General features: G+C 40.9%; 9 protein-coding genes and 2 long non-coding RNA genes across 14 annotated transcripts; 3 read left to right on the forward strand and 8 right to left on the reverse strand.

The window, feature by feature from the left end:
- Positions 1–16,437: 16,437 nt before the first annotated feature.
- LOC135500821 (putative nuclease HARBI1) lies at positions 16,438–18,658 on the reverse strand. Its single transcript, XM_064792475.1, has 2 exons — positions 18,592–18,658; positions 16,438–17,552 (listed from the first exon to the last, which is right to left on the reverse strand). Exons 1-2 carry the CDS (start codon positions 18,656–18,658, stop codon positions 16,438–16,440), a joined length of 1,182 nt encoding a protein of 393 aa, XP_064648545.1.
- Positions 18,659–21,074: 2,416 nt separating this feature from the next.
- Positions 21,075–84,709, forward strand: LOC135500250 (ceramide synthase 5-like). 4 transcript variants are annotated; one of them, XM_064791580.1, is made up of 9 exons: positions 21,075–21,276; positions 24,409–24,535; positions 25,349–25,455; positions 27,094–27,151; positions 29,094–29,237; positions 30,021–30,149; positions 30,784–30,890; positions 33,811–33,967; positions 75,514–84,709. In XM_064791580.1, the coding sequence occupies exons 1-9, from the start codon at positions 21,080–21,082 to the stop codon at positions 75,616–75,618; spliced, it is 1,131 nt and encodes a 376-aa protein (XP_064647650.1). In that variant the 5' UTR covers positions 21,075–21,079; the 3' UTR covers positions 75,619–84,709. The 4 variants fall into 4 exon arrangements, with proteins under 4 accessions (XP_064647650.1, XP_064647649.1, XP_064647647.1 ...); XM_064791579.1 differs by lacking the exon at positions 33,811–33,967 and adding an exon at positions 52,467–52,623; XM_064791577.1 differs by lacking the exon at positions 33,811–33,967 and adding an exon at positions 62,233–62,398.
- Positions 84,710–87,628: 2,919 nt separating this feature from the next.
- On the reverse strand, positions 87,629–88,261 carry LOC135500822 (uncharacterized). The gene has a single exon (XM_064792476.1). It carries the CDS (start codon positions 88,259–88,261, stop codon positions 87,629–87,631), a length of 633 nt encoding a protein of 210 aa, XP_064648546.1.
- Positions 88,262–88,530: 269 nt separating this feature from the next.
- Positions 88,531–92,439, reverse strand: LOC135500823 (uncharacterized). Its single transcript, XM_064792477.1, has one exon. The coding sequence runs from the start codon at positions 92,437–92,439 to the stop codon at positions 88,531–88,533; it is 3,909 nt and encodes a 1,302-aa protein (XP_064648547.1).
- A 4,966-nt stretch (positions 92,440–97,405) lies between these two features.
- Positions 97,406–101,582, reverse strand: LOC135500620 (uncharacterized). The gene is made up of 3 exons (XM_064792168.1): positions 101,388–101,582; positions 99,687–99,778; positions 97,406–97,634 (listed from the first exon to the last, which is right to left on the reverse strand). Exons 1-3 carry the CDS (start codon positions 101,565–101,567, stop codon positions 97,496–97,498), a joined length of 411 nt encoding a protein of 136 aa, XP_064648238.1. The 5' UTR covers positions 101,568–101,582; the 3' UTR covers positions 97,406–97,495.
- A 2,691-nt stretch (positions 101,583–104,273) lies between these two features.
- Positions 104,274–108,397, forward strand: LOC135500569 (uncharacterized). Its single transcript, XR_010449477.1, has 3 exons — positions 104,274–104,381; positions 106,031–106,122; positions 108,169–108,397. It is a non-coding gene; the product is annotated as an uncharacterized LOC135500569 (long non-coding RNA).
- A 9,819-nt stretch (positions 108,398–118,216) lies between these two features.
- LOC135500824 (putative nuclease HARBI1) lies at positions 118,217–119,397 on the reverse strand. The gene is made up of 2 exons (XM_064792479.1): positions 119,195–119,397; positions 118,217–119,075 (listed from the first exon to the last, which is right to left on the reverse strand). The coding sequence occupies exons 1-2, from the start codon at positions 119,395–119,397 to the stop codon at positions 118,217–118,219; spliced, it is 1,062 nt and encodes a 353-aa protein (XP_064648549.1).
- A 1,642-nt stretch (positions 119,398–121,039) lies between these two features.
- LOC135500825 (uncharacterized) lies at positions 121,040–122,560 on the reverse strand. The gene has a single exon (XM_064792480.1). The coding sequence runs from the start codon at positions 122,558–122,560 to the stop codon at positions 121,040–121,042; it is 1,521 nt and encodes a 506-aa protein (XP_064648550.1).
- A 75-nt stretch (positions 122,561–122,635) lies between these two features.
- LOC135500827 (uncharacterized) lies at positions 122,636–124,849 on the reverse strand. Its single transcript, XM_064792481.1, has one exon. It carries the CDS (start codon positions 124,847–124,849, stop codon positions 122,636–122,638), a length of 2,214 nt encoding a protein of 737 aa, XP_064648551.1.
- A 4,981-nt stretch (positions 124,850–129,830) lies between these two features.
- On the reverse strand, positions 129,831–134,007 carry LOC135500557 (uncharacterized). Its single transcript, XM_064792090.1, has 3 exons — positions 133,813–134,007; positions 132,112–132,203; positions 129,831–130,059 (listed from the first exon to the last, which is right to left on the reverse strand). Exons 1-3 carry the CDS (start codon positions 133,990–133,992, stop codon positions 129,921–129,923), a joined length of 411 nt encoding a protein of 136 aa, XP_064648160.1. The 5' UTR covers positions 133,993–134,007; the 3' UTR covers positions 129,831–129,920.
- A 2,690-nt stretch (positions 134,008–136,697) lies between these two features.
- Positions 136,698–140,817, forward strand: LOC135500601 (uncharacterized). The gene is made up of 3 exons (XR_010449486.1): positions 136,698–136,805; positions 138,453–138,544; positions 140,589–140,817. It is a non-coding gene; the product is annotated as an uncharacterized LOC135500601 (long non-coding RNA).
- The last annotated feature ends 3,362 nt before the right edge of the window (positions 140,818–144,179 follow it).

The following is a 144,179-nucleotide window of genomic DNA, read 5'->3' on the forward strand; positions in this document are numbered from 1 at the left end:
ATTGATTTAATTAATTCTTTTACCTGGGTGTATCTGTTTATGTGATATTCTGATTGATTTTCTGCCAAAGGCGTTATTTGTTCAAGTTCTTTAAGGAGTTTTTCTTTAAGTCTGTTTTCGTTTTTCCGTTTTTCTTTTGAGTATTGTATTGAGAGGTATTTTATCTTATTTTTACCAATGTCCCACCATTTTGCAAGGTCATCATATTCATGCCTCTTGGATTGCCATGATGCCCAGAGAGTATTTACTTTTTCTCGATATAGCGAGCTTTTTAGTATTTCTGTATTTAGATGCCACGTGTTTGGTCCTCTTGGCCTTGTGGCGGGTGTTTTTAGTTGTAAGCTGGCTAAGTTATGATCTGATAATGGATATGGTTCGATTTTAACGTTTTCACAAGAATGGATTAAATTTTCTGAAACATAGATTCTATCAATACGTGAGCTAGTGTCAAAGTTTTTGGAGTGTCTTGAGAAGACTTTTAAATTTGGGAATTGATACCTTAAGATGTCAGTCAAGTTTAGATCAGATGTTAGTTTTTGAATCTCATTTTTACCAATTAGACATTTTTTATTCTGCGAGAGACCGAGTCTGTCTAGTTCAAAGTTTTCAATGCAATTGAAATCACCGCCTAAGATGAATTCAGTGGGTAGGTTACCAGTATTCTCAGCGTTTGTAGGTTTTAGTGTGAAGTTTTTGATACTACTTAGGAAGCGTTGGCGTTCGGCCGGAATATTTGGTGCGTAAATATTTATCACATTTATAAATTTGTCTACAAGTTTATAAAGTACACTAAGGATTCGGCCATTTTTGTCTCTTTTCATTTTCGTTACATGTAGATTTTCACTTGAGATAGTGGCCACACCATGTTTTCGGTTGTCTTCTGGTATGTTTGATGTGAGAATTTGTTTATTTTTTAGGTGTTTTAGAAGGCCCATAGCTTCTTCATGGGTTTTAAAATGGGTTTCCTGTAAAAGAGTGATGGTAAATTTATTGCTAATTTCAGAGAGGGTATTCCGTTTTGTGTCTGATGACACTAGACCGTCTACATTTAACGACACAACGCTTAGATCGTACTCCATTTTAAATGATAAAACAACCTACACCAAGTAATATCCCATGCTTATGAATACTGGTTTGGATCTCATTTGCCAATTCAGTCAGGATTTTTATGTCGATCACATTTTTATGTTGAAAGTCACGTTTATTCTGTTTTGTAGCCATTACCGTCCTCCTTTGAGATGGTGTCAGAGTTATTCTTTGTCCGTTTGTTTTTGCGTTTCGGCCTCTTTATCTCCCACGTTTCTGTAGCTTTTTGTAATCCTAGTGGGATATGGTTTGCTGGTAATTGAACAGTGCTTTTTAGTGTCTTTTTCGACGGTGTTGCTCTTGGCGTAGTTTGTGAATCAGCTGAGGCTTCGCTCTCGCTGTCGCGCCCCCTCTTGCTAGTTGCAGTCGATATTGTCGACATCTTGTCTTCTTCTTTCTCTTTCTCTGCTTTGTTTGTTGTTTCCACATCTTGCAGCGTCACCTCCATTTGGGGATCGGCATCTGGTACTGGTGCGTTATCAGCTTTGTCGGCAGCGTTTCGTCCTTCTAGTACCAGTTGATTAACTTGCTCTCTGCGGTATGCTCGCTGCCTGCAGTCTTCTTCACGATGATTCGGATGAAGGCATTCTTCCCTGCACTCGAACCACATGTGATCATCTTGTTTGCATATGCCGCACATCTTCGGCTGATCTTTGTAAAAAGCTCTGAATGAGACCTGCTCACCGTTATTTTTTTCTGCCCAGCAGGTCCTTGGTATGGGGGTTTTCAGCTCAATTTCAATAATCCGTTTAGATACATTGTACAGTTTCGTTCCTTTAATCAGGGTAAAGCGGCATGGTGACGTTATCTTTCCATATTTCGCCAGTACATTATCGACATTTTCGTGCGCAACTATTGGGGATATCCCCTCCAGCGTAATGAAAGTTGCCAATTTCTCTGGGTCCTTGGCTTGAAGTGAAACGTTTTTGTATTTAAACACTTTCTCCAGAATGTTCTCTTTCGACTCCTCAGATTTGCAGAAAATTTTAAAGGAAAAGCGTTGTTGCTCAATCCCAATAATATCCTCCGGAAAAGTGGCCTCGAGATCACCCGCAAAGTCCTCCAGAGTTGCCTTTTGAATAGCGGCCCTTGAAACCACGACCGCATACCGTTTAATTACATTGCTAGCCATTGTATACACTACACATGCAAGGAGGAGCGGAACAAAAACACGTCCGCTCAGCCTTAGTGATCAACGTTAACTCCTGTGCCAGGTAAGTATGCTTTATTTTCGCCACACGCGACCGTAACGATCACGGTTAATTCATTCTTCTCGTGGTTTTCGATTCCTAAGGACACAGTTTGGTTGGCAACTTCAACGTCAAATGGAACGACACACAGGAGGAGGCCTATACGCAGAGGCAAAGCTCGAGACGGCTTATGTATTCTCATGGAGGCCTTCACCGACAAATGCATGTGCTTGAATATAAGATTTCGGACAGATTTTTTTCATTCATACTCACTTGAACAGCTTAGACGCATTACAGACGTGATTGGGGCGAGTATTTGTCTAATAGTACGTTCTAGCACCCCAGACACAGAGGCCTACATACGAGACGACAATGTCACATCCAGAAGACATGGTCACATCCGGTAGACGTTGTCACAACTTTTTACATTTTATCGTTCATTTAATTCCAATCATTTAAATGGAAAATGAACAATATCTTAGAGATAGACAGGAAAAGATAAAGAGTGGTTTTCTACTTATTCAGTACACAGAAAAGCAGCAGTTGTAGAGAGGTTTAACAGAACTCTTAAAACTAGAATGTATAAATATTTTACTGAAAAAGAAACTGATGTATGTTATGATATCTTAACAAATTTAGTTAGTGGTTACAACAACACTTTTCACAGTTCAATTGGTATGAAAGCCATAGACGCTAGAAAGGAGGCGAATGAAGAAACTGTGTGGTTTAATCGTTATGGTGCTTTTTTAATAAATATTTTTGGCAAGCCCAAATTCAAAATTGGGGATAGTGTGAGAATTTCAAAATATAAAACTATATTTTCTAAAGGTTATCTTCCAAATTTCACTGAAGAAGTCTTCAAGATCATTCAAATTACATTTACAAAACCCATTGTTTTTAAGCTTGAAGATTATCAGAACAAATCTTTAGAAGGATATTTTTATGCTGAGGAATTAAGCTATATTCCAAACCCTGAAAAATTGGAATACAAAATAGAAAAAATATAACGATATAAAACGATTAAAGGTAAAAAATATGGTTTGATAAAATGAAAAGGCTACAATGCTAAATTCAATGATTGGTTACCACTTTCACATATAAAACAAATTTAAAGGAAAAGTCTGCTATATTAATGGAGGACGAGAAAACAACAAGAGAGTGTAAAAATATACTTAAATACTGCAAAACCTGTGGAGAAGATTATCACTTTGATCACAAGTTTTAAAAGACATCTTAGTAAAAAAAGCATTTGACCAATGTAGAAAAAAGAAGACTAAAAAGTACAATAAAGATATTGGAAGACCCAAACTTTGTAACACCATACATTGGCTCAACGGAAGAAGATACCCTAAACCGTCAACAACAAATGGTGAAAACGAAAGAACAATTAAAAGAGTTAGAAAGCTCTCAAAACCCACCTGTAAAAACCACTTGTAAAGTATGTAACAAAGAAATGTTAACTGAGAACTATCAAGCTCATTTAAAAACAGAAGCACATCGGTTACAGGCAGAAGGTCTTCTCACTGGAGATATACACTGTGATGCTTGTTCTAAAAACATCAAGGCTAAAAATTGGGTAAAACATTCAATGACTACCACACATCAGGAAAGGGCAAAAAACAGGGAGAAACCATCAATTCTAAAAGAACGTCAACCCAGGCAGAGGCCATCAATGTCGCTTGACAACAATACTGTAGAAGAAATACGAGGAATAGAAGGAATAGAAATTTTGAACCGGTTTGCTCCAAATCATAACATTGTAACATTATACTTGAGAATAAACAAGGAGGTAAAAAATGTTGATGAGTACAAGGAGAAGTTGTTAGAAGTTTTCTCTAAAATTAAAGACAAACATAATAAAATTAGTTTATTGGTTAAAGCTGAATTTGAGAAAAAGGGTGATACAATAACACACAGATTTCTAGCAAACATGGCAACACTATCTTCAGAAACACATGCTGAAGAAGTGTTAATGAATCAAATTACGTATATAAAAGCTCAAATCGAAGAAAGGAATTTTAATGGAAGCGGTTTGTCTTTTAAACGTATTCTGTAATTTGACTATTGCTTGCTACAAGAGAACACACGGAGGGCATTATGTAGAGTTACCATTTAAAACCAAAGGAATAATCAACGTCAGATGTAATGATGACAGATGTTTTCTATGGAGTTTGTTACCAGCATTTTATTCACCATCAAATCATATGTGTGATGAAAGCTCCTACAGAAAATATGAACATTTGATAAAGATTAACACTGATTATCCTATTTGTGTTCAGAAAGATCTAGCTAAAATTGAAAAATATAACAATATTAAGATTAACATAATTGAATTAAAAACACCTCCCACAAATAACTTTGCAATAAAAGATTGTACATTGGAACCACTTTATATAACAAAGACTGGTGATGCTGACATCAAAGAAATCGATTTACTATATATTATAAAGAACATTTTATGTGCCTTAAAGATATAAAGGCATTTTATAGTACAAAAGATTCCCATAGACATCATTTGTGTAGAATCTGTATGAATGCTTTCTCCTCAAAACCAGCTTTAGAAAATCATAAAAAGAAATGTGAAGTACACGACTACTGTGAAATTAAGCTGCCCTCACCAGAAAAATCAACTCTTCAGTTAAAAACTATCAATACAAGAACAGAGTTCCGTTTGTAGTTTATGCTGATTTTGAAGCAATCAGTCGAAAACTCATTTCTGAGACATCATTAACTGAAATGTCACCGCCAGTATCACGGGTAAGTGAGACATCATTAACTGATACATCATTAACTGAAGTAACACAATTCGATCCCAGAACATCACCACCAGTATCACGGGTAAGTGAGACATCATTAACTGAAGTAACACAAAAACTTTTCAGACAAGAAGCAACATCATTATATTCACTAGCATATACCCATGGAGCGGGCAAAGTTGAAATGTTATATACATTAGTTAAATGGGCACCATGATTGAACTACATTAAATTTCTAACGTTACTGAAGTTTTATTAAAGGTTAAACACGAAATGAACTGCATTTAGGGACTTATTGCTGCTATCTACATCATATGCAACCCCCAATAGATTGATTGGAGTACGCTATTTTGCACAATGCATTGAGACCAGTGACAGCAGGTCCTGTTCCAAATAAGGGCCTCACATATTAGGCATATCACCTACCCACTCCCGTACCCAATGCCACTGTCGGACCAAAGCCAGGCGCATGGAGAGATGCCGAACGCAATTCAAACTGACAACATCAATCAGTAAAGAATAAATCAAAGAGCAAGCGCTGGCCACTGTACATATTTTGTCCATCCTGGCATAACTGTTTATTGATACCCTGACTGCATGTTCCGGTAGGCCACCCTGCATAATTTGCCTTATCACTCCGGTCAGTGTTTCTCGAATAGAACTAAAATAGAATAGGCTAATCATTAATCTCCCTGCTAATACCCTGCACCATGGACCAGGTTGTATAGCACTACATACGTGCTGGAAGCTAATATTGATGTGGCAGGGAGAATATGCGTGAAGTTTGTGTATGCTTTTGAGAATGAGCGGAGCTCTCCAGTCGACGTGCTCTCTGAAAAGTTGTTATTTATTCCAAAACCACCAAGATATTCGACGTATGACACCCTCAGTGACACTCTTACTTATGATCCACACCTACGAAGCCAAAAGTTGCAAGAATTCGACGCATTTCCGAGGCCCAATTTTGAAACAAAAATCGCCTCCTATTTAGCGGCCACAACGCGCATTATAGTATAGATTCTCTCTACCCAGATTTATACGAAAGTCGGTATATGATGAACAGACCTGAAAATGTTGTAGACGTATTTTGTAATTGGATGCTTGAATTAAACAATGATTGATGGAAACTTTTGCAAACCAACATTCCACTACAAATGAAAGCAGGGGAAGAATAATAATTTCGTAATGCCACAAATTTTTATTATTGCGATAAACTTCTTGAAAGTACTGGCGGTGACAGACGAGACCACGACAATTTTACCGGTAAATCTAGTATAGAGGAGCAGCACATAATCAATGTAACTTAAGGGCGAAACATGTTTATTTCGTTCCAGTATTTTTCAACAACCTCAGCCATTATGATGCGCATCTTTTCATTAAACAGTTACTGATTAAATTAACTGCAAAACAAAAAAAATACTTCAAACTTCTGGCTGAAACAACCGAAGATTATGTTTCCTCTCAATTTGGTTGCTTAAGATTTTTGGATTCGTTTAGGTTTTTACAAGGGAGTTTAGACGCAGTAACAAAATCAATGGTAGACGACGATTTTAAAATAACGAGACAATTTTTCTCGAATGAAGCAGACTTCAAATTAAGAAAGAAAGAAAGGGCGAAACATGTTTAAGAAAGAAAGGCTCAGTTCCCTATTCATTTTACACCTCACACAATTCTTTCAATGAAACAACCTTAACCAACGAAATGTTCTTGAATGACCTGAAAAATGAAATGCAACCAGAATCCGTTTATCAGGAGGCAAAGAACTTATTATCAGCACTTACCTTGTGCTGTCGTTGTTCTTAATGCTAATGAAGATATTGAATTAGTTGAGGATAAGTTTACTCAATTACTCAAGACCTTAACTCATTGCTGCCAGTAAATACTTTACAGTAAAACCAGCTGCAATTAAACCACTAATAATCCATAGATACATGTATTCGTAATTAATCAGTTATGTCTTTTCATTTCTGCTTCGTAACCATTTTTATCAAATGCTTTAAAAAGGTATCCAGAACCGGTGAACGCTAAACCATTAATTAATGCTCCACCGATCATCAGTCCTAATCTGGCCATAATTGTTATTTAAATATAATTAAATTTTGTAGTCTATCGAATATCTCCGTAATATGACTATAATTAAGAATCATATCAGTTAATGTATCCTCAGATTTTTCATTGTCTGGTTTAAAAGGATAATTGAGAATAAACTCATTTGCTTTGTTCAATTGAATATTGAATAAATTATAATCAACCATTGTGCCTATTTTAAGGTTCTCTTTTGCATCTAAAGGCATAATGTTAACCCAACTCTCTTAATAATAAGAAAGAAGATGCATTGGAAAACTGTTTAAAGAAATGAATGGGTAATACATGATCAAAGTGTTCATTGAATACATCTTTAATTTGCGACTTAATCCAAGCATAGAAGAATCTATCCGAGCATTTTAAGATTGTAGAGAATATACTTGCTCTTAAGGTGGTATTTCAAATTTTTTCATAAATGTAGTGATCTTCATTTTCGTCTATTTTATCTTGTCTGTTTCGTTCCCTTATTCTCTGGGCACAGTCTCTACAGATGCATTTTAAATTAGAAGGTGAAAACTCGTTCACAGGTTTTCTTTCACCGCAACAAATAGCATCACCTCGACATACTTCATAATTTCCCATTCCTATTAGTTTAATAACCTGTTCTATTTCTGTTCTTTGGATTGTTTCCTGTTTTGATACATATTTAATTACCATGAATTTTCTATTTCATAATGTTTTCGGGTAATATTCCTTGCTGATAAAGATAATCTAACGTCATATTACCAAGTGCAACGACGCCACCAAGTTTAAAAATCTCTTCTAAACTAGCTGAACTTGGTGTTCCAGTGTTAACCCTCAAAAATCGTTTGAAAAGGTACGAATAAGTAACCGTTGTAAAAGTATACTCCAATATAACGTATTTATTATATCTTTCCAAAAAACATGAAATGAAAAAAAACTACTGGTAAAAGAATTATCATTCTTAATATGATCATACCATGAAACTCCACAACTGGTTGTGGCACAATAAATAACAAACTTCAATTGATTTTCATGGTTGAATTTTTAAAATATCGTTGAACTTCATGATAACTTGAAAAATGTTTCGGCGATTTTTTTTACAAAGTAAGCTAAAACATCAACTGTAAAACTTTGGTGTGGTGAAGTGGTGATGGTTAACTCTGATAAGAAATCATTGTCTATTTTCATATTTTGACTCATTTATAATTAGATAAATCTCAGTTAATGATATCTCTAGCTGTAGATGCATAAAAACGTGTGCGTCTCTCTAAAATTAACTGGTATACCATTCTCGTATGTAATTTCAAATATTAGACGATTGGTAATTTCATTTAATTCCTTTTCATAATTTGGTTCATATCTCTGTAACTTAGTTTGAGCTCCATCATCCACAGGTAAAATGCAAAAAATATCCGAAGGTTTATTGTTGTAGAGCGTCTTAATTTTATCAATTAAATTAGATCCTAAAGTAAGCTGTGTTGTGTAAAATTTCAATGGTTTATAAGAATAATACTTTCCTTTTTCGGTGAATATTTCCTGTCTGAAGCCAAACCATTTATTAATCATTTCAAAATGGTACCCTGTGGTTGTTGTCGTTTTCTCTCTTCCGATTAGTGAAACTGGTTTTCCTTCCACCATGGAATCCACCGCATAAAGTGAACTCAAATTAAAACTTTCATCTTTGGTAAGCTCTAAAACCAAATAATCACTTTCCTCACAATGAACTTATACATGATTTATCTTTGCCTTCACAAGAAACTGGTTCAAAAATGAACAAAATTCACTCAAACTGAAATGTTTTTCAATTGGAGCAATAAATTCGGGATGTATACTTTCATGAAAGATTGTAGTTCCGGAAAAATTATCACCATCCTCTATCTGTTTACAAACCTCTTCAGCTCCTTCTTTCCAAAATATAAAATGTTTATGTTTATTGGTAATAAGTCTTTTGTCCACCAAGAGTTGTAAAATTGAAGGCTCTTGATTTTAAAGCGAAAGGCTCTTTAAGGAAATATTCAAAATAAGCTTCATTACAATTTCTTTCATATCAATGTAAAAATCTAGCTTCATTACTATTAATTATTATTGATATTTATGGATAATAAGGTGGTGCTGAAGGAATAAAGTGGTGATAAAGTGCGGGATTAAAGTGGTGATTAATGTGGTAATGATTTCCTACTGTTGGTGGTTCTGGTTCTTTAATTTCTCTATCATCTCTGTCTGAACTATTTTCTTTCCTTCCTCTAAAATTTTTTTTAAGGGAATCTACATCGACGTTGATGTTTGAACTAGTTTCTCTATGTTTTTTTCTAGTATCGTTTTTCAATGTGGTGTATTTTTCCTTTTCCCTAAGTATCAACGCAAATTCCTCTGTGGAAATTTGTGAATCAGTCAAAGCCCTGCTTACCAATTCGTTGATCGTGTTTAATTTGCTAATAGCCAACATATATATTCTTTCATGTTCTTCAATTTTCTTAAGAATAGTCTTCTTTTCCAAACCTAAAACAGAAGAAATAATGGCACTACCGATTGTCACCCCACCCAAAGCTAAACCTATTGGTGCGGTTATTATCCCCGCTAAAGCACTCACACCAACACTACCTGATACGGCGCTACTAAAGTTAAGAAAATGACTAACGCCTGTAATAACACTAAAAGCTTTTTTATACTTACAAAATATCTTCCTCCTGTATTCTATCTTTACCTCAAATTTTTTTTTAATCTCACTAATTTGCTGCAATCTAAAACTTTGCGGATTATGTCCTTGCGGATTGTCTCGTTGAGTTTCATCATTCAACTGTGGTAAACGTGGGTAAAGAGTTTTTGCTGTTTCAGTTAATGACATCTCTGCCATTTATTTAACATCAAAGAAAAGGGAGAAAAGAAAAGGGAGAAAACTCATGAGTATTAGTTGAAGAATCGTGAAAGGAGGGGGTTGTTGATGGTTTGGATTTAGGTTTAGGAGTCAGTGGTTTTGATGTCTCATGTTTTGATGTCGCAGGTTTCAGTGATTTTGGTAGCCCATGATTTGATGTCTCAGGTTTCAGTGATTTTGGTAGCCCATGATTTGATGTCTCAGGTTTCAGTGGTTTTGATAGCTCATGATTTGATGTCTCAGGTTTTGATATCTCATGTTTTGATATCTCAGGTTGAGGATCTTCCATTACCTTTTGCCAGTTTTTCGGTCATCGAGAATAACCCCAACATCTTGAACTTGTCTTAACATCCATTTTACTTCACTATTTATTCTGGTGAATTTTCGCGTCTAAACAATAGTTCATATTGCACATGTCCATCATTGAAATTAATTTGCTTACCATTCTCGTCTGTGATCCAAATTCGTAACTTGTCAAACCTATTACTACATTTCCTGTCCCTTAGTCCTGTTTAAAAATAATAAGTGTTTATTTCCCCAAAGTCGCACTCTTTGACGGGCACCCTTGCCAAGATATCACTCTTTTCCCCTTTAAAAAGTATGTCTTCAGCATCAATTAAATAACAGTGAATGCAGTAGTACTCAAATCCTTTAAAATTTGCTGGTTTATCACCAATAGTAATTTCTTCAGTGGTTATCCTAGATGGATTCGATGGATCTCTGATTCTTCTGGGGGTAGTTGATAAAGTATGGAATTAGTAAAACCTTGGAAACACTGATAAACCTTGTAATATTCAATGTAAACCATGGAATCACTGTGCAAATAGCGCGGGAAATCGGGTGCGTTCCTTCCACGATTTATACCCTCCCAACTAACAGTCTCGTCCCAGCTGACTTTATTGATAGCAATTTGCCAGTTAGTTCAGAAGCCAACATTTTTAATGTGGAGGATGACGTCATCAATTGGCAAAACCCAATGCAGTCCAAAACCCTCGGCGAAGCGCCTCGGGTTTTGGACTGCATTTTCGGTCTACCCGAGCGGTCTTGATTATACAACCAATGACCGCCAGCTCGGTATTAATTCCTTAAACCAGTTTTGATCTGTTCAGTCTGCTGTCAACACATGTTTTGATATGCCGAGGACACATGGCTCAAGAGAACTTTCTGAGTATCAGAAAGGTCAGTTGATGTCATTGAAAGCTGCAGGGAGGAGTAATCGAAATGTGGCAAGGGAAATTGGTTGTTCTCATGCAACAGTGCAATTTTGGTGGACCCGCTTCCACAATGAAGGAAATCTTCATCGCCGAGAAAGACCAGGTGCCCCAAAATGCACCACTGAACGAGAGGATAGACAGCTTGTTAGGCAATCGAGGATGCATCCGTTCAAAAATGTGAAATCCTTAAGAAATGATGTGGGTCTGAGGGCCAGCCTTTCAACTGTTAAGCGGCGCCTCAGAGTGGCAGGACAAAACGGTTGCATTGCAGCACAGAAGGACAAACTAACTGATGCCCACAAGTTGAGCAGATACAACTTTGCAGTGGCTCATCAAGACTGGACTATTGAACATTGGCGTCAAGTTGCATTCACTGATGAGAAGACTTTTGTCGTTGGAGATAATGGTCAAGTTTTCGTTCGCAGGCCAAAAGGCCAACGCTTTCATTCAGAATACATCAAAATTGTTCAAAGAAGTGGTAGATTCAGCGTGCCTGTCTGGGCATGGATGAATTCACGTGGAGACGGTCAGATAGTGCGTATAAATGGGAGGTTAAACCAGAATCAGTATCTGCAAATTCTTGCAGATCAGATGGACAACATTCATCATGCTTTTCCTGACAGACTTATTTATCAACAGGATAAAAGTCCAATACACACAGCTAGGCGTGTTGGACAGTGGCTTCGTGACCGGGAAATTGAAGTTTTGGACTGGCCTTCTAAAGGGGCTGACATGTCGCCAATTGAAAATGTTTGGTCAAAGGTTCAGAGAGATGTGGACTTTACAAATGTTACTAATCAGGATGAACTGTGGCTTGCTGTCGAGGAAAGTTGGAATCGTCTTCGTGAGGACCACGAGTATTGGGAGGGATTAGTTGTGTCACTTCCTGATAGAATGAGCGCTGTTATAGAATCTAGGGGTGACTGGACTAGGTTTTGAATAAACTGTTGTTGTATGGTGATAGTAAAGGTGGGGTAGAGACTAAGCACAGTAAAAAAACCCACTATAGTCTGGTTCAATCTAGAGGTGAACCATTGGAATGCCAGTGTGGAACAGTCAATTTTGACCACAAGATTTTATTTGCGTGTTACCCTTATGAAATGAACTTCTGGCTGAGAATAGTCCATGGGCCAATGTTTATTATTGAGCAAGGTCATCCGATTCATTATGCCATAACATGTAACCTTAATTATGTCATTATTGCCACACTCTAACCACAAACTACATTTCCAATGGTCCAGCTCTAGGTTGAACCAGACTATAAACATCTTTAAAAAAGCCTGTGTAGATTTCCCAAGTTTAGGCCATGAATTACACTGAAAATAAATGCCAAGTTACAAAATAATTTCTCTCCATTTTCCTTTGACAATAGCAGTTGTTATTCAATAAGACCATAATCTGATCAGCTTCTATTCAAGATGATCAATGAATGCAAAATAACCCATAAAAGGCCTCATTGGACCTTTGTTAATAGGGAAGTGGTGAAGCTTGAGGGGTCATCTCGGAGTGCTGTTCACTGGACACAGAAACAGAGTGCCAAAATCCCAACAAAGTTGCCATTTTCACGTTAAAAAATCAAATATTTTGAAAATGTTTGATGGTAATATCCATCTATGCAGTAACAAGAAGATGTTACAGGTGAAAATTTTCAGGAATTGCAGAGTTTAAGAAAATCTCAATTGGACCGGTAATCTTTGAACAACGACAAAACCGAAGTCCGCCCATTAATCAGAAAAATCATTTTGCCAAATGATGGACAAATGACCTAACTACCATGCATCAGAAATTGGTGAAAAAATATTGGGGAATAACGGAGTAATTTACAAATATCAGGTGGTTAATAACTTCTGACCGAGATTGTACATGTAGTACATGGATGCCTGCGGGTATAATTCATTACCATTCACTTACCTGCACATGTCTGGAGAATGGAAAAACACAATTTAAAAAAAAAAGTCAATAGTGTGAGTTGTACACTCAATTCAAAGATAAAGTTGATTTTGGCAGGGCAGGGCAAGAAAATAGGACAATCACTCGAGTACAGTTACAGTAGCATTATTCATATGTCGTGAATGTAGGAAGGACAGGCAGCAACAAGTCAAAGGTTCACTGTGACACTGACAGTTCTACTGTTGCAGTCAAATCCCAATTTTACACCACATTTTATTTTGATTGCAGAGCTAACAAAATTGGCCCTTTTAACATTTATCATTATTTCAAATCCAATTGTAAATCACTTATGGTCTGAGCGGCTTGAGAAATCTACTGGTACTGGTATTTAGATGCTCTAAAAAGTGAGCATATCTTCATTTCTAAAAGACAAGATTCTCTTTGTTTGAGTGCCTAAAGTACAAAAAAACGTTACCGGTATACATGCTTCAAGTTTCATAACTATTCAGCAAGTCAGCTGATTGTCATGCATGTAGTTACATTCAAATTCCTGTTGCCAGGCCTAAAAAAACAGGCCAAGGACCTTCTGTTCAGTGAACAATTACATTACCAGCCAAGCCTTTATCTACATGATTGACATCGAATCGAAATACATGAATACCACCTCAGTCGTCATTAAAACATGAAATATTTATCTGCTTTCCTTGATAGTCAACATAAAGTCACTAGTTTTCTAGCAAGGTCACGAAATTAGTTGCCACTGATGGTGCTGCAGACCAACTTCTACAAATCATACAACAAGACATGTATGACTGTAAAAATGACCTCTTTAGACTATAAAAAACATGCTGGAACATTTACATTGCTGTCGAGCACAAACCCAATGAACGGCAAGAGTTGGGTTTTATGCTTCGTACACGCAATGTACACATTTCTCATAGTGACCAGACACCGACAGCCACATGTAGACCAAAGAGACATACTAGTATCATGTGTATGACAATCAATCACTAATCAGCAGAATGAGAATGATCAATCTCCAATGACATTGGGCCGAATAAATAAAACCTAGCATTTGCTTACAAGTTCAAGCAAAAAGAAAAAGGAAAAGGTCGCCTAGAAGAAGATCAAGCCAAAGGAAATGCTTGAAAATGTATTAATAACCATCTGCTTCAGCTTCAATCTTTTGCTTGTTAGATAAGCAATAGGTGTGGTGCACATGTGTTACGCAAGACTATTTGTCCGATCTAAACCCTATTGTCCCATGTAAACATAGTGGTTGGCCAAAGAACGTGCAAGCCATATTGCTGTACCATGGCGTCGTGTGCAGACTCAGAGGAGAATGCAGCTAATTCTCAGTTGAATGTAACTCTGGTGTCCGTTATTAAAAAGTATCCAGTTTTACTGGAGAAAAGTCAATTACCAAGTACCAAGGAGAAAAAAGCTCAGGCACTACGGGATGCAAAGTCAACTATCTTTACCAGTTGTGGAAAGACTATGGATGAGAAGCAAATTCTGAAGAAAATCTCGAACATGAAAACCAGCGTGAAGAAGAAGACGGATATGAAGGAAACCGGAAATCGGAAAATCGTTCTTTGTCCTTGGGAGAAGCAGCTTTACGACAATTTGAATGGAGATGAAAACCCAACAGTGACGAAGATGGCCTCGTCCATTTCGGTTGGCTTTCCAGCGAGCCATGTCAAGAGATCATGCCCAGGTTGTCCTGTTGATATGCCGTCGTCGCCTCAGTCCACCGTTGCAACATCAAAGGTATGTAGTGCCACCGGAATGTAGGTAAAAATCCCTCCAGTAAAAATCCCCCCTAGGAAAAAATCCCCCCAGGAAAAAATCCACCCATGAAAAAAAATACCCGGACAAAAGTAGGTAAAAATCTCGTTTTTTATATTAGGCCTACTTGGTTTACATATTTTTTCAAAGAAAAAGGCAAGTGGGAGGTCGAAATAAAAACATAAATAAAATTAATCCACAGTGAAAAGCCGAAAATTAATCCAAAGTGAAAAGCCGGTATCATTTAACAGTTTTCAGAATATTTGTCCCATAATCAGGGTTCCTGCAGCTTGTGGAGCACCAAATTTAATACCTTTTTAATGCTTTTTAATACGGTACCGGTGAAGTCTCGGTGAGGTCCCGGTGAGGTACGTTGAGGCACGGTGAGGTCAGGTGAGGTCCAGTGAGGTATTTAGTCCAACCCGGATTGAGGAACTTATCACCTTTCTGAAAAGGCCTTGTTGGTCTAAAGGGAACATCAAGTTTCAAATTAAACTAAACTATCGTTGAAATGATTTTTCAGGCTTCCTATGTTCCTCCTGAATTGAGTCCAAGCAGTTCAACCGTGGTGACACCTCCACCAAGTCGTTGCTCAACACCGGTTCCTTTGAAGGTTCCAAAGAAAAGGCTGTTGCACTCCGAAACCGAAGAAACCAAGAATCTGTCAACACCTGAGCTACAGAGACTCTTGCTTTTGGAGCAACTGAAGCTTACGAGGATGAAAATAAGACGTTTTGAACAGCCAAACGAGCAGAAGCAGACAGGTGACGATCCCGAGATTCCAGTCTCATACCTTTCTTTGTTGAACGACAATTTGACCCCATAAATTATCAAATGTAAGCACTAAAGCAAATATAGAGAAAAAATAGATTCAAATCAGGTCTTATTCAAATTTATTTTGTTTGTGTATGTCATAAAGAACAGCCGCGAACACTCCTTGAGTATACTTAAAGCTACTATCTGTTTCTGAATAACCTTTGTTGGGTTTTTGCAACCTCAGACTGCCATTAACCATCCTATTTCGTCAAAGCATATACCGGGTTTATACATAAAAATGTACAGGGATTCCCTATGCTGAATGATCGATGCATTACCAAAAAATGTATTTTTCAATCCATCCTGTTAAAATTTTCACACAAAATTGCCAAAACTATACGGCACCGCCTGATATGTGGTTTGACAAAATAGGATGGTTAATGGCAGCGTGATGTTGCGAAAACACAAATAAGGTTATTGCGTCACAGACAGCAGGTACACACTACAGACAAATGTTCAAAAACGAATGTTTTCAAACATTTCCGTAGTGTGGACCTACCTTAAAGGGGATACTTCTAGGAAAAATAAACAAACCCCTTTGTTTACGTGTGGATCCACTTGATGCTAATTGACGCTTGTTGACGCTATTGAAATACCGTCAACAAGCTTCAAATAGCGTAATCAAGTGGATCCACATGTAATTACCATGTGATTTACTCTATTGCCCCTTGAGGGCCTATTAACTGTGGATCAACGTATAAACACAGGGGTTTGTTTATTTTTCCTAGAGGTACGCCTTTAACATGGCAAGATTTTACATTCTCTTTGATCAGTTATACACGCTGGTGATGTCTGTCATACAGGAAGTTTGTGATCTCTTGGCGTTTTTGGTTCCCTTGCAGTCGCAGTTGCCGAGCCGCCAAGGGTGCAGGTGCTTCTTGACCCTGGTCGTCAACCTCATGTTCCTGCTCTTCATCGTCAAAATCATCAGCATCGTTCAACACTTTTGCAATATTGTGCAAAACAAAACAAGAAATTATACAATTGGGTACGTTGTCTAGTTTTAGTCGGACGCCATTACGGAGGATAGGGAACCGTCTTTTTAACTGTCCAAAAGCTTGTTCTATTACCACTCTATTTTTCGCATGTTCGCGGTTGAAGTATCGTTCAGCTGGAGTATTTGGGTCAGTGAACGATGTCATCATGTAGGGTGCAATTCCATAACCAGAATCACCAAGAAGAACGCCATGAACGTTCCTTGAAACCAGAGCGTGTAGTTCCGATGTTTGGAATATACGCGAGTCGTGCACTGATCCAGGCCATCCTACATCGGCACTTGTAAAGGACCACTTTTCGTCACATGTCGCCTGAACATTAAAGGAGGCAAAGTTCTTTCGATTGATGAATTCGTCGCCAAACGGACCACCAGGCTTGTCAATTCTTACATGAGTGCAGTCGATCGCTCCCAGCGTAAATGGAAAGCCGAGCTTATCCGCCCATCGCTCCTTTGCCAGGGTGGCATCAGCATCAGAAAATGGGAAAATAATCCATCGTGGATGTTGCTCAGCAATACTGTTTATAGTGCTGGAAACGCAGTTGGAAACGGTAGGCTGCGCAACGCCCATCAGCTCTGCCACACTTGTGTGGTAACCAGGATCCGCCAAGTAGTGTAACGTAGTCTCCATGCGTGCCAATGGAGTCATACACCCGCCTCTGCTCTCGACTGTATCGGGCAGAAATGTCGCTGCAAGCCATTCCACGTTTTCTTTCTCGAAACGAAATAACTTGCGATAAGTCGCTGGTGAGATCTCATCTCGATCTATGCGATTTTTGTAAACTTTCTGTTGTCGAATTCGCATAAACATATCCGTGCAGTGTTGCTGCAAACCTGTCGAAGCAAATGCACAAGCACCTCCAGAGTAGCTTGCATAAATAGTGAGCAAATGCTCTGTCATGCAAGAAAAAGATAGTTGTTATTAATACACATTCAAGCATGTTCTTGAAGTTCCAAGTTCTTGCTCGGCGTACAAGCATTTGCTTCGTCTAGTTGAGAACTTGCTTCATCTTCCAGGCAAATGCTCGTTTTTATTAATGACTTTTCAAGAAAATGGCTAGAAATAGCAAATGCTAGGTTTTATTTATTCGGCCCAATGTCATTGATATTGATAATCGAATACATGCAAATATACACGCATTCGTCGGATTCGAATACGGTCATCCAGTTTCAACCAAGGAGTCAGTCAAAAAGGAAACTTTCTAGTGCTTCATAGCACCGTAGACTGAGTAATGTTCTTAATCCACTTTTATGCAGTAGAGATGTGGAAAAACAGCAGCAGTGACTTAGTCAGGAAGCAAAATCGGTTCACTCGTTGAGCCAGATGATGGCAGTCGCCATGATGGATCAACAAAATCAATAACGAACGATGCGCCACCTTTGTATAATTTTCAAGTAACATGGCGCGAATATTCAAAATAAGAAGATAAACTGGCATGCACGTGGACTAAATGTGCGCCTTCTACCCAGTCGTAAGAAACACAGCTTCAGGCCTACGCTTTGATGCAACATGTTTCGCAGTCATTCCATGCAAAAAAAACCCAGCAACTAAGTTATCTTCCCCCCGAAAAAACGGACACAGATTATAGCTGCGTCTGCGGAAAAACTGAGAGAAAGCGCAACTTCGAACAGAATTATAAACGTCGGCCTAGTCTATATTTCATGTATTTGAGGCCGAAAGTGATATAATTCAATAGCCTAATGCATTGCGGACTAAAGATTTATATTAGTTTCACTCTAAGAATGTGCATAGGCCTACATATCTTGATGAGAAAAAAGTGTACGTGATTCGGACGGCCTGTGGCTGTGGCATGTGTGGTGCGCGGCGCGGACGGGGGGCGTTCAGAGTGCGCCTACCAGAAAACGGCCTAAAATAACATTTTAAACTACGAAACGTAAAAAAATGGTAATCTAGTGGTGCTATGTGACTTACCGTTGAAGACTGATATTAATTCCTCCATACCCCACTCCTTCAGAATCACCTCGGTGAAGTTTTCCATTTTGCCCGGAATCAAGCTTCTAATTGAAGCGAGGATAAAATGGCCGCTGATCACTTTTATCGTCTGCCAAATTACGCGGTCCTGATTGGTGGACGGTTTTACTAATTAAATAGTTATTTCTAGATTGCGCACATCTGATTGGTAAGGCTTGTTAACTTATTATTTCAACTAACTTTATTTACTACTTTTCCCTCAGTACAACTAATTAATAGTTATGTTCACTACTTAAATGGTTATTTTGGCTTTACTAATCAAATTAGTTAAAAATTTACCACTTAATTTTAAGAGTGCAGGAGGAGGCAAAGCTAAACGAGTTTTTTCCGCATTGAATTATTTATATCGAGGGTTATTTTTAGCCATTCTACGTCAAAATGATGTCATGATAGTACTACTTTTTCCATGCAACCTAGATTTGTTGCGTCAATTGACAAGTCATCCGATCGTGGTAGTGCAGGGAAACCTCAACCTTTCACTCTACACAGTTGAGTGAATGGAGACTGGTTAGTGTCGACCGATAACGTGAATTACAGAGTAGGCACATAGAAACCATCCGCGCAAAAATAGACTCCTATGAAGTTCATTCTATCATCATCCTGATCGTCTTTCCAGGCGACTGAAGAGGCCGGTGCTCTGCCTCCTGAGTGTAAAAAGGGATTTTGCTTATGTGATCATAATCCAACCCCATCCCCTCTCGCTACGTCCCTGTAACCCGAAGTCTCGCAAAACGATTTAATGTATTCATTATTCATATTGGCAAATGATTTGTCCAAAAAAGTTCATAAAGTGTCATTTTATCCCCAGTCTTTGAAGTCACTTTTATTGCCGCTATTTCGCGTGTTTGAATGACTACAGTTGTCCAAACTCTTTACCCGAGTTAGTCGTGCTCATGGTTTGTCTATAGTTGGCGCTGGTTAGAAATTGGGTACAATTCGTGCCCTTAATGGCTTTTCTGTAATGATAGCTAAATATGATAGCTATTTATAAGTAAATGATTGCTAAATATTGACCGGTTACCTTGAGTGAACAGGTCCACAATAGTCTCCGTGGGTGTTGTATAAGATTGTTGCACCGATTATACACCAGGGGCGATTAGGTCACATGTACAATGTATATTTTTTTTACATCGAAAGTTTTGTGACTGTCAAATTATCTGCAGGGTGGGTATCCGGTCCTATTACATAAGCACCCCTACAACTCCCTAGTATCTGGGTATGTATCATGAACTCTACATGCAGCCCCTGTGTGACTAAAAAAACACCTTGGCTTAGTTACTGTAAGGTATTTGTATACACCTTTCCAGAAATGGGGCGCTGAGTGTCCGAAATAGTGATGTCATAAGAGGAAACTAGGCCTTATGGTGGAGGGACAAAGGAGAAAGTCATGGTTGACCAACACACTTGAATGCCTTTAATGACGGACAAGGTGGAAAGTTAGTTCGAGTTCAAATGCAAGCCACCAATTTCGGGAAGCATGTATAGGGTACCTATTGTAGGGTAAATGAGGGGGTAATTTGGCCAAGTCCAATTGGGCCAAATTACTCCCTCATTTACCTTAGAATACCCTACAAATACCTTACAGTACTTTAGCCATGGGTTATTTTTTGAGTAGGGGCAGCAGTAGGTAGGCAAGATAAAGTTACACGAAGCCGCCAATAGGGTCTCAACCATCGCATAGTATACGTCATGACTTTTCACCCTTGTGCGAATAACGTAGCAGGCCTACTGAAGCTAACATGACCCAGTGCCCTTAGGCTACTCTGTTTAAAAGTCATCCAAAGAGGGTCAATTTAACCCCCTGCTACTGCCTATATATAGTCCCCCTTTAATCAATAGTTTTCGGGATAACTGTCTCTAGGCCATGTTCTTATGAAGTTCAATTTTTACTTGTATAACACAGTAGAACCTCTCTTAGCGGACACCTCTCTAGTAAGGACAACCTCTCTGGTAAGGACATTAGCTTTGGTCTCAAATTGGTTGTTTCCATTCAATTTGACCTCTCTAATCAGGAGGACACCTCTCTATTAAAGACAGCACTTGTCAGTCCCAAGGGTGTCCTGAATAGAGAGGTTCTACTGTATTATTAATCAAGGCCTATTGATTGTTGTATTGATTATGTTTTTACTGAGAGTAGGTTAACCAGACTAACTCTGGTTGGTTTTTAACACCATCGTCATCATCATCATTCAGGCTTTTATGACCCTCTGGGTCTTTGCCACTTTGGTCGATCAAAAACTTAACGTAGGCCTATGTGTTAATATTTTTCAATCCAAAGACTTTAGTGTGTAACGCAGGCACCCACGCCCAAGCAAAGCCAATTGAATGTTCCCGCGTTCTCCCCACGTATGCGTTTTAACTCGTCGCATGCGCAAACAACACCCAGACTGCACCTGCGTACAGAGGTTGAGATTCCGTCGGAATAAAAATGGCGGGGGCACTGGACTATGTTGGCTCCTATGTTTGGAGCGAGAAGTTCTGGTTTCCAGAAAATGTGTCATGGAAAGACATCGAAAATCATGACGAAGGTCCTAATGCGGGCATATACCATCCACAGATTTCTGATCTCATAATGCCCATACCGGTAGCCGTTCTATTAGGTGTGATTCGTTTCTGTTTCGAGAGGTAAGTTTTTTCGTCGTGTACGAGTCTGTGCACGTAACCCTGTACAAGGCGTGCCGTCTACATATATAATGTACCGGTGCTGTGTGTAAATAATGGCGAGGGTTTGTGCACATGACGTGTCTGCTGTGTATTCTTGTATGAGATATAGGATCGTGATTCATTAGAACACACTTTCTTACATTTCGGCTTTCACACTAGGCCTATGTATAATGTAGGCCTACAGTGTTTTGTTGTATAATCATGCATGATTCAAGCGGCCGAAATGAGCATTCCATAGCCTTTTAGGCCTACTTGGCTTTTCCACTTTCAGAAACACTGGTACCGGTACCGGGACGGCAAAACAAACTTAAAAGTACCTTTTACAATAGGTTTTTACTGTCAATGATGCCAGAAAATGCCTCGCGGCCATTGACTGGCGTCTTTTATCATGAAGATCTTTTGTATGTAAAGATGGTTTGCCGACCCTAGGTGGTTGGCGTATCTGGCAAAGGGCCTATGATGAATGATGTCGATGATCCCCAACCTCGGCCCATATCATTATCAATATCTCCGCCTGCCGTGGGGTCACAGGCGACTGATTGCGATGATAATAATGTCAACGTTCACTATTTCAGGCATTTTCTTATCCCCTTTATCGAATGCCATCCAGCAAATCTCTGATCTAAAATAGGAATAGGCCTATTGACCACTGATAGATGATAAAAATGAGATTGCTTTTTAAATTTACCCCAACTAAATGCCATAACAACACATGACTACAATGTACATGTCATCCTGTGGAAATCGGGGGTTTAATGTTCACTTCTCCGGCCCTGCACACAAACCCCTGAGACATACGCCCCCCCATTTGGTGAAGTGCCAGCGCCTCTTGCAACAACATCAGCGAGCACTGCATGATTGTACATGTATGCCACTTATCAAATTGAAAGATGAGCCTTAGTTTACTGGAACTGGTTCAATCAAAGTAATATTTTCCACCAGCAGTGATTGAAGACTCCTTTGAGCGCCTAGAGTTTTATTTTTTGATAAGCTGGACACACAGGACTGGAGGCACAAGCTTTGAATGAGCCACAACAGCACTGTATGCCACAGTCAGGTGTGCGAGTGGAGTGTTATATTCGTAACTATACAGGAGTACAATACATGCAATAGGCATTATGGGTCATTGATTGTAATTTTACTGGTTTTTATATTTGCATGTTTTGTACAGTGAAAGACAGTTAGATTTACACCCGATAGATTCGATCAATAATCATTAGGTGTTCTCCTCGCCTATTCATCTAGCTAATAGTGTTTACTATGTATATAAACATGCCGTTTTGTTTTGAAATTGAACATTCCCATTAGCATAGATAACCTGCGAAAATAAATTGCGGCCATTTTGAAAAGGCAACACGTGTATGTTTACCATGGCATAAAAGTAAAATCATACAAATTTATTCAAGAATTTTACTTGAAGTTGTCAATTTCTTCCCGTGTTCATGATATTTGGAATGCTTTTGGTGATGATTTGATTTAAAATATGATTTTTATGCCATGGTAAACTTACGCTGCCTGTGAAACTGAAATAGGCCTTTTCAAACTCCACGTGTAATGTGTGGCAAACAAACCAGCTATTAATATTTGGTGAGGTCCACTCCAAGTACAATCCGCAATCATAATATTGGCAATAGGTCCCCATGTATTGTAGGCCTCTTACATGCAGTAATACATGTGTGTCATGTTAAATATGTAAGTCACAATTTTATTGTAAGGCCAAGAACAGTTTGCTCCATGTCCTAAATCTTGAGTTGACCATTGTTTAGGCTTGAGTACAAAAGTCCTGTGTTGTAGTGGTCGAACAATGAAACGATATCATGATCAGACTTGGAAGTGTTATATTGATTGGGAATGGCAATGCATTTGGTGTGTGTGGCTTGTCCTGACCTGAAAGACCGGGCATAGATTTACGCAGTACTAATACTATAGAGATGATAGCATAATACAGGTCTAATGATTGGGACATGTTTCATGGTTTGACCTATTGCACCGATGGCAAATGAGCTAAGGTGAACATACACCTAGCATTACCGAGAATGTTTTTAAGGCATGAGATTTCAGTCTTACTGACCTGTACATTTGACATAATATTGAGTCCCAATTATATTTTGATGAGAAAAGTAGTCCATGTCTTATTGATGTCAGCAAGAAAAGATCTATAGATTAGAATAATGAATAACTCAAAATAACACTATAAATACAGTAGAACCTCTCTTTTAGCGGACACCTCTCTGATAACGACAACCTCTGTATTAAGGACACTAGTTTAGGTCCCAAATTGGTTATTTCCATTCAATTTGACCTCTCGAAGCAGGACACCTCTCTATTACGGACAGCACTTGTCAGTCCCGAGGGTGTCCTTTGAGGGGTTCTACTGTGCATGGTTTTTTAATCGCATGGTGCTCAATTGCTATTGACCCCCAACCATTTTCAAGGGTTGCAATTAAAGGCACAACCGATACGAACAAAATGATACCTCCCTTATCTTTGTACTTGAGATAATAACTGATCTACTTTGATTTTTGTGGAAGGGGAAAACTATGCAAATCTGTATTCTCCATATTCGTTGTTATCTTGAGATTTTTATCGCATTGTTGTGGATAGTGATGATCAATCATTTAGGGGTGGGGGGGGGGGGGGGGGGGAGTTAAATTACATGATAGAACAGGTTTAACTCCACCCTGAGGGAAAGTGTGTCCCATTTACACCATAGTAAGTGCACAATTCACCGTGGTAGAGTGACACTGACAGCTCATTTCAACATGGTGAATTCATAGAATTGCAACGGTGAAATATTTCACCATGGTAAGCATGGTATAGTCTTTGTTCACCATGGTGATGCTAAACTCCAATTTCACCATTTTAAACGTTGAATTCACCATGGTGAAATGAACTCAGATTTCACCATGGTGAATTCAGATTTTGGTGAATCTGAGATCTTTTCTGTATGGGATCCCAGGCTAACAACAGATAGTAGTCTTTAGGTTGGACGGAGGAAACACTGTATTGTCTGTTATTCTGTACCGGTAGTCAAAGTGCATGGCCAGATTTTACAAAACACTACAAACCCTTCTTGTCCATTTGTCTCTGCAGATTTATAGCAGCCCCAATTGGCCGATCATATGGACTTCGTGAGGGCAAGATTATGGTAGCTGAATATATCCCAATATTAGAAAAGGCATACAGAAAAACAAAACGTCCAGATGATAAGGCTATAGAGGTAAGTGTTGGCAGGAATGTTGCTGCTAAGATTTCTTCCGAGTTGATTCATGCAGCTTCCTCGATGTAACTGGAGAGATTGACTGAAAACAGCATGGAAATTTGAGTCTTTATTTAGATTTAACGAATTAATACTCATCTGGCTCTAGTGAGCCCATGCGACGATTGCACTGTGAACAATTTACGAAGAGAGAATGCGCTTCCCTAAAACAAACATCTGGGGTAGATAGCAGAGGTGTTATCTGTTACTACATGTAGTTGCATTCCTTAGAAAATATCTCAGATTGCTTTTAATACTACTTTGCACATGAGAGTGATCCTCAACGGTATTTTGGACAAGATCCCTATTGACCTTGTGGCTGTACGTTACAATTGTTGTTGTGACCCCCAGAAATTCATGGATTGGAATTCTCTGAAAAAGAATCCAGTCTGGCTCTCAAAAAAAAAGATTCTACACACCTTGCACAGTGGCAAACAGTTCCTAAAATTCTAAAAGAACATATGCAGCAAATACTGAATATGATCTAATCTAGTGCTATTTGAAAATAAGCAAATTTGCCAGGTGTTAGCGACATAAACATTTCACAGATTACAGTGGAACCTCCCTTAGTGGACACCTCTCTATTAAGGGCAACCGCTCTAGTCTATGGACACTAGTTTTGGTACCAAATTGGTTGTTTCAATTCAATTTGACCTCCCTTATGAGGACACCTCTCCATTGAGGACAGCACTTACAAATCAGGCCCGACGGTGTCCTTAATAAAGAGGTTTTACTCTACAGTATTGTTGAATCCATCTTTTTGACATGTTTCAGGGCTTCAGTAAAAAACTCAGCAAGTCAACACGCCAGGTTGAACGATGGTTCAGGAAGAGACGAAACCAAGACAGATCTAGTGAACTTAAAAAATTTTGTGAAAGCGGGTAAGAGTGATAGTGTGGTGTAGGCCAACAAGGGAGATGTATCCAAAATAAGGTTTAGGTGACACACACATAAGGCCGAAGTTACATAGACCTCATTCTTTCATTTCCCAGGACTCATTTTCCCCTTTTGCTTTCGTTCCCCTGTAAAAGCACGGCCTTGTGGCGTGCATTCACCGAGGAATGAAAGAAAAACCCGGAAAGTGACTCGTGGTAAATGAACGAATGAGGCCTATGTAACTTCGGCCTAACGTACATGAAGGTGTGCAAGAGGAGGCCAAATATTAAATTTTAAAATAGAAAAATAACATCTGGTGATTTCCTTACAACTACAAGTAACGAGTTTGAATTATTCAAGTCAACAGCTGGGTGTGGAGTTGACTCATAAAACATGACTTCAGGCAATCTTACTTTAGGTGTCAAAAGAGTTTGAAGTTCTGTTTACCTGCGGGGCATTAACATGATAAATCACAACTGCAAGAGGCTAAATATTTTTTTTTTGAATAGAAAAATAACATCTGGTGATTTCCTTACAACTACAAGTAATGAGTTTGTATTATTCAAGTCAACAGCTGGGAGTGGAAATGACTCATAAAACACGACTTCAGACAATCCTACTTCAGGTGTCAAAAGAGTTTGAAGTTCTGTTTACCTGCGAGGCATTAACATGATAAAGTACAACTGACATAATTTTTGTGGGAACATATCACCATACCTACAGTAGGCAGGCATGTAAGTCAGCCATTCATTCAAGGGACAGACGCCGTCTTGATGCCAAAAAATATGTTGGCCAGTTTGGCGAAATGATGACATACCATGTAAAAAACCAGGAAAGACATACATATTATTGAGATGCGAACAGTCTGGCACTGGTCAAAATGACTTACCACACAGCAAGAGAGGTCTGTACTTGTATGAGATTACATTATGATCTCATGCGGGGTGTAGATAGAGAGAGGCCCCTTTGACTGGTGAAGGTTTTTTGGCGGGAATAGTCCTCCAAACATAAATGGGCCCACAGTAGCCATATGAGACCTCCGATGCTTTCAGAAGCTTCAGGCTCATTTTAAATGTTCATTGTTATGTTGGGGCTGTAGCAAAATTAAAGTGAAGCCAATAGAAACGAAAAATTTTCGTTTTGGGGAGGGGGTCACGGGGTCATTACATGTCTATTTTTGTCATTTTTTTCCGCAAAAAGCTTCACCCCCATTTTTTAGGGGTATGTATTTATGACCCTTCCTAAAGCGTTTTCTGGCTCTCAAAATGCCCAAATTTGCTCCTGGGTAGCCTGTTACTACCAGAACATTCAAACCCCCTCGTTAACCACTTGCCCTCAAGCAGATTAGGATCCCGCCTTGAAGTATGTCCCAAAGTGCTAAAGTCAAGAGGGTGTAGCACAAGGCTGTGAAAGGTGAAGCCGAAAATCGTTATTTTTAAGTTTCTGAGGGGGGAGGGGGTTGGAGGAGAAACTAAAATATTTCGTTTCTATTGGCTTCACTTTAGTTCTAGTACAGCCCCTCTCACAACAACAATATAAAGTTGTAAAGATCTAATCTAGGTACACTTTAAGTGGTGGAGAACAGGTAATAGCAGCTTGAGTTGTTTCGGTCATACTATTCATGTCCTCTTTGCGTTTTTCAGCTGGCGATTCTTATTCTATGTATCTGCTCATATCTACGGAACAGTCATATTATGGAACGTAAGTGACAAAAAACTTCAACAAAAATCAAGCAGATCCTTGTGATCCTTTTATTTTTACAATTGTTGACAATCGGTACATTCTGCTAATAGATATAATGCTCCAAGGCTGTGGTTCTGTCATATATTGTAGTATATACGACAATGCATACTTGCCAGAGAATCTGCCCGTTGGAGATTCACCTTTGTAGTTGCTGAGCAGCTGTGTACTTGTGGCAGTGTTAAGTTGGCAAGTAACGTTGCCGGGGTGATACAGGTAGGCGTAGTTGTGAAAATAGTTTATAATGAGTAGAGTTACTCAAGTCCAATTATTCAAACCTTCATTTTCGATACTGAATAAAGACTTTAGAATAGTCAGGTAGTGATGTAAATAATTGACCACGTGTTACATATCTTTGAACCACTTCCATATTGACAGGGTTGCCTCAATTCCTACCTCATTGAACCTTTTAGGAAATTCAGTCATGCCTATCTTTCCAAATACTAGAATCTAGCATTTCTGTCAGATCTTTCCAATGAATGTACCGGTGATCCATCGTGGGATTGATCCCTTCCGAACTATTGGGTACATGGGTGAACATCAGCAATTTTGAGTGCGGCGGGCTTGCTAAATGACAAAATAATAATATTTTTTCACATTTTTAGCTCACCTCTTAGCAGAGGTGAGCTTATCCCATACCGTGGCGTCCGTCGTCCGTCGTCGTCGTCGTCGTCGTCGTCGTCGTCGTAGTCGTCGTCGTCGTCGTCGTCGTCGTCGTCGTCGTCGTCGTCGTCGTCGTCGTCGTCCGTCGTCGTCCGTCGTCCGTTAGCAGGGCACGTTTCGTAACTGTTAGAGCTATTGAGTTGAAACTTGGTACACATGTACCCTTATGTAATGACACCTTGGAGACCAAGTTTCGGTCCGATTCGTTTCATGGTTTGGCCACCAGGGGGCCAAACGTTAAAAGTGAAAATATGCAATATCTCCCTTAATAGTAGTCGGGAAATTTTGAAAAAAATATGGTAGGTACTTCTAGCAAAGGTGCATCATATATCCTCCGGGTTTTTGATTTGACCTCCTTTTCAAGGTCACAGAGGTCAAATGGTGTAAATTGGCCGTTAGGATGTAACGATGGCACGTTTCTAAACTGCAATGACTATTGATACCAAATTTGGTACACATTTACCCCTTAGTCAGGTGATCTCAGGGACTGAAGTTTGGTCCAATATGATTCACCACTTGACCACCAGGGGGCAAAATCCAAAAACCTTAAAAATGTGATTATTCCTTAACTTCTTGCCCGATTGCCACCAATTTGATATCATGGGTACATCTAACCACCATACAGTATATGTCACACAGGTTTTTAATTTGACCTTCTTGTCAAGGTCACAGAGGTCAAATGGCGTAAATTCGCTGTCAGGCCGTAACTATGGCACGTTTCTTAACTGCAATGACTATTGATCACAAATTAAGTACACATGTACCCCTTGGTCAGGTGATCTCAGGTACCGAAGTTTGGTGCGATCTGATTTGCCGTTTGGCCTCCAGGGAGGGGGCCAAATCCTAAATACTTCAAAATGCCATTATTCCTAGTAATGACTTGCCCGATTGGCACCAATTTTATATCATAGGTACATCTAATTCTAACAACCATTCAATGTGTCACCCGGGTCTTCTTTGATTTGACCTACTTTTCAAGGTCACAGAGGTCGAATGTACTGTAAATTGGCCATTTTGGGGAAATTGTAATTGCTTGGACCTACATCAAACCTAACACTACATGACACAATACAATGCTCTTTATCCATCTTTCCTCCACATGAGGTGAGCACAATGGCCCTGGCCATTTCATTCTAGTTGACCGCCTTGCGACGGGCACGCTAACCAAGGTATAAAAAAAGTCTCGCCTAACGCTTTCATGTTACATACTTATGCTTATAGATCTAGCCATTGTTTGCAGAAAAGATATTTTGCTGAGACACTCCACTGCTGGATTGGATGGCCCCATCAGCATGTTTCCTCGGATCTCTACTGGTATTACATGATTGAACTTGGTTTCTACGTTGCACTAGCATTCTCGCTCATGACAGATGTCAGGAGGAAGGTATGTACATGTATATCGATTGATGTGGCCAAGCTTTGAATTTAGCAAGTGACTGCCAATATATTGCTTTCAAATGACAGGTAGATCGTGGATATTTAATTTTATGGCCATGAAATTGAAAAATGATAACAGAAACAGAATTTTAAAGTTTAAGTGCAAATCATGGCGTTGCTCAAACTTTTATGTGTTGCATCACAAAAGATGCAGTCTAGTGTTAAGTTGCTAACACTGTATTGCATCACACAATGTTTTTCCACATAGCTCATTCTCGGTGCTTTAAATGTCGCATTTGCATGAAACCTACGTGATTGTCATCATAACTGTACAGCACTTGACCTCTGTGCGACCTTTGATTCCATTACCGTTGGTTACCTTATTCAGAACCATGGGCTGGAATGACATATGTACGCAGATGACACACGTATAAATTACTTTTTTTGAGCTCTAAATGATGTAACCTCAAGAACGACAGCCGCTTTCCTCCTCTGCAGAGTTAGCAGTATCAATTTTTTCTCTGACGAGGTCACTGTGACATCACGTGAACATGAACAGTTTTTGTTTTTGAAAACGCATTCAAAAACCGATTTCATTCGTTAATTGCGAAGGATACTGTGGTGTTCTTCATCATTTGCAACACCAGAGTGCGCTACTTTCGATCTGGGAACTGCGCTGGTGGGAGTTCTGAGATATTCTGATCACGCTTACCAACTGTTTAAAAGGGTTAACCCCTAACTGGTGAAGGTATTCTCCTGAATAATGTGAGATTTGTTGTTTTGTTGTCAGGATTTCTATGAGATGATCATCCACCATATAGCCACGATAGGGCTGCTCACTTTCTCCTGGATCAACAACATGGTCCGTATAGGCAGCTTGGTTTTGGTCGTTCATGATGCAGTCGATTATTGGATGGAGGTAAGTGGCAAACGTTAAGTCCTTTGCCAATCATCGCAAAGTAAAACATCACTTGTCCAGGTGTGCCAGTGCAGGTCCTCGGGACAGAATTGTTCAATGTAACAACCCTTGAATTGAAAATTGAACTGCACATTTTAGAAGTTCCACTTGGGTTTGTTTCAGTTGACAGCAATGGAATCGAGCGATGTTTGCTTTGTTGAAAGGGGCTTCAATGCTTCACCTGTCACCTGAATGCCATAGCAGTAATACTTGAATCACAATGCCAATGCCAGTGTCACATGATTCACAATGCCAATGCCATTGACACGTGAATTACAGCACTTTGACTACAAAATGCTGAGGCAGGGATTCAAAGAATGAATTGCTTTGAAATTGCACCTGGATTTAGGCAGACCTACATGCATGTAGTTACAAAATGTATGTAGATTTGGCCTGATTATGCATGCACATGGACATGTACTATACCAAAGCAGGTTGCTGTATGCACATGCGTAATCTAATACAAAATCCATGTGTTCCAGCTTCATTCTGACTTAAGTAGTTGGAGCGGTATTGAAAGGCTGAAAGGATGATCCTTCATTTTGTTGCGGTGAAATGAGCAGAATTTTTTTAACCCACATCTTGTATTTTTCAGGGTGCAAAAATGGCCAAATATATACGAAAACAGAAAATCTGTGATGCAATGTTTGTAGTGTTTGCAGTAGTCTGGTTCGTCACTCGCCTTGTTATATTTCCAATATGGTAAGTGTGCATTTATCTTCCCTATCCTACTAGTCTACTCCTCAAATGTGATATCGTGTTTAACCTGGACTTGGTTGGTCAAACAGCGTTCGGGCTAACGGTCGTTGGCATTAAGTGTAACGTCGGCATAAAGTCTTCGTGCTATCTTTATGGAAAGGAAGTGCTTAGTGGAGATAACACCACTGTATTTGATGCCATCGTTAGCAACTAACACTTTTTGAACGACCAGGCCCTGATTGTTAAAATTCAAGAACAAGGATGCTCTGTTTCGATTTGTAACAGTGCCCTGTTCATTGATGATGACCTGATGATGATGATAACGTTATAAGTCACCCGGTGTGTTCGGTAGAAAATCCTGGTTTTGAAATTTTGGAATATTTGTCTGTTGCGTTATCAAGTAATATTCAAGTTGAATTCAATGATAAAAATGATTAAATCCTGTTTTATTATTATGTTATTTGCAGTGCAATTTAAATACAGTATTTTCGAACTCGCCTGGGGTTTTTCTCAAGTGGGTTTGGATCAGTTCCTTGCCTATTGGGGGCGAGCTGAGGTCTGAATACCTTGAGGGAGGCCCTGCACCATAGTCCTAAGAACTGGCGTAGCTTTAGATGCATATGGAAGTCCTCTTTTTCTTCAAAATGTGATGATTGTTATGAGGCATGTCGGTGTCTACTAACATGAAAGTTGAACATGTTTTCCCTCTCAACATTTAAAAATTTTGTGCTGAGGGAATTGAAACGTTCTTGTGGAATGTTATAGACATTTTTAAAACTTGGATGTGAATGATGTTATATTGTGTTTTATATAAAAACATATTCTTGCATCTTACGTCCCACCATATTGTTGAGTTAAGCTGTCGAGTAATTCTGAGCCATAATGAAAATATGGACATTTGTATGTAGAGACTTGTATACCTGTAACTAATGTCAACCAGCCAGAAGCGGCCTTGACACTCTTCTTAAGTTGGGCATTTTGGTAACCTCGATAGGTAAAACAGAAAAGTGAAAAATGGGTGCCTCATGATTGAAAAATAATAGGGGTACATGCTCCCAGATGATGTTTTTTGTGGCCTGTGTAACTTATACAGTCAGAAAAGATGTCTCAGTTCAAGATCAGACTACCTATTTGTTCAATTCCGCTCTGCTTGACCTATGCCGGCTATGGGTACAACTACTGCATGTGGATTTCAAAAGTTTGGTCTGCTTTGTTGTTGGAATTGACAAATGGACGTTTTGATCCCTCAGAACGATGGCCTGCTTTACTCACCAATATGGAGGTTTTATTTCCAGGGTTTCAGCATTTGAAGTAATGATGAAAAAGTTCTCCAGTATTTTCGCTTTAAATGTTATTCTTTACAGTTTTCATAATTGATTTCTTCCTCCTCTGTTCACGACAGCTTACATCTAGTATTAAATATGTTGATTCATTATTTATGGCCATCATGTTCTCTTTCCAAAATTAAAAAACCCCCAAAATATCATCGACATTTTCTGGAGGTGGGGTTTAGAAAGACGGCCCACTGAATTTTAAGCAGTTGGTTTTTTCATTGATACATCAAATGTGGGATCAGGAGATTAAACCACCCTCGTCTCACTCTACCACCTCAGGTGTCTGTTTCAAGTTGGGCTGAGTTATATAAGTATGGTTGTGCTTCCATCTGTCCAATTCCTGATTTTTTGGTGATTCCATCTGTGGATTGCCATGTTACGGTATGTCTGTTTCATCCCGGGAAACTTTTCACCGACTTGCCATGTCTTAATTGGGTCTTATCCAAACCCGGGTTTAACCCAGTTTTTTTTTTTTCGATAGAGGGAAGTACAAAAAACCGAAGCAGTTACTAGTTATAAATCCCGGTGACAGGTGGCGTGGCAGGTTTAACGAAGGAGCCAATTTGGAACATCTGACGCAGCGTGAACAAAGGAGGTTATTTTACCTGCAGCAGCACCTGTCACCGTGTCAACCAACACCCTACATCATTTTGAACAGATGGAAGCACCCGCCAAGTTTTCTACACACAGCTGAGACACGAGCAAATAGATAAATGGTTTTCCAGTAGGTGGAAGTACAGCTGATGTACGGTTCTTCTGAATAAGCAGCACCCAACATTTTTTGAAAATGACATATATGTGTAATGGGCTTCTATACAAAACCCGATTGAATCTGGAGATATTCCGTTCGCATCTTCTGAGCAATGTGTGTATTTTCAAGCATGAACAGGTTAAGATACATACGTGTCAAATACTCCCAAAGCAGATTTTAGAATGTTGTGAATTGGTGGCTGTTATACTTGTTACTGCTCATTTCTTTTTGGCTAAAGACAAATTTTTTTTTCTGAAAGATATCCGTTTTGTTGAAATTCGTGTTTGTGCACATATTGGAATTAATTTCATTGACTAGATGTTGGTTTGTTGTGTTTATAATGTGGACTTCATGCGTGATGTGATATCTTGGCTCATCGGATGTGGAACTGAGATATGAACCTGTGCACTGGGTTTTGCTACAGGTGCACTGCTGTCACAGTTGTTCACCCAAAATGGGAACGCAGAATAAAAGTGAAGTTCGAATCTTGGTGCAAAATAGAGTTTCAGTGCAGTATTATAATTAAAAAGTGAGGGTTTTTATTGAATGCAACAATTTTTTCTTCACTTCTTTCCAAACAAGTTAAGAATTGTTGGAAGTTGAAAAAAGGAAAATTAAATTACAGAAGAAAATTATTTGTTTAGAGAAACAGCATGTGTGAACCATTTATTGTGCGCAAATATGTTTTCAATAAAATGGTTAAATTTTTTTGGGTAATTGTCTTGAGCCTCCCGTCCCACATGATACCGCGTCTTCATGATGCCACAGCGGTCCATTACTCCACTTCCTTTGAACTCTAATGTCTTTTATAACAAATCATTATTCTTCCCTTTTGCAGGATAATGAGATACTCATTATTTGAGGCCCATACCATAACTGGCATGGCACATTGCTACTATTTCTATAATTCATTTTTACTACTGCTCTTGGTGCTGAGTACCATTTGGTTTTATTTCATTGGACGGACGGCCTACCTGGCAATTAGATATGGAAAGGTAGATACACTGAGTTGCAACTGCAGACTGATATTTTAGCTACTTAATAGCTACTGGTGTTTACTGGCCAGCATAGGACATGACTAGGCAAAGATGCTGAGGTCAAGGAAACAGGGCAGGCAAATACATCTGTGTGGACAATCTAAATCAATGGTGGCAAGATGTTTTTTTTCTTTCTTCTTTGAGCGGGCAGTTCATATATGAGATCCAGTCGCTTTTAAATATGATAATCTTTGATTGAAATGGGAAGCAGTTACTATCACATAACATGTCAAATCCATTATGCAGGACAGCTTTTGTTCCGTATGAAGTGAGTTAATGCAAGAAGGCAGTATTCCTCATCATCAACGAGTTGCGGGATCTGTTGTGCATTTCAAAACTACTTTGGTGTTTTCTTTGCCTTATGTGACTGGCCAGTGTAATGGCTCGACAGGAATGTTGTTTTATCACAGATTGGCGCTAGCTAATAGAGGGAGAAAGATATCATAAAAGATAAAATACCTGCGTTTTTGATAAGGTCTGCCTTTTTAGGTTACCGAGGTCAACATTTCTCTCGTGGTGCACACATCATTTGTCACGCAAACGCCTGTTGGCCATTTTAACATTCAGACAAAACCTGAGGCAGATTTTAACTTATCATCAGATTATAAGTTAAGTAGGTCTAAGTCATTTTAAATCTTGCATAAGTAAAATTATGTAAAATAATCTTCATTTTTGGATCATGAGACATACATCATGGTTCACCTCGGCGGTTGAAACATAGTTTAACCTTGCTTGACCGACACTAACTCTTCAAAATTAAAAAGACCAAACTTGCACATTTGGTTGGAAGCTTGCTATGATTTGTCCTAGAACCTAGATGTTGGTGTACTTCTAGGTTGATCTGGGCAATATGTCAAATGGGTTATTTGTTTTAAGAAATTTTCATTGTAGTTTATCAAACTTGTGTCAGAGCTTCATCTAAACACTCAAGCCAGACAAATAAAGACCTGGGTTAGCAATATCTAGTTGGCAATAATCTAGGTTTACAGCGAGTGTAAGTAGGTTAAGGTCATGAAACACATGTCAAGCATGATTGACAGACACTCTGACTAAACGGCCACAGAGGCCAGGTTATATAAACAACTTGTATTAAACAGAGATTTTTCTGAAAACAGGTTCTAATGTAATATGGATGGCGGTTGAATATGGATTGAAGCCAATTCTGTTTGGTTGATTGAGATGCACATCGATTGCTTTTTGCCTCTCTAAAACCACCGATGGTCCTTTCTTTTCTTTTCATCGTCAAAAAATCCACTTTATGCCATGGTTAGTCCCTGGTGATGGTGCTCAGCTTTTAGAGACGACACTGTCTCGTACATGTTAACCAATGTCTATGTTGTTGTCACCTGCTTGTCTGTTGTAGTCTATTGGAGAAGTTGGGGTTAGTGAAAATCTTGCATTGATTGATGATAACCAAGAAATCACCCGTTGTCCCTTAGTCGAATATACATGTTTTACATGTCCAGTTACCTTAACCGGCCAACCAATTCATCTTGTCTGAGGGTGACCAGTCTCTTCTTGACCATGTTGACAAGAGAAAATAAAGTTAACTGGCCAACCAATTCCGGTCTGATCTTGACTATGTTGACCATAAAGTCAACGTAAGATAACTGGTCAACCAATTCATCTAGACTAAGACAGTGACCGGTCTGATCTTGACTATTTTGACTATAGAGTCATTTTCAGTTAACTGGCCAACCAATTCATCTAGACTCAGAGTCAGACAGTAACCGGTCTGATCTTGACTATTTTGACTATATAGTCATTTTCAGTTAACTGGTCAACCAATTCATCTAGACTCGGACAGTAACCGGTCTGATCTTGACTATTTTGACTATAGAGTCATTTTCAGTTAACTGGTCAACCAATTCATCTAGACTCCGACAGTGACCGGTCTGATCTTGACTATTTTGACTATAGAGTCATTTTCAGTTAACTGGCCAACCAATTCATCTAGAGTCGGACAGTGACCATCTGATCCAGTCTCTGAAATCTAACCTTAGAAAGTGGTCCAACAGAATTTGTTCCATAAATGTATCCTCATACAATGTGTCATGGTTCTGACGAGAGGTGAGCGCAATAGTCCCTTCACTAGTATTTTTCAATATCACCTTTGAAGTAATTTTCTTATGCTTTAAAAAGTGTATTTGTCTGCAGTCTGTTGAGCTCCTAATTTTGCTTAGAAAAAGGAGAGACAGTGATAAACAAGAGGGATGGTGTTGTAGTCTTTTACAACTCCCAGTGTTTGTTTCCACCAATATTTTTAGCGTGCTGATAGTTATGCACGTGAATGCCTGCCCTGGATTCCTTGGTTTTGCTCTCATGTTTACTGGTCATGTCTTGTGAGCCATGTAAGGGATATCACCTCTCAAGCATCATGGCCTGCATCTAATACTTCTCTTTACATGTAGCTCACCCATGAAAATTAACAAGCGCTGGTGGTCATGTAAAGGAATATCTTGAATTTGGGTCCGTTAGAGGTGATGTAGAATATCTGAATAAAGGGTATCCGCAAAAAGATTGTGCAAGGTTTGTCTCACTATTACCAATATGCGTGTAGACAGCATTTTTAGCTCACCTCTTAGCAGAGGTGAGCTTATCCCATACCGTGGCGTCCGTCGTCCGTCGTCGTCGTCGTCGTCGTCGTCGTCGTCGTCGTCGTCGTCGTCGTCGTCGTCGTCGTCGTCGTCGTCGTCGTCGTCCGTCGTCCGTTAGCAGGGCACGTTTCGTAACTGTTAGAGCTATTGATTTGAAACTTGGTACACATGTACCCTTATGTAATGACACCTTGGAGACCAAGTTTCGGTCCGATTCGTTTCATGGTTTGGCCACCAGGGGGCCAAACGTTAAAAGTGAAAATATGCAATATCTCCCTTAATAGTAGTCGGGAAATTTTGAAAAAAATATGGTAGGTACTTCTAGCAAATGTGCATCATATATCCTCCGGGTTTTTGATTTGACCTCCTTTTCAAGGTCACAGAGGTCAAATGGTGTAAATTGGCCGTTAGGATGTAACGATGGCACGTTTCTAAACTGCAATGACTATTGATACCAAATTTGGTACACATTTACCCCTTAGTCAGGTGATCTCAGGGACCGAAGTTTGGTCCAATATGATTCACCACTTGACCACCAGGGGGCAAAATCCAAAAACCTTAAAAATGTGATTATTCCTTAACTTCTTGCCCGATTGCCACCAATTTGATATCATGGGTACATCTAACCACCATACAGTATATGTCACACAGGTTTTTAATTTGACCTTCTTGTCAAGGTCACAAAGGTCAAATGGCGTAAATTCGCCGTCAGGCCGTAACTATGGCACGTTTCTTAACTGCAATGACTATCGATCAAAAATTAGGTACACATGTACCCCTTGGTCAGGTGATCTCAGGTACCGAAGTTTGGTGCGATCTGATTTGCCGTTTGGCCTCCAGGGAGGGGGCCAAATCCTAAATTCTTCAAAATGCCATTATTCCTAGTAATGACTTGCCCGATTGGCACCAATTTTATATCATAGGTACATCTAATTCTAACAACCATTCAATGTGTCACCCGGGTCTTCTTTGATTTGACCTACTTTTCAAGGTCACAGAGGTCGAATGTTATGTAAATTGGCCATTTTGGGGAAATTGTAATTGCTTGGACCTACATCAAACCTAACACTACATGACACAATACCCATGCTCTTTATCCATCTTTCCTCCACATGAGGTGAGCACAATGGCCCTGGCCATTTCATTGAAGAAATATTATTCTTCAGAGTATATCAATCGCCGATTCTGTTTTTTTAAAGACATTGCTTTACTTGACCACAGTACACCACATCCTAGCACTGTATTGTCTTTTCAAGCATTGCACTTGGAAATAATCATCCCCTAAATAAACCCTCTTGACAACCCAGGATTCTCAAATCTGGGCTGTTGGTGTGGAACTCTCTAGCCTCTCCAAAACTCCCTTGGAACTTTTTAACACGTTTTAAAATGATAGTATTCTGGTTGTGGTGTTTTAACTTTTCGTAAAAGTATTGCAAATGAACACAGTGAAATTTTAGAAATTCTTTTGGGCCTAAAAGTTATTCTCTGGTGGTTCCTTTTAATACCTGCTCATGAGCAATGACGCAGTCTTTGTTTTTGGCCTCACCTCAAGCTGACAATTATATGCATGCATAAAACCCCTAACAGCTAAGTTGGAAAACACTAAAGCCCGTCCCCCATGTTTTGAACGACTGGTCAGCCATGTTTCAAATGCCCTCAGATATGATAGACTACCAGCAGGCCGCAGTTGTGCTACTGTATTCACCAACAGAGCACTGGATGTGGAGCACAGATGTGAGCATCAGTCCGTTTATCTTACTATAAGTGGCCATTGTGACCTTGTGCATCCATTATTTGAGATTGAATGCCAACTCATCAGACAGTTCCTCAATACCCACATGATTTTAATGCTAGCAAGGCGGGAATTTTTTCCATCTTTAAAAATCGAAAAATAGCTGCGTGCTCCTAAATCATCATATGGTGTCTTGTTCATCTCCTGATTATGTATCTGATGAATTCCCTTTTCCAATATTGTGAAAGGTCAAATTTAAAGGCCACTTTGAAACTGAAAATGGTACAGATGGCACAAAAGATGCCATTCTGTCAAGCTTGTACGTGAAATGAAAAACTAAAGATTATGTTCATTCAGAACAATGACTTCATGGCATAGTGGGTATAAGACGGCAAGTATCAAGTGTCGAGGGTTCCGAGTTCAAACCCGCTCGAGGAATATTTTTAATTTTTTCTTTACACACAAGCGTCTCTGTGTGACCTGTCTCGTCAATGAACTTGTTTGTGCAGCCCAGTGAGACCAGTCGCTGGGTGTCTTTCATGTTTCAAGTGCAGTTTTGGTGGTCGGGCGTTTGTGTTTTCTAACTTGGTCGTTAGGGTTTTTATGCATGTATGTCAGCTTTTAATGAAAAAGCACTCATACTTTTTTTATACCACGGGGCTCTCAACTTGAAATTAGTATGCGCATACCTTTTTTTGAGGATACTCGTCCCTCTGACACCCTCTCTTGTAGTTAAATCATTTGAGTAGTTGCAGCTTTGCCAAGTTTCAATTCTGATCTTGAAATTGTTTTCTGGACAAATGTTTGAGACCGCCAGAAAAAACCAGGTGTGCAATAATTGATCAAATAAAATATTCAATGTTCAGGGCATGAAAAATGGAAAGCATAGTTGGCCAGCTTAAAAGATCTGTTTAGCTCACATGGTACAGGAAGGAAGTGTCGGAATTCTTGTCTTTTGTAAATCTAGAAGAATACATAATATGACACCTGGCCCTTCGACCTTCTTTTCAAGGTCGCGTAGATGTCTAAGTTGTAAGATCTGGCATTGGTCATATCTGAACACATCTTCAAGGCATAGTAAAAAAATGTCAGTATACAGGGTTTAATATCATAGTGGTTTAAATTTAAAAATTTTGACCGAGACCTACAATGTAACTGAACTCTAACTTCAAACTGCCCCGGAAATTGGCACGTTTCGTCCTTATTTGTTTTGGAACCTTTGGTATCTAGACACCTGTTGTCCATCTTCTAGTAGGTCAATGTGACCTACTTATCAGTTTTAGGTCAGGGCCTGGTTGTAGAAAGCAAGTTAATCACTAACTTGGGTGTTAACTTTTAACCCCACCTGGACTAGCCTGAAGGTGATAACGCTAAGTCTTCTTTTTAACAACTTGGCCCATGTTGTAGGCCTATTACCCGGCGTGGGTCATATCTCTAGAAGTCGTGACTAGATGCTGTAGCATCAAATGTGTTCCAGAGATTCATCTGAACAGGCTCAGCACTTGCTTGGAACATGATGACCTTGACATATATTTCAAGGTCATCGACACTGTTTTATTAGGGAAAGTCCTATGAATAGGCCTACTCACTTACATGGTACTCCTTCAATTCCTTTAGCCTTAAGGCTAACAAGGCAGGGAGCCCATTTTAGATACACATGCATTTTGTGCACATTGACGAAAAACTTTGAAAGTATTTCATTTCAGCCACTTCCGTTAGGGCTTGAAATCTGTCTTAACCAATTCCACAACAGACATTTTTGTGTTTTTCGCGGTGTATAATGGGAGTTTTGCGGTTTTCACAGCCACTTTTAATTGCAAAAAATAATTTACATAATTACAATAATGACGAAGTTCAAAGTTCATAATGAAATAAGCAACAATGTCAACGCTGCTGTCCCCATCTTCGAGTTTCTCCCTTTGAATGGATACCTCTTCTCTGAATTTTTTTTAGTCCTTTGCTTTGAAAATCCAGATAGCCAGATAGAAAAGCACAAGTTGCCTTTTTGGCCTGTATAAAAGAGAATGAAATATATTTTCTAATTTATATTTGAACCACAAACTGTTGGATTGCTTGTCCACTGGCACTGCTCTACCATTGAGCTTTTGCTGTTTTTCTGTACTTTGTGACATCATTACAATCAGTTACAGAAAAAGATGACTTAAAAAGTGATGGTTATGGGATTATTGCACTCTCATAAACAGCTACACCATCTGTTGTGTCGTTGTGATGCATAGGGTGGTGATATGCTCGTGTTCATGGGCTTGTGTCGTCCACGTTTTTCTGAGTTGTCCATATATCAATGTAACCTGATCATAATGCAGCTGTTGTAGTTATCCCAGCCTCTCCTGTTGTCAGAGTGTTACAAGTTCCTTATTTCTTTGAGTCCAAGACAGTGCTTCGCTACTGAATGGGTTCCTAAACTTGACCAATCAGCTGTGCATTCAGGACACATGGGTTTTGATCTCATCCATAACTCGTCCTTAAAAATTGCAGGATGCATGAGGACAATGGCAATTCATTTCCTGATGATGAGGCAATAAATCTTATCACCGAATTGGTGTTCATAGCTAGGTGTACTAATCATGAATAAACAGTGGTTCTGATTCATCAATGAAGCAGGTGATGCGTGTTAGTCAGCATCTGCTGGATTCACAATGATTCTGTCTCGTAAAGCAGTGAGTGCTCTGGGTAGCCAAAGTGTAACTGATATCCAAAGTGACCCAGTTGCTGGCAGATTATAGCCTCGGTTTGGTATACCTGGTTAGCATAAACTTGGCTGCCCACTGACATAGATTCATGCATAATATGTCCTAGTTTACCTATATTAGGAATGTAAACAATAATAGTGCCATGCATGGAAAGTGGAGTTTGTCCATCTGAAATGTGCATTGAATTCACTATTGCAGTACAATAAATAAAATCACCCTCCCAACATCCCTAATCCATTGAATCAAGAATATCCAAATATCCAAACAATTATTTCATTCCATATTCCTTTTTTGGTCGAAAAATATAAATCAAAGTAAGGGTCACTGAATGAATATAGGCCTACACATGTGAAACATTAATAATCCAAAAGAAGTAAGAATATAATCCACCAAAGGAACAACAAAATAAGTTTAACCTGTTCAGAAGAACTGGAACCAGGAAAGATGTAACAAAATTGACAAGGCAGGAAGCACTTGATCTTCACCACCACGTGTTTCATCATGGTTACTAGGCCAATATGCTAATGAGCGGCTGATAATGAGCTGGACAAGCAACATCAAAAATGTGATAGCCACTTCGTTGATGACCAGAAAGGGTGTAAATTGTACTCATTCACTACAGTAAGACATGGTCAACACCATGGAATTGACCTTCTGCACTTGAAGTATCAGAAACAAAATCTATCCCTATTACAAGATCAAAGGAATATGCCGCCTTGCAAACAAGCAGCCTGCTGAGTTTGAGAGATTATAGCAGACAAGTGTATAAACAAATTAACCCAAATGTGTGTAATTAATCAAGCAGAAAGGTCCATGTACCAGGCTGTATCATGATACCATACACAAGTTGACCACCAAGAATGTTATTGACAGTTTAGTTGAGGGGGAGGGGGCTGTGCTGGGTGGACTCCAGCCATTCATAAGCCTTATACATCAAGGGGTGTGCATATTCATTGAGAAAAGTGGTTGAATTCCACAGCCAAGATGTCAATCAAAGGTCTCCCACCAATGGTATCTTGTTTTAGACATAGAAACTTTTTCTATCCCAATTAGAAGTTGGGGGTGGGGTGTGTGTTGGACAGTACTCACAATGAAATGCATTTTATGCTCTCAAAAGTGCTTATATGGAATACATGTTGCATTAGGATTGTAGTGTGGTATGTATCTAACAATAATAAGCATGTTTATTGAGGTAAAAAACGATTTGGGCTGTGTCAGAGTCATTTCAAATAATGACCCCAGCTATCAAAGCACTATCTGAGATCATAGTGCATTGAAACTGGAATGCACTAGATAGTACACAAACTAGGTCAATCCAGAACGAGGCTGACTTTGGCCTATTTTGTATAAGTTTTGACCCAGGTTGTACACTGAAGGTCACTAATGCCAAAAGAGGTCCCAAACGAAAGAGCAGCCACCGGATTGTCCTGGACAACTCTGCAGAAAAGTAGGCCTAAGGTGATTGGTATTTTATTCACGGAGGGATTTTTGGAGAGTCAGAACACATAATTAGTTAATTCATCTACAAGAATCTACAAAACAATTGCTCAATTTGTATTGTATATGTAGAGTCAAACCTCTCTGTCAAGGATACCCTCAGGACTGACAAAGGCTGTCTTTAACCCTTCAGCTGCGCCTATGTGTTATTCACCAGTGAGTTTGAATGAAAAGATCGTCTGCAATACAGTTTTCCAACCTACTGATAGATGGCGTGCAGGCGATCGTTTCTATGGCGGTTTCGAGGAATCTAACTCTTCTCTGCTTCAAGCTACAGTCTTTTAAAAACAATTTATCGGAAAAAAATTGAAAATTAAAAAAAAAATCGGCAGTTAAAAAGGGCTGATTTGTGGGGTGTCCTGATTAAAGAGGTCAAAGTGAGTGTTAACAATCAATTACGGACCAGACCAAGCGTCCTTGATACTAGAGAGGATGTCCTTAATAGAGAGGAGTCCGCTGAGGGAGATTCCACTGTGTTTCATTTAAATGCATTCAAGATCAGTGTTTAGAAATTTTGGTTAGCTTTTATGTGCTAAGTGGTTGCAAAAGATCATACAGTGGTTATGTTATTTATTAGCATATTATGAAGATTCTCCTAACATCAAAGCATGGCTTAATTTTTGTACCAACTGCATGCGCCACAACCATCATTTTCTTTGCCATTTAATGCTGCATGTAGCAAACCTTCATTTCCTTGAATAGTTTTCATGATTTGATTGGATTGACTATAACCTTTGTTGAAGTTAATAAAAAACAATAGAAACCTGCTTCATGTAATTCATTGACCTTTCTCTACAAGGATACCTTTATTGCTGTTACATTGGTTTGGGTTGGAGGTGGGATGCACTTTTTTTAGCCTTTTCTATTTTTAACAGGGTTTGAAAAGATGTTGCTGAGCTTTTTTGTGATCTGTTTGATCAGATCAACCAGAGAACTTTAGGTGGCGAAGCGAGTTTGGCATATCAATTAGTCCAATTAGTCAAATTTTTCCAATTTTTTTTCGTACAAGGGCCAACATTTCATAGCTGTATTTGAACTACGTACAACTGTTATAAATTTAAGGGTTGACCAAAGGTACCGCCATTTTTAGCTCAGCTGACAAAGTCAGCGGAGCTAGTAGTATAGCTGTTCAAATGGTGTCCGTCCTGCAATCCATCCATCTAGGGACCCATCTGTGGACAAAATTGGACATTTCTGACCGGGAAGGCCTAGCCACTTCGTTGACGATGCTAAATTAGGAGTTGCCCAAGGTGAACTCAAAAAACGAAAAATCGGCGCGATCCGACCTGTATTAAGAGAATGAGGTCATTTCGCGTTTAGATTTCTTTCCCTTTTTACCTCGGTCCACAGAGCAAATATTGTTTTCAAATGTGGCTGAATATTTTTAAATATTTTTTCATTTTTTACTTTTAATGGAATTAATATAGTTTTCACCGCCAGTTGGCGCTGCAGGCACATTGCCTGAATTTTGGCGATTTCAAATTTGGCGGTGGCTTAACTTTTTTGCAAGCAGTGCCGCTGATTGGCCGATCGATAGAAGAGATGCCACCATTTAAAAATGGCGGTAGTCGCTGCTTCAATGAAGGTGAGTGAACTTTCTCATGTTCAATCGGTTGATACTCTTTTAATCAACATGACCATGTACCTGAAATTTGTTTAGGTACTGAAAAGAGTCTATATAATTCAGATTTATCAATAGTTTTTTATAATATTCCGGAAATTTTGTGCACAAATCAGCGGAAGTTGGTGCTCGTCTCATGTCATTTTAGAGCGAAAAATTTGTTTCCGTCGATCTCTACCACTGAAAAATCGCTTGCATAGCTTCGAATTTTTGTGAAAATAAGTATCTGAACTTGGTTTCAAATAGTCTAGAGAGTTACCTTTGTGGTGATACATATGGTATGTGATAAATATTTGTGGAATTTGTGAAATTCGGTTTTCAAACGTGCCGATGATGCAAGCGATCTCGGGTGAATTTTGCAAGTATTTTGATCGAAAATGACATCTGAACTTAGTTTCAAATAGCCTACGCAATTATCATTTCGGTGATATATAATGCATGCATGTAATAATTGATTAATCTACCTAAAACGCGCAATTAAAACGGCGAAAGATCGTGATAAACACTCTGGTGGCGGTCGCACTAAATAACGACCGGTAGGGCCCGGCGTGTGGCGGAGAAAAAAAGGTAGCGCCCGGAGGTTGAAACGGGATTTTTATGCACTTTTAACTGTATATATATGTTGTTTAGATGTATTTCTAACAGTTCTGTAACTTTTATGACCAAGCTTGCACCCAAAGTTGGTAAAATTGATGCTTGTTTATGGACTGCGCTAGCGACCGGAGAATTCGCCGTCGGCCATTTTAGGACGGTCAACAAATCTCGCCATTTACGTTTGTTTACAATTATTTTGAAAGTCACATTAGGCCTATGACATCGTAGTATGAATTCCACTGCAGTTTCCTTACGCAGCAATGCTCATGTTTTTGGTTGGCAATCCTGTACTGTCTGTACACTGCGCTGTGCAGGCTTAGAGTATAACTCAACAGGCCCTCATGATTCATTTGATGGACACCTTATTTGATAGTACCTCATCATTAAGTCCACTAGATCCTGTTCTGTTACATGATAGACAATTTTCAAAATGTAGTACACCACTCGCTCACGGCTCACATCATGTGGGCACGGTTGGCTGTTGAGTGTTATGGTTCAGTCTGTGAGACTAATTCAAAGAGGTTACACTTTTATTTTGAATTGGAAAACAACCCCCAGGACTGACTTTTCACTGAGTGATAAGTGTGCCCTTCGAAGGTTAAGTCTCTTTCTGGATTTGCTTCCATAGATGCCTTGTTCAGGATATCATCTGACCGATGCCTGATCAAGCACAGACTGTATCCGGTGGTGTACATTTCCCCGTCTATGTCACCCTTTTTTATTCAGTCAGTGTTAATTTCTCTTCTCTTTTTTTACAGATTAACTGTTGTTGGTTATTGCAAGAGGAGTCGTTGGCACATTTCAAGTCCAGGAAAGCACTTGCTGTTCCCACATTCAGAGTAAGGTGTGCTTACTCGTTTTACTGCTTTCCATTCCTGGAGAGCGTTATCAAATATCTGCCGCAAGGCAACAAATATCTGCCGCAAGGCGCTTCAATATCTGCCGAAAGGCATCAAATATCTGCCGCACCAATAAAGTTCATTTTGTTAACCAACTCTTTATCTTCTTCGTTGCCTCATAATAACGGTACCGACACACACTTGACCCTTGCCTTCACCTATCCATTTCAGCTGAGCGCCAGGCCCTTGGGCCTCTTGTTGTTAGAACTTAATCATAAAGCAATTACAACTCTTTCAAAACGTAGTGACTGCTCATTCAATACCCTGGAGGCTGTTCTCTGGAAAACAAAGAATGGACTCCAGCCCTTGAAGTGAGCATTCACTATGTTTTGAAAGAGTTCTTGTTGCTTTAGGATTTGGAGGTCTGGCCAAAATGGCGGTACCTATGGTCAACCCTTAGACAGTTTACTCCATGACACTTATTTTATCAAAGAGTTGACTTCCAAGGTGCTTTTTCTATTGTGCAGAGTACCTGCGATTTGGTTGTGCTTGTAAGAAAGTCCCTCCACAAAATGTGCAGAAGGATATAAGTTAGCATCCTTTGGCCCATATTTTTTTAGACCAGCTGCTTCGACCTTGAATCTGAATTGAGGCGACTTAGATAAAGCAGTATGATTTTAGGCGCTGTGCCTGGACGCCAGGTCTATTTATAATGAGGGAAATTGTGATTGCCCTCTATCAAATGATCAATGTCAACTTTGGTTGCCTCATCATCGTGACAGGATCTTGCATAGAAACGATGGTCATGTTATGGGCGGTGGTGGAAGGAGACTTAGGCAACTGATCGGGGCCAGGAATTCAGCATGACCTCTATGGATAGGTGAACTGTGTTGAGGTTTTGCCCACAAAGTGGCTTCAAAACCATGAGTTTTCAAAGTTTCTTCTGCTCTAAACCGTGACATGTAAGTGATGCCCCCTTTATTACAGACCATATCACTGGTAATAGAGGAACTAAAAAACTTTGAAAAACCATCATTGTGCTGCGAAGTCGGATGACTGATGGTAGCTGATGACATCAATATCAAGCACCCATATGATAACAACAAGTCGTGTAAAACGTGTACATTCACTGCTGTTTAGCTCACTGCAGTGTCTGTATGCATTATACATTAGTTGAGCATGTACTTTTGGCAGGTCAAGTGAAATTAAGGTTGATGGTACTCAATATGCTCCAGGTGTAATGACTTTCAAGGCTTTTCCTTCAGTTATTGATTTGCTACTTTATCAGTGTGCGATCACGCATGGCATGAAAACCTGTTAGATCTGTTGAAACTGACAAAGCTATGAACAGCAGTGTTTTTACATTCTCCATGTTCTCATTTCCCATCTCAGTTGTGCTTAGAGTTTACTAATCTAGTAGCGCATCATTACAATGTAGGCGTCGTCCCTTACCACTGCATGTTGCAAATTCACAAGAGCTGTGTACTTAAACTAGAGTGTGACCCAAACGAGAGATGACCAAACGGCTACGATCTGGGCCGATCTTATCCTGCCATGGCCGGCAAGGGCCACAAACAAACAAACAAACAAAACCAATGGTGCTTCAACTGCTGAACCAATGACTGTAACTTCTTTGTTTAAATTGTTATCCTGGGTATTGTCAGCTGCATAATCTTGCTTTGACCAACATTTCAAGGTCCAAAAGGTCATAAACTAAACTTGTTTTGAATGTGACACGTTTTGTCATTATTTGTTATACATGTGGAATATGTTAGGTTGTAATGGTCATCTACAGTTGCTCACCCCGATCCAGGTCAGTGTACTCTGACCTCTAATTTTCAGATATCATTAGATCAGTACACAGACATTGTGTGTACATGTTTCTGACAGGTTATGCGCACAATAACCACTGACTGCTTAATCTTTTGACGGTGTGAATCAGTGGTCCTTGTCATCCGCTCCATCATGTCAGCATTGGCGCACATGTTCTTTCCTGTGCAGAATGAGGTGACCCGGATTCCTTAAAACAAATTAATCAGCTTCATTTATTATTTTCAGGAAAATTAAAATGCCACTGCAACTGCACTGCGGCCCTGGCAAAATATTTTCATGGCAATTTTCCATGATAGGCTTCATTAAGATCTTTCTATAAATATTTTTCTGGTTGCGATTACTTAATACAATAATGAATATAATACTTGATACAGTCAATAATGTTGTTCCTAGTTTAACTGGTACTTCTTTCCTACAAGTAACCCTCTCCCTACCAGGTCTTTCTCATCTTGGCTTTATTTAGTAATGGGAAAACTTTGCGTAGATGCTGTCCATAGCATGGCAAGTCATTTCAGCATCGATAATTGACCTGACGTTTCATGGATATTCCCTTCATGGTGCTATGACTTTGGTTGTAAATAGATTTGAGGACAGTCCCATCATCAAAGTTGGTGTAGAATTACGAATCGTCTTCAGATCTCAGCCAGATACTAAGTGGTGTGGTAAGCTCACATTAGTGAGCTTCAAAATCATCACACCTTGTCTGTCATCATCTGTCTTCTGTCCGTCAACAATGGTGGCAGGTTTGCTCACCCATGAGTCCATGAATTGAGGAATATTTGATATAGGATAACATGGTAGCCAAACTTATGTCAAATACTTAGCGGTGAAGCATTTTGACCTTGACCTACTTTTCAAGGTCACAGATGTCAAAAAATAAATTTCTTTTAAGCCGGCAAGTTTCACATATACTTTTGGTGCAGAACATAAGCAGTTGTGTGCATTTTATAATGTAAATGGTAAGAAAAATCTAGATTGGGACGACTTTCCCAATATCTTACGTTGGGCAAGGGCACGAAACTCCTAAAATGAGGCATATCTCAACTGTCGCATCTCAACATTTTGTAATAAAACTGTCGTATTTGTTGAGGTCTTGGAGATCAGTGTTATCTATTTATCATAAATGACAGACTTAAGTAGCCCCTGGTCATTAGTTTTTGATATGGAAGCTTATCTTGCAATAAGGTGCTTGACCTCATGGTTACTTCTTGACACAGATCTTCAACGATCTAGGGATTTTCAATCGGGGCATGTTGAGGTCATGACTTTGATTATGAATTTGAAGAAATCAGTACTGTCAGATGTCACACAGACCATACATTGATTGTCTATATCATTATGCATTACCTTTGGTGGGCAACTGTGCAGGTGTGCAAGTATTCAAAGTTAAATTCACACTTTGGTATTATTTGCCAGTGGCGTTAACTACATAGACCTTGACTCTTTAACCGGGTAGAAATTTCCCTTGTGAATAGTGTCCCTGTAAGGAATACACCACTGGTTAATCTTATGCACAGTTTGGGTGATTTTGGACCCTTAAGGCTGGTGTGACCAACTTGGCAGGTAAAAGCGTGTCAACGTCATAAAAACCTGTGATCAATATCTGAAGAAATATTCACTGCATTTAAGAAATGTTCCCTGCATGTTTTATGTCTTTGAGGCATAACAGGGCAAGTGGAGTAGAGATGATTCTGGGTGATGAAGAAAAGGCCCTATGGCCTTTGCAGAACTCTGATATGGTCTTGCACACCCTCCCTTCTTTAAAAATCATTTGCTTCGCTTTAACAGTTCACCATGCATCATCAGCATTTACATGAATAATGTCAGAATTAAATGCTGGCTGTCATAACAGCATTTGGATAGATTAGGATAAGAACTACACTCCATCCATGTTTGATATTGAAAAAATTCAGAACTATATGTGCTATTTGTAATATCAGGATTTATAAAATGAATAACCAGAACTGATTGTTTTATCAGATGCCTGGATAACCTTGGAACTGCATGCTTGCCGTAATGGCAGCATTTACCTGGATAACCAGAACTATGTGCTATTTGTAATGGCAGCATTTACCTGGATAACCAGAACTATGTGCTTGTTGTAATAGCAGCATTTACCTGGATAACAAGAACTACGTGCTTGTTGAAATGGCAGCATATACCTGGATAATAAGAACTACGTGCTTGTAATGGCAGCATTTACCTGGATAACCAGAACTACGTGCTAGTTGTAATGACAGCATTTACCTGGATAACCAGAACTACGTGCTAGTTGTAATGGCAGCATTTACCTGGATAACCAGAACTACGTGCTAGTTGTAATACAAGCATTTACCTGGATAACCAGAACTACGTGCTTGTTGAAATGGCAGCATTTACCTGGATAACCAGAACTACGTGTTAATTGTAATGGTAGCATTTATTTACCTGGATAACCAGAACTATGTGCTAGTTGTATTGGCAGCATTTACCTGGATAACCAGAACTATGTGCTTGTTGTAAAGGCAGCATTTACCTGGATAACCAGAACTACGTACTAGTTGTAATGGCAGCATTTACCTGGATAACCAGAACTACGTGCTAGTTGTAATACCAGCATTTACCTGGATAACCAGAACTACGTGCTAGTTGTAATACCAGCATTTACCTGGATAATGTTGGAACTAGATGTAGCATCAGCAATAGTTGGATAACCTTATACATTCTATTCATAACATCAGCAGTAATTTGGGTATTAACCAGAACTAGAACAAAGGCACACAATGAACATGATGCGAAGCGGAAGGGACTTTCTCCGGATCTAGCAACAATCAGGAGTCTGGATTACCCAAGAGTTTTTCTCATGCCCTAAAGATGGTTTTATCGAATTGGCTGATCACCCTCCTGAGTCCTGCAATAGTCGTTTCCTGCTTTTTGGCACTTATATGTATTTCTTCAAATTACACTCTTGAATGTTTTGATGGGCATTGGAGACTTATCTTTTAAAGGACTGCCCCTGGTTCACTTCAAGTGATTTTGGAAGAATTTGAATGAACCTTTTGGAGTAAAATTTTGGTTTTCTGTGGCTTTGTCGACTGGATCAATGCACATGTAGGGTATATGATACAAATTCTCTTAAACTTCTTCCTTGAAGTCTACCTCTTAGTTTCTTCAATGGTGTGGTTTATGTATTCTCTTTGAAATAGTAACATTTCGACTCTGTAAAACATCTTAAAAATTTGAACACTGGTGTACAAAATAAACCAATACCACTAATCTTGTGTTCAAAATGCTGTCCAAAAAAGGCTGTGAAAACCTCATTCACCTTTACACAGGACAAAAGATATTTCCTCTGCCAACACAGATTTCCATAATACACCACAAGGTCCTAAATGCACATGTGTGTGATGATATCGAAATCAACAGATCACAGGGATTAATCAGTCCCCACAAGACCCACTGACAAAACACATAAATCCTAGACATGAAAGAGCGATGTGTGTATCAGTTAATTCGGGGGCGGAGGGGGGTTGATTGATTTCTATGTTTCTTGTATTTTCAAGCACCTATGACCTACTCCAGGAATCATTGGATGAGTGATACAAAATGGCAGCCTGTGTTGGCAGTCACCTCTTAGACATCCTACCCTACAGATATTCGTCTAGTAAAACTTTAAAGCAAATGGCCAAAGATGCATATTGACCACAAAAATGAATAATTGGGATGATAGAGATGAAAAAGTTGCATTCAACTCTACATTGATTTGCTTTAAAAAACAGAAGACAAAAGACTAATTAAAGTGATGTTACAAGAGGTTAATCCATCATGAGTGTGCTTGCTTGGAACAGGACAAACTTGGAGAGAAAAAAATAGAGAACTTGATGAAAAATCTCCTGAGGAAATATATTATCAACATGCAGAAATAAGGAAACTTATTATTTTTATGCACCGATTCAAAAACATTAGTCGATTTGTCTTTTTGCCTTTTGTGACATCAGCTGAAAATTTGCATATTTTGTGTAAGAAAGAATTATTTACTGCACATCATTCAAACTTATACTTAATGATATCACTGCATTTCAGTATTATTGCACTGGTCTCATTTTGTTGGCAAAGAGAGACTTTATCCAGTCTGGATAAATCTTGCTCGACAACTTGAGTTGGTCTAGTGGCCGTTTGCTTTAATCCTTTCAGTGCGAAATATTTTTTGGGGTGTGACCCCCCATGCAAATAGTTTTTTTGAATTTAATGAATTTCAGCTATTCCACCTTTAGAAGGAAAAAAACTCAATATTTCTGCAAGAAACTTTCGATAACAAAAGAAAAAGTCATGCTGTTATTGTAGAATTTATAAAAAACATAAGTTTAGTGTTAAAATGTAATTCTTTGTTTACTAGAGATTCAACTCATATCAGTCATTTGTAAATGAACATTCACCTACCTAGTATTTTGGGCCATTTTTGTGTTGAATAAACTGAACCGAGCATAACATGGCGGCCATTACTATTGTATAGATTTCTGCATTGCTCAAGACTACTTTCCCTGTGGTTATGAGTTATGCTATGGATAGCAGACGACAATGGAGTTGCCATGGTGACAGACCACTGTCTGGCGGTTTGCGCGTGTTGGGTCAACCGAATGGGCCCGCTGAGAAGCGGGGATGCGCACTGAAAGAGTTTAGAAATACACCAAGTGGAAATACTGAACAATACTTGAATTATGAAAAGCTTATTATTGCTTAGCTTGCAGAAGTGCGAGCCCCAGTAGGGCTTGCTTGGCTCTCGAATGCACACGACCATTTGGCCTCGAACGGTTGAGAGGATCCCATGAAGCCTTTCAAGCCATGAATTCTCTGTAACACTGACTTGTATTGTTTCTCTCTCAGTATTCATATATCAATCTTTTGCATGAAGGGAAGATGGAAAGCGATTTAAACCCTGTCACTGCTTTGTCATTATTATTAATCATATATATATATATAGGTAGTGCTGCTTCCTATTTCAGTGCAATTGACAAACCTAACTGAAATCTATTCTTGTATTCTTTTAACAACAGGGTTCTTAAGCCAGCTCTGGTAGATGCTGAGCCGATCACTCGATATTTTCACTCCGGCCGGGTGTTGCAAGTGCTTATCCTCATACTAATGGCATTACATTTGATGTGGACGTATTTCATATGCAGAATTGCTTTCGGCTTTCTGTTCAGAAAGTCTGTATGTATTTTTTACTATGATTGTGATATGTCTTATACTCTGGGGTGCTATCCTCCTACTTGCTCTGTTGAATGTTGTTGCTGCCATTGTGGTCTGGTGTTGTTAGTATGCGCGGCCACAGCATGTCCTCTCCTCCTCCCCCTCCTGACACATCGGTGCTGGATGTGCACTGCGGTGCTTCATAGAGTCGGTTTCTTCAGTTGACTGCAGGCTGTGGCATTCCAATTATTTTAATTGTTGCACATAGACGGCTGTATATTAGCGATTTTGCTTTAAGATTTTTTCAACCTCCATTTTGCATGTTAGATTTTTGCTCACGTCTGGTGGGTTACTTCGTTAGTGCAGCATTTAGCATTGTCAGTATTGATCATCGGTTAAAGGACCAACTGGTAAATTTATAATGGCAGTAGTGCAGATTGGTTGGTGGCTAGTCATCTTTCACTGGTCGTAGTAGGTTTCATCACTAATTAGCATAGAAAATGGTTGGAAAATGGTCTCATTCCGAAGACGCACCTAATGCAATTGTCAATGTGTGTCTTGTATATCCCCTCGTCAAGGACACAACACCTCCAAGTCTTGTGGTAAAGCAAGGATATCCAATTAAGACAGTCAAAAACAGGAATATGCAGTGTATCAACTCTTGTTTCCAGAACATGTCCATGAGGACTCCTATATCCCTAAAACATCTGTGTCTTACCGTAACCACTCTGTGAAGCTTTGACACGATTTTCGGGAGTGCTGAGAGATGACCTATATTAGCTTTGACACACATGGCAATATCTTGTTTTGAGTAGAGGGGAGTGCAAGGCACGCATTAGTACTTGCATGAGAGACACATACTCTCTAACTCCAGCACAGTGGATCCACCTGGTGTCAGAGGTGGGTTGATGGTGGAGCCACTGTCAAAGAATAGATCATGTGTGTTCTAAGTACACGATATGGCCTGGTGCCCATTTGATCATATGACCACGAGATGACTTATTATAATTTCTGATGTTTGTAGTGGTATTTTGACTACAGTATTTTGAAGTATTGAATTCTTGCGTATCCCAATGTACGCAAAAAGTTATTAGATAATAGAATAAAATTGCTCGACATTTTCAGGACAATTTTCTGTTATCCTTACCATCAAATTGTTATCATTGGTACACCTCATGATATTTTAACCGTATTCAATTGGAGTCAAATTAAAGACAAAGGCTTAATTTAGTCTGATGCATGCAATAACCGTTAAATACTATATATACAATAAACCTGTATGGCATGAAATTACTAACAAGATGTCATCAAAAGATCTCCTTGGGGTACTCTTGTAAAATGACCATACATTATGCCTGAGGTTTTTGTTCTCACTCATGCCTCAAGATCACCAAGGTCAAATGGCATAATTTGCCTGTAAGCTCTTGTACAATATGGCATGTCCTTTAAGCAATTTTCTCAGATTCTCTGCTCTAGGTCAGGTGACCTCAGGAAAACTGTGGTGGATACCGGTGGAAAAAAAGCTGTTTACCGGAAAGTGTGGTGGTGTCAAAGGCCTATCATAAGGCTACATCTCATGAACAATGCAAGCAAGAATCATATGCTTAGGTCATGAGCTTCTAATGGGGATCATGTGATTGCCTACTTGGACCACATCCTGTTGATGATGTCACAATTGTATACTAATACTGTACAAAGGAGTAACACATGCATGTCATAGATCATCCAGTGTCATAAGTCTTACTTCCACTACAGATTTTAAACCCGGTGTTACTAGATCTGGAGGCTCTCCGGATATAAATAAACCTGAATATTTCTTGGTTCGTGTTCAACTACAGGCTTGCATATAAGGTTAATAAGCTCGGCGGTAGATGGCGACACCGAAATTTGCTCTCCAGTTACAGACTATAATACAATAAACCTGTATGGCATGAAATTACTAACAAGATGTCATCAAAAGATGGAGGTAAAAATATTGGGCACTATTTTCCACAATGCGCCGTGCGCACTTGTATTAAGCAATCGGCATGCCACCTATCGCCGAATCTATACAACTATTATCTCCCGTGTTATTAGTATTCCACGACAGAAAACTCCGGTGCCGATCTGGACCTGCGTGCGAAACCCACCGATGATCGGCGGGTATAATAAACCCGGTGTTATTAGCTCCGGGCCTATTTAACCCGGAGATCCTGTAGTGGAATCAGAATAAACTCGGGCACACACCGGAGTTTTGTGTAGTGGAAGTACCACTATTATATCAGGTGCAGGGTTTTGATCTGCCACCTAAGACTGGGTTTATATAGGTGTCATGTTGTCACTTTGTCTTGGTATACATCTGGGTTCAGGATTGTGCGCACTGACTTGTTACTGTCTGTGAAGTTCCTGCGGATGGTCTGTTACTGGTTTCTGCATGGAAGATAGCTTTGCATTCTCTTTGAAAACAGTGGGGGAAGTGGTGATGAAACAGTCGGGTCAGAAAGATTTCCAGTGATTTTCAAGACATTGTGCAAGTTTTCATGGGGCTATTTCATGTCATGAAAAACAAGTGTGATCACATTGGAAACATGACATGTCACAATGGTATGGGTGTCATGGTGTAAAGTGAATCCTATGTTTAGAGCGCGTGTTGAAAATGACTCGATCTTTCTTTATATCATGCATGACAAGTGAGGTCACACTGTCGGATGTCACACACGACAGTTTGACCTATGTAAACTCGGCCTTTCATGTCAACATTCAAACACCTTACTCATTTCATTCATCTTCATTGCCGTACAGCCCTGTGCAAGCAGATAGTCCATGGACAAATTCATTCCTTCATTACACTGGAGTTTTTAGTCCTTGAAAGTGAGCTCATGTCGTCCTCCTTGTCGGTCATACGTAGGTACGTTCGACGACAATTATGGCACATTTGCTCATGATCGGGACTGGATATTTCAAACTTGATGTGAGGGATGTCTCACGACAACATGACATACCAATTAAGGGTTGACGACAGGTACACCCATTTTGGCTAGGACTTGAAATCATGAAGCAATTAGAAGTCCTTCAAAATGTAGTGAATGCTCATATAAAGCCCTGGAGGCTGTTGTCTGAAAAACAAAGAACAGACTCCAGCCCTTGAAATGAGCATTCACTATGTTTTGAAAGAGTTCTAGTTGCTTTAGGATTTGGAGGTCTAACCAAAATGGCGGTACCTATGGTCAACCCTTAGACAGTTTACTCCATGACCCTTAGCATTGCGGTCTGACCTATATATTCTGGGCTTTCAATGTCTTATAATATTGATAAAAACCAAGGGTGAGGTATCATTACCTACTTATCAACCTAATTTCATCCATCTTGGCCAGTATTCAATGAAAAATAACCGAAATAGGATATTAGTAGCTGAGAACATCATCTATTCACTCTTGTGTAATATGCTAACTCATGTGAGCACAATGTCCCCTGGACATTTTACTATAATATCCTGTGTCCAATAGGGAATTAATCAAGATCAACTAAATTGTCAAAAAAATCAAGCACAAACTACTGAGGGGCATTTCTATCTCCTCCCTGTTGTCTGCTAACCCTCTCTCTGGCTACATGAGAAGCAGGTCTATCTCTAACTTGTTTACAAAGAGGACCGCTGGAATACAACCCGTTTGCAAGCAAGCAAGCTGTAGACTGACATTTACATGAGTGCTTTATTCTTGTGATTTTGGCATTGTGATGCATTAACCATTAAATTCCGGCAGCAAACGCGATTTTTCAGTCTACGGCCAATTGAAAATGAGCAAATTCTTGCACCATTTCACGGTTTACTCATGTGTAACCCCATACTACAACACGAAATGCAATTAACAATAGACCCTCTGCATACAAAGCATCCTTAAGGCGGACAAATGCTTCACTTAAAAAAGAAAAATGTCCTTATTATATGGATGAGAATGAACCATGAGGATGAACCATATTATATGAATGAGAATGAACCATTTTGGACCAATATCAGTGTCTTTTTAGAATATGCTGACTTAGGTTTCCCTAATAGGGGTTCTATTATATATTATTTGTGGTGCAAAAATTCACCACTGCTGCCACCTATGGAGAGCAGAACTACATTTCCAGCATGCCCCAAATGTAAACAAGTTCGGGAGCGGACCTGACCTTTCAGCAACGGCTGAAGCCTGCAATGCTCCGGACCAATGCTTTCTTGCACAACCTTTCTGAGAGTAATATGATGTAATGATGGCTGCTAAAAACACATTTCCAGACTGGAATATTTTGCACTCAGAAATCAGCAGGGGTGTTGCTGTTGCAGGTGTGGCCATGCAGTTGGGTAAACTTGGACTAGAGACACATTTGCATTGTTCTCCACAAGGCTATTTGTCAGGGTGGCCCACCCTACCTTGGAAGAGCCACCCCACCTTGCTCTAGAACTTTGTGGAGGGTTCCTATAGGGCCGCCCTACCTCAAATTGCTGGCCACCCTACCTTGTGTTGCACACTGGTAAAACGTCATGAAAGTCAAGGCTATCACCCTACCTTGAGAAAACCCTGTGGAGGACACTGATTTGACATTAATCTTATCCCTGTCATTTTCAAAAAAGCGTAATTATCTAACTTATGTGATGCAACATGCAGCTTCAGATATTTGTCAAACCAAGTTGCTTTCAACCAAGTTTGCCTTGATTCCTGGAACATGTTTGACGTATTATGGCGTCCATGTATGCATGTTTGGTTCCAGCGGATTAAGGCAAACTACAGGGTGACCCAGAATTATTTTCCTTTGAACAATAGAATTCTATTGTGTATCCATTGTGTGAGGGAAAATAATTCTGGGCCACCCTGTAGTTTAATCCAACTTCTCCCTAGTCCTAACACTTCCTATGTAGGTTCGCTAAAATTCTGATCAAAGAAAGTATTGCAGTTCCTCAGTGTATCTATCATCATTCCAGGGGGCAGTCTCGTCTTGGAGTCATTCTCTGCTGCACTTTTTTTTCAACTTGGTAACAACAGTCTTCTCAGTTGTGAACAGTCCCCAATTCTCGCAGCATTTTAGTTGTGAAGCTCGTTGCTACTGTTAGGTCCTTCAGAATCCAAGAAAAAAGAAACGCCATTGTCTCTCATTCCCTCAGCTGACTGACCTACTTTTTGCCAAAAGTGGAAAAAAAATTCCGCAGATGGAAAAGTAGGTCGCAGCTTTGCCAATTATCGGTAGTTGTTAGCTTTCTTCTATGAATCTTTTTATTTGTGAAATTAGGAATTAGGTTTAAACAGAAGTTGTTTGGCACATTTTGGATATAATCGTTGTATTAAGGCTTAAACGAAGATTTTTTTCCATTTAGAAGGTACACGCGTATTTAGTGATTTTGTTTTTTCATTGGAAATTCTTTAGGGTCCAAGATTGCCATTGTGGATTTAGTCAAAGTGTTCATAAATGTTTTTTGTGCATCATTTTGGGGCTCAGGAACACAAACAACCAGTTTGATTTCTTTGAAGTTCGGCTTTAATTAATCCTTGCTTCGCGACCAAACAGCTTTATTCATTTCAGTAACCACGGTCACAAAAAAGTTTTATGTAGGTACACTGACGGCGCTCATTGAATTCAAAATATAGCCTAACCTCTCCACCCCTCCCCCCTGCAAACCCCTTTGGGCTTTGCTGAGGCGATCTTAATTTCTGTGAAAAACAATGGTGAACACGCAAAATCCCGTTGAGTGGCGAAGCTAAGATTTATAACAACCTAACTTCATTGAAATCCAACCAGTATTTTGTGCTCAAGAACCCAAATTGATGCAGATAAAACATTTACGAATGGACTATAGTAGACGTGCTTTGTTAGATAGAGCAGTGTCTGCCACCCTTCGTTGTTTACCATTGCAAAGGCATGTTTCTAAGCAACCAGCTTTTCACCTTTAGAACTAAATTTAGACAACAGTGGACATGAAAGACGAGTTTGATCAGATTAACCAGTTTCCACATGTCGCCTGACTACTTCCCTGATTGCCACCTAATTTAGATCAGGGGTGCATGGAATGAATATATGTAATCAACATCTAACTACCATACATTACATAACTACCATACGTTACATTTGACCTATATTCATGTCATGGGTACATTGAGTGGTAATTAGATATGCCATATACATGGCAAATCTAATTACCATATCTATCATTTGACCTAATTCATATCATGGGGACATGATATGATGAGCATGCTTGAAATGAACATCTAAGTACCATACATTTCATTTGACCTATTAATGTCATGGGTATATAAAATGACAACGAATTACTTCATCATACATTGATTTGACCTACATTTCAACTGGTCACATGCATACCTTGAATATGGGTGAGCAATCAGAAATAGTCGCTTCCTGATTTTAAGCACATGCATAGATTTTTCTTCTCTGGCTGGCAATGATCTCCTTTGAAGGTCAGAAGGGTTAACTCTATAGAAGGCACATATTTGGTATTTTGTCCTGAAATCTCAACCAAGTTTGTAGACTCCTGTTACAGCTTGGTAATGCAACCAACTTTCCAGGTGTGATTAGGCCAAGGCAGAGACAGTTTCTAGGCCTACCATTAGCAATGTCTGTGGGTAGAGGTGATCTCAATGGCCACTTGCCCTTTGATCGAACATATCATTCGTGAGTATTTGCAAAAAGGATCTGATCGAATTGAAATTTTCAATTATTTTATTGTAAAATTTACTTGAAGTTTATTTATTTATTTTAAAAACCAATAATCGCTCTTATTTTGTGTGCCATTGCAGGGTATTGAATTCCTCATTCTTTGAGATTGCCGATGTTATCCCTCCACCCCTACCAGCCGCGTTCACAACCATGAATGCCTTGTTGGCCACTTTGCAAGCCCTACACATCTTCTGGACTTATCTGATTTTCCGTGTGATTTTCACGCGCGTCATTCTCAATGCACGTATCAGTTTTCCAGTCAAAAACATTTATCTATGTGAGAAATAATCCCAACACCACCATGTTTGTTATAGTTTGTTTGGAATGAAGATAAATTTAGGTTGTCAGTTGAGAACTTGGGGAATCTTGTGAAAATGAGGGCAAAATGTGTCGCAATGTGCAGGTCTTCTTTTTGAGTATATGTCTTCAAAAGAATGCGTCATCAAACAGCTCAAATGACCGATGGTATTATAACCAAGCTACTGGCTGCCCAGTCACCTTCCATTCCACAGTAGCAGTTCCCATCTTAAATGAACACATGGAAAAACTCTGAAACTGACTAAATTCTCATGCTGACCGATTTTAATCCCAAATGGATCTGCAGTCTTCGTGCTGATATGATTTTTGTGTGGATCAATGCACGACGACGTGCTGCGCAGTGACGAAAAGATGATGACGTCGCACTGTTGGCACTAGATTACCCTTTTTCTGCGTCGATAATGGATGACGTTGTGTCGTAAAAGCAGGGTGACGTAAAGTCTGAAATTGGCGTGCACTCATCTGGCGTGAAATGTATTACGGGCCAGGAGTAGTGCATGTGTAAACTAGTTTATAACCCATTTTCCTACTACCTAAGACATGTGAAGAGCTAAAAAAAAATTCGAAATTTTTAAAAAAACGCAGAAATAGTTTACTCATGAAACAGAAGAAGTACTAACCATCTGAAGTAAAAAAGCCGATCGCTTTGTAAAGACTTTACTAGACTTTCTGTCACATTGTTGCCATCTGAATTTGGCATTTGGCATTTTGCATTTAGCAGCGCATCATGTTTTTAAAAGGAGGAAATGTGTAGTTTCTGATAGGATTTCTCAAATGCCCATTGCGACTCATTTTGCCAGCGTGGTTCACAGTTTAGTTGTGGTATTATGGGTTAAATATGTGATTGGCTCCTCACACCCTACACATGAAAAACATTTCAAGATATTGAAATGCCATAATCTGCCAAATCTCTCAATGTGTGTACCTATCCACAAAAGAGGCGTGATTCTTAAAGAATGGTTAATGTGCACGATTTTGAGCTGTAGTTATTTTTTGGTACATTCCAAGAGATTCCACTGGCACTCATAACATTTTGACAATCTGATTTTTAAACTGTACATGTACATACATGTAATTAGAGAACAGAACAAAGTCACGAAAAACAGAAACAGATTCTTGTACACCTCTATTGGTTTCAGTATTAAGTATTAAGTGATAATAAAAATGGTGGTGTTTATAATGTTACTCTGTGAGTTTGACATCAAACCTAATATCTCGTCAAATTTCCTTTTAATATTTCATCTATTTCCCTTCTGTTTAATCTAGGATGATATCTTCTTCTCATCTCCACTGGCCCCTTTCTTAATTAATATCACAATAATAATATAGTTTTTGGTTTTTATTTTCTAACATTTCACATGTAACACTTTCCTGTCGTGTGGCTATTTATTTTTTTTTCTTTAGAATTTTTTTCAGTATTTGCCCCTGTGTTGATATTTTTTGTCTCTTTTGGCCTGTTTTATTTGCAAATTTCTGGTTGATTCGCACGAGTTGACTGTCATCATTTCCTTCCAGCAGCACTGCTGGTGCTTGAAGGGCTGAATCTGAGCACAGGCACCTCCTGGGCAGGTGATGAAGCGATAAATTATAAACTCATTACAAAAACACAAAAAAACATATCATACATATTAAGAAGTTCAGCAGTTTGCTAGAAACTGACCTTGACCTTCTTTTCAAGGCCACAAAGGTCAAACATAAATATTTCACTTTTGTTTTTCCTAAAGTCTAAATATAATTTCCTAAATTCTTATTGGGCATTGACACTTGCTGAGCACTTAGTCCATTTGACCTACTTTTCAGATATGTAGGCCAAGATACATGCAGTATACCCTATTGTTGCATGTAATTGCAATATCCCTTGCTGGAGGTTTGCACACTGACCTCTGGCCATTTTGTAATTTCAGCCATATTTATATTTTTTTAAAGCCATCAAATTTCAGTACTTTGTTGGGTTATGGGGTATGTGTTGTCAGTGGTCATTAAAACATCTTCTCGTAATATCACTTTTTTCAGTCAGAAGAAGATGCATTTAGTTGCAAAAAGGCTTATGATCATTTATCGGTGTATTTAACAAATATTTAGGGTATGGCAATTTCTTAGAAAAAAAGGCTGGACCGCTGTAGTCATGAGAGTGGGCTAGACAGGCTGTTTTACTGAAATAGATAGGCTATTTTACTGAAATGATGCAATACATTCCCTAGGCCACCAATGCAACAAACTAAAATTGTTAACAAAGTTTAACTTCTTGATCAGTTTGCCACAAAATTTTTTATCCTGTTCATGATCTTTATCTTATTGCCCTGAGTCCCCCGTTGGTAGGTCAGAGTGGGTTGGTTTTGCCTTCTGGATCCAATGGGCTGAGCAAATATATCGCGCACTCCCTCTTGGTGTTTTCTACTGCCCAGAATATAGTATGAAATGTAAACCAAACATAATAATGATTCCTTTCATCGAATTTCAGAATGTTGCCCAGCTTATTTCAAATGTACTAACCCCATGTTTCATTATCATTGTGACGCAGACATTGGGGAGCTCAGCGAGTTGCTGTGGGCTCCCCCAATCAACCAGCTGAATGCCGTCATTCATTCACCACTCTCATTCAGACATGTCATTTCTTTTCTCTCGAAGGGTACTTCATCCCTGCTTGGCCTCTGATTCCGGCATGCACGAGGTTATCCATGAGAGTTGGCCAGCCTTGTTTGTCAGTCGTTGTATGATTGTAGTAGTGTTCCTTCTCAGCATTATCTGGACATATTTCATTTCGATGAATATTTATCGACGTGTGGTCGACAAAGTATGTACTAGCTTCAGGACCAAGCGGGTCCACATGCTGTCCCGTAGTTTTCTTAGCTGTGCTTCTAATCGTATAATCCCTTTGTATCGGTGGCAAGGATATAAACCCTAGACGCTCCTCCAACTCAAGTGGCAAGGGAAACGAAGACTAGTGTCATGCAGCATGGTGGCAAAGACATTTATTAACACGTTTTTCACCCAAGAAAACCTCAATTAAGGAATTGATACCTCACTGGAGGTATTGGTTGTCTCTCGTAGCCGAGGTTTTGGCCAATATTTTAGCTCCACCCGAGCAGTTTGGGTGAGACAATCAATGCCGACAGTGAGGTATCAATTTCTGCTCTAAAATATCTCAAATTAAATATCGAATAATGTGGTTTTAAATGCTTTTGAAGTGCTTCCACATTTTGTACCAACCCAAGCGGGTATGGTTGTCTCACCCAAACCTATGTGGTGAAAAGCAGGCTATATACATTATCCATTATGAAAATGAAATATTCTCATTCGGGTATTTTAGAATAACCAGCCTCAAGTTGTGTGGGCTTGCCGGTGCTGTAATAGTGTAATGTCAGTTATACCTTAATTTTCTGTTGTATATTTTGTAAGTGTGACAAAGCAATGGCCTACCAGTAAGAAGGTTTGCCAGTTTATTCGACATTGCGCTGTGAAGTGAATTAGTCGCTTCATAGGTGTGGTGATTAGTGCACATTCAACCCAACGTCGTTGGGCTCCTATAAACTGGCTAACAACGCTGTGAATAATCTCTAGATGCAGCAGTTGGTTTGTATGTTTAGAATTGTTTAAATTTTTCTTTAAAAAACTGAGACATTGAAGGGTTAACAAGCCATTAAGACCAACTGGAATATGGGTTTTGTGTTGGCCAGTCTGATCAGTTGGGGGGGGGGGGTGAAATAAGGAGGGCCCAATTGAAAATGTCACTGTCAGTATCTGCTAAATTGACTTTCAATGGTTCATAGGTATTTTGAATTGGAAATCAGTATCATGGTGTCATAGAGATGCCTCCCATCACGAATCGTATTGTATCCCATTTGACAAAAAGCTAACCAATTTTAATTCTTGGGACAATGTGGGAAATAGAAATTTCTTTGCCTCTATGCTGCATACTAGTTTATTGGAATGCCAGTCACAGTTCTTAAATTTCAATTCACTCAATCCAGTTGTTTGGTAGCTGCTGCTCGACATCACTGCAATTTTATCTAGTGGAAATTAACATGTTTATTTGCCATACGCTTTTGCCATATGCCCTTTTTTACCTGTTTTCAAATGTGTCCGTGCTTACCATTGTATCGATACAATACATAGCCTGCGAGGCTAAAAATTACTCCCGCCTATTATGGGATATCAGCAGAATCTGTAGTAGACACTATGGTGGTGGAGGATTTGCTACGTCATCACTGAGCAGCAAATTTGTGACGGTGATTCTCATCAAAACGCATCATACCGTATACGCAACGCGTGATAGTGATTCTCGTCAAAAAGCACTGAAGGTGTTAATCAACCCCCGAGACAAAATGCGCTTGATTTTGAAAAAAAATTATCTACTTGATGTCGAATAAAAAGTACCAAAATATACTTACATGAAAATGATACAACTAATTCAGAATGACGAGAAAGAATGCTGGTAAACTCAATAGCCTGAGAACAAACCTGGATGGCACGCACCTTTTAATACTTGCGTGATTGTCATTTCAGGCTTGGCCAGACCGTGCCACTCATGATCAGTGCCAAAATAACGGCACAAGAAAAAATATGTGTCTGGCCGGTCGCCACCTGGGTCGAGTTGTCAGGCATTACTGGATTTTCCTGGGGGCCAGAAGTAATTTGCTCCCAGAAAGGCACTATTTCCACGTTGTGTGGCGCAATGGTCAAACCTTGAACGAGAATGGAAGAGTCCTGTATTACAATATGAGCTACTACTGTAAGAAAATAGCAATGAATTCTAGGAAAATTTGATAGTAATGGGTTAATTTTGGCTAATCAAAACAGACAGCCGTGTTCTGAAACTACATTCATCAAATCCACCATTAAGACCACCAAAAACACCAGATAGCCTAACGAAGTGAAATACATTCAGCACTTAATAAAAATGCTTTCATTCAGTAAGTGTCTGGTAATGTTGTTGCAAAGCTTTCACAGATCGTGAATATGCTTCCTTTATGGCCTTGTGGTAAATAATAGCGGAAATATAAGCAGGAAAAAAAAATGCACATTACTTGTTCTTCTACACAGAGTTTTGTCACACATCTTTTCATCGGGAAGTTCTACCAGTTAAACATCTGGTCTAATCGTTTGTAAAATCAAGTCTATTTTAAATGTCAAAAAGCAAATAAAACACCCAGGTTGTGAATTTTGAAAATCGGGCGTGTTTGTCTCCAGTGTTCGCACGCGTGATGAAAAACTCGGGCTTTGGGAACATATCTTTGAATAGATATTAAAGTTGAAATAGAAAGATGATGGCAAAAGTAACATTATTTTTTATGGTGGACTGAGATTTGATGGAATATAAAGCAAGAATGTTTTGACATAACCCGAGGAACAGACTCTGAACAGTTGAAATGATATGGTGCATTATCTCATCCAGTGCTGCATATTCAATTTGAAGGGCAGATGGTATTGGAGCAAATCTCTCAAGAGTCAAGCCTATTCTAACAAGTATTGATTTTCGAAGAATTTTTAAGACATTTCCTAATGACAAAATTGTTACGACTAGCAAAACCACAGAGCAGCATGCATGCCACCTTGGCCATGGAATTGAGTAACGGGTGATCAGGGGTGCCACCTATACATTGGTTTTATGGTGAATTATGTAGTTCCATAACAAACTTTCCTTAAACCGTAACAAATTTCTCCCCCGACGCTGTCCAGATTTCGTTGTGTATGAGTATGCATTTGTCGTCAAGAGAGAGGACTTCGTATACTCCACCTGTATGAACGTTTGTGGAGGAGGTTGCCATTCAAGCAATGTCTTGTCTTCCATTCTAACCGCAAACGGATGTGTGCGTGCCGAGTGCCTGGGATGCCCCATCTCTTCAAATCCGCTTCACACAGGCCCAATCTTCCCTGTGACTACTTCAGCCAACTTCTTTGTTGCCTGTTTGCCATCGACACAGACCTGTTCTTGATGCTCTCAATGGCCTGCAAACGAGTGATTTAAAAATGTAGCCACCTGCAACTTATCATGCATGCAACCAAAATCGCCGATTTGTTGTGGTTGTCGCAGATACGTGCAAGAAGAAGCATCGCTCGCAATTGACCTGCAATCAATATCAAATTCGGCTAGTACTGTAGAAGAGAGATCTTTTTGTTGCTCATGTCAGCAATTATAATTGACGGTTGCTCGCGATTTAAGTGGCTCATTTGCGTGGCCATTGTTTTGTAACCTCTGAGATTCTGTGCCTCGCTATGAAATCTTGACTCGCTGGGTTGGATAGTCAAATACATGTCATAGATTCATCGTGTCATTCACGTCATTGTCACATTGTGTTAGATAACTTCTGACCTTGACCTAGTTTTCAAAGTCACAAAGTTAGTTCCATCATGTTGATGAACATCAATACTGTTGACCTCTCAAGGTGATGCTATATTGACCTTTTATATCATAAGATTGTCCAAGAACAAATAGGTATCATTCAGAAATTCTCCAATGATAGGTGGTGTTTATATAGCACTGGCGACCGGTGAACACAATGGCACTGTCATTTCATCGTAATGCTCATGCCTTTCATTTGCCTGTCTCCTTTGGGGCTTTGCTGTTGAGCATAGTGCAGAGGAGTGTTGTATCTATGTGGCCATCATGGCTTGTCTGGTATGACTCACTCCCATTGCTTCAGGGTGTTGATAAATAGCGTTGATTTTGATGTGTTAGATTTAAGCTTTCTCTTACATGCAATAAGGAGTTGTTTCTAAAACAGTTTCTCGCAATGAATACAAGTAGATGGGATTTTCTGTTGTAAAATTCCCTGGAAAAAAAGACGTGTTATTTCTGAAAGGGGGTTGTCCCTATAGAAAAAATGGTATATGAAATTTGTTCAACTTGAAATCGACTCTATCAATCAACACCCTCTAGAATGCTTTAGACTCACTGCCATCTCTCTAGGTGATACACGGGTTAGTTAAGGATGCAGGAACCTTTAGCCGGTGGATAGCTAGAGGGCAAACTCTTCGTTGTCCTTGGTTCATATCATTGTTTCACATCCTGGATTCTACGGCCTTAAACTGTTACCCATTCCACCTTTTTGCAGCATTATCAAACCAATTATGGTAACGCCGGGATTACACAACTACGTACCAGGCTGGCCTGGCTTAACTTTGATGAAAACGCAACTCATAATCCTGTTGGGCCTCCATATTGTTTGGACTTACTTCATTGGTCGCATTGCTGTCAAGTCCGTTTTGTATGACAATGTATGTATCCCGGATACCAGTGTATAAACCCTGACACAAAGGAAAACCAGATTTCAATTTTTGGAATCTGTTGATTGGTCATACGAGTTGATGCCAAACTGTCAATTGAGAAATATCTGTGTGCATTTGAATTTCGCGTTTCTATTTGTGATAAATCGAAGAAAATCTATTCGAATTTATTGTAGAGTTGTCAAATTGCTAAATAAAGCATGTCAAGGAAGACAATCTCAATGAAATTACTGTACAGTGTTGTCGAAATGCTAAATAAGGCATGTCGACGAAGACAATCTCAACGAAATTACTGTACAGTGTTGTCGAAATGCTAAATAAGGCATGTCGAGGAAGACAATCTCAACGAAATTACTGTACAGTGTTGTCGAAATGCTAAATAAAGCATGTCGAGGAAGACAATCTCAACGAAATTACTGTACAGTGTTGTCGAAATGCTAAATAAGGCATGTCGAGGAAGACAATCTCAACGAAATTACTGCACAGTGTTGTCGAAATGCTAAATAAAGCATGTCGAGGAAGACGATCTCAACGAAATTACTGTACAGTGTTGTCGAAATGCTAAATAAAGCATGTCGAGGAAGACGATCTCAACGAAATTACTGTACAGTGTTGTCGAAATGCTAAATAAGGCATGTCGAGGAAGACAATCTCAATGAAATTACTGTACAGTGTTGTCGAAATGCTATGTCAAAGTTGCAAATTCACAAACTGCAGACTGCCTTGGCCTCAGAATATTTCCCGATTGACAGTAGTCATTGATGAAAAGACTGGCAACGAATACCTGTGGTAGAGTTATGTTGGCGTAAAGGTTTTAACCTTGCAGTCATTCTCACCAGCATCATATTCAAACTAGATGATGAGATGCCAGCCTCGCATTCTCGTCTTTGACACTGCTTCAAACTTGATCCCAATCCTTCCGATGTGTCTGCTTAAGGCTTGGGGCTTTTTAAAACCTTAATCAACCACCTTGTGGTTTGTCTGTGTGAGGGGCACTCACTCACGTGTGTGGACCTCTTCAGTGCGCATGCATCCTATCCTGTTGTCTGTGTGTGTTGGTGGTAAGCGGGGTCTTGCCCTAATGGCCTAACCCCCATCCCTTCTTACGGTCTCATTGTTGCTTGCAACTGTTGATGGGTCAATAAGTGTCAAACGAGCCATTCGAATTGCTACAACCGGCAAACTACAAAAATCATTTTTTTGCGTTGATTGCATTCGCAGGTGCCTGCAACCAGGTTGCTGCAGCGACCTATGATCTTTATCAAACTCAGTGATTATGCATTTTACCTGCAGACAAGATATCTTTTTGTCGTAAATTGCAGCGAATATCATCGCCAGTTGCAGCGATTTCAATCGCTTGTTTGCGCAGCACTTGTCGTGCTTCGCTTTGAATTTTGAATTGTGAAATTCTTTTGAAAATTATAATTTTTGAAAAACTTGTTGACCCCTTGACGAAAGGTGTAAATCACCAGAGTGTCTCTGATTTTTTTTTACTGTAGATCTGTGTCGCCATCCTAACCTCCATGTATGTCCTAACCACTTGTCACTGCATGCGAATCCTTTCACTCCAAGAGGATTTCCAAACGGCTGAACTCTTCATTGAATAGTTTGACAATGAAGTGATAGACTAGTCGGAGGTGTCAAAATTATGAGAGCAGCAAAAGCCTGCAGCAGGCATGATGACTGATGCCATTGCCTGAATGAACAATTGTATTTCTGTTGCAACTGTTAGTTACGATAGCCGGGCATCGCATACCCACTATAGAGTATGATTGCTCAATCAAGTAATGAAAGTTGCTTTAGGCTGTTGTTGGCTTTTGATAACCAAAGAAAATTGTGTCATCATCAAAGCTATAGATCAAAACCTACATGTAATAGTTCCAGTCCACAGAAATATCTTTGTTGTAACTCATTCAGCTGGACTGACAGGGCTAGGTCTTAGCTGCAGTTTGCTAGCCCATCAGTAATCTGATGACCATTCATTTTTCAAGATTTTCAATTGGTTGTATTATTTACCTGAAATCTACACAGACTCTTATTGTACTGGGGCTATAATTGTACCACTTTACCTTATGTTATTGCTGCTCTGCAATGACTTTGGTCTTGGAGGTCAAATCCAACTTTAGGCATATGTCAGCCACTTAAAAAATATATCTACCCGTCCTGGTACAGATGAGCACAGCAGGCCGTGGCTCTTCCCTTAAGAACACGACACAAAATGATCTTGAATCGATTGATGTATGATTTTCTGAGTTGAGTTCTGGGTAAAGAACCTGTTTCAGCCAGTGAAAGTCCTTGTGTCGTAGAGCTTCACTCTGAATTGCATGAAGGAAGGGGACATGCCAGTTCTTAGAAAGCGCTTTATTCTGTACAACAGTGTCAAAGTACTTCATTCTCCGGCCTAACCTAAGTCTTTCTGTTGATACCAATGAGTACACATACTGCCCTACACTCCACTTCAGACCAGTTGAGTACAGTACTGACAGGCGCCGACCGACAACCTTCAGGACAGATCACATTACAAGTCAGATGCATGGAGGGGGAGAGGAGGGCTTTCTTTGCTTAAAATACATGCATGGCACAAACATGTAACATTTAGATGCATTTGCTTTCTGGACCTAAGGATGTGTGGGATTTATGGTATTGGTAATGGAGGATATGTGAATTTCCGTGATATACCAAACTTTGCATGAATTAGTGGTTTTGATCTATAGCTTTAGGAGAGGCCTTCAGATTTGTCTGTCTCTAGGTAACCTCTCATGCAGGCTATGCATTTAGTTGTAGACTCTGTGTTTATGCCCTGCTGTGCAAAGTGAAATAGCTGGTCTGTAGGTTTCAAGATTATTCAAAACGAATTATTGTGTGTGACTTGTTTCTTGATAGGAGCATGCATTCAGGTTACGATTTTCATCTATTTCTGTGTGTAAAATGTGAAAGTGAAAGACAATATTTCAAAAAATGCACAGGGCCTCTTCTTGAAGATTTTAAAAATTTCAGAATTGACAATGCTGAAGTAATCCACGCTGATTCTCTTCAAACTCAGGTCTATATTGTCACAAGCTTATAAAAAATAGACCAGTTGGCACCTTCAAGGCTTAAAAACACCTGGGCAATGTTAAATGAATAGCCTTTATGTAGATAGCTACTTCCATGTTCCAGGTTACAGCTGGTGAATAAGTGCCCTTCAGGGCTTTCAATTCCACGAAGCTGGTCCGGAAAACGGACTACTCAACATTTGAAATATTTTCTGCTGAGGTGTTTCTGGATGTTGAAAGTGGTGAAATCTGAAAAAAACACCTTCATCCCAGGAATGAAATTCTCGAACACAAAGCCGAATTGTTGGCACAAACATAATGAAACCGCAATAAAATGAGTCTATAGGGCGGGCCAAGTCTGTTTCAGATTCTGGAATCGAAAGCCCTGACCTTTTAAAGTGGGCTCAATACTTTCCTTCTAAATTTGAGATAGTAATACCTCAAGAAGCGTAACAGGTTCATTTCTGAGTTACCGATAGTTCTAGAGTGGTTCCGCCTCCCAATAATATTGCCGATACGCTCCAACCCTTGCCAGAGGAGGGGTGTCCATTTCTGGAGTGTCCTCCGATATCCTAGCTTACCCTGCCTACATGCATTCCCCCATTCATAATTCCAGGGCTGTGTACAGTGCCATAATCGAGAGTCACAATACGATCGGGTCGCACCCCGCACTCATATGTTGCCGTTACTTATTGTGTCTTCTCCAAGTACTCAGTGTGTTCTGGTTTTACCTGATTCTTGTCGCCGCCAAGCGGGCGTTAAAACATGGCGGAAAGGTGATATTGGCAGTCGGCATTTTTCGGAGGAACCTGACTGGCAGCAGATACAAGCATTTCAATTTCTATCTGATCAATCTGACCTCTCATTGCTGGTATTTACCCTAGTCGGGCAGCTTCATGGTGTTGTGTAAACGCCAAGCATCTACACTGTATTGGTTGTGTCAGATTATTGTCCTCCCCCAATCTAGTTATCCTTTGGAAATGTGTCATGAAGTTGGCTTAAGCGTTGGTAGGCGAGAATGTTGCTTTAAGCGCCGCCTAGGGGGACTAATCAGAGTGCAGGTTCCTCATTGAGAATAGCGATTGGATAAATTCCTATGGACAATTATTTCTGACACAGATGCCATTTTGCACACAACTCTCGTAATTCTATTTTGAATGATTGCTGAAATGGATTTGATTTCGTCTGTAGACCCGGTGATTATTTTAGGATTTATTGTTTCTCATCAATTAATTGTCACAATTGACTTACCCACTGCTTCTCGTTAACCACGCACAGCCTATGTTCTGACACTGTTTGTGCCTAAGGGCTGGGTTGTGCGAAGGTTACCATTAGATTGCGCAAAACATACACGCATTTATAGGGATGTCATTGTCAATCGTTATAAGGACAGTACCTTTTATGATTCTTGCAGTCAATAGCAGTCATAAAGGGGCATCTGGAACTTTAAAGGACTGCCTGGCTAATTAGCAGCATTATAAAAAACATGATCACCTTGACTCATCTTTCATACTTAACCAGTTTTCATTACTAATGGAATTACAACCCAGAAATTGGAGAAATTGAAATTTTGATGGACACAAGGATGGCACATGTTGTCATTAGTAATCCTTTATTTATGATCACATAAATCTCATTCATTGTAAACTGCTAATCTAGCATCGACTTCGCCACATTTTCCAAACAGTTCAAGTTTTGAATTTGCTTGTGGACCATTGTACTTCCTTGCAAGTTTCGTTATCACAAGTTAAAAGGAGGATATGGGGGGGGGGATGGATAAAATATTGTGGTAGTTGCAGAAGAAGCAGGCTGCTGGGCTTTGTGCGGTCAGCAGCCTGTCACGTTTATCAATAATCTATCCATCTCGGCAAGTGTTTGCTATTTGAATGTAGATGATAATAAACAGGAAATGAGAAAGTCGGTCCATTTCTGTCATTATTCAAAATAGTATCGCGTAAAACTCTCCCACCCTGGCGCTTGATTGTGTGGCTATGCAAATGGGTAGATACCACAATGTCAGATTGATCCAGATATTCTAGTTCCATGTCAAAAAGAAACTGGTCGCATTCATGAAAATAAACTTTCTCGAGTTTATACCCTTTAGGTTTACAAGGGAGGACAATGTACATGCTCCGAGACCCCTCTGGATTGCATGAGACATGAAAAGTACATCAATTCCCATTCATTGTGCAGCAGGGTTTCAATTGAGGCAGTTCACTATCCTTCAAACGGCCATGGACGGGAGTCGGTGTACAAATGAAGTTGTTATGTTCTTGGTCTTTGTCTTGACACCCGCGGTCATGAAAGGTGTACACAGAGGCTGCCCACGGCTGTTTGAAAGATATTGATTGACACAGCCGGCAACAGCTGTTAGCCTGCCTGATGGGACATACCAAATAGCTCCTTCAAAGCGTTGCTGTCAGTGGCTCCATCTGTTGAGTGTAACAGCAACATTAAGTATGGTACTGGGATAAGTGTGAGTCTTGCTTGATAAATGTAGTTGCACCAAGGTGCTGGGAGAGTGTGAGACCTGCTTTTAGCAGTTCAGCTAGGTACTGGGATAAAGTGAGTCCTTCATCAGTGAACTGGATAAATGTAAGTCCTGATGCTTATAAAAGTGGCTGTGCCAAGGTCCAAGGATACTGTTCGTCCTGCTTTATAAAAGCAGTTAGTGTCTGCTGCAGTCCAGGTTTCTGTAAATGACCGTTATGTTTCTCATTTAAACTAAAGGTTTGACCAGTTAATTTTTTCGCAAAAAAACAGGGCTTCCGTTAGCCTTGGGGACGTCTAATGTCACCTTACAGAATGATGAAGGAGCCTTGGCTTGGTGATTTCAAATCTCTTTCAAAACGGCAAGGGGAACCCTCCGAAAACTGTTTGCGATCTTTCAAAATCCGATGTTGTCAGGGTCTAGCGGAAGCCATGCACAAAATTCCGAAGCATATCACCTACATTCGTAATCATCGTTCAAATTGCCACCTTGTGCAGGAAATTTTGTACATTTTCATCCTGTTACTTTGTTAATTTGTACATTAACTTACTGCCTATTTTCAAATAATTGCATGAAGTTTCAAAATGAAACAAGCACCAATTGTACTATTATGACAATCATGGCAAAATGCTTTTCAAGCAGTCAAGATCATAGAATCTTATCATTCATATCACCCCTGAAGTAATCCATCCCCTTGAATGTATCACTCTCTTTCAACATTGTAAATGCATGATCCATTCTAAAAGTTTCTAAGGGAACTCCATGTCATCTTTAAACTCGGCAGCCGATCAAAAGTGACCAAGTATATCGATGGTTTGCGACTTGCATAACTGTCCTAACTGTCGACCAAAGTTATTGATGCTTTGTGATCATTATCACAGTCCATATTGTGGACAGAGTAATTGATGCTTTGCATTCTTCGTAACTGTAAGCCAAGCTTCGCATGATAATAAGTTTACCCTGCCCTTGGGTGTTCCTTCCATTTTCTGTGGGGTTTCATATTTCATCAACAGTCCACTGTTGTTTAAATCGTGATCTTCTGTGTTGTTTTTCTCGAGGATGTTCTGGGCCCCTCACTGATAGTAATAATCATGCCACATCACCCTTACCTTGTTCGCAATCAAGTGAAAGGTGTCTCACTAGCTGTCATCATACCGTCTCTCGACAGATAGTTGAGTTCCTTTTCTGTCCTTATTGCGTGCAACCGAACGGCCCCTGAAGAGTCCATGTTGGGCCACCCAAGATTTTTGTGACTTGATAAACATATGCCACCAATCAAGATTGATCTCTCTCTTTCTCAACATTACTGGTATCAGTAACTATGGGTCTTAACAAAGTTCTTTGTTTGCCCTGATTGGGCTGTCCTCCAGAATGATGATTGACCAGTAGGATGACAGGAATAAAATGAGTCAATTCAAAGCGCATTCCCATCTTGATGATCATTTTCACGCATGGGTTAGCTTTCATGAGATATGCTAAAGAAATATAACTGAACATCAATTTTCTGAATTCGATAGCATTTCTTAATGTAGGTAATGTGCTTCTGTTTGGTCTTTGTACAATACCTTTAGATGCTATGGAGGAAGGTACAAATGTACCTTATAAATGCTGTGGAGAGAGGTTGAGGTGCCTGCCCTACTCGCATGTTTGGAAGAGCTGAATACTCATCAAAAATGGAAATAGCATTGAACAAACTAAGAACTTCACCTTTTGGTGTAAATGTGTATTTCAAATGCAGTACAACCTACTAACATAGCACTGTAGAGGTCTTGTATTATCGTCCATTTTAAACCAGTTAAGTTTAGTAAGTTCTAAATTCCTTACTGTGGTAAGTACTAATTGTTTTCATATTATTGTTCCTTCCTCTTAATCTTGCACCTTGCTTGCTTCAACATCCGCATGCTTCTAGTTCCATTCTATCTTCTATCTCTTAGTGCTGTTTCTAGTGTTACTCATGTTAGTCTTTATCTTGAACTATGTTAAACTTGCCTCATATTACTGTTAACCATTCGTTCACCTATACACACAGGCTTTCGAACTTTTTCCATGTATATTTACTGTAGATAAAAGATATGAAATTGCTGACATGCAGTATCAACCATCACTATCTGACTTGTGGCCATGCGTCTATCCTTTGAAAATGCATAGATGTGTTTTAATTGGTTACTTTGGAAGAAGGTGACTGGTCACCTTGGCTTTCTACCTGTCTTCTGATTGGCCACTGTGGTGAATAGTACCCTGGATTGGTTACTTAGGCGAAATTAGGTTTGCAACGACTTAACACATTGCATTTCTAATGTCTGCTAATTAACTTCAATTCTTCAATATTGTGTTGTGAGATGTTGAAATTCGAATTGATGTAAAGAAGTGGAGAAAGCCTGTTGTGTTCATATAATTGTTGATTAAATAGATTGGTGAAGATTTTAAGTAACGAATGCTGAATATTTAGATTAATGTTGCTATTATAGACGATTTGATAACACAAGCTTTATAAGAAGATGACATAGCTTACATGTTTGGCATGTAAGAATTCCTTTGCAAGCAATTTGTCGTTGCTGAACATTGCTTGCTGTGAATTTGAATGTAAACCTCACCCAACTGTTAAGAAGTTGTGTGTAGTATATATTACTGTGATATAATATTGTGATTACCTGGCAATACTGTTGGAATGAAAAGCTCTGTTTCTCACATGAATTTATATGAAAATATCTAGAAGTATACTTAACCTCTTGAATCCCGGTGACCGACCAGTTGGTCATTTTGAAATAACGTTTTTTCCCAGCGACCGACAGGTCTCAGTGATATTTTTATTCCCTTGAGCTGGGACGCTAGTTTATTCCTTGTTTTAGTGTGGTTGATGTACAGTAGGGTCAGTAAGAGCATGCCTAGCTAGATTGTGCCTCGTTACTGACCTTTGGCGGTTGTATGCGGGCGCTATACATCGTGAAAGTCACACCCAATTTCGCAGCCACGTGACCACCCTGGGATCCCGGGATTTTCAAGTTTTGGGATTCAAGAGGTTAAGAAGAAATGCTCTGTTTGTTACATGAATTTATGAAAAATATTTATAAGTATATCATGAAGAATTACCTAATGATGTGTGTTTTTGTTTGGCCTTGAGAATGCTGACTGACCTTGACCTCACTTCCATTGCAGGTGCAAAAGGATGAGCGTAGCGACAGTGAGTCTGCTGTCACTGAGGAGGAGACGAACGGTACCGTGCTTGATGGTAACTTGAACGTGAACAAAAAGAAGGAGTAGACACGACACCGACGATGTGGAGCGGCTCGATGCCATTTTGTCCAAAACAGAATGCAAAATCGGAGAATGAGACCGTCCACTGTGCATGTTGTCATTTATCTGCTTGAATAAAAGCTAGTTGGCCCTGCTAACTTTCTGTGACATCACCAATATTATGACCTATTAGAAGAAAGTTAGGTCAAGTTGAAAAAGTTATCGAAGCCTTTTGCAAGTCTGGAAAAGCTTCCTATAACATTTCTGTTAAGGATTAAACATGGTAATAAAATGATGGATTCGGTTATAATCAATCAAATTTTTGTCATTGTTTTGATAAGGTGAGCGCCCTCCTTTATCTCAGAATCTGTATGATGGCAATCAGCTAACAGAGATTCGGCATTATAGTCGAGGTTGTATCATGGGAACGAGCTCACAATCCTCGGTCACGGCCCAAAAATAGGTCATCAATTGACAAAACAAGTGCCATTGTTCAAAGGCGATCAAACTTTGTCATTTCCAATCGGGGATTGTACATTTTGGGCGTATTATGGCCTCTACTAGTTTTTATTCAAGGCCAGAGTTTGTATTGTAAATAATATGCTACCACAACTGGGTGTTGCAGTGTTAATTTGTGGAAAGTTTAGAACTCTCATTCCTTGAAGCATGACGGATTGAGTCTTGTGATGCTGCTGTACGAAAATGAACAAATAGCTTCAGGGTTCTGGCTAGGATTTGATCTCGGTACCTCTTAAAGGTATTGTGCTTGTTCGGTGATAAACAGTGTACAAGAAATGTCTTTCCTAGGTGTTTTCCACCAGTCCCCAATAGTTGGAAGAAATGCCTAAGCATGTGTAAGTTGAGAACTTCAATGCAATCTTAAACAGAAAAGCTTGGTATGTAAGACATAAAACAATTTTAGTAAGGTGAGCAGGTAATATGTTGGCCTGATGCACCAAAAAGGACCAGGTAGGACCCTGAATAACCTTATAAACTTTCCACAGGTTTATTGCAACACTCTCTCATCAGCCCAGACAATCAAGTAGTGGCTGGCATTGAGGTAATATCCACGCCTTGCTGTCACCACTGCACTTTACACTTCATCCTGGAGAATCCGCTCCCCAGCTTGCTGGGAATCGGGCAGGCCTTCCAACTTGCCAAGCTGAATTCTAAATTGCTGAGTTCGCATGAACTCCAACCCTCTGGCCGGCACTATCCAGGGTAAGCTGCTTGGTAAGTTGGAAGGCCTAACCCTGAATACACAAGATCATGATAAGGCTCTTGGTCATTTGCGGTGCTGATTCTCCAGGGTCCATTTGGTAGGGTTTGGTGAATATGGTAATTGTGTAGTGTAGAGTGCATTAGAGTAGAAAACATGAGTATTTTGTGAGAAAAAAAAATCTAGATATTAGGTGTAGAATTAGTATTTAACTCTCTCAAAGAAGCATGTTTGTATCACACTTAAGGATCGTGGACACATTTCTGTTCCTGTTATGAGCCAAGAAGTTGGTTCCAAAGTACAGTTTACAAGATTAAGAGGTACATTTTATACCTGTCCTTACATGTCCTAAGATGGTCAAATCTGCCACTTATCATATTTAAATTACATCACACCTCCCCACGTTTGAGACTGATTTATGGTGCACAAGACCAATGTTTGGCACAAACTGGATGAAGTCGCAGGAAAATAAGCCCAAATTAAGGAAAGCAGGATGTGTACTAAATTACGTTATTGAGGGCCTTCTTACATTGGATTGCAACCAGTTGGTTTGTTTTTGATTCCACTCGAAGCATTTTAGGAACAACAGTATTTATAAGCATACTCATTTTCAGCCAAAAAAAGTGGAAAAAATTGTTTTCTCAACTTGGGCAAAAGACATGGCATGTGAAAACAAATTGTATATCATATAGGGCCTCTGTCTCTCGAATAAGCTGCGCAGGAACACTGAACTTGTGGTCCATGTTGTGTGATGCGGATGTTTGCCTTGTTGTAATCTGTTTTCGAATCAAACTGAAGTTACCACCTTGTGGCATTAGCAGGGATGTCGAATTTCTGATTTTAGGTGGATTTCAGACTTTTTCCACATACTAAATCCCAAAATTGGTAGCTGGAATAGAAAGATCTCTGTCTTGACTCTCCAAGGATCTTTGAATTTTCACACTTGAACCAACGATAAGGATTTTAGAGGCACGTTCGTGCAAGCAATTGCTGTTCAAAGGGGAAGATTTTCACCCAAAAAATTGATTTCAGACCTAGTGCCTGAGCTCATTCGCATCCCTGCATCAGATATTTTGGCTGGGTGTTGTAAGATTTTTTTATAAACACCACTCCAAATTTGTAAATATTTGTAAAGAAGTTGGTTTCAAGAATTTCGCAAGTTGATGAAACTGATTCTGTTCATGCAAATGTTCATGTTCGTTCATGATATTAAACTAGAATTCTACTCTGAAAGTCATGTGCTGTCGTAAATCTGTAATCGAATGTGTGTTCCTATTTTCTTCTCCATATCATGTGTTAGTTTCAACCTTTTCCAGTCTTTCTTCTCTATTCCCAACTTCATTAAACAGGCAAGACCTAAAGGGAGCAATCAGTCCATAAAAGTTGTTATCATTCGCATAGTTGCCAACCAGAATTTGGCAAAAAAAATTGAAGATTATAACACTTGCTGATGCAAATGACTTAGGACTGCAAAAAGTCAGAAGTCTGAATGTTTTCTTACCAACTAGCTTAATCTGATCTTTTACAATAGCATAGCATGTTTTTTGACTGTGGCAGTGTTAGACTCTGTACACTGCCTACCAACCTCGGTGGACTTGTCTTTCCCTGAGAACATGCCGATAATGTCCCCGCCTGGACGCGTCTGGTCAGATCACTAGCCACACCACAGGCACATCATATAACACAAAAAACAAGAATTTGTTGCAAAAGCAACAATGTCATATATTGGATCGAATGCCGTCAATGTCACATAGAATATGTCGGCGAAACCAAACGTTCTCCACTAGAACATTTCCAAAATCACTTCCACAGTGTTACCAAAAACATTGCAACGGATGTCATAGGACATCACTTTAACCTCCCAAATCACCATGGCCTCCAGGACTTCTCAATCTATGTCCTAGAATTCATGCACATCGCTCCAGTTGGTACAATCGCCAAGGCCAAAAGACTCCAGAGAGTTTTCTTGAATCCATTGTTTGTGCACCATGTCGCCGTTAGGACATAACATCAAGGACAACACGTCCTGTTAACCTCCCTCATACTCTTCTGGCGTTTCCATCATTAGACTCTGAACATGTACAGCTGCTACGTCTAGGTAAAGTCATACATTGTGTAACGCAAGCTCATTTGATACAACCATTGCCTTGGTTTACTTTCATGCGTTTACTTTCACGTTTTGATACCTTGTCAAGAGTTGTGCTTTAAACAAAAAATCCTTGAGCTGCACGAACACATATCATGTGAATGCTGGGTTCTTATGCAATTATCAACTCGTATCTTGTACCCCCCCCCCCTCCTCCTCAAGCCTTCGACACCTTTACGACATTCACCTATAAATTTTCGACTAAGCTACGACAAGGGTTAATCACACACTGATGGAAATTTACCATAAGCATCACTGCATGTACTGGTCATAGGGAAAGACTTTCGACATCTCATCACCTCTGGGCTTGGGCATGTCAAAAGATAAAGACGTCTCTTCACCAGTGACGGCCGAAATACCATTACAAGCACTACAACCACACAGTTGCCCATACTATGTTACATATGCCTGTCCTTTGTGTTTTTTTTCCTTTGGTGGTTATCCATTTCAGTGTGAAGTTGGCTCTTTGCAGTCCCAATAAACTGCGTAGAAGCACGAGCATAAAAATCCCCGTTGGAATTCCAGACGACAAGATTTCGACGCAACATCACTTTATCGGCGTCAGTAGTTCGACAAGACTTGGCGATCAACGGCCCAGTTTATCGGCAAGATTCGACGCCTGATCACTGGAGGCTTACAAATCAACGTCGAAGCTACGGACGGCAATGCACAGATAATGGATAAGATTCGCCAAAATTCGACGCCGTATCTTGTCGAAGCTTGAGGAGGGGGGGGGGGGGGGGGGGGGTAAAAGATACGAGTTGATAATTGCATTATCCTGAATAGAAATTGTTACAAATTCAATCCTTACTTTCTTGAGCTTCTTAGCCTCAGTTTTATTCTGCTGACTTGCTAGGTCTTTGGGACAAGTATCAGAGCATAGCTAGTTAAAAAATGGCCCATTATATATCCAGCGTTTTGACAATATGTGTGCTAGATTGTTGTGGATTCAGTATCGGGGAGTTGTCGCGATCAATTTGCTTCTCAGGTCGTTCTCAGGTAAATGATGAACTAGAGCAAGTGTTTATGCAAACTTTGTCTGAAGTACACACTGCACAGAGGTCGCAAGTAACAATATCTGGTGTCGACCTTGTATTGATTGTGAGCAAGAAAAACTATCAAAGGCTTAATCCATAACAATCTACCATATACGTGTATTGTATCAAGCTCTGATATATATGCAAATCAAACAACTTTTTAACCAGTGAAAAAGTCCAGGTTTGCAGTGTTCATGTGTGGCGGCCAAAGGTATGTTAAAATTGAACTCCTTTAATTTCATATTTCAATTAAAATAACAAGATTGCTTTGCTAAATAAGGTAGAGACATATCAAAATAGCTAAGCAGGACATTGCATGGACTATTTTTATATTGGTTACTAGTATGTATTTATACATTCCATGTCAACTTGTTGAATTAAAGCTCTATTGTATGCAGTTTACGGAATTTTCAGTGCTAGTTGACAAGTTGGGCAGTAGAGAGGCACCTAGCATCATTAGTAACTTCTTTGAAATTCTGTCCTGTCATGTTCCTTTGAAATCAAACTTCCAATGAGGCACTGTTTGCTGCTAGCACTCTAGTATACTAAAGTGTAGAACAGTACCACTAAGTCTGAGTCGACATAAAAGTCATTTTGGCATTTTATTCGAAGCGCCACATGAAGCCTGCAGGAAATTATTTGTTCGTTCCACAGTTCACCTATGTAAACTCAACATGTATGTAAACTCTCTTTATGTGAACTCTTATATGGAAACTTGGCCTAATACTTTGCATTAAAATTTTTAAAAGTCCACAGACGTGAGTGTTTGTAAGCTAGCATAAAGTAGGGCTTTAAGATGTACGAGAAGCACTAGTTGCAGTTAGAAATCTTGGACATCTTGCTCAATATTGGCTTTGCACATATCTCTCTTCATTTCATCCTCACTTAGCTGATTATTCCATGACCACAATCGGTACACGGTACTGGGTTAGTAACTGTTGTTTGTAACATGTCTAAGTATCAGTAGCCTTCTCGTGGCTGTATCACAGACACATGTATCATAGTGTTACTTATATGCGTTTTTTCTCTCAATTATTTTTGTGTTATGAGATTCTGCCCGCTGTATTACGTCTTGACATCCCTGATGCAATTCTGATAATTTCAGTAGAAAACCATCACATTCTGTATTTCTTTACAGTGCCAGGTGCAAAATCAGTTAGTATGGGAACAAAGGTTTCTTGCTAATAGTTAATTTTTCCTGCTTGTAAGCTCACAATCATTATGCTGTATATGGTGCTACCACCAGTCTTTAAAGCAATGTGCTTCAAATTGGCCTAATAGATAAAAATATCGGAACTCATTGAAAATTCCTAGTAACTCAACTAGCCTGATACTGTGGTTTAGCCTGTGCTAGAAGTTGGTACCTATACCTTTGTATACTCTAAAACTTTCAACCTCACACCAAAAGAATGTGGTTTAAGATGCGTGTGGGTCGATGTTTGGGCCACTTTGACTGCTGATTGTTTACAACAGTGATTTGGGAGAGACTTCAAGTTCATAGATTAAGAATTCACCCTGGCCTCTCCATGAGGGGCGACGTCTGAAAAAGTACTCTTGTTTCCTTGGCAACTGTTGGTAATGATGAAAGACCATGTCATTATTGCAAAATAGTTTTATGGGACCAAGACACAAATGAAAAGTAAAGGTGTTAAGTAAAACTGTGAGTCTAACTCTTTCTGTCATTATAGACCCCACATACAACAAATGTGGGGTCTATATTGAGATTACTAGGAGAAGGTACTAGGCTTCTGCATTCTTCCCAGGTTATATTATGGAGGTAGTCCAGCAAAACTGCTATTTCAACTGAAAAACTGTCGCCCCTGTCCCATCAAACTAAACTCGATCTAGTGCACCTGGCAAAGATTTTTTCGAAATTCGGATAATTTTTATGACTTTGAAGCGTTTTTATGTGCCGATTTTCTGATTTGCTTTCAAATCTCCGACGCGATTCTGTCAATCACACGGACATTAGCATAAGCTCTGCCCCGTAATGGTGACGTCATATCCTCATGCATCATGGCGGCGGTATCTCTTTGCCGAAGTGGCGAGCTGTCGAGTATTTTGAGCAAAAAACGACGGTTGAATGTAGGAATAAAATAAAGGAATAGCCTTAAATGCTTATCGATGATCCATCCTGCCTATCTGAATAGGTTACGGTACAGTTTAAATGTTATTGAGCGTGTGATTTTGAGAAAGTGCGAGCGTGTTTGTCCGGAAATAGGTCATCCGGAAACGGAATAGACTTCACTCCTCCATACGTGTACTGTGTGGGCCCATGGGGGCTATCAAATTTGCTGACAAGCAAATTTCAAATTTCTAGTTAACCATGTTAACTGCCGAGTGGTGAATGTAAGAAAGCTTATTGTATCAAATCTGATTGTAATGTTGCGAGGAGTGTGTCTGCTTTATAATTGTTCCATGTTGCTGTCCATAATTTTTTATTTTTGACAAGTCAGATGCAAGGGGTTATTTTGTAAGAAATAAGAAACAGTAAAGTGAGTGTTTTTGTACATAGTTTGGACCTGTTGCGGTAGTATTCACAGGCATCATAAGTGAAGTGAATCCTCAGTGAAAGTTGAAAAAACAAACTTAAACGCATAGTTGCCAAGCTTATTTAGCTAGTGGTCGCAACAAAAGCATCTGACACTAGTGACACTGCAACAAGCATGGTCATATTATATTGTCTTCCAGGATTCTGGCTGTCCTTGCGCAATTCTGTCCATCGCTTTTGTCTGTTGATGTCAGTGATAACATATTTTCAAAGAATGTATATTTGTGAATTTTTTTAGGAAGAGTAACTGCTACGGCAATGTCCAGAGTATTGTACATTGCACTGCTGAGGCTGAGCTCATGTGGACATCTTGTCACATTTCAGCATGAACTTATGAACTTGTATGTGAAATATTTGATGGAAAGTTTGAGGAATCATTCTTTATCATGGCTCTTGTAGCTCTCTTTCAAATCGTCTAGACATGAGTTGTTCCAAAGTCATGCTGTACAATGTGCATGTACATGTAGATGAAGAGTAGCAGGAGTGAGTGCCGGTCGTACTACAGGGTGGCCCAGAATGATTTTCAAAGGAAAATAGTTCTGAGCCGCCCTGTAGAATGCATCTTGAAATATGCGCAAACTTGTGGATATGGTAAACCACCAAGTTTTAGGAGCATTTTATTTTTCTTTCATTCCGCATATTATCTGGATTCATGAAATCGTGTTTTTTTAATGCTCATAAACATATTCCATTATGATGAAAATTGTGAAAGTTCCATTTTTGGCTCACCGTAAGGGGAGTCTATACGATAGCGCTGTGTCCGTCGGCGGTGGCGGCGTCGTCGTCGTCGTCCGTCGTATCCTGTTTCAGAAACAGTGGCACGTTTCTTAACCCCTAGGGCTATGAACTTGAAACTTTGTACACAGCACCCCCTAGGTCAGGTGACCTCTGACACTGAATTTCGGTCCGATCTGATTCTCAACTTGGCCACCAGGGGGCGAAATGTCGATATCTAAAAAGTGTGATATCTCGCTTATTAGTGACTTGTTTTCGATGAAACTTTTGTTGTAGGTACTCATAGCAAATATACATCTTATATCATACGGGTTTTTAATTTGACCTACTTTTCAAGGTCACAGAGGTCATATGGCGTAAATTGGCCGTTAGAGTGTTAACTATGGCACATTTCTTAACCACTAAAGCTATGAACTTAAAACTTGGTACATATAACCCCCTATATCACATAGTCTCTGGTGCTGAATTTCAGTTTGATCTGATTCTCAACTTTGCCACCAGGGGGCCAAAAGTGGAAATCTAAAAAGTGTGATATCTCGCTTATAAGTGACTTGTTTTCGATAAGATTTTGATGGTAGGTACTCTCAGGAAGAATACATCACATATCGTACAGGTTTTCAATTTGACCTACTTTTCAAGGTCACAGAGGTCATATGGCCTAAATTGGCCGTCAGAGTGTAAACTATGGCACGTTTCTTAACCAGTAAAGCTATGAACTTGAAACTTGGTGCATATAACCCCCTACATCAGATAACCTCTGATGCCGAATTTTGGCCCGATCTGATTCTTTATTCGGCCACCAGGGGGCCATAATGGAAAAAGTAAGAAGTGCAATATCTTGCTTATTTTTAGTGATTCGTTTTCAATAACATTTTTATGGTAGGTTCTCCTAGCAAGGATGCATCACATATCATATGAGTTTTTGATCTGACATGCTTTTCAAGGTCACAGAGGTCAAATGGCGTGAATTGGTCGTTTGATTGTAACTATGGCACGTTTCTTAACCACTAAAGCTTTGAACTTGAAATTTGATACACATGACTCCCTACGTCATGTAACCTCGGACACCGAATTTCGAGCACAATGGCCCCTGGCCGTTTCATTTCAGAAATGTTTGTAAATCACAAAAATAGAAATGCACAAATACTTTGCGGTTTACAGTATAATACAGTGCCAGCCTGGCATTTGCTGCTGCTACTGTTGCCTTGAAGGAAAACCTGGATGTTTCCTATGAAACTGCAAAGTGACTAAATTCGATTTTGAGTTGCCCCAAGCACATTTCTGTATTTATTACGATAGACTCACTTCTGCTGTGTATTTTGTATAGGGGTTATATTTTGTGCATCTTTAACTAATATGTAAATCACTGCAATTTGATTCGTTGATATCAAGTTGAATAAAAGGGCCTACTAAGTCCTTTTTCAAGTTTACTTTTGTCTTCATCACTCATGTTATTACCAATGACCCTATCGTCAAGACCCACAATGCAGTCGCATTGACTGAATTTTGGCGATTTCAAATTTGGCGGTGGCTCAACTTTTTTGCAAGCAGTGCTGCTGATTGGCCGATCGATAGAAGAGATGCCACCATATAAAAATGGCGGTAGTCGCTGCTTCAATGAAGGTGAGTGAACTTTTTCATGTTCAATCGGTTGATACTCTTTTCATCAACATGACCATGTACCTGAAATTTGTGAAGGTACTGCAAAGAGTCTATATAATTCAGATATATCAATAGTTTTTTGTGATATTGCGGAAATTTTGTGCACAAATTAGCGAAAGTTGGTGCTCGTCTCATGTCATTTTAGTGCGAGAAATTTGTTTCCGTCGATCTCTAACACTGAAAAATCGCTTGCATAGCTTCGAATATTTGTGAAAATAAGTATCTGAACTTGGTTTCAAATAGTCTAGAGAGTTACCTTTGTGGTGATACATATAGTATGTGATAAATATTTGTGGAATTTGTGAAATTCGGCTTTCAAACGTGCCGATGATGCAAGCGATCTCACGTGAATTTTGCAAGTCCTAATTTGTCGACCGGGTGTCAAGAATCACTCGCCTTAATTCAGTTCAAAGATCGAAAATAATATCTGAACTTAGTTTCAAATAGCCTACGCAATTATCATTTCGGTGATATATAATGCATGCATGTAATAATTAGTTAATCTGCCTAAAACGCGCAATTAAAACGGCGAAAGATCTTGATAAACACTCTGGTGGCGGTCGCACTAAATAACGACCGGTAGGGCCCGAAGTCTGGCGGAGAAAAAAGGTAGCGCCCGGAGGTTGAAACGGGATTTGCACTTTTAACTGTATATTTATGTTGTTTAGATGTATTTCTAACAGTTCTGTAACTTTGATGACCAAGCTTGCACCCAAAGTTGGTAAAATTGATGCTTGTTTATGGACTGCGCGAGCGACCGTAGAATTCGCCGTCGGCCATTTTGGCTACGGTCCCTGAGTTGTTGTGGTTGGCAATTTTGCAACAAATCTCGCCATTTACGTTTGTTTTCTCCCTGTCTGGTCATTGGCCGTGAAAAAAATTATTTTGAAAGTCACATTATGACATCGTAGTATGAATTCCACTGCAGTTTCGTTAGGCACCAATGCTCATGTTTTTGGTTTGCAATCCTGTACTGTCTGTACACTGCGCTGTGCATGGTTGTACTGTTGGCTGTAAAAAAAGACAAAAACGATAGCCTAAGAGGATAACTCAACAGGCCCTCATGTTTTTACGATGACGAAAGGTGAGATAATTAGGTTTTTTACTCACCGAACCGGAAGTCGATCTGCTGCTATTGGACCTCGCCAAACGGCACCCGTTTCCAACCCCAGTAGTCAAGTAGTGACGATCGAACACGGAAGTCCCCTCGGCAAGACGGCCCGCTTCAACGTACACAAGTCACGACATCAGGCGTGGAGCAGCACTATATCCTCTGATTGGTAACACTCTGGATTATACGCCCAGAGGGCAAGATTTTTTTTAGATCAGTGTCGAGTTCGGTAAATTGTGGCGTTAAGCCAATATAAGCAGCACGTAGTGCTTCACACACATAATTGATATATATATATAACGGGTTGTTGCATAATTACAGAGGGTTAGCCTATCACTAGACCAAACGAAACGATGACGAAGTCAATGCTGGCCTGGTGATACTATTAGTGTCAAAGAGTAGTTCTGGAAATATATTCTGCAACAACGGAACGGGACGTAAAAAGGGCGAGACTATTCTCATCTATAATTAGCAAGTGGACGTCCTAAAGGCGAGACTCTTAACAGCACTCATCTATATACACGCAGCGATCCAGACATCACGGGCGTGTCGGTATCCTAGACAGGACGTTCCAATCAATTCTTGGCCTATGATTCTAACCCCCTCCTCTATGTCAACAACAATCTAACACAGCCCTCTAATAACGGAGGGTAATACATCACACACATGAAACTATATCACGTTTCTAAATATAAATCTATTCTCTATGTAACTATTTTTTGGGTTTTATAATTACGTAACGTCAACGATGTGCTTGAAGTTCTGAATTAAACCAACCATAAAAACTACTTACAAAGGTGAGGCCTATTGGACAGAATAGGCCTATCGCGGTCCTTCAGGAAGACTACAGTGCCGCAAGGCACCTGTAGCGACCCATTAAAATCCTTTAGAATAAAATCCACATCACGCTCACAAAACAGGACTGCACAAAAACAGGACAACACCGAACGAACACGGCAGTGCAGGAAAAACGTCTCCTCAACTCCACGAAATATGGTCGACTGGGATTACGCCCAAAAATTAACTCAACCAGAACAAAAAAATAATATTAATTCAAAGTCCCGGCCCGCCTACCCGACAGGCAGTGCGCGCACCGGAACTGCTTACAGCAAGTGAAATGACAAAACATGGCGCGGCGGCGTCCATAGAAACACCCCCCTCTGTGACCGGAACTAGTCTTTCCGGGTCACATCCAAATTATCTCTTGAAACGACCAACGGAACTAATCTCGTGATCGGTCTGATATACTCCTTTCCTCTCGAAAGGACCTTCACTGTTCGTGTATGACTATCACTGCTGGGAAAAACCTCGACTACACGTGCCAATGGCCAACTGCTACGTATCTTGCTAGATTCCTGCATGACAACAACATCTCCAATGCTCAAGTCCGGTTGAGGAGTCACCCATTTCCCTCTTGGCCGCTGGATGGATAGGTACTCCTTGGACCATCGTGTCCAAAACTTGCCCAGCAAACTTTGAACGACTCGCCAACGATTCCTCGGGTTGAACGGCAGTTCCTCTATTCGTTGAGGCGCTAGAGGACCGCCACACTGCCCAACCAGAAAATGGTTTGGTGTTACACCTCCTCATCACATGGGTCGGAACTGCAGTGTGCCAGGGGGCGAGAGTTTAAGAGCCCCTCCACCTCCACGATCGCCGTCAGTAGTTCCTCATCAGTAAGGTGGGCTTCACCAAAAATTGCGTAAAGTGACCGCTTGGCAGACTTAATAAGTGATTCGAACACACCACCATGGTGTGACCCGTATGGCGGGTTAAACCTCCACTTGATGCCCTGATTGGTTGCGGACTCTAGGATTCGTTCTTGTTCCAACCCTTGAACTAACTCTCGAAGGACTCGCTCTGCTCCAACAAAATTGCTGCCGTTGTCACTGACTACCTCTGCTGGCTTTCCCCGGCGTGCAACCATTCGTGAAAAGGCGAGAAGAAACCCATCCGTCTCCATGGAGTGCGCCATCTCCAAATGAACTCCACGCGTCTGCATACAGGTGAAAAGACATAGGTACCTCTTGGCAGTAACTCTCCGAGTGATCTTGGTGATAAATGGCCCAGCGTAGTCCACGCCGCAGTAACTGAATGCTCGCAAAGACTGCATCACACGTGACGTGGGCAGCGGTGCCATGATCTGGGAGGCATGTGATCCCTTACGTCGTCGACAGAAAAAGCATTCGTATGCTACCCTCTTCACCATCTCCCGCCCCTGAACAATCCAGAAATGCTGGCGGATCTCAGCCAAGACAGCGTTCACCCCTCTGGAATGTCCGGCAGTTGAATTGGCTCGTCGAATGATCAAGGTTGACAAGTGATGCTGGCTTGGAAGAATGATCGGATGACGTGCCTCATACGGCAATGACGAGTGTTGAAGTCTGCCGCCAACTCTCAAGATACCATTCTCATCCAGAAACGGAGACAAATTCTGTAGACGACTCCGTCGACTACCCTGCCCTGATCTCAGGGCCTCTATCGCTCCGTAAAACTCTCTCTCTGTACCGCCTGAAGCAACACCGTCTCTGCGTGTAGAAACCAGTTAAAGGAAGATCTAGCTGCCTCCGAAGCCAACTTCTCCCCTCTTACTCTCTTTGCCTTGACTCTTAAGCAGTCGATGAACCTCAATACCCACATCGTGACTCGGACCAGACGGATCCAGGTGGAGAACTTTGACAAATTTATTACCATCGTGCGCTCCGGTCCAGACACGGTAACGTGAACATAGGATCTAGAAGTCTCTCCCTCCGCCTCTGCACTCTTGGTTCCCATCGGGGTTTCCGGCCAACAATCCTCATCCGCATACAAAAAGTCGGGTCCGTCAAACCATACATTCTTGGAAGTGAACTCCCTTGCTGTCATGCCCCTGGTCGCTACGTCTGCCGGGTTCAACACTCCAGGTACGAACCGCCATTGACTCGGTAGGGTATCGGATTGCAAGTCTGATACTCTGTTGGCTACAAATGTTTTGAACTGACGTGACTGGTTGCGAACCCAGTGCACCACATCCATACTGTCAGTCCAATACGTCACGTTCATCATAGAATACTTCAAAACGGTGGTTATCTTCTGGGTGAGACGATGACCGAGAACAGCTGCCATTAATTCCAGTCTTGGGATGCTCACTGTCTTCAATGGAGCGACCCTAGCCTTTGACGCCACCAACGCAAGGTTCACCCCGCCATCTGCCTTCTGCTGACGGATGTACGTGACGGCGGCATATGCTTTTGAAGAGGCATCACTGAAGGTATGAAGAGTAATCTCGCTGTCAGGCTGTGTGCGGAAGTAGCACCTCGGTATTGAGATGCCTTCGATCTTCTTCAGCTCAGCAAACCAATCTCTGGCTTCAGCAATCATTCCTGAGGGAAGGGGCTCATCCCACGTCAGTCCAAGCACCCATGACTGCTGAAGAACGATCTTGACACGAATGGTGAAGGGTGACAGCCATTGCAAAGGGTCGAACAACGTAGCAACACGACTCAAGAGTGTTCTCTTAGTCATTACTGCCGTTGGCGCGATGTTTTGGGTGGAGAACTCTAACATATCTGTCGCTGCGTTCCACTTGATTCCCAGTGTCTTAACGCTCGGCATCAAAGTGGAGTCCTGCAAGTCCACAATGCCTGCTGCACAGTCCTCACGGGGTACACCCTCCAATACTCCTGACTCATTACTACACCAACGGCGGATGAAAAACCCTGCCTTAAGCAAAAGGGCGCTCAGCTCACATCTCAACTTGATAGTGGCAGCGGTGTCTGGTTGAGAGTCAATGGCGTCATCCATATAAGTATTCTCCTGACACACTCTGGCTCCCTCTGGGTACTGATCTTGATGAGTTCGTGCGTGACTCTGCAGGACATACTGGGCCAAAAAAGGAGACGCCTTGTCTCCGAAAGTCACTCGAGTTGACTCGTAGATCTTGATGGGAGCTGTCAAGTCCAAATCTCTCCATAAATTTCGATGATACGCCCGATCCTTAGGGTTCAACATCACCTGGCTGAACATCTCCTTGATATCTCCAATCAGCCCCACTGGACCTCGTCGAAACCGTGCTAAAATGTCAAAAATGTCTCGCTGCAGCTTGGGTCCTGCCAACATCGCATCGTTGAGTGAGACCCCCTGGCACTTGGCGGCTGAGTCGAAGACGATTCGGACCTTTGTAGTCTCTTTATCCTCCCGTACGACTGGGAAATGTGGCAAATACCAACCCCCTTCGGCATTAGCAGCTTCAATCTCTTGCAGATACCCCTTCTGGATATTCTGCCTCATCCAGTCGCAGTACTTTTCGGCTAAGTGTGGTTTCTTGAGGAGAGTACGCTCTATAGACAACAGGCGGCGCCGAGCTTCCTGAAAGTTGTTTGGTAAGTCAGTGGTGTCGCCAACCCACGGAATCGAAACTTCATAGCGATTGTCTGTGTACACCTTGGAGGCCTCAGTCCTCTTGATGATCGCCCGCTCTTCTGGAGTGAAGTTGGTCTCTGATGTAGTTGTGAACACATCCATGTTCCACAATGATCGGAGGCTCTCGTCCAACTGACGATCCGTAATTGTTGAATAAGTATTTGCAGTCGTAACAGAATTGCTGGTCAAAGGAGTGACCACCTCAATGGACCCTGTGCATGTCCATCCCAGAGGTGTCAGCCTTGCCACCGGCTCTCCCAGTTGGCCCGGTCGCTCCTCCAATGCTAACGTCAATTCCGGGTGATCAGCACCAATTAAAATATCGACGGTCTTGCACCAATCTACTCTTGGGAACTCGATTCCCTTCAAATGAGACCATTGATCTCGTAGATGCTGCCAATTTTGCGGCGGTAGATTCTCACACAACCTGTCAAGAACTCGTGCTCCCACCTTGGCCGTTATCTCGCCGCTCAAGCTTTCGATCGTCATCACCGTCAGGCCACTACGTAGGGATTTCTTAGGGTCAGTTAAAGTAGATACACTCAAGGCCTGTTCCTGCACAGGGGTGTTTAAGGCTTCTGCTGCAGATCTGGTTATATATGTTGAATCTGAGCCATCATCCAACAGCGCGTTCAGTCGTTGACGTTGTCCTCGACTCCCAACTACATAAACTGGGATGACTCGTAGGGCGACCTTGCTTGGATAAACTCTTCCATCCTTGGCGACTCCAAACATGTTGTTGGCATGGTCTTTAGGCTCGACGGACACATCTGTCTTCGGCTTCCTTCTGTGCAAGTGACGATGATGGTTCTTCTGACAGCCGTCAATCCCACACTTGCGGGATCCCTTCTGGCAATCCTTGCCCATATGGTTGCTACACAGGCATCTATAGCACAGGGCCTTCTCCTTAGCAATGTCCCAACGTTGGCTAGTAGTAGTAGGTGTCCATCTGTCACACTTGACGATGTGATGTGCGGCCTTACACAAAGGGAAGGAATACTGGTTTTCTGCGTCAGCTGGTTTAGACGTCGTCCCGGAGTAAGCGGTCGCAGTCGAAGCATAGACCGTGCTCTTGTCTGGTCGTTTCACCAACTTGTTAGCATTAGTCTGGCTTGGTCCCTTGCGGCGTGACTCCCTCAAGTCAGTCATTTCAATCATCAAACATACATGATGGTTGAACCATTTGGCGAATACTGCCAACCCATCTATCCTCGTCGAAGTGTCCGACTCTGTGTATTTTACCAACAGGGAAACGGGCACCTTCCGCCTCACGAGAGCATACAACGTGTTCTGTCCAACTAACTCCTGGGCATGGTCTGTATCTGCTAACTTCGACACTACATCGCATAAATGGTTCGCCAGATCCTCCAATCCCTTCAAATCCTGTTCACTGACCTCGTTGAGTGCCATCAACTGGTCGATGTATTTCTTCAAGATCCTTGACTCTCCGCCATAGCGCTGATCCAACTTAAAGAGGGCGATAGAGTACTGGGCTTCGGTAAAACCGAGATTCTCGACCAGCTTGCCGGCGCGTCCTATCAGGGCGTTCTTAAGCATGATCATTTTAAATCTGATCGGGACTTCAGCCTGCTCCACGAAAACTTCAAACTGTGCCCGCCAATCCTCGTAAAGATCTCGATTACCATCAAACTTCGGTAGGTGAGGCTTAGCGATACCTTGGAAGAACTTTCCAACCTCTCTGGATCCAGTAGAGTTCTGGCCACCAACCACCCGGGCCGGAGTAGAGCTGTGCGCAGGTTTAGTCAGATGGGAAGAAGTAATCGAATGCACCAATCTCCCTAACGGATCCTCACGACTCTCATCCGGTACTTCTTGCTCAGGCTGTGGCGGCGTCTTCATCTCAGCTGGTGACCTGCTCGTTATAACTGTCATGGGTAACCTCACGTGTCGCGCCGGGTCCTCGGACCACAACTTAGCCTCTAGCCTAGCTCGAGCCGCCTCATCCTCGGCCTCGGCGATTGCCATCTTGTGTTGAGCCTCCTTAACAGCCAGTTCCGCCGCATATCTTCTCTTTTCTTGAGACTAATTTAAAGAGGTTACACTTTTATTTTGAATTGGAAAACAGCCCACAGGACTGACTTTTCACTGAGTAATAAGTGTGCCCTTCGAAGGTTAAGTCTCCTTCTGGATTTGCTTCCATAGATGCCTTGTTCAGGATATCATCTGACCGATGCCTGGTCAAGCACAGACTGTATCCGGTGGTGTACATTTCCCCGTCTTTGTCGCCCTTTTTAGCTCACTTCTTAGCAGAGGTGAGCTTATCCCATACCGTGGCGTCCGTCGTCCGTCGTCGTCGTCGTCGTCCGTCGTCCGTTAGCAGGGCACGTTTCGTAACTGTTAGAGCTATTGAGATGAAACATTGGTACACATGTACCCTTATGTAATGACACCTTGGAGACCATGTTTCGGTCCGATTCGTTTCATGGTTTGGCCACCAGGGGGCCAAACGTTAAAAGTGAAAATATGCAATATCTCCCTTAATAGTAGTCGGGAAATTTTGAAAAAAATATGGTAGGTACTTCTAGCAAAGGTGCATCACGTATCCTCCGGGTTTTTGATTTGACCTCCTTTTCAAAGTCACAGAGGTCAAATGGTGTAAATTGGCCGTTAGGATGTAACGATGGCACGTTTCTAAACTGCAATGACTATTGATACCAAATTTTGGTACACATTTACCCCTTAGTCAGGTGATCTCAGGGACTGAAGTTTGGTCCAATATGATTCACCACTTGACCACCAGGGGGCAAAATCCAAAAACCTTAAAAATGTGATTATTCCTTAACTTCTTGCCTGATTGCCACCAATTTGATATCATGGGTACATCTAACCACCATACAGTATATGTCACACAGGTTTTTAATTTGACCTTCTTGTCAAGGTCACAGAGGTCAAATGGCATAAATTCGCCGTCAGGCCATAACTATGGCACGTTTCTTAACTGCAATGACTATTGATCACAAATTAAGTACACATGTACCCCTTGGTCAGGTGATCTCAGGTACCGAAGTTTGGTGCGATCTGATTTGCCGTTTGGCCTCCAGGGAGGGGGCCAAATCCTAAATTCTTCAAAATGCCATTATTCCTAGTAATGACTTGCCCGATTGGCACCAATTTTATATCATAGGTACATCTAATTCTAACAACCATTCAATGTGTCACCCGGGTCTTCTTTGATTTGACCTACTTTTCAAGGTCACAGAGGTCAAATGTACTGTAAATTGGCCATTTTGGGGAAATTGTAATTGCTTGGACCTACATCAAACCTAACACTACATGACACAATACCATGCTCTTTATCCATCTTTCCTCCACATGAGGTGAGCACAATGGCCCTGGCCATTTCGTTTATTCAGTCAGTGTTAATTTCTCTTCTCTTTTGTTACAGATTTACTGTTGTTGGTTATTGCACATGGTTGGCACATTTCAAGTCCAGGAAAGCACTTACTGTTCCCACATTCAGAGTTAGGTGTGCTTACTCGTTTTACTGCTTTCCATTCCCGGAGAGCGTTATCAAATATCTGCCGCAAGGCAACAAATATCTGCCGCAAGGCGCTTCAAATATCTGCCGAAAGGCATCAAATATCTGTCACACCAATAAAGTTCATTTTGTTAACCAACTCTTTATCTCCTTTTCTTCACATACAAAAAAGACCGTCCCAAACATTTGGCTGCATCCACTTCATCAATGTCCAGACAACAGTCGGTTCATTTGACCATTGTAAAGCACCAGGCCCCACCTCACAAAATACACTGTAATAATTATGTACCTTGTGTCCATGTGCATGTTATTAGTTCCACCTACGCTGCATGAAGACAAGGACTCCACTCTTTGACGTCGCCACACAACTCCTTGACGTCATCACACACCCCACTACTGCAACGGCAATAGAAATGACTTTACGTCATATAGCAGGGTGACGTCAACTCAGTACTTCAGCATGCACTGATATAGCAAGAAGGTCTTCGCACCAGCACTTCTGCGTGCTAGACGTTATAGCTTCACGTTGCCTCATAATAACGGTACCGACACACACTTGGCCCTTGCCTTCACCTATCCATTTCAGCTGAGCGCCAGGCCCTTGGGCCTCTTGTTGGCTCACCGTCTAGGTGAGTCTATAAAATACCGCAGTGTCCGTCGTCCGTTGTCCTATTTCAAAAACAGTGGCACCGCTAGGGCTATGAACTTGAAACTTTGTACACATGACCCCTCAGGTCAGGCGACCTCTGACAATGAATTTCAGTCCGATCTAAATTCTCAACTTGGCCACCAGGGGGCTAGAAGTGGAAACCTAAAAAGTGTGATATCTCTCTTATGAGTGACCCGTTTTCGATAAAATTTTTATGGTAGGTACTCCTAGCAAGGATACTTCCCATGTCGTACGGGTTTTAGATTCGACCTAGTTTTTAAGGTCACAGAGGTCAGTCAAATGGTGTAAATTGGCCGTTTGAGTGTAACTATGGCACGTTTCTTAACCGCTAAAGCTATGAACTTGAAATTTGGTGCACATGACTCCCTTTGTTATATAACCGCAGACACCGAATTTCGGTCTGATCTGATTCTAGACTTGGCCACCAGGGGGCTAAAACTAAAAAAGGTAAAAGTGCAATATCTTGCTAATTATTGCCTTGCTTTCGATGAAATGTTAATAGTAGGAACTCCTAGCAAGGATACGTCACATATCCTATGGGCTTTTGATTTGACCTGGTTTTCAAGGTCACAGAGGTCAGTCAAATGTTGTAAATTGGCCGTTCGAGTGTAACTATGGCACATTTCTTAACCGCTTAAGCTATGAACTTGAAATTTTATGCACATGACTCCCTTTGTTATATAACCGCAGGCACCGAATTTCGGTCTGATCTGATTCTAGACTTGGCCACCAGGGGGCTAAAACTAAAAAAGGTAAAAGTGCAATATCTTGCTAATTATTGCCTTGCTTTCGATGAAATGTTAATAGTAGGAACTCCTAGCAAGGATACATCACATATCCTATGGGCTTTTGATTTGACCTAGTTTTCAAGGTCACAGAGGTCAGTCAAATGTTGTAAATTGGCCGTTCGGGTGTAACTATGGCACATTTCTTAACCGCTTAAGCTATGAACTTGAAATTTGAAACACATGACTCCCTATGTCATGTAACCGCGGACACCAAATTTCGATCCAATCTGATTCTCGACTTGGCCACCAGGGGGCCAGAAGTGGAAACCTGAAAGGTGTGATATCTCTCTTATGACTGACTCGTTTTCGATAACATTTTGATGGTAGGTTCTCCTAGCAAAGATACATCACATATCCTACGGGTTTTTGATTTGTCCAAATTTTCAATGTCGCATAGGTCAAATGGCGTAAATTGGTCGTTTCAGTGTAACTATGGCACGTTTCTTAACTGCAAAAGCTTTGAACTTGAAATTGAAGTACACATGACTCCCTACGTCATGTAACCTCGGACACCAAATTTCGATCCGATCTTATTCTCGACTTGGCCACCAGGAGGCCAAAACTAAAAAAGGGAAAAAGTGCAATATCTCGCTTAGCCTATTAGTGACTTGTTTTCGATGATATATGTGTGGACGTTACTCCAAGCAACGATACATCTCATGTCGTACCGACTTTGGTTTGACCTACATACTCTACATGTTGCACATTTCTTAACCAGGATGAATTCCTAACCGCCAAATATTGATACGGTGAGCACAATGCCCCTTGACGATTTCATTTTTGGTAAAGTACAGCCTAGAGAGGTACGGGACCCGTATCCTTGGGTCAGAATGCTAAAGGTACGGGAGTTATTTTGCGCATGCCCAAAACGTTGTTGTCACTCAACTGCGGCTTAGAAATAATACTCTTCACAATGACAGTGTGCGCTTCTTTGATTTAGACAATTTAAACAACCAAAATTTAGTAAATTGTGCGAGTGTGAGAATATTTGTCAAGGAACAGACAAAGGGCTTCATACAAAAGGTCCACACATTAAACTCCGTTGCTGTGTGGATCAGAATTACGTCTGAAACATTGAAAAAACAAACATTGACAAAACGAACATCAACAAAACAAAAGATAGACAGAACAAACATTAACAAAACAAACATTAACGAAACAAACATTGACAAAGCAAACATAGACAGAACAAACATTAACAGAACAAACATTACCAAAACAAACATTAACAAAACATACATTAACAAAACAAACATTAACAAAACAAACATTAACAAAACAAAAGATAGACAGAACAAACATTGACAAAACAAACATTAACAAAACAAACATTGAGAAAACAAACACTGACAGAGCAAACATTGACATAGCAAACATAGACAGAACAAACATTGACAGAACAAACATTAACAAAACAAACATTAACACAACAAACATTAACACAACAAACATTAACAAAACAAATATTAAGAAAACAAATATTACCAAAACAAACATTAACACAACAAACATTAACACAACAAAAATTAACAATACAAACATTAACAAAACAAATATTAACAAAACAAACATTGACAAAACAAATATTAAGAAAACAAATATTACCAAAACAAACATAGACAGAAGAAGCACAGACAGAACAAACATTGACAAAACAAACATTGACAAAACACTACATAGACAGAACAAACATTGACAGAACAAGTCCAAACAACCAAAGTCAAAGCCAGGTGTTGAAAATAAATATTGCCAAACAAAGCAAACAAAATCATCTATGATAGACTTCCAATCATGGCGACAACTCGAGGCACTGAGTTCAGGACAGTGAACAAGCATTGTTCAGTGTTGGTATAATGTACATGTGTCTGTCATTCTACCAGACGGGTTTTGAAATGTTAGTGCCAATTATTCTGTCACACCACCTCCGTCTTTCAATGGCTCAGAGGCACACAACAGAAATTTTGCCAGTATATTGTGGATAACAAAAGGGCAGACTTAATTTAAGTTCGTTTGGGTTTTATTGTTTCTGTTTTACAGTTGAATTGGACATATATCAATATATATTTAGATACCCAAAAGAGCATTCTACGCAACGCACGTTAAGTCTTTCTCGAAGGCCTGGTAGGTTGGTTCATTCCCGTCCTCGTCTCGGCATTTCCCAGACGCACAAGTAGCGTTCACGGTGCATTTGGACCCAATTGATGCTTTGGTGCTCCCCATGTAGCTGAAATGAAATAGGACAATTGTGACGAAAACAAACTTCAAGCAACGTGTGAAGTTTTACTGGAGGCAAATTGTAATTGATTTCTGAGGTGGTTCTGTATACTCTGAATAATTGTGTCTGTGGATTGATGAGTTTAGCTAGGTCATTCTACCAGACGGGTTTTGAAATGTTAGTGCCAATTATTCTGTCACACCACCTCCGTCTTTCAATGGCTCAGAGGCACACAACAGAAATTTTGCCAGTATATTGTGCAATACCTTTATATCAGATATTGCGGAAGTCGTCACATTGAGGAAAAAAACAATCCTATCAGAATAATATTTTCAACCTAATTCCGAGCAATTCATAACTAATAATGCTTACATTAAAGACTGTTTGATAATTTTGGAATGATTTTTTTCATTAATTTTTCCAGAAACTCGAGGTTTTTCAGACATTTCCCTTGACTAACCGGAGTCAAACATACCCAGTTCAGTAATCAGGTGATATGCTAAATTACTTTAAGTGACGTCACAAAAAATTAATTGATTCGATTTAAAAAGCAATATCCTTGCTGCAGATGACCTGACAAAAGCAGGATTTTCATTGTATTTTGTCTTTTTTCCAACGTCTTATAGTTTATAATTTTGATTATCTCTCAATTATTGAAATATAAATATTTGAATGTTGTTGCCATCTTGTATGTTCCCTTTTCTATTGATTTCATTGCTTTAGATTGCTATACATGTAATGATAGTCCTACATAACCAAGATTTAAAAAGACGGCGTGTGGATGCATGATTGACCCCCCCCCCCCCCCCTCTCCCGAGTGAATAACCTCGAAAATCAGGATGGAGTCATCCCTAACTTCATTTTCTGGAAGGGGAGAATAATCCCGTGATTCAACTATACAAAATGTACTGCATTTCCTGGAAGGGGACAATAATCATGTTTCAGGTTTTTTTTAAATGTTCACTGAGAGGTTACAGTCCAAATCACAAGTGACATCCCTTCTGTGCTGCGCGCTAGTGACGCGAGAGTGATATAAGTTAGGGGTTGCATATACAAACGGGGTCATTTGAGATAATAGCGAGTTTCCATAAATCTCACGAATTACGTATATTACGAATTGCTATTTATCCATAAAAATGACCACAAGAATGGTTTCTAAGCTGATCAACATCCGCTACCCTGAGAAGGGTCAATCAGGATCTAAAGTTCTTCAACCAAACCACTGTAATTTTTTAGACGCAGCGAGTGTTGAATTCGTTGTGACGAATTGGCGGAGTCGTTACGAATTAGTCTACATTGTCACATCCTGAGATACAGGTTTTTGATACTCCTACATCGTATACAAAAGTTTGAAAATCAAGAGGCGGAGTATATTTAAAACCACTGATTATGTCAAGATGCATTGTTGTAGGATCCGTTTTCAATGAGACCGGAACTGGACGAAAGCATTAATTTCTAATACATAACTCAAGACACAGCTGGCTGCAAAATGGAACGCGAGTTCCCTCGTAATTATAAGTTCGTAATTCGTATTTCATATTCGTGAGATTTGATCAACTCGGTAATTTGAACGTCAACGTGTAATATGTAGGGAATTGTGGCTGTGTTTTGTCAAATCATGCATGTTCACGTCGTATTTTGTCAGCTTCACTGGCCTACTAATAAGTTGTCAGGAAGACAGTGCAGACTAACCAAAACGTAAAATTTAGTGGTAGCGGTCGGTAAAATGTACTTAAATTCGTGACCAATCACACCGTCCATACAGGCACCATCTATATTGAAGAGGTTCCATCCGTACTGGCGCATATCTGGATGGGCGCGGCACTGCGGTGGTCACTGCTAGTGCTAGTAACGTTACATCGAGAGCAAACACACGACGTTCAGCATAACTACAATACATGTAAGCCTAGCACAACAAGGAAGGGATTATTTAAGTAAGCGTTGATGTCATCTTGATAATCACTTGATCATGAAGTGTTAAATCCATTTGCCACATACTCAGACAAATCTGTATTTTGGCCTAGCGCTTTTAGATAAATGTAGAAATTTTGATTTACTCACCCATTGCCCTGAACAGCAGACAGCAGAAGAGCAGCAACAATGACGAGGAGGAATACCTTCATTTTGGATTGGTTATGGAGGCGTGGTTGGAGCTAAAACAAAATTGGAAAGCATCAAACACGTTCAGAAGAATAGTTTACTGATGAACCAGAAGAAGAACAAACATACTGCAGTAAAAAGTCGCCCATTCCTTTAACACAATAGGACAGTTATAGTTACGGAGCTAGATTCTATTATTTAAATGATCTGAGGCCAAAAGGGGTTGATCAACGTTTTGAAGAATAATATATTGGGTTGTACAAATTATGGAACCGGTAAAGAAGCTATAAAAATCACATTTTTATATTTAGAAGTATGAGTTATTAAATCAGTCCTCATCAGTGAGACGTCTTGGGTTTAGCAATTTATTGCGGTGCTTGGGGTGAGAAAACCAATACCCCCCCCCCCCCCCCCGTTCAATATCAATTCCTTCAACCTAGGTAAGCCCAATCACTCCAGTATTGGCGAGTGCGTTCACCGTGTGACAAAGTAGGGTCATTCACACGGGCCAAACTGATCTTGACCAAACATATAACCTGCAGCCTCGTGTCGATGATGAAGGCTGCAATTCGATTGAGCAATGAAAGGGGTGGTAAATGAAAAAGGGAGAATGACGAAATAGGTGATCGTGGGAGAGTGTATATACTATAAGGCAAAGTTTCTAGTCCGTGAGCCCAGAAATTTGGATGACACGGGTTGGTGATAAAGTCTTCTGTACTAAGTATAAATAGCCGAATCCAACAAGATTACCCAGACTTGAAGGATTCCCGCTCGCGAGGTTTAGACGTGTTCAGGTTATCACCACAAAATAAATGCAAGGTATCACCAAGCGCGGTCAGAACCAGACACACCAGAGAATCAACAAAGTCCGCCTGGTGTCGATCAAGACATTTCATTTTCTTATTCAATAAAATGGGGGACGTAAACTGAAGAGGAGGAGAGCATCGTGCACAACTTCCGGTCCAGCAATATTTTTTACCCCAGGATTCTATCATAATAACATTATGCGTTTTCTACTTTAACAATTGTTCAGCGAAATAGAAAAGTTGACAGCTAATAAGTACTTTTTTAGTAATCATCCGACACCCCTTCATACAAGTCACTTGATCAACTGCAAATGCGGTAAAGCCCGCAGCACACTAGCCGCCAACTTTGGCGACAAGAAGCGTTCAGCTGACGCCTCTAGACGCCGAAGTTGGCGGCCAGTGGATCACGGTCAGAGCACACCTGCCCAGAATCGGCGTCCAGTAGCGTCTTTTCCGCCACTTTAGGCTGCCATTTTGAAATCATGTGACATCAAGACGCATACTGATTGGCCATAGCCTCGCCGCCGACGCCAATTCAGGCGGCAATCCGTAGCACACCTGGCTTCTTCTTGCGTTCAAAGGCGGCGACACGCGTCAAAAATCAAACATCTTAGATATTTGGCGTTTAGTTGCGGCAAGTCGCGTTCGCCGACGCCGTTCGTAGCAGACCAGGGATTTTTCAGGCGTTCAGGACTCTTGCGGCAAAAAACGCTTGTGAACGCCGAAGTTGGCGGCTAGTGTGCTACGGGCTTAAGCGCGACTTGTTTTAAATTTGACTACAGTAAAATAATTTTGTGTGTAAATCACCATGCCACCGAGGAAGATGCGAGGATAAATTTGGGCAGAAAACGCTTACCTTAAATAAATCGAGAGCCTTGCGGAGAAGATTCGTGATGACGTGACCGTACTGCTTGGAGTCCAATGCCGGATGATTGGAAGCCTGGTTAGGCCTAGTATATATGTAGGTTCCGGATACGCATAGGATTTCTGCGCGGACAAGTGTCGCAAATCGTGGTAAATTCCTTTTCGTATACATATTCTGTACCCGCTTAGCTCGAACCTCCACCTGTCACACTTGATGACTGAAGTGATTCGACATGTTCCGCACTTGATGCAAATTTTCACCGATCGTGCATAATGTTACCAGTAGCCTTACCACGCTTCATGCTGATTTGATGAGTAAATCGTGTGCAGCAGTGTATTGATGTACATACATGACGTGTTGACAAATTTCATTGGTATAACAGCCATTTTTTTCTTTGGTTACTTTTGTTTTTTCTGAATTTTTTCTCTCCCAACTATTTAAATCAGATTCACAATATGCATGTTCTATCTATAGTCGCAGGTGACAAGTTCACGATTTTTCTTGATCTAATACATTGGAGAATCAGACAACCCCGATTTAAATGAAATTTCATAGATGGATACACAGTACTGATAACTATTTTCAAAATGACCCCCTCCCCCATGGAAGGAACGCTACCAAGGATTAGACCTTACAACTCCTCCCCCAAATTTCCTACCTGAATTTCAGACTGAAATGATTGAAATCCCTAAAATGAGACACCCAACTGAACCATAAACTTCAGTCAATGACACCCAACAACACCACACGGATTCAAACTACACATTTAAAAAAAAAAACCCAACAGCGACGGGGGACTTTCAACGCTATGCTTGTTATTTATGCTGTATCCGGATGATTTACACTGAGAACCACAGCTTAGTCGCTTTGACCAATTTTTGGTAAGTCATCAATCTCTGCCTGACTTTATTAGTCATGGATTTGTCAAGCTGACTAAGCTATGTTAGTCAGACGATTTGCGATATGGGACATGAAAGGACGATATTAAAGTTAGTACATGTACATTGAGAATGAAATGGCCAGGGGCCATTGTGCTCACCATGTAGATATTTGTTGGTTAGGAATTCATCACGGTTAAGAAACATGCTACATGTATTAGTATATACATGTATAGGTCAAACCAAAGTCGGTATGACATGTGATGTATCCTTACTTGGATTACTTACCATAAAAATATCATCGAAAACTAGTCACTAATAAGCGTAATATTGCACATTTTATTTGTTTTAGATTTGGCCTCCTGGTGGCCAAGTCGAGAATAAGATCGGATTGAAATTCGGTGTCAGAGGTTACATGACGTAGGGAGTCATGTGTACCAAATTTTAAGTTCACAGCTTTAGCGGTTTAGAAACGTGCAACAGTTACACTCAAACGGCCAATTTACACCATTTGACCTATGTGACCTTGAAAATTAGGTCAAATCAAATACCCGTAGGATATGTGATGTATAGAGAAATAGATTGAGATCTTCCATGTTGGGTCTCAGCTCACTGACTGGAGAGTTCCAGTATGTTGCAATACACCAATAGATGGCAGCACCTAATAGTCGACCTACATTAACCCTACTAGTCCTGAACACAGATTTTAAATGGCGTAAATTGGCCGTTTGAGTGTAAATATGGCACGATTCTTAACCGTTTCTTAGCTATGAACTTGAAATTTCATACACATGACTCCTTACAATATTTTCAAACCAAAGCTATCTCAGGCATGTCACTTCACCATTGTGTAGACCGAATTAAGCCTATTCTCTATACAGAGCACGATTGTATTGATTCGATCAGTTGCCACCACTTCAACAACTGAAGTTGTGAATTTTGCATTTCGAGGTACTCCAAGTAAGGATACATCACATGTCATACCGACTTTGGTTTGACATATATACAATACATGTAGCATGTTTTTTTAACCGGGATGAATTCCGAACCAACAAATATCTACATGGTGAGCACAATGGCCCCTGGTCATTTCATTCTCTATGTACATGTACTAACTTTAATATCGTCCTTTCATGTCCCATATCGCAAATCGTCTGACTAACAAAGCATAGTCAGCTTGACCAATCCATGACTAATTAAGTCAGGAAGAGATTGATGACTTACCAAAAATTGGTCAAAGCGACTTAATAGCTGGGGTTCTCAGTTTGAATCATCCGGATACAGCATAAAGACCATTCGCAATATAACAAGCATAGCGTTGAATGTCCCCCGTCGCTGTTGGGTGTTTTTTGAAAAATGTGTAGTTTGAATCCGTGTGGTGTTGTTGGCCGAATTTTTGAGCGCTTCGGCTTACACGAAGCGCGGAAAAAATTCTTCAAGCACAATATCACGGGAGAGCATTTGTCGTGGGCGTCGAATAATGCACCTTTCAACGCCCCGGGACCCTCGGACTTTGGGCCTCGGATTTTGGGCGTTGAAAGGGACAGTATACCTACTACTAACGGGAAAGGACCAGACATGTACTGGCCAGGCCGGGAATCTGACCGGGATGATTTTTAGTGGGACACATCTTCAGATGTCCTTCACTCCTTCCACCAAATATCGATTAAATTGCTTGAGTCGTTTAGAAGCTGTAGAGTTGAAACGAGCACAAAGTTGGTGCCATGTACTAATACCATGTCCCCCTACACAAGCTCCGGGGAACAATTAGCTCCAGTGATGGTCGTTTCAAAATTGCTTGATAAGCAAACTGCGCAATTATGCACGATCGGTGAAAATTTGCATCAAGTGCGGAACATGTCGAATCACTTCAGTCATCAAGTGTGACAGGTGGAGGTTCGAGCTAAGCGGGTACAGAATATGTATACGAAAAGGAATTTACCACGATTTGCGACACTTATCCGCGCAGAAATCCTATGCGCATCCGGAACCTGCACCCTCTACATATACTAGGCCTAACTAGGCTTCCAATCATCCGGCATTGGACTCCAAGCAGTACGGTCACGTCATCACGAATCTTCTCCGCAAGGCTCTCGATTTATTTAAGGTAAGCGTTTTCTGCCCAAATTTATCCTCGCATCTTCCTCGGTGGCATGGTGATTTACACACAAAATTATTTTACTGTAGTCAAATTTAAAACAAGTCGCGCATAAGCCCGTAGCACACTAGCCGCCAACTTCGGCGTTCACAAGCGTTTTTTGCCGCAAGAGTCCTGAACGCCTGAAAAATCCCTAGTCTGCTACGAACGGGTCGGCGAACGCGACTTGCCGCAACTAAACGCCAAATATCTAACATGTTTGATTTTTTGACGCGTGTCGCCGCCTTTGAACGCAAGAAGAAGCCAGGTGTGCTACGGATTGCCGCCTGAATTGGCGTCGGCGGCGAGGCTATGGCCAATCAGTATGCGTCTTGATGTCACATGATTTCAAAATGGCAGCCTAAAGTGGCGGAAAAGACGCTACTGGACGCCGATTCTGGGCAGGTGTGCTCTGACCGTGAGCCACTGCTGGCCGCCAACTTCGGCGTCTAGAGGCGTCAGCTGAACGCTTCTTGTCGCCAAAGTTGGCGGCTAGTGTGCTGCGGGCTTTACCGCATTTGCAGTTGATCAAGTGACTTGTATGAAGGGGTGTCGGATGATTACTAAAAAAGTACTTATTAGCTGTCAACTTTTCTATTTCGCTGAACAATTGTTAAAGTAGAAAACGCATAATGTTATTATGATAGAATCCTGGGGTAAAAAATATTGCTGGACCGGAAGTTGTGCACGATGCTCTCCTCCTCTTCAGTTTACGTCCCCCATTTTATTGAATAAGAAAATGAAATGTCTTGATCGACACGAGGCGGACTTTGTTGATTCTGTGGTGTGTCTGGTTCTGACCGCGCTTGGTGATACCTTGCATTTATTTTGTGGTGATAACCTGTACACGTCTAAACCTCGCGAGCGGGAATCCTTCAAGTCGGGGTAATCTTGTTGGATTCGGCTATTTATACTTGGTACAGAAGACTTTATCACCAACCCGTGTCATCCAAATTTCTGGGTAGTGTAGTTTCACTCTCGAGCTACTAACAGATGAGCAGCTCACGGACTAGAAACTTTGCCTAATAGTATATACACTCTCCCACGATCACCTATTTCGTCATTCTCCCTTTTTCATTTACCACCCCTTTCATTGCTCAATCGAATTGCAGCCTTCATCATCGACACGAGGCTGGAGGTTATATGTTTGGTCAAGATCAGTTTGGCCCGTGTGAATGACCCTACTTTGTCACACGGTGAACGCACTCGCCAATACTGGAGTGATTGGGCTTACCTAGGTTGAAGGAATTGATATTGAACGGGGGGGGGGGGGGGTATTGGTTTTCTCACCCCAAGCACCGCAATAAATTGCTAAACCCAAGACGTCTCACTGATGAGGACTGATTTAATAACTCATACTTCTAAATATAAAAATGTGATTTTTATAGCTTCTTTACCGGTTCCATAATTTGTACAACCCAATATATTATTCTTCAAAACGTTGATCAACCCCTTTTGGCCTCAGATCATTTAAATAATAGAATCTAGCTCCGTAACTATAACTGTCCTATTGTGTTAAAGGAATGGGCGACTTTTTACTGCAGTATGTTTGTTCTTCTTCTGGTTCATCAGTAAACTATTCTTCTGAACGTGTTTGATGCTTTCCAATTTTGTTTTAGCTCCAACCACGCCTCCATAACCAATCCAAAATGAAGGTATTCCTCCTCGTCATTGTTGCTGCTCTTCTGCTGTCTGCTGTTCAGGGCAATGGGTGAGTAAATCAAAATTTCTACATTTATCTAAAAGCGCTAGGCCAAAATACAGATTTGTCTGAGTATGTGGCAAATGGATTTAACACTTCATGATCAAGTGATTATCAAGATGACATCAACGCTTACTTAAATAATCCCTTCCTTGTTGTGCTAGGCTTACATGTATTGTAGTTATGCTGAACGTCGTGTGTTTGCTCTCGATGTAACGTTACTAGCAGTCACCACCGCAGTGCCGCGCCCATCCAGATATGCGCCAGTACGGATGGAACCTCTCCAATATAGATGGTGCCTGTATGGACGGTGTGATTGGTCACGAATTTAAGTACATTTTACCGACCGCTACCACTAAATTTTACGTTTTGGTTAGTCTGCACTGTCTTCCTGACAACTTATTAGTAGGCCAGTGAAGCTGACAAAATACGACGTGAACATGCATGATTTGACAAAACACAGCCACAATTCCCTACATATTACACGTTGATGTTCAAATTACCGAGTTGATCAAATCTCACGAATATGAAATACGAATTACGAACTTATAATTACGAGGGAACTCGCGTTCCATTTTGCAGCCAGCTGTGTCTTGAGTTATGTATTAGAAATTAATGCTTTCGTCCAGTTCCGGTCTCATTGAAAACGGATCCTACAACAATGCATCTTGACATAATCAGTGGTTTTAAATATACTCCGCCTCTTGATTTTCAAACTTTTGTATACGATGTAGGAGTATCAAAAACCTGTATCTCAGGATGTGACAATGTAGACTAATTCGTAACGACTCCGCCAATTCGTCACAACGAATTCAACACTCGCTGCGTCTAAAAAATTACGGTGGTTTGGTTGAAGAACTTTAGATCCTGATTGACCCTTCTCAGGGTAGCGGATGTTGATCAGCTTAGAAACCATTCTTGTGGTCATTTTTATGGATAAATAGCAATTCGTAATATACGTAATTCGTGAGATTTATGGAAACTCGCTATTATCTCAAATGACCCGTTTTGTATATGCAACCCCTAACTTATATCACTCTCGCGTCACTAGCGCGCAGCACAGAAGGGATGTCACTTGTGATTTGGACTGTAACCTCTCAGTGAACATTTAAAAAAAACCTGAAACATGATTATTGTCCCCTTCCAGGAAATGCAGTACATTTTGTATAGTTGAATCACGGGATTATTCTCCCCTTCCAGAAAATGAAGTTAGGGATGACTCCATCCTGATTTTCGAGGTTATTCACTCGGGAGAGGGGGGGGGGGGGTGGTCAATCATGCATCCACACGCCGTCTTTTTAAATCTTGGTTATGTAGGACTATCATTACATGTATAGCAATCTAAAGCAATGAAATCAATAGAAAAGGGAACATACAAGATGGCAACAACATTCAAATATTTATATTTCAATAATTGAGAGATAATCAAAATTATAAACTATAAGACGTTGGAAAAAAGACAAAATACAATGAAAATCCTGCTTTTGTCAGGTCATCTGCAGCAAGGATATTGCTTTTTAAATCGAATCAATTAATTTTTTGTGACGTCACTTAAAGTAATTTAGCATATCACCTGATTACTGAACTGGGTATGTTTGACTCCGGTTAGTCAAGGGAAATGTCTGAAAAACCTCGAGTTTCTGGAAAAATTAATGAAAAAAATCATTCCAAAATTATCAAACAGTCTTTAATGTAAGCATTATTAGTTATGAATTGCTCGGAATTAGGTTGAAAATATTATTCTGATAGGATTGTTTTTTTCCTCAATGTGACGACTTCCGCAATATCTGATATAAAGGTATTGCACAATATACTGGCAAAATTTCTGTTGTGTGCCTCTGAGCCATTGAAAGACGGAGGTGGTGTGACAGAATAATTGGCACTAACATTTCAAAACCCGTCTGGTAGAATGACCTAGCTAAACTCATCAATCCACAGACACAATTATTCAGAGTATACAGAACCACCTCAGAAATCAATTACAATTTGCCTCCAGTAAAACTTCACACGTTGCTTGAAGTTTGTTTTCGTCACAATTGTCCTATTTCATTTCAGCTACATGGGGAGCACCAAAGCATCAATTGGGTCCAAATGCACCGTGAACGCTACTTGTGCGTCTGGGAAATGCCGAGACGAGGACGGGAATGAACCAACCTACCAGGCCTTCGAGAAAGACTTAACGTGCGTTGCGTAGAATGCTCTTTTGGGTATCTAAATATATATTGATATATGTCCAATTCAACTGTAAAACAGAAACAATAAAACCCAAACGAACTTAAATTAAGTCTGCCCTTTTGTTATCCACAATATACTGGCAAAATTTCTGTTGTGTGCCTCTGAGCCATTGAAAGACGGAGGTGGTGTGACAGAATAATTGGCACTAACATTTCAAAACCCGTCTGGTAGAATGACAGACACATGTACATTATACCAACACTGAACAATGCTTGTTCACTGTCCTGAACTCAGTGCCTCGAGTTGTCGCCATGATTGGAAGTCTATCATAGATGATTTTGTTTGCTTTGTTTGGCAATATTTATTTTCAACACCTGGCTTTGACTTTGGTTGTTTGGACTTGTTCTGTCAATGTTTGTTCTGTCTATGTAGTGTTTTGTCAATGTTTGTTTTGTCAATGTTTGTTCTGTCTGTGCTTCTTCTGTCTATGTTTGTTTTGGTAATATTTGTTTTCTTAATATTTGTTTTGTCAATGTTTGTTTTGTTAATATTTGTTTTGTTAATGTTTGTATTGTTAATTTTTGTTGTGTTAATGTTTGTTGTGTTAATGTTTGTTGTGTTAATGTTTGTTGTGTTAATGTTTGTTTTGTTAATGTTTGTTTTGTTAATGTTTGTTGTGTTAATGTTTGTTTTGTTAGACCATATCCACAACTCCGTGGATATGGTCTATTGTTTTTACTGAGCCGATCGCCAGGACCCGAGGGATGTGGTTTTCGACACGTATCTCCGAAACTGCCGCACGGAACGACCTGAAATTTGGTTAGGTTACGTTTCATAACCTGCTAACGAACAACGTGTACTTTATTTTTGCAGCCGTTGCTTACTTTTTTAGTTTTCGGGTGATTTTTGATGAAAATCGCCGGTTCTGAACCGTTCCGGTAATAGCACTGCCTCCCGCGTTTTTACCGATTAGGCAAGTTGCTCAACGTTGATCTGTCCCGACCTGAACAGGTGGGAGGATACCCGCTACATGGAAGAGCCAACAGACATTTCGTCTACGCATTCTAGACTGGGTGAGTGTGATTTTTTCGTGATTGTAATCGCCCTCAAATTTGTGTTGAAACACTGCATCAGACAAAATTTACTCATCAGAGGTCAAGAAAAGGATCTTAAGAATATATATTCGCTGTTAGTTTGGGTGATTAAAGGGAGCACGTCCATCTTTAGAGGCAAACTTGTCATCCGAAAGTTTCCAGATCCCCGCAATGGCGGATATACATTCATAAAAAAAATTACGAATTCGGGCAAGTTTCATCAAACTGTGCGCCTTAAACACCTAAGAATGTCTCAAAATCACCCAGACTCTACACATGAGATATACCTTCACTGAAAATAATTGCTAAAACCTCGCTTAACGTGTCGCGAGTGCTGAAAGCAACAGTTTTGGAGATCGTTTTTCTGTACATCCTGCTCACTCCTGTAGAAATGTACAGTAAAGCACGTATACACGTGCAGTGTAAATGGACACACGAATGTACACACCTTCTGAAAATATTGTCAGCAAAGGTGATAAGTGTTTGTTCTGAATTATGACAATGAAATTCATAGACTATTAGCAGGTAGTCAGTGTCTGTTGGTCTGAATAATGAATGATAAAACTTCTGGTGAAGTTAAAATATTTCCTCGCTCTGTTTTACAGCCTGACGCAGTGACGGGGATGATCAGCATCTGTTCTGTTCTGCGACCGCATCAGTCACGGATATAGGAGCCTTGACCACGAGGAGCTGATGAGGCAAAGTCGTATAACCGTCTTAACCTTGACATCGGTGCAGTGCTGAATTTGCCGTCCGAAGACAAACCAGTATAATATTCCAGCCGTATTTCGTTCTTTTCACTGTAATACTTTTACTTCAAAAAGACTGAATAAATAAACCTACTGTGGCAGTTAGTTTAAAAAGATATTATTGCATTTTACGTTTTTACTCTTAGTGCTGATCGGTCATACCCCTTTGGCCTGGCCGTAACCTTGCATACTGGTTGTCTCGATGCCGTATGCTATGACCATGTATATATCTACTGGACTGGTTTGTTGCACCATGTCGAAGGAATTTTATGTAGAGATCAAGACACTTCCCTCGCATCACAATCTACACCTCAAAAGAATGGTTGTAAAAATCCTTGCCATGATTCCCGGTTGCCCCTATGTTGTGACCATGCATGCATCAATGGCCTGGGATGTTGCAACCTACACTTCAAAGGAATGCGAAGTCTAAATCACATTTATTTTTTGTCCCCAGGTTGTGACTTTCCTAACAGCAATTGCAGACCATATCCCTGGTGATAGTGTTTTGTCATCTTAAAAATGAGCACCAGGACAAAGCACCAAAAACCTGCCACTTAAGATCAGATCAGAAGTTACCTACGTGGTGCCAGTACCCACCAAGTGCATGATTGACACCTAGATCATTTGAAGAAAAAATTGGCAGCAGAACCATGTGTGCATGGAGGGAGGTATTATAATATAAATACTGTGGAGACGCAATGTATTGGTCGTCCCAACATTGGGAGCTTTCATCCCCACCAGCCATATCAGATGGCCAACTGGTTTCCCTCACTCGACCAGAAAACTCATCAAAAGATACGAAAGATGTTGAGATTCAGATTACATTTGCTTGTTGTCTGCTGGATTCTGACCATCCATATGCTGAGTTGTTGCAGTCCCAGAACCATCGCTAATTCTAGTATTTATGATGCACCTACTATCACAACCTAATTCAGCTGGTTATTCAGGGTTATTTGCCTCTGATTTATCTGGTTATATCCTGGTGCAAACCTAATTTCTCAACATGACAAAATACTTTCACCAGGGATATGGTCTGCAATTTGCTGTTAGGCGAATTGCCCAATACTAGTTAATGTTTGTTTTGTCAGCTCACCTCTTAGCAGAGGTGAGCTTATCCCATACCGTGGCGTCCGTCGTCCGTCGTCGTCGTCGTCGTCGTCGTCGTCGTCGTCGTCGTCGTCGTCGTCGTCGTCGTCGTCTTCGTCGTCGTCGTCGTCGTCCGTCGTCCGTTAGCAGGGCACGTTTCGTAACTGTTAGAGCTATTGAGTTGAAACTTAGTACACATGTACCCTTATGTAATGAAACCTTGGAGACCAAGTTTCAGTCCGATTCGTTTCATGGTTTGGCCACCAGGGGGCCAAACGTTAAAAGTGAAAATATGCAATATCTCCCTTAAAAGTAGTCGGGAAATTTTGAAAAAAATATGGTAGGTACTTCTACCAAAGGTGCATCATATATCCTCCGGGTTTTTGATTTGACCTCCTTTTCAAGGTCACAGAGGTCAAATGGTGTGAATTGGCCGTTACGATGTAACGATGGCACGTTTCTAAACTGCAATGACTATTGATACCAAATTTGGTACACATTTACCCCTTAGTCAGGTGATCTAAGGGACCAAAGTTTGGTCCAATATGATTCACCACTTGACCACCAGGGGGCAAAATCCAAAAACCTTAAAAATGTGATTATTCCTTAACTTCTTGCCCGATTGCCACCAATTTGATATCATGGGTACATCTAACCACCATACAGTATATGTCACACAGGTTTTTAATTTGACCTTCTTGTCAAGGTCACAGAGGTCAAATGACGTAAATTCGCCGTCAGGACGTAACTATGGCACGTTTCTTAACTGCAATGACTATTGATCACAAATTAAGTACACATGTACCCCTTGGTCAGGTGATCTCAGGTACCGAAGTTTGGTGCGATCTGATTTGCCGTTTGGTCTCCAGGGAGGGGGCCAAATCCTAAATTCATCAAAATGCCATTATTCCTAGTAATGACTTGCCCGATTGGCACCAATTTTATATCATAGGTACATCTAATTCTAACAACCATTCAATGTATCACCGGGTCTTCTTTGATTTGACCTACTTTTCAAGGTCACAGAGGTCGAATGTACTGTAAATTGGCCATTTTGGGGAAATTGTAATTGCTTGGACCTACATCAAACCTAACACTACATGACACAATACCATGCTCTTTATCCATCTTTCCTCCACATGAGGTGAGCACAATGGCCCTGGCCATTTCATCTATGTTTGTTTTGTCTATGTTTGTTCTGTCAATGTTTGTTTTTGCAATAGTTCGATTAGACATATTTCTGATCCACACAGCAACGTCCTATTGAACTCTGTCATACCCTTTTTTCAAATCTCCGCTTTGAATTTTTGCAAATGCCGAGCGATGGACATATTCGCGGCAAAATAATTACGCGCGTCAAAATGTTCTTTCCCAATAAACTTATATTTTCTAGTTTCGAAGCTCTTGATTGATCACAGTGAATAGGCGCTGAAGTGTAGTCTAAACAGTATACAGTAAACAGTATACTCAAATCCACTGTCGACCGGTCTCAATCTATAAGAAAATGATAATAAGTGATTGATATTTAAAGTACTAAAGAATGTAAATCATTTTCTAAGCACTGTACAAAAACATATACTCATCCCGGGAATCAAAATCCTGAACTCTAGGCTGTTGTGAATGAACTATTAATCCCTCCACTTAGAATGTTATTATGTTAAGCATGCCTATTAATGCGGTTACGTCATTGTAAGTTACCTATGCTTTGGTCTAGTTAGTCCGGAATAAATAATCATAGAAGGTAGATGTGTTTTGTGTGTTCTCCTTGGGCTAATACATCAAACGGACGGACGAAAACAAACGGACTCATCAAAACACTACTCGCACCTACGAAAGCAGCAACGAAAACGTACAAGGAACTAACGAAAGTTGTAAGTGACCATCTTACACCAAAACCAATAATCATTGCTGAACGATACATTTTACAATCGAAAACAAGCCGAGGGAGAGACGGTTGCTCAATTCGCAAAGGAGCAACGCAAATTGGCAGAAAAGTGAGATTTTAAGAATTTCCTGGATGACGTTCTGAGGGACATGTTTGTCATTGGTCTCAAAAATCGCACAGCACAAAGGAAGTTACTGAGTGAGTCGGAACTTTCATTAGACAAAGCATTCAAGATTGCGTTGAGTTGTGAAATGGCTGAGGAGAATGTACAACAAATTCATCCCGCAAGCGAAGTGAAACTTGTAAACTCCAAGGCACATCACTATAAGGAGTGCTGGAGGTGTGGTAGGTCTAATCACAGCCCGGACACGTGTTACCATAAAGAGACTGAGTGCCATCTATGTCATTCCCGTGGACATATTCGCCGGAAGTGTACAAAGACGGCAGAAAGTAAAAAGTCGTCTGAGACCAAAGGACACTTCAAATACGGTAAAAAGGTTAAATACAAAGGTTAAATATGCTCAACAGATTGGATCGGACACTGATTCGTCGAATACCGATGATGATACCCATGGGGATATACGTCACACACGGATGAAAAAAGTTACGTTGAACGTGGGAGCGGATTCGGATACGGATTCGGCGGATACTGGTGATTCACACCAGTCTAATGGATATGGACACGAGAAACTGGGAAGGAGCAAAATAACGATAGGATCCGTTAGAGACAACGTCGGGCAGCCGAGGAAAACGCCAGAAATAATGACCTCGGTGATGCTAAACGGAAAACGTGTGCCAATGGAGATGGATACCGGTGCAGCAGTTTCGATGATTTTAAAGAGGCTATATCGGAAATATCTCGTCAAACGGGTTGAGATTAAACCTTGTGATGTTGTCTTAAAATCAATAACTGGGAACACCCTTCCTGTTGTTGGTGTGGCCATGGTTAATGTTCAATACGAGGATCAACACGTCAACAATCTTCCATTGTATGTTGTACGCAGTGACGGTCCCGCTCTGTTCGGGCGAGATTAGTTGCAATTCATTGGCTTGAATTGGGACGCATTGTGTGTAAATCGAGTCAATAGTATCCTAAATAATCACAATGGCGGTCAACTACCAGAATTAAGCGAAATTCTGGAAAAGCAGAAGGACGTATTCAAATCCGAATTGGGAAAAGCCAAGAACTTTAAAGCTGAACTGCGGGTGAAATTAGATGCGACCCCTATATTCTTTAAAGCAAGGCCTGTTCCCTATGCTATTCTTGAGGATGTGAAGGAATCTATTTTCAAGGAGGAACGAGAAGGGATTCTCGAGCGAGTTGAATATAGTGACTGGGCAGCCCCTATTGTGCCGGTTAGGAAACCAGACGGGTCACTACGGGTTTGTGGTGATTTCAAAGTGACTATAAACAAGTACATTGCGAATCCTGAGCATCCAATGCCACACATGGATGAACTGTACCAGAAATTGAAAGGAGGTGAGAAGTTTTCCAAACTAGATCTCTCAAATGCTTATAAACAAATTGAGGTCGAGGACGAATCCAGAAAATATCTCACTATAAACACTCCGCTAGGTTTATTTCGTTACACGCGCTTGGCATTCGGGGTCAGCTGTGCCCCTCAACTGTTCCAATCAATGATGGACGAAGTGCTGCAGGGAGTTGATTGCGCGTGCAACATGGACGACATAGCTCTGACCGGAAAGGACGATCCTGATCACTTGTACAATCTAGACCAAGTGCTTCAGAGACAAGATGATAATGGACTCCGCTGTAAACTCCCAAAGTGCACGTTCATGAAACCGTCAATGAAGTGGTTAAGTTTTGTAGTCAACAAAGATGGACTACGCATGGCCGATGACACCGTTGCGGCAGTCCGTGACGCACCGCGTCCAACCAGTAGGACTGAAATGCAGTCGTTTCTAGGATTAGTAAATCATTACCGCAGATACGCTCGAAACCTTTCCTCGATCGCAGCGCCTCTATCAGATCTGTTACGGAAGGACCAGAAGTGGATATGGACTCCCGAATGTGAGACTGCATTCCAGGAAATCATAAGACTGTTGACAACGGAGGCCGGTGTACTGGTACATTATGATCCTAGGAAGGACGTTACATTGGCAGTTGACGCATCACCCAAGGGGTTAGGTGCGGTTTTGTCGCATATCACGGACAGCGGGGAACGCCCCATCGCTTACGCATCTAGGACACTCACTAAAGCAGAGGTTAATTATTCGCAGTTAGAAAAAGAAGGACTGGCAGTTATATTCGGATTGCATAAGTTCCACCAGTTCCTATTTGGACACAAGTTTACCCTAATTACTGACAATAGGCCAATCAGTTACATATTTGGTCCCAAACGGGGTATACCTGTTCTTGCAGCCGCGCGGATACAAATGTTGGCAATCCAACTAGCCGCTTATGATTATGACATTCAGTGCCGTAAATCAGAAGCTAACGGCAATGCCGATGCATTGTCGAGGCTACCGCTACCTGTGGAGGGCAGTACGGAAGAGTTCATTCAGTGGACAGCAGACGCAACGGAACTCAATATCGCGCAGATAAGTACCCTCCCTGTTACGGCTAAGAACATTGCAAAGGAGTGCGACATGATCCTGTGTTGTCAAAGGTATCGCATTTCACCAGCACATTTCAAACGAGTTGAAACCGTACTACAATCGCAGGGACGAAATCACTACTGAGGATGGCTCCTATGGGGAATACGCACCATAATCCGAAAGAAATTGCAGGGAGAAATACTTGAGGAATTACACCATGGTCACCCAGGAATAGAACGCATGAAAGGTCTTGCCAGGTTACATGTGTGGTGGGCTAATCTCGATAGCGACATAAACGGTTGGTTCAAACATGTGGCGCATGCCAAAATGTGCATTCAACTCCCGCACCGGCACAAGGAAATCCTTGGAAATGGCCATCAGGGCCATGGAAACGAGTCCATGTTGATTTCGCCGGGCCATTTCATGGGACACATGTTTTTCATCGCAGTTGATGCTTATTCGAAATGGCCAGGGCCGACCGCATAGAAACTCCGATAGTGAAGCCGTGTTAGTTGTCCTAACAGGGCCTGACAACATATACGGTAACAGCGCCAAAATATTGACCGCATAGAAACGCTGTTAAGATGTTGTTAGTGAAGCCTTCTGTTAGACTATCGGTAGTGTTACGAGACCATTTGCCGGGCCCAAGGTTGATGAAACACGCGCCTTTTCCGCAGTAGTTGTTGCATGTGTCTCGCGGTAGGACCGTCAAACATGTCCAAGACAAAACGTACAAGGGCTCCCGATTATTCGGCGGAGGAAAAGCGGGTAATTACCCGCTTGTTTTGTAAGCACAACAACATCCTGACCGCAAAACATTCGTCAACAATTTCGCAAAAGGATAAAACAGTGATTTTCGCGGATATTCTTCATCAAGTTAATGCTGTGGGTGTCACCAAACGCAGTCTAGACGGCATCAAGGACAGATGGCAAGCGATCAAAAGAGAAGTGAAAGCAAAAGTTGCTGCGTATCTTCGCAACAGACTTAAAGAAGCCGTGAAGACAGGTGGTGGCGAAAACCCGTACGCAGATGATGACGATCCTGAAAGCATCCTCAACGAGTATGAGAAGCTGGTTTACGCTATTCTCCCCCCAGAGCAAGTTGCAGGTGGGTTTTGTATTGCTTACATTGTTTTAATGTTCTATAGTTTTTCTCAAAATAAACATTATATGAAATTATGCGCGGGAGATCGAGAAGCGTGTCATATGCATAATAGGCTCCATCAATGCGCGCGACAACACAGGGTGATTTAAAAAAAACGAACTGTGAAAGCAGATATGTGACATTGGTAGCATTGAAAAGAGTAGACCAATACATTTCGGATGATGTGTATCTTATAATTTTATCGTCAGCAGTTTTCAACATATTAACCCTTGGATCTGGGTTTCGTTTTTTTTTAATCACACTGTAGATTAAATATTTCAATATTTTTATGAAATGAATAAAAGATAGGGCCTTTTAGTGAAAATGAAGCGTGTTTCAAAGTTGATATCCCAAGCTGTTACCTGAACCTCATAAGATTTTAATATAAAAACTTATTTTCTGTTTTAACCGTACCACATTTTGTTTCAGGAATTGAAGGAGGATTCGCTACTGATGAGATTGGCTGCAACCAAGAGAAGTTTGGTTCAGATTCGACGTCGTCAGCGCACTTGGGTGATGATGACGGGAGTGATTTTCATGACGACGACGATGATGATGTGGATCCTGGGCACTCACTTTCATCATCTCCTGCAGGCAACGAAGGACCGTGGGCTTCTAGTACCTCATCCTTGAAATCTCAGCGAGAATCACGCAGTATGAATTGGCGGGAGATCCATAAAAGTCGCAAGGAACATGGGCCTTCAAAGCCTACAGTCACTGCTAGCGAGTACTACGAGGAAATGTTGAAAATTGAGGAAAAGAAATTGAAACTGAAGAGAAAGTTTTTCGAATTGAAGGAATCATATTACAAGGATAAGTTAGCTATTTTGAGGTCGGAAAAAAAGACTCGGCCAACAACATCTTCTGCCTCACAAGGTACCCCAAATACAACGGAATATCATACGTTGCAGCCTGCTCCATTGTGGCAACCTTATCACTCTTTTGAAAACAACTAAAATGACGGCTGTTCTGAGGATTAAGATGAACTGCATCATGTGTGGGGAATAAATGAATAACGACTAACACATAGTTACACAGGTGTGGTTCTGACGTGTGCATTTTATTTTAATTCTTATTGAACGGTATCGCCAATTGTTGGGAACGAAAAATAATTTAAAGGCTTACTGCATTGAATGTCAACATTATCACATCTGTCGTGACATAATCCGGAAAACCTCAATTGGAGGTATGCAGACAAATTCTGTATTGTGGCCCTTGTACACTTTTTTTACAGCGTCATTGCTACAAATAGTAAATCACCCGAGCTAAAATTAATTGCGTGTTTGTTTTGATCTTTTTGTTATCTGTCAGCAAGAATTTGTCAAAATTTATTTCATTATTTCAGTTTTCAATGTGTAATGTCAGGTACAATCAATAAATTCTCACACATAGTTTTAAAAATTATTTCAAATTATTCGAAAACCCGACGAACTAGTTCATTCCGAGCTCTTATCCCCTCATTGTTGTTCCGGATTATCGCACGGCCGGCATCAACTTCCATGGCATTCATCACATTTTGATCAATCACTTGATTAAAAGGTACCTTTTGTTGAATTGCGAAATTATGAAGTGCACCACATGCTGCAATAATCCGTGATGCTCTTGCTGGCTGAAACATGATAGGCTTTGTCAGACATCGCCATCGCATCTTCCAGACTCCGTTGCACCTTTCAATTGCTGATCGAATACTTTTGTGAGCCCTATTGTAACGATTTTGACCATTATTGCCTGGAGTCGCATATGGTGTAAGAAGCCATTTTTTAAGAGGGTATCCAGAGTTCCCAAGAATCCAACTGTCGGGTACCAAGCCATTCTCGAAGCGATCCCATACATGGGAATTCTGTAGGATGAATGAATCGTGGCTAGACCCCGGCCACCTTGCATCCAAGTCGAATATCTTTAAGTCGGGGCCACAGACTATCTGAGTGTTGATCGAATGCCAACCGCCACGGTTAACGAATGCCGCCTCATTCGCAGGTCTGTGCGGACCAATAACTTCAACATGACTTCCATCTATTAATCCTGCGATGCAAGGAAAGCCACGCCCACGTTCATAGAATGCTTGTTTTGCTAGCGTGATTTCATCAGCATCCGGCCACTGTATGAAAGTGTCCATCCGATGGATTATGGCATTGGCTACAGTATGGATACAGTTGCTTGCGCTACGGTTCGACATCCCATGTACGTCGGCAATCATAGGCAGAAATCCGCCTTGGGCAAAGTACCGCACTGCGGTACACAATTGGTGAGAAGGTTCTAGCGCCTTTGACCTAGAAAAACAACAGGCAACAGTTTTAGCATTTCTCATAGAATGGTGTATAGGAAATTTGTGTTCATCGCATACTATGATAAAATTGAGCATACATGTATCAATGTATGGGATACGTACCTGTGGCTGAAACTTTCTAAGCTTGGTTTCAGTATGTCCACAAGTCCACCAAATATCTCTTCAGGGAAACGGTATTTATCGAAGAATTCACCCTCTCGGTACTGTTCAAATGGGTTTATTCTTTGTTTGAATGTTCTCATCACATCAATTCCTCCGTATTGAAGCTGTTCCTCCACCGCGATGTTGGCTTCGACTCGCCACATCTTGCCCGCCTCGAAGCAAGACCTCAACTAACAGCGCACTAAAGGTGGTCCCGATCACCTTTACTGAATTGACCTACCAGCGCCTATCGATATGTCCTCCGATAGCCTAACAAACTTTATATGCGGCTGCCCTAACAACGTTGTTACGTACCGGAGATTCTATGCGGGGATAGTGCCTATCGGCGGATCCTTAAATCGCCCATAGGCCCTGTTAGCGCTATCGGAGTTTCTGTGCGGTCGGCCTACCGCATGAAATCAACTAGCGCTACGCGTACAATAGAAATCATGCGCAAGATATTCGCGGAACATGGTATCTGTACTGAATTAGTATCAGATAACGGGCCGCAATTCGTATCAGCCGAATTTCGAGACTTTCTCAAGGGTAATGGCATAAAACATGTGTTGCCAGCCCCGTATCACCCCAGCACAAACGGACAGGCAGAACGATTCGTCGGAACTTTCAAAAAGGTGTTTAGAAAGGGTATGAAAGCAAGGGCGGAGAGGCCGACATCATTGAATCATAAACTATGTGAATTTTTGCTGACCTACCGCACCACTCCCCATACCACAACTAAACGTACGCCAGCAGAAATCCTGAGTAGGCGACTGAAAACCCGTCAGGACTTAGTACATCCGGATGCTTCTGAAAGGATTCAAAGACAAGCATCTGGGAACGTTCGAACCAAAACCACTCGAGAACTTTCCGTGGGTGATTCGTGATAACCAAGGACTACCGTCAGAGAGCCAATACTTTGGTTACAGGGGTTGTGACTGAACGTTTAAGTCCATGTTCTTATCATGTTACCGTGGGTGATTTGGTTTGGAAACGACACAAAGATCAGTTGCGCCCAATTGATATCTCATTGTTGAAAGACAATAAGGGAGAAAATGATTGAGGGAATTAGGCCTACTGGAGATAGCTCCATGGTGACATTTGAGCCGGAGTCTAGACAGACTGTCAGTACTAATGATGAAACGCCAAGTCTGTCTACACCCGGTGTGACAGGAGAGTTCGGTGCCTAGTTCATACTCCGACGCACGACCGCCGGCGACCGACGCATGATCAAATTCTCGACGCCGACGTCGTGGTGTTGATTCATACTTTCGCGTGGGACGGCGATGGCCATCGGCGTCGGGACGCGCGTTCAGTCAGCGTGCGATATTAAAGAGTTCAACAAATTTGACTCTCTGCGTCCGATCGCGGCGTCGTACCAATGAATGATCACTTTTCTGGTCATGGGACCAAGGACTCATGTTTATGCATATTTTCAAAGGCGCCTAGTTCAAACTGGAAAGACGGGGAATGGGAATTGATTACGTCGTTTTACGCTTGAGCTTCCTCACATAACGAAGTTAAAATGTCGGACGCAGAAGAGCTACTAATATGTGAAGTAAAACGTTACATACATATCTCGTCGGTGGCGTTTTCTTCGCATCCTGTAGAGGACAGCCATTGCCTGGACATTTAAAATAAGCAGTGCGTCCTCCTCCTCCATTTTGACGTGGCAGAATGGTATAATCGCGTGAGCCTTCATAGTCACGCGATACGACGCCTACAAAATCGTGCGATGGCATAGGCGACCGACGCAGGACGCTGCGTTCGACGCCGGCGATGGTCGTGCGTCGGAGTATGAATCCACCTTTAGACGATCAACAAGGAGTAGGACAGTAGTAGGTATAATGTCCCTTTCAACGCCCGAAATACGAGGCCCAAAGTCCGAGGGTCCCGGGGCGTTGAAAGGTGCATCATTGACGCCCGCGACAAATGCCCTCCCGTGATATTGTGCTTGAAGAATCTGCCTCTTGGTTCCCATCCCGCCTCTGCACTCTTGGTTCCCATTGGGGTTTCCGGCCAACAATCCTCATCCGCATACAAAAAGTCGGGTCCGTCAAACCATACATTCTTGGAAGTGAACTCCCTTGCTGTCATGCCCCTGGTCGCTACGTCTGCCGGGTTCAACACTCCAGGTACGAACCGCCATTGACTCGGTAGGGTATCGGATTGCAAGTCTGATACTCTGTTGGCTACAAATGTTTTGAACTGACGTGACTGGCTGCGAACCCAGTGCACCACATCCATACTGTCAGTCCAATACGTCACGTTCATCATAGAATACTTCAAAACGGTGGTTATCTTCTGGGTGAGACGATGACCGAGAACAGCTGCCATTAATTCCAGTCTTGGGATGCTCACTGTCTTCAATGGAGCGACCCTAGCCTTTGACGCCACCAACGCAAGGTTCACCCCGCCATCTGCCTTCTGCTGACGGATGTACGTGACGGCGGCATATGCTTTTGAAGAGGCATCACTGAAGGTATGAAGAGTAATCTCGCTGTCAGGCTGTGTGCGGAAGTAGCACCTCGGTATTGAGATGCCTTCGATCTTCTTCAGCTCAGCAAACCAATCTCTGGCTTCAGCAATCATTCCTGAGGGAAGGGGCTCATCCCACGTCAGTCCAAGCACCCATGACTGCTGAAGAACGATCTTGACACGAATGGTGAAGGGTGACAGCCATTGCAAAGGGTCGAACAACGTAGCAACACGACTCAAGAGTGTTCTCTTAGTCATTACTGCCGGTGGCGCGATGTTTTGGGTGGAGAACTCTAACATATCTGTCGCTGCGTTCCACTTGATTCCCAGTGTCTTAACGCTCGGCATCAAAGTGGAGTCCTGCAAGTCCACAATGCCTGCTGCACAGTCCTCACGGGGTACACCCTCCAATACTCCTGACTCATTACTACACCAACGGCGGATGAAAAACCCTGCCTTAAGCAAAAGGGCGCTCAGCTCACATCTCAACTTGATAGTGGCAGCAGTGTCTGGTTGAGAGTCAATGGCGTCATCCATATAAGTATTCTCCTGACACACTCTGGCTCCCTCTGGGTACTGATCATGATGAGTTCGTGCGTGACTCTGCAGGACATACTGGGCCAAAAAAGGAGACGCCTTGTCTCCGAAAGTCACTCGAGTTGACTCGTAGATCTTGATGGGAGCTGTCAAGTCCAAATCTCTCCATAAATTTCGATGATACGCCCGATCCTTAGGGTTCAACATCACCTGGCTGAACATCTCCTTGATATCTCCAATCAGCCCCACTGGACCTCGTCGAAACCGTGCTAAAATGTCAAAAATGTCTCGCTGCAGCTTGGGTCCTGCCAACATCGCATCGTTGAGTGAGACCCCCTGGCACTTGGCGGCTGAGTCGAAGACGATTCGGACCTTTGTAGTCTCTTTATCCTACCGTACGACTGGGAAATGTGGCAAATACCAACCCCCTTCGGCATTAGCAGCTTCAATCTCTTGCAGATACCCCTTCTGGATATTCTGCCTCATCCAGTCGCAGTACTTTTCGGCTAAGTGTGGTTTCTTGAGGAGAGTACGCTCTATAGACAACAGGCGGCGCCGAGCTTCCTGAAAGTTGTTTGGTAAGTCAGTGGTGTCGCCAACCCACGGAATCGAAACTTCATAGCGATTGTCTGTGTACACCTTGGAGGCCTCAGTCCTCTTGATGATCGCCCGCTCTTCTGGAGTGAAGTTGGTCTCTGATGTAGTTGTGAACACATCCATGTTCCACAATGATCGGAGGCTCTCGTCCAACTGACGATCCGTAATTGTTGAATAAGTATTTGCAGTCGTAACAGAATTGCTGGTCAAAGGAGTGACCACCTCAATGGACCCTGTGCATGTCCATCCCAGAGGTGTCAGCCTTGCCACCGGCTCTCCCAGTTGGCCCGGTCGCTCCTCCAATGCTAACGTCAATTCCGGGTGATCAGCACCAATTAAAATATCGACGGTCTTGCACCAATCTACTCTTGGGAACTCGATTCCCTTCAAATGAGACCATTGATCTCGTAGATGCTGCCAATTTTGCGGCGGTAGATTCTCACACAACCTGTCAAGAACTCGTGCTCCCACCTTGGCCGTTATCTCGCCGCTCAAGCTTTCGATCGTCATCACCGTCAGGCCACTACGTAGGGATTTCTTAGGGTCAGTTAAAGTAGATACACTCAAGGCCTGTTCCTGCACAGGGGTGTTTAAGGCTTCTGCTGCAGATCTGGTTATATATGTTGAATCTGAGCCATCATCCAACAGCGCGTTCAGTCGTTGACGTTGTCCTCGACTCCCAACTACATAAACTGGGATGACTCGTAGGGCGACCTTGCTTGGATAAACTCTTCCATCCTTGGCGACTCCAAACATGTTGTTGGCATGGTCTTTAGGCTCGACCGACACATCTGTCTTCGGCTTCCTTCTGTGCAAGTGACGATGATGGTTCTTCTGACAGCCGTCAATCCCACACTTGCGGGATCCCTTCTGGCAATCCTTGCCCATATGGTTGCTACACAGGCATCTATAGCACAGGGCCTTCTCCTTAGCAATGTCCCAACGTTGGCTAGTAGTAGTAGGTGTCCATCTGTCACACTTGACGATGTGATGTGCGGCCTTACACAAAGGGAAGGAATACTGGTTTTCTGCGTCAGCTGGTTTAGACGTCGTCCCGGAGTAAGCGGTCGCAGTCGAAGCATAGGCCGTGCTCTTGTCTGGTCGTTTCACCAACTTGTTAGCATTAGTCTGGCTTGGTCCCTTGCGGCGTGACTCCCTCAAGTCAGTCATTTCAATCATCAAACATACATGATGGTTGAACCATTTGGCGAATACTGCCAACCCATCTATCCTCGTCGAAGTGTCCGACTCTGTGTATTTTACCAACAGGGAAACGGGCACCTTCCGCCTCACGAGAGCATACAACGTGTTCTGTCCAACTAACTCCTGGGCATGGTCTGTATCTGCTAACTTCGACACTACATCGCATAAATGGTTCGCCAGATCCTCCAATCCCTTCAAATCCTGTTCACTGACCTCGTTGAGTGCCATCAACTGGTCGATGTATTTCTTCAAGATCCTTGACTCTCCGCCATAGCGCTGATCCAACTTAAAGAGGGCGATAGAGTACTGGGCTTCGGTAAAACCGAGATTCTCGACCAGCTTGCCGGCGCGTCCTATCAGGGCGTTCTTAAGCATGATCATTTTAAATCTGATCGGGACTTCAGCCTGCTCCACGAAAACTTCAAACTGTGCCCGCCAATCCTCGTAAAGATCTCGATTACCATCAAACTTCGGTAGGTGAGGCTTAGCGATACCTTGGAAGAACTTTCCAACCTCTCTGGATCCAGTAGAGTTCTGGCCACCAACCACCCGGGCCGGAGAAGAGCTGTGCGCAGGTTTAGTCAGATGGGAAGAAGTAATCGAATGCACCAATCTCCCTAACGGATCCTCACGACTCTCATCCGGTACTTCTTGCTCAGGCTGTGGCGGCGTCTTCATCTCAGCTGGTGACCTGCTCGTTATAACTGTCATGGGTAACCTCACGTGTCGCGCCGGGTCCTCGGACCACAACTTAGCCTCTAGCCTAGCTCGAGCCGCCTCATCCTCGGCCTCGGCGATTGCCATCTTGTGTTGAGCCTCCTTAACAGCCAGTTCCGCCGCATATCTTCTCTTTTCTTGAGACTAATTTAAAGAGGTTACACTTTTATTTTGAATTGGAAAACAGCCCACAGGACTGACTTTTCACTGAGTAATAAGTGTGCCCTTCGAAGGTTAAGTCTCCTTCTGGATTTGCTTCCATAGATGCCTTGTTCAGGATATCATCTGACCGATGCCTGGTCAAGCACAGACTGTATCCGGTGGTGTACATTTCCCCGTCTTTGTCACCCTTTTTAGCTCACTTCTTAGCAGAGGTGAGCTTATCCCATACCGTGGCGTCCGTCGTCCGTCGTCGTCGTCGTCGTCGTCGTCGTCGTCGTCCGTCGTCCGTTAGCAGGGCACGTTTCGTAACTGTTAGAGCTATTGAGATGAAACATTGGTACACATGTACCCTTATGTAATGACACCTTGGAGACCATGTTTCGGTCCGATTCGTTTCATGGTTTGGCCACCAGGGGGCCAAACGTTAAAAGTGAAAATATGCAATATCTCCCTTAATAGTAGTCGGGAAATTTTGAAAAAAATATGGTAGGTACTTCTAGCAAAGGTGCATCATATATCCTCCGGGTTTTTGATTTGACCTCCTTTTCAAAGTCACAGAGGTCAAATGGTGTAAATTGGCCGTTAGGATGTAACGATGGCACGTTTCTAAACTGCAATGACTATTGATACCAAATTTTGGTACACATTTACCCCTTAGTCAGGTGATCTCAGGGACTGAAGTTTGGTCCAATATGATTCACCACTTGACCACCAGGGGGCAAAATCCAAAAACCTTAAAAATGTGATTATTCCTTAACTTCTTGCCTGATTGCCACCAATTTGATATCATGGGTACATCTAACCACCATACAGTATATGTCACACAGGTTTTTAATTTGACCTTCTTGTCAAGGTCACAGAGGTCAAATGGCATAAATTCGCCGTCAGGCCATAACTATGGCACGTTTCTTAACTGCAATGACTATTGATCACAAATTAAGTACACATGTACCCCTTGGTCAGGTGATCTCAGGTACCGAAGTTTGGTGCGATCTGATTTGCCGTTTGGCCTCCAGGGAGGGGGCCAAATCCTAAATTCTTCAAAATGCCATTATTCCTAGTAATGACTTGCCCGATTGGCACCAATTTTATATCATAGGTACATCTAATTCTAACAACCATTCAATGTGTCACCCGGGTCTTCTTTGATTTGACCTACTTTTCAAGGTCACAGAGGTCAAATGTACTGTAAATTGGCCATTTTGGGGAAATTGTAATTGCTTGGACCTACATCAAACCTAACACTACATGACACAATACCATGCTCTTTATCCATATTTCCTCCACATGAGGTGAGCACAATGGCCCTGGCCATTTCGTTTATTCAGTCAGTGTTAATTTCTCTTCTCTTTTTTTACAGATTTACTGTTGTTGGTTATTGCACATGGTTGGCACATTTCAAGTCCAGGAAAGCACTTACTGTTCCCACATTCAGAGTTAGGTGTGCTTACTCGTTTTACTGCTTTCCATTCCCGGAGAGCGTTATCAAATATCTGCCGCAAGGCAACAAATATCTGCCGCAAGGCGCTTCAAATATCTGCCGAAAGGCATCAAATATCTGTCACACCAATAAAGTTCATTTTGTTAACCAACTCTTTATCTCCTTTTCTTCACATACAAAAAAGACCGTCCCAAACATTTGGCTGCATCCACTTCATCAATGTCCAGACAACAGTCGGTTCATTTGACCATTGTAAAGCACCAGGCCCCACCTCACAAAATACACTGTAATAATTATGTACCTTGTGTCCATGTGCATGTTATTAGTTCCACCTACGCTGCATGAAGACAAGGACTCCACTCTTTGACGTCGCCACACAACTCCTTGACGTCATCACACACCCCACTACTGCAACGGCAATAGAAATGACTTTACGTCATATAGCAGGGTGACGTCAACTCAGTACTTCAGCATGCACTGATATAGCAAGAAGGTCTTCGCACCAGCACTTCTGCGTGCTAGACGTTATAGCTTCACGTTGCCTCATAATAACGGTACCGACACACACTTGGCCCTTGCCTTCACCTATCCATTTCAGCTGAGCGCCAGGCCCTTGGGCCTCTTGTTGGCTCACCGTCTAGGTGAGTCTATAAAATACCGCAGTGTCCGTCGTCCGTTGTCCTATTTCAAAAACAGTGGCACCGCTAGGGCTATGAACTTGAAACTTTGTACACATGACCCCTCAGGTCAGGCGACCTCTGACAATGAATTTCAGTCCGATCTAAATTCTCAACTTGGCCACCAGGGGGCTAGAAGTGGAAACCTAAAAAGTGTGATATCTCTCTTATGAGTGACCCGTTTTCGATAAAATTTTTATGGTAGGTACTCCTAGCAAGGATACTTCCCATGTCGTACGGGTTTTAGATTCGACCTAGTTTTTAAGGTCACAGAGGTCAGTCAAATGGTGTAAATTGGCCGTTTGAGTGTAACTATGGCACGTTTCTTAACCGCTAAAGCTATGAACTTGAAATTTGGTGCACATGACTCCCTTTGTTATATAACCGCAGACACCGAATTTCGGTCTGATCTGATTCTAGACTTGGCCACCAGGGGGCTAAAACTAAAAAAGGTAAAAGTGCAATATCTTGCTAATTATTGCCTTGCTTTCGATGAAATGTTAATAGTAGGAACTCCTAGCAAGGATACGTCACATATCCTATGGGCTTTTGATTTGACCTGGTTTTCAAGGTCACAGAGGTCAGTCAAATGTTGTAAATTGGCCGTTCGAGTGTAACTATGGCACATTTCTTAACCGCTTAAGCTATGAACTTGAAATTTTATGCACATGACTCCCTTTGTTATATAACCGCAGGCACCGAATTTCGGTCTGATCTGATTCTAGACTTGGCCACCAGGGGGCTAAAACTAAAAAAAGGTAAAAGTGCAATATCTTGCTAATTATTGCCTTGCTTTCGATGAAATGTTAATAGTAGGAACTCCTAGCAAGGATACATCACATATCCTATGGGCTTTTGATTTGACCTAGTTTTCAAGGTCACAGAGGTCAGTCAAATGTTGTAAATTGGCCGTTCGGGTGTAACTATGGCACATTTCTTAACCGCTTAAGCTATGAACTTGAAATTTGAAACACATGACTCCCTATGTCATGTAACCGCGGACACCAAATTTCGATCCAATCTGATTCTCGACTTGGCCACCAGGGGGCCAGAAGTGGAAACCTGAAAGGTGTGATATCTCTCTTATGACTGACTCGTTTTCGATAACATTTTGATGGTAGGTTCTCCTAGCAAAGATACATCACATATCCTACGGGTTTTTGATTTGTCCAAATTTTCAATGTCGCATAGGTCAAATGGCGTAAATTGGTCGTTTCAGTGTAACTATGGCACGTTTCTTAACCGCAAAAGCTTTGAACTTGAAATTGAAGTACACATGACTCCCTACGTCATGTAACCTCGGACACCAAATTTCGATCCGATCTTATTCTCGACTTGGCCACCAGGAGGCCAAAACTAAAAAAGGGAAAAAGTGCAATATCTCGCTTAGCCTATTAGTGACTTGTTTTCGATGATATATGTGTGGACGTTACTCCAAGCAACGATACATCTCATGTCGTACCGACTTTGGTTTGACCTACATACTCTACATGTTGCACATTTCTTAACCAGGATGAATTCCTAACCGCCAAATATTGATACGGTGAGCACAATGCCCCTTGACGATTTCATTTTTGGTAAAGTACAGCCTAGGGAGGTACGGGACCCGTATCCTTGGGTCAGAATGCTAAAGGTACGGGAGCTATTTTGCGCATGCCCAAAACGTTGTTGTCACTCAACTGCGGCTTAGAAATAATACTCTTCACAATGACAGTGTGCGCTTCTTTGATTTAGACAATTTAAACAACCAAAATTTAGTAAATTGTGCGAGTGTGAGAATATTTGTCAAGGAACAGACAAAGGGCTTCATACAAAAGGTCCACACATTAAACTCCGTTGCTGTGTGGATCAGAATTACGTCTGAAACATTGAAAAAACAAACATTGACAAAACGAACATCAACAAAACAAAAGATAGACAGAACAAACATTAACAAAACAAACATTAACGAAACAAACATTGACAAAGCAAACATAGACAGAAAAACATTAACAGAACAAACATTACCAAAACAAACATTAACAAAACATACATTAACAAAACAAACATTAACAAAACAAACATTAACAAAACAAAAGATAGACAGAACAAACATTGACAAAACAAACATTAACAAAACAAACATTGACAAAACAAACATTGACAGAGCAAACATTGACATAGCAAACATAGACAGAACAAACATTGACAGAACAAACATTAACAAAACAAACATTAACACAACAAACATTAACACAACAAACATTAACAAAACAAATATTAAGAAAACAAATATTACCAAAACAAACATTAACACAACAAACATTAACACAACAAAAATTAACAATACAAACATTAACAAAACAAATATTAACAAAACAAACATTGACAAAACAAATATTAAGAAAACAAATATTACCAAAACAAACATAGACAGAAGAAGCACAGACAGAACAAACATTGACAAAACAAACATTGACAAAACACTACATAGACAGAACAAACATTGACAGAACAAGTCCAAACAACCAAAGTCAAAGCCAGGTGTTGAAAATAAATATTGCCAAACAAAGCAAACAAAATCATCTATGATAGACTTCCAATCATGGCGACAACTCGAGGCACTGAGTTCAGGACAGTGAACAAGCATTGTTCAGTGTTGGTATAATGTACATGTGTCTGTCATTCTACCAGACGGGTTTTGAAATGTTAGTGCCAATTATTCTGTCACACCACCTCCGTCTTTCAATGGCTCAGAGGCACACAACAGAAATTTTGCCAGTATATTGTGGATAACAAAAGGGCAGACTTAATTTAAGTTCGTTTGGGTTTTATTGTTTCTGTTTTACAGTTGAATTGGACATATATCAATATATATTTAGATACCCAAAAGAGCATTCTACGCAACGCACGTTAAGTCTTTCTCGAAGGCCTGGTAGGTTGGTTCATTCCCGTCCTCGTCTCGGCATTTCCCAGACGCACAAGTAGCGTTCACGGTGCATTTGGACCCAACTGATGCTTTGGTGCTCCCCATGTAGCTGAAATGAAATAGGACAATTGTGACGAAAACAAACTTCAAGCAACGTGTGAAGTTTTACTGGAGGCAAATTGTAATTGATTTCTGAGGTGGTTCTGTATACTCTGAATAATTGTGTCTGTGGATTGATGAGTTTAGCTAGGTCATTCTACCAGACGGGTTTTGAAATGTTAGTGCCAATTATTCTGTCACACCACCTCCGTCTTTCAATGGCTCAGAGGCACACAACAGAAATTTTGCCAGTATATTGTGCAATACCTTTATATCAGATATTGCGGAAGTCGTCACATTGAGGAAAAAAACAATCCTATCAGAATAATATTTTCAACCTAATTCCGAGCAATTCATAACTAATAATGCTTACATTAAAGACTGTTTGATAATTTTGGAATGATTTTTTTCATTAATTTTTCCAGAAACTCGAGGTTTTTCAGACATTTCCCTTGACTAACCGGAGTCAAACATACCCAGTTCAGTAATCAGGTGATATGCTAAATTACTTTAAGTGACGTCACAAAAAATTAATTGATTCGATTTAAAAAGCAATATCCTTGCTGCAGATGACCTGACAAAAGCAGGATTTTCATTGTATTTTGTCTTTTTTCCAACGTCTTATAGTTTATAATTTTGATTATCTCTCAATTATTGAAATATAAATATTTGAATGTTGTTGCCATCTTGTATGTTCCCTTTTCTATTGATTTCATTGCTTTAGATTGCTATACATGTAATGATAGTCCTACATAACCAAGATTTAAAAAGACGGCGTGTGGATGCATGATTGACCACCCCCCCCCCCCCTCTCCCGAGTGAATAACCTCGAAAATCAGGATGGAGTCATCCCTAACTTCATTTTCTGGAAGGGGAGAATAATCCCGTGATTCAACTATACAAAATGTACTGCATTTCCTGGAAGGGGACAATAATCATGTTTCAGGTTTTTTTTAAATGTTCACTGAGAGGTTACAGTCCAAATCACAAGTGACATCCCTTCTGTGCTGCGCGCTAGTGACGCGAGAGTGATATAAGTTAGGGGTTGCATATACAAACGGGGTCATTTGAGATAATAGCGAGTTTCCATAAATCTCACGAATTACGTATATTACGAATTGCTATTTATCCATAAAAATGACCACAAGAATGGTTTCTAAGCTGATCAACATCCGCTACCCTGAGAAGGGTCAATCAGGATCTAAAGTTCTTCAACCAAACCACTGTAATTTTCTAGACGCAGCGAGTGTTGAATTCGTTGTGACGAATTGGCGGAGTCGTTACGAATTAGTCTACATTGTCACATCCTGAGATACAGGTTTTTGATACTCCTACATCGTATACAAAAGTTTGAAAATCAAGAGGCGGAGTATATTTAAAACCACTGATTATGTCAAGATGCATTGTTGTAGGATCCGTTTTCAATGAGACCGGAACTGGACGAAAGCATTAATTTCTAATACATAACTCAAGACACAGCTGGCTGCAAAATGGAACGCGAGTTCCCTCGTAATTATAAGTTCGTAATTCGTATTTCATATTCGTGAGATTTGATCAACTCGGTAATTTGAACGTCAACGTGTAATATGTAGGGAATTGTGGCTGTGTTTTGTCAAATCATGCATGTTCACGTCGTATTTTGTCAGCTTCACTGGCCTACTAATAAGTTGTCAGGAAGACAGTGCAGACTAACCAAAACGTAAAATTTAGTGGTAGCGGTCGGTAAAATGTACTTAAATTCGTGACCAATCACACCGTCCATACAGGCACCATCTATATTGGAGAGGTTCCATCCGTACTGGCGCATATCTGGATGGGCGCGGCACTGCGGTGGTCACTGCTAGTGCTAGTAACGTTACATCGAGAGCAAACACACGACGTTCAGCATAACTACAATACATGTAAGCCTAGCACAACAAGGAAGGGATTATTTAAGTAAGCGTTGATGTCATCTTGATAATCACTTGATCATGAAGTGTTAAATCCATTTGCCACATACTCAGACAAATCTGTATTTTGGCCTAGCGCTTTTAGATAAATGTAGAAATTTTGATTTACTCACCCATTGCCCTGAACAGCAGACAGCAGAAGAGCAGCAACAATGACGAGGAGGAATACCTTCATTTTGGATTGGTTATGGAGGCGTGGTTGGAGCTAAAACAAAATTGGAAAGCATCAAACACGTTCAGAAGAATAGTTTACTGATGAACCAGAAGAAGAACAAACATACTGCAGTAAAAAGTCGCCCATTCCTTTAACACAATAGGACAGTTATAGTTACGGAGCTAGATTCTATTATTTAAATGATCTGAGGCCAAAAGGGGTTGATCAACGTTTTGAAGAATAATATATTGGGTTGTACAAATTATGGAACCGGTAAAGAAGCTATAAAAATCACATTTTTATATTTAGAAGTATGAGTTATTAAATCAGTCCTCATCAGTGAGACGTCTTGGGTTTAGCAATTTATTGCGGTGCTTGGGGTGAGAAAACCAATACCCCCCCCCCCCCCCCCGTTCAATATCAATTCCTTCAACCTAGGTAAGCCCAATCACTCCAGTATTGGCGAGTGCGTTCACCGTGTGACAAAGTAGGGTCATTCACACGGGCCAAACTGATCTTGACCAAACATATAACCTGCAGCCTCGTGTCGATGATGAAGGCTGCAATTCGATTGAGCAATGAAAGGGGTGGTAAATGAAAAAGGGAGAATGACGAAATAGGTGATCGTGGGAGAGTGTATATACTATAAGGCAAAGTTTCTAGTCCGTGAGCCCAGAAATTTGGATGACACGGGTTGGTGATAAAGTCTTCTGTACTAAGTATAAATAGCCGAATCCAACAAGATTACCCCGACTTGAAGGATTCCCGCTCGCGAGGTTTAGACGTGTTCAGGTTATCACCACAAAATAAATGCAAGGTATCACCAAGCGCGGTCAGAACCAGACACACCAGAGAATCAACAAAGTCCGCCTGGTGTCGATCAAGACATTTCATTTTCTTATTCAATAAAATGGGGGACGTAAACTGAAGAGGAGGAGAGCATCGTGCACAACTTCCGGTCCAGCAATATTTTTTACCCCAGGATTCTATCATAATAACATTATGCGTTTTCTACTTTAACAATTGTTCAGCGAAATAGAAAAGTTGACAGCTAATAAGTACTTTTTTAGTAATCATCCGACACCCCTTCATACAAGTCACTTGATCAACTGCAAATGCGGTAAAGCCCGCAGCACACTAGCCGCCAACTTTGGCGACAAGAAGCGTTCAGCTGACGCCTCTAGACGCCGAAGTTGGCGGCCAGTGGATCACGGTCAGAGCACACCTGCCCAGAATCGGCGTCCAGTAGCGTCTTTTCCGCCACTTTAGGCTGCCATTTTGAAATCATGTGACATCAAGACGCATACTGATTGGCCATAGCCTCGCCGCCGACGCCAATTCAGGCGGCAATCCGTAGCACACCTGGCTTCTTCTTGCGTTCAAAGGCGGCGACACGCGTCAAAAATCAAACATGTTAGATATTTGGCGTTTAGTTGCGGCAAGTCGCGTTCGCCGACGCCGTTCGTAGCAGACCAGGGATTTTTCAGGCGTTCAGGACTCTTGCGGCAAAAAACGCTTGTGAACGCCGAAGTTGGCGGCTAGTGTGCTACGGGCTTAAGCGCGACTTGTTTTAAATTTGACTACAGTAAAATAATTTTGTGTGTAAATCACCATGCCACCGAGGAAGATGCGAGGATAAATTTGGGCAGAAAACGCTTACCTTAAATAAATCGAGAGCCTTGCGGAGAAGATTCGTGATGACGTGACCGTACTGCTTGGAGTCCAATGCCGGATGATTGGAAGCCTGGTTAGGCCTAGTATATATGTAGGTTCCGGATACGCATAGGATTTCTGCGCGGACAAGTGTCGCAAATCGTGGTAAATTCCTTTTCGTATACATATTCTGTACCCGCTTAGCTCGAACCTCCACCTGTCACACTTGATGACTGAAGTGATTCGACATGTTCCGCACTTGATGCAAATTTTCACCGATCGTGCATAATGTTACCAGTAGCCTTACCACGCTTCATGCTGATTTGATGAGTAAATCGTGTGCAGCAGTGTATTGATGTACATACATGACGTGTTGACAAATTTCATTGGTATAACAGCCATTTTTTTCTTTGGTTACTTTTGTTTTTTCTGAATTTTTTCTCTCCCAACTATTTAAATCAGATTCACAATATGCATGTTCTATCTATAGTCGCAGGTGACAAGTTCACGATTTTTCTTGATCTAATACATTGGAGAATCAGACAACCCCGATTTAAATGAAATTTCATAGATGGATACACAGTACTGATAACTATTTTCAAAATGACCCCCTCCCCATGGAAGGAACGCTACCAAGGATTAGACCTTACAACTCCTCCCCCAAATTTCCTACCTGAATTTCAGACTGAAATGATTGAAATCCCTAAAATGGGACACCCAACTGAACCATAAACTTCAGTCAATGACACCCAACAACACCACACGGATTCAAACTACACATTTTAAAAAAAAAACCCAACAGCGACGGGGGACTTTCAACGCTATGCTTGTTATTTATGCTGTATCCGGATGATTTACACTGAGAACCACAGCTTAGTCGCTTTGACCAATTTTTGGTAAGTCATCAATCTCTGCCTGACTTTATTAGTCATGGATTTGTCAAGCTGACTAAGCTATGTTAGTCAGACGATTTGCGATATGGGACATGAAAGGACGATATTAAAGTTAGTACATGTACATTGAGAATGAAATTGCCAGGGGCCATTGTGCTCACCATGTAGATATTTGTTGGTTAGGAATTCATCACGGTTAAGAAACATGCTACATGTATTAGTATATACATGTATAGGTCAAACCAAAGTCGGTATGACATGTGATGTATCCTTACTTGGATTACTTACCATAAAAATATCATCGAAAACTAGTCACTAATAAGCGTAATATTGCACATTTTATTTGTTTTAGATTTGGCCTCCTGGTGGCCAAGTCGAGAATAAGATCGGATTGAAATTCGGTGTCAGAGGTTACATGACGTAGGGAGTCATGTGTACCAAATTTTAAGTTCACAGCTTTAGCGGTTTAGAAACGTGCAACAGTTACACTCAAACGGCCAATTTACACCATTTGACCTATGTGACCTTGAAAATTAGGTCAAATCAAATACCCGTAGGATATGTGATGTATAGAGAAATAGATTGAGATCTTCCATGTTGGGTCTCAGCTCACTGACTGGAGAGTTCCAGTATGTTGCAATACACCAATAGGTGGCAGCACCTAATAGTCGACCTACATTAACCCTACTAGTCCTGAACACAGATTTTAAATGGCGTAAATTGGCCGTTTGAGTGTAAATATGGCACGATTCTTAACCGTTTCTTAGCTATGAACTTGAAATTTCATACACATGACTCCTTACAATATTTTCAAACCAAAGCTATCTCAGGCATGTCACTTCACCATTGTGTAGACCGAATTAAGCCTATTCTCTATACAGAGCACGATTGTATTGATTCGATCAGTTGCCACCACTTCAACAACTGAAGTTGTGAATTTTGCATTTCGAGGTACTCCAAGTAAGGATACATCACATGTCATACCGACTTTGGTTTGACATATATACAATACATGTAGCATGTTTTTTTAACCGGGATGAATTCCGAACCAACAAATATCTACATGGTGAGCACAATGGCCCCTGGTCATTTCATTCTCTATGTACATGTACTAACTTTAATATCGTCCTTTCATGTCCCATATCGCAAATCGTCTGACTAACAAAGCATAGTCAGCTTGACCAATCCATGACTAATTAAGTCAGGAAGAGATTGATGACTTACCAAAAATTGGTCAAAGCGACTTAATAGCTGGGGTTCTCAGTTTGAATCATCCGGATACAGCATAAAGACCATTCGCAATATAACAAGCATAGCGTTGAATGTCCCCCGTCGCTGTTGGGTGTTTTTTGAAAAATGTGTAGTTTGAATCCGTGTGGTGTTGTTGGCCGAATTTTTGAGCGCTTCGGCTTACACGAAGCGCGGAAAAAATTCTTCAAGCACAATATCACGGGAGAGCATTTGTCGTGGGCGTCGAATAATGCACCTTTCAACGCCCCGGGACCCTCGGACTTTGGGCCTCGGATTTTGGGCGTTGAAAGGGACAGTATACCTACTACTAACGGGAAAGGACCAGACATGTACTGGCCAGGCCGGGAATCTGACCGGGATGATTTTTAGTGGGACACATCTTCAGATGTCCTTCACTCCTTCCACCAAATATCGATTAAATTGCTTGAGTCGTTTAGAAGCTGTAGAGTTGAAACGAGCACAAAGTTGGTGCCATGTACTAATACCATGTCCCCCTACACAAGCTCCGGGGAACAATTAGCTCCAGTGATGGTCGTTTCAAAATTGCTTGATAAGCAAACTGCGCAATTATGCACGATCGGTGAAAATTTGCATCAAGTGCGGAACATGTCGAATCACTTCAGTCATCAAGTGTGACAGGTGGAGGTTCGAGCTAAGCGGGTACAGAATATGTATACGAAAAGGAATTTACCACGATTTGCGACACTTATCCGCGCAGAAATCCTATGCGCATCCGGAACCGGCACCCTCTACATATACTAGGCCTAACTAGGCTTCCAATCATCCGGCATTGGACTCCAAGCAGTACGGTCACGTCATCACGAATCTTCTCCGCAAGGCTCTCGATTTATTTAAGGTAAGCGTTTTCTGCCCAAATTTATCCTCGCATCTTCCTCGGTGGCATGGTGATTTACACACAAAATTATTTTACTGTAGTCAAATTTAAAACAAGTCGCGCATAAGCCCGTAGCACACTAGCCGCCAACTTCGGCGTTCACAAGCGTTTTTTGCCGCAAGAGTCCTGAACGCCTGAAAAATCCCTAGTCTGCTACGAACGGGTCGGCGAACGCGACTTGCCGCAACTAAACGCCAAATATCTAACATGTTTGATTTTTTGACGCGTGTCGCCGCCTTTGAACGCAAGAAGAAGCCAGGTGTGCTACGGATTGCCGCCTGAATTGGCGTCGGCGGCGAGGCTATGGCCAATCAGTATGCGTCTTGATGTCACATGATTTCAAAATGGCAGCCTAAAGTGGCGGAAAAGACGCTACTGGACGCCGATTCTGGGCAGGTGTGCTCTGACCGTGAGCCACTGCTGGCCGCCAACTTCGGCGTCTAGAGGCGTCAGCTGAACGCTTCTTGTCGCCAAAGTTGGCGGCTAGTGTGCTGCGGGCTTTACCGCATTTGCAGTTGATCAAGTGACTTGTATGAAGGGGTGTCGGATGATTACTAAAAAAGTACTTATTAGCTGTCAACTTTTCTATTTCGCTGAACAATTGTTAAAGTAGAAAACGCATAATGTTATTATGATAGAATCCTGGGGTAAAAAATATTGCTGGACCGGAAGTTGTGCACGATGCTCTCCTCCTCTTCAGTTTACGTCCCCCATTTTATTGAATAAGAAAATGAAATGTCTTGATCGACACGAGGCGGACTTTGTTGATTCTGTGGTGTGTCTGGTTCTGACCGCGCTTGGTGATACCTTGCATTTATTTTGTGGTGATAACCTGAACACGTCTAAACCTCGCGAGCGGGAATCCTTCAAGTCGGGGTAATCTTGTTGGATTCGGCTATTTATACTTGGTACAGAAGACTTTATCACCAACCCGTGTCATCCAAATTTCTGGGTAGTGTAGTTTCACTCTCGAGCTACTAACAGATGAGCAGCTCACGGACTAGAAACTTTGCCTAATAGTATATACACTCTCCCACGATCACCTATTTCGTCATTCTCCCTTTTTCATTTACCACCCCTTTCATTGCTCAATCGAATTGCAGCCTTCATCATCGACACGAGGCTGCAGGTTATATGTTTGGTCAAGATCAGTTTGGCCCGTGTGAATGACCCTACTTTGTCACACGGTGAACGCACTCGCCAATACTGGAGTGATTGGGCTTACCTAGGTTGAAGGAATTGATATTGAACGGGGGGGGGGGGGTATTGGTTTTCTCACCCCAAGCACCGCAATAAATTGCTAAACCCAAGACGTCTCACTGATGAGGACTGATTTAATAACACATACTTCTAAATATAAAAATGTGATTTTTATAGCTTCTTTACCGGTTCCATAATTTGTACAACCCAATATATTATTCTTCAAAACGTTGATCAACCCCTTTTGGCCTCAGATCATTTAAATAATAGAATCTAGCTCCGTAACTATAACTGTCCTATTGTGTTAAAGGAATGGGCGACTTTTTACTGCAGTATGTTTGTTCTTCTTCTGGTTCATCAGTAAACTATTCTTCTGAACGTGTTTGATGCTTTCCAATTTTGTTTTAGCTCCAACCACGCCTCCATAACCAATCCAAAATGAAGGTATTCCTCCTCGTCATTGTTGCTGCTCTTCTGCTGTCTGCTGTTCAGGGCAATGGGTGAGTAAATCAAAATTTCTACATTTATCTAAAAGCGCTAGGCCAAAATACAGATTTGTCTGAGTATGTGGCAAATGGATTTAACACTTCATGATCAAGTGATTATCAAGATGACATCAACGCTTACTTAAATAATCCCTTCCTTGTTGTGCTAGGCTTACATGTATTGTAGTTATGCTGAACGTCGTGTGTTTGCTCTCGATGTAACGTTACTAGCAGTGACCACCGCAGTGCCGCGCCCATCCAGATATGCGCCAGTACGGATGGAACCTCTCCAATATAGATGGTGCCTGTATGGACGGTGTGATTAGTCACGAATATAAGTACATTTTACCGACCGCTACCACTAAATTTTACGTTTTGGTTAGTCTGCACTGTCTTCCTGACAACTAATTAGTAGGCCAGTGAAGCTGACAAAATACGACGTGAACATGCATGATTTGACAAAACACAGCCACAATTCCCTACATATTACACGTTGATGTTCAAATTACCGAGTTGATCAAATCTCACGAATATGAAATACGAATTACGAACTTATAATTACGAGGGAACTCGCGTTCCATTTTGCAGCCAGCTGTGTCTTGAGTTATGTATTAGAAATTAATGCTTTCGTCCAGTTCCGGTCTCATTGAAAACGGATCCTACAACAATGCATCTTGACATAATCAGTGGTTTTAAATATACTCCGCCTCTTGATTTTCAAACTTTTGTATACGATGAAGGAGTATCAAAAACCTGTATCTCAGGATGTGACAATGTAGACTAATTCGTAACGACTCCGCCAATTCGTCACAACGAATTCAACACTCGCTGCGTCTAAAAAATTACGGTGGTTTGGTTGAAGAACTTTAGATCCTGATTGACCCTTCTCAGGGTAGCGGATGTTGATCAGCTTAGAAACCATTCTTGTGGTCATTTTTATGGATAAATAGCAATTCGTAATATACGTAATTCGTGAGATTTATGGAAACTCGCTATTATCTCAAATGACCCGTTTTGTATATGCAACCCCTAACTTATATCACTCTCGCGTCACTAGCGCGCAGCACAGAAGGGATGTCACTTGTGATTTGGACTGTAACCTCTCAGTGAACATTTAAAAAAAACCTGAAACATGATTATTGTCCCCTTCCAGGAAATGCAGTACATTTTGTATAGTTGAATCACGGGATTATTCTCCCCTTCCAGAAAATGAAGTTAGGGATGACTCCATCCTGATTTTCGAGGTTATTCACTCGGGAGAGGGGGGGGGGGGGTCAAATCATGCATCCACACGCCGTCTTTTTAAATCTTGGTTATGTAGGACTATCATTACATGTATAGCAATCTAAAGCAATGAAATCAATAGAAAAGGGAACATACAAGATGGCAACAACATTCAAATATTTATATTTCAATAATTGAGAGATAATCAAAATTATAAACTATAAGACGTTGGAAAAAAGACAAAATACAATGAAAATCCTGCTTTTGTCAGGTCATCTGCAGCAAGGATATTGCTTTTTAAATCGAATCAATTAATTTTTTGTGACGTCACTCAAAGTAATTTAGCATATCACCTGATTACTGAACTGGGTATGTTTGACTCCGGTTAGTCAAGGGAAATGTCTGAAAAACCTCGAGTTTCTGGAAAAATTAATGAAAAAAATCATTCCAAAATTATCAAACAGTCTTTAATGTAAGCATTATTAGTTATGAATTGCTCGGAATTAGGTTGAAAATATTATTCTGATAGGATTGTTTTTTTCCTCAATGTGACGACTTCCGCAATATCTGATATAAAGGTATTGCACAATATACTGGCAAAATTTCTGTTGTGTGCCTCTGAGCCATTGAAAGACGGAGGTGGTGTGACAGAATAATTGGCACTAACATTTCAAAACCCGTCTGGTAGAATGACCTAGCTAAACTCATCAATCCACAGACACAATTATTCAGAGTATACAGAACCACCTCAGAAATCAATTACAATTTGCCTCCAGTAAAACTTCACACGTTGCTTGAAGTTTGTTTTCGTCACAATTGTCCTATTTCATTTCAGCTACATGGGGAGCACCAAAGCATCAATTGGGTCCAAATGCACCGTGAACGCTACTTGTGCGTCTGGGAAATGCCGAGACGAGGACGGGAATGAACCAACCTACCAGGCCTTCGAGAAAGACTTAACGTGCGTTGCGTAGAATGCTCTTTTGGGTATCTAAATATATATTGATATATGTCCAATTCAACTGTAAAACAGAAACAATAAAACCCAAACGAACTTAAATTAAGTCTGCCCTTTTGTTATCCACAATATACTGGCAAAATTTCTGTTGTGTGCCTCTGAGCCATTGAAAGACGGAGGTGGTGTGACAGAATAATTGGCACTAACATTTCAAAACCCGTCTGGTAGAATGACAGACACATGTACATTATACCAACACTGAACAATGCTTGTTCACTGTCCTGAACTCAGTGCCTCGAGTTGTCGCCATGATTGGAAGTCTATCATAGATGATTTTGTTTGCTTTGTTTGGCAATATTTATTTTCAACACCTGGCTTTGACTTTGGTTGTTTGGACTTGTTCTGTCAATGTTTGTTCTGTCTATGTAGTGTTTTGTCAATGTTTGTTTTGTCAATGTTTGTTCTGTCTGTGCTTCTTCTGTCTATGTTTGTTTTGGTAATATTTGTTTTCTTAATATTTGTTTTGTCAATGTTTGTTTTGTTAATATTTGTTTTGTTAATGTTTGTATTGTTAATTTTTGTTGTGTTAATGTTTGTTGTGTTAATGTTTGTTGTGTTAATGTTTGTTGTGTTAATGTTTGTTTTGTTAATGTTTGTTTTGTTAATGTTTGTTGTGTTAATGTTTGTTTTGTTAGACCATATCCACAACTCCGTGGATATGGTCTATTGTTTTTACTGAGCCGATCGCCAGGACCCGAGGGATGTGGTTTTCGACACGTATCTCCGAAACTGCCGCACGGAACGACCTGAAATTTGGTTAGGTTACGTTTCATAACCTGCTAACGAACAACGTGTACTTTATTTTTGCAGCCGTTGCTTACTTTTTTAGTTTTCGGGTGATTTTTGATGAAAATCGCCGGTTCTGAACCGTTCCGGTAATAGCACTGCCTCCCGCATTTTTACCGATTAGGCAAGTTGCTCAACGTTGATCTGTCCCGACCTGAACAGGTGGGAGGATACCCGCTACATGGAAGAGCCAACAGACATTTCGTCTACGCATTCTAGACTGGGTGAGTGTGATTTTTTCGTGATTGTAATCGCCCTCAAATTTGTGTTGAAACACTGCATCAGACAAAATTTACTCATCAGAGGTCAAGAAAAGGATCTTAAGAATATATATTCGCTGTTAGTTTGGGTGATTAAAGGGAGCACGTCCATCTTTAGAGGCAAACTTGTCATCCGAAAGTTTCCAGATCCCCGCAATGGCGGATATACATTCATAAAAAAAATTACGAATTAGGGCAAGTCTCATCAAACTGTGCGCCTTAAACACCTAAGAATGTCTCAAAATCACCCAGACTCTACACATGAGATATACCTTCACTGAAAATAATTGCTAAAACCTCGCTTAACGTGTCGCGAGTGCTGAAAGCAACAGTTTTGGAGATCGTTTTTCTGTACATCCTGCTCACTCCTGTAGAAATGTACAGTAAAGCACGTATACACGTGCAGTGTAAATGGACACACGAATGTACACACCTTCTGAAAATATTGTCAGCAAAGGTGATAAGTGTTTGTTCTGAATTATGACAATGAAATTCATAGACTATTAGCAGGTAGTCAGTGTCTGTTGGTCTGAATAATGAATGATAAAACTTCTGGTGAAGTTAAAATATTTCCTCGCTCTGTTTTACAGCCTGACGCAGTGACGGGGATGATCAGCATCTGTTCTGTTCTGCGACCGCATCAGTCACGGATATAGGAGCCTTGACCACGAGGAGCTGATGAGGCAAAGTCGTATAACCGTCTTAACCTTGACATCGGTGCAGTGCTGAATTTGCCGTCCGAAGACAAACCAGTATAATATTCCAGCCGTATTTCGTTCTTTTCACTGTAATACTTTTACTTCAAAAAGACTGAATAAATAAACCTACTGTGGCAGTTAGTTTAAAAAGATATTATTGCATTTTACGTTTTTACTCTTAGTGCTGATCGGTCATACCCCTTTGGCCTGGCCGTAACCTTGCATACTGGTTGTCTCGATGCCGTATGCTATGACCATGTATATATCTACTGGACTGGTTTGTTGCACCATGTCGAAGGAATTTTATGTAGAGATCAAGACACTTCCCTCGCATCACAATCTACACCTCAAAAGAATGGTTGTAAAAATCCTTGTGAAACGGTCACCGAAATTACCTTCTTATTTTCGTAACCTTTTATGTAAACCTAGTTCCAGGCACAACGGTTTATTTCGTTTATTTTCGGACAAATTGTCAACAATTCTTTCTATCAATTTCCTGGATGCGTCGCCATTTTATCGGTCATGTGACCTGGACGGCGGCCATCACTGTTTACAATTTTCTCGTATTTTTATTGGTTCTTCCTATCACGTGAGTGGCTGAGGAATGCCGAATGACCTCCTTTCCTACAGCACCGCTAAAGTTAAAATTTCATTGTTACCTCTCTAACGAAAACTTCTGTTATCTTGCAAATTTGGAATTTATCTCGATTAATCGTAAGCTTATTTAATCACTCCTTAGCATGTGCCTCGAACTACGGTGTTTTAAGTTATATTCAGTGCGATCTCTGCCAGGAAACGAAGGCTTTTGTATCGGGTTGCTTGGTGATCTTTTCATATTTTAATTGGGGGTGTCTTTGTGTGCGCAGTGCATTGTGGATCGGAATGCCAGTTGAATTATCATGTGGTCACGTGGACTTCGGGTATTTAATGGGATAGCGTGGGTTTCCGAGCAGACCGGCTCAGATGCGATTAGACGCAGACGATTTTCTCCTCTTGCTAAGAGTCGAGCATTGGTACGTTTTTTTTATCTCCTCCTTTCTTCAGGAGTTGAGGGTACCCTTTTTATTCCTCTGTCTGTGGAGAGGCCAGTGACTTGCTCAAGTCTCTGACTTATATAAATTCTTTTTTTTCTGCATACCCCTCGTGCTGCTGGTGGATCACTGGGGCCTTGCGGTCACTGCAGACCATTTCGAAATCGCTAGACCTCCCGATATGCGTGTTGAGCTCGCGTAATTTTCTTTGGACCAGTTTTTTTGCTTCTGGCGAGCTCACCAGGTTGGACTGGTAAACGGGCCCAGAATCTCTTGTATCGGGTAACTTCAATTGCGGGAATCTTTCTGTTTTGCTGGGGCAAAACTTGTATACACCTGGAATTGAGGTGTCGGTTGATTCTTCTTGGAATAGTTTTATTCCAAGAGGTTTTTTTTTTAAATACTTTTCCATGCCGGTCTCCTGAGGATTAACCCTTTGCCATTCTGCCTTGATTTGCAACAGTTGCTAACTGTTGCCCTGACGACATATGTCTGAAGTTATTGTATGCCACGGATGAGTGGTCTGTCTCCCTGATGTTTTATGAGGGACCATTTATGTGCGATTGTGTTGACTATTGTGATGTACCTGTATATATTAATGTTGTAACCGGGTGTGGGTGGGGTGAGTATTGA

Source organism: Lineus longissimus, chromosome 16 (genome assembly GCF_910592395.1).
Source record: "Lineus longissimus chromosome 16, tnLinLong1.2, whole genome shotgun sequence".
Taxonomy (NCBI): Eukaryota; Metazoa; Nemertea; class Pilidiophora; order Heteronemertea; family Lineidae; genus Lineus; species Lineus longissimus.

What these genes read in the sequence shown, in the direction of transcription:
- LOC135500821 (XM_064792475.1), bottom strand. Translation starts at nt 18,658, where the DNA reads ATGGAAAACTTCACCGAGGTGATTCTGAAGGAGTGGGGTATGGAGGAA. An exon ending in ATTAATATCAGTCTTCAACG is followed by an intron (nt 17,553 to 18,591) that starts GTAAGTCACATA and finishes CTTGCATGACAG; the next exon opens with AGCATTTGCTCACTATTTAT.
- LOC135500250 (XM_064791577.1), top strand. Translation starts at nt 21,080, where the DNA reads ATGGCGGGGGCACTGGACTATGTTGGCTCCTATGTTTGGAGCGAGAAG. An exon ending in ATTCGTTTCTGTTTCGAGAG is followed by an intron (nt 21,277 to 24,408) that starts GTAAGTTTTTTC and finishes TTGTCTCTGCAG; the next exon opens with ATTTATAGCAGCCCCAATTG. An exon ending in GAACAGTCATATTATGGAAC is followed by an intron (nt 27,152 to 29,093) that starts GTAAGTGACAAA and finishes CATTGTTTGCAG; the next exon opens with AAAAGATATTTTGCTGAGAC.
- LOC135500822 (XM_064792476.1), bottom strand. Translation starts at nt 88,261, where the DNA reads ATGGTGAAGAGGGTAGCATACGAATGCTTTTTCTGTCGACGACGTAAG.
- LOC135500823 (XM_064792477.1), bottom strand. Translation starts at nt 92,439, where the DNA reads ATGGCAATCGCCGAGGCCGAGGATGAGGCGGCTCGAGCTAGGCTAGAG.
- LOC135500620 (XM_064792168.1), bottom strand. Translation starts at nt 101,567, where the DNA reads ATGTATACGAAAAGGAATTTACCACGATTTGCGACACTTGTCCGCGCA. An exon ending in AGGCTCTCGATTTATTTAAG is followed by an intron (nt 99,779 to 101,387) that starts GTAAGCGTTTTC and finishes ATTTTGTTTTAG; the next exon opens with CTCCAACCACGCCTCCATAA. An exon ending in TCTGCTGTTCAGGGCAATGG is followed by an intron (nt 97,635 to 99,686) that starts GTGAGTAAATCA and finishes ATTTCATTTCAG; the next exon opens with CTACATGGGGAGCACCAAAG.
- LOC135500824 (XM_064792479.1), bottom strand. Translation starts at nt 119,397, where the DNA reads ATGTGGCGAGTCGAAGCCAACATCGCGGTGGAGGAACAGCTTCAATAC. An exon ending in TTAGAAAGTTTCAGCCACAG is followed by an intron (nt 119,076 to 119,194) that starts GTACGTATCCCA and finishes TTGTTTTTCTAG; the next exon opens with GTCAAAGGCGCTAGAACCTT.
- LOC135500825 (XM_064792480.1), bottom strand. Translation starts at nt 122,560, where the DNA reads ATGTTGGCAGGACCCAAGCTGCAGCGAGACATTTTTGACATTTTAGCA.
- LOC135500827 (XM_064792481.1), bottom strand. Translation starts at nt 124,849, where the DNA reads ATGGCAATCGCCGAGGCCGAGGATGAGGCGGCTCGAGCTAGGCTAGAG.
- LOC135500557 (XM_064792090.1), bottom strand. Translation starts at nt 133,992, where the DNA reads ATGTATACGAAAAGGAATTTACCACGATTTGCGACACTTGTCCGCGCA. An exon ending in AGGCTCTCGATTTATTTAAG is followed by an intron (nt 132,204 to 133,812) that starts GTAAGCGTTTTC and finishes ATTTTGTTTTAG; the next exon opens with CTCCAACCACGCCTCCATAA. An exon ending in TCTGCTGTTCAGGGCAATGG is followed by an intron (nt 130,060 to 132,111) that starts GTGAGTAAATCA and finishes ATTTCATTTCAG; the next exon opens with CTACATGGGGAGCACCAAAG.